Raw genomic sequence first — 120,242 nt, 5'->3', positions numbered from 1 at the left:
TTGCAGCCGAAGTAAAGCAGTACCATTTTACTTGTAGCTGAAAGGACTGAACATTTTAAATGACCGTATTACAGTCTTATTTGTAGCATTTTATCATCATAGTCAAAATGATTCCTCCTGCGTTATTTTGCAAGAATAATAATAATTCCTTACATTTATATAGCGCTTTTCTGGGCACTCAAATTTACACACAATGGGGGGAATCTCCTCATCCACCACCAGTGTGCAGCATCCACCTGGATGACGCGACGGCAGCCATTTTGCACCAGACCGCACACCACACACTAGCTGATTGGTGGAGAGGAGACAGCGATGAAGCCAATTGGAATATGGGGATGTTAGGAGGCCATGATGGACAAAGGCCAGTGGGCAGATTTGGCCTGGATGTCGGGGTTAAACCCCTACTCTTTTCGAAGGACATCCTGGGATTTTTAACGACCACAGAGAGTCGGGACCTCGGTGTAACGTCTCATCCGAAAGATGGCGCTCACTGAGCAGTATAGCGTCCCCGTCACTATACTGGGGCATTAGGACCCACATAGACCGCAGGTTGGGCGCCCCCTGCTGGCCTCACTAACACCACTTCCGGCAGCAACCTAGCTTTCCCATGTGATTTCCCATCCAGGTACTGACCGGGCGCAGCCCTGCTTAGCTTCAGTGGGCGACCATGTGAGAGTTGCAGAGAGCTAGCTGCCTTCCATTACTGTTCGGCTTGGCGCATTTTTTGGGCTTAATTACACTAAAAAAAAAAAATTCTAAGATAATTCATTGTTATGTTAAGTAGTTGTAAATCATGTATTTGGGCTAAATTTAAACAACCAAATTAAGTTGAACATTGCTAAATTCATTTTGTTTGCTTATTTGTTTGCAATATATATATATATATATATATATATATATATATATTTTTTTTTTTTTTTTTTTTTTTTTGTGTAGATTAATTGACCTGTCTCTAAGCCACACCCAAAAACCGCCACCCACCAATCGTGGCTTAGCAACCGTAGCTACATGCAGAGGCTCTATCAAGCTTTCGAGTGAGGGAAACAGGCCAATGCGTTGTGCATATGGATTGTGCAAATCTGACACCCGGTATCCTTAAAGTTTGGACAGGGTGGTGGAATTTTTTCCCTTTTCAAAACCTAAAACCTAAGAGGAGAAATGCCAGTGTGGATCAAGCTCTGAGAGGGGCGCTAAAGGAATGGAGTTAAGTTGGTTTTGTTTTCAATATTTCTGACACATTTAGTGATAGACAGCAATAACTCACACACCTCTTACCCTAGACAGATCTATATTGTGTTTCCTACAAAAATGCATGTTTCCCCGCATGATATTATGAGCACTGCTCCGTTTAAGCCTTCACTATAGTAAGTTTAGTCATACTAATAGCGAATAGGTCATGAGTTATTGATCTGGCAAATACGAATCTGCTAATTTGCTAACTTTACTGAACCTCATATCTCCATCTGTTTCAAGCTACGAATAAACTACAAATCAACAGAACAAAACAGAGATGTGATCACAAACTGAGCACTTGTGTTCAATATACTGGTAACACTTTACAATAACAGTACATGAATAATGATGCATCAATATATAAACTAAACATTAGTTTATTATGAATTAATGATGACTTAAGGTGTGCACTAATCATGAATTAACTTTAACTAACATGATTCACATGAGTTTATGTGTGAATGACGGCTACCTTAATTACTTGTTAGTACATGATTGTTTGTTAATTAATGTATGAATTACCACATTAGTTTATGCTTAATTGAACCATGATGAACTTTTGATATGTTAATGTATAATTATGTTGTGATTTTACTTGGAGGGGCACATAGTCATTAACCTATTCTTAACTACTCATGAACTCCTTATGCACGTCCAACTAGCGAGTTTACACTGAATAACAACAGAAAAGTGTTCTGTCAACATCAACATGAACAGGAGTTCATGAGTAGATAATAGTTATGTGCCCCTCCAAGTAAAGTCATGACATAACAATACATTAACAGCTCATGAGTTTATGTTGGTTACATTTAGCTTAAACTTAAATGTTCATTCATTCATTTTCTTGTCGGCTTAGTCCCTTTATTAATCCGGGGTCGCCACATCGGAATGAACCGCCAACTTATCCATCAAGTTTTTACGCAGCGGATGCCCTTCCAGCCGCAACCTATCTCTGGGAATCATCCACCATTTTGTTGCACAACAATTAATCTATAAGGCTTTTTGGCTAAAAACAGAGAAATCACGGTTTAATTTGTTATTAATAGATTATTTTTAGATTTCACCTCTCCTGCTGTGCATGAGCTAAGCTGTTGAATGATCAGTGTATGAGGCTAGGCTAAGCTAGCTTCAATTTTGATTGAATTATTCTCTAATTGGTGGCCTATTATGTCGTGAATATACTCCTGTAATGCATACTGCAGTCCTTTTTTGTCTGGCTTACTCAGATATCTCACGTTCATTCATTCATTCATTCATATTCTTGTCGGCTTAGTCCCTTTATTAATCCGGGGTCATCACAGCGGAATGAACCGCCAACTTATCCAGCAAGTTTTTACGCCCTTCCAGCCGCAACCCATCTCTGGGAAACATCCACACACTACGAACAATTTAGCCAACCCAATTCACCTGTACCACATGTCTTTGGACTGTGGGGGAAACCGGAGCACCCGAAGGAAACCCACGCGAAGGAAGGGAGAACATGCAAACTCCACACAGAAACGCCAACTGAGCCGAGGTTCGAACCAGCAACCCCCTTGCTGTGAGGCGACAGCACTACCTACTGCGCCACTGCCTTGCCATGGATATCTCAAGTGTTCGCCAAAAAATGACTAATTATATCCTGAATGTCTGACATCGGCGCATACACATTGAAAAAGAAAGCTTGACAGACGTAGCAACAGTTACTAAGGAGGGCGGGGCTTAGTGAAGGATTAATTGGGCTAGTCATTGGACAATAGTGGTTCATTCTGTAGCCAATCGTGAAAATAATTCTTAAGAGGGTTAATAATATTTATCTTCCGTAATAATATTTGATTCCAGTCAAACTAAAAGAAAAAAAAGAATATATCCAGAAGGAAAATAGAATAGGAGAACACAGAAGACGTGTAATTTAAATGTTTTTTGTAGTGTTCTTAAAAAGTGGTTAAAAAAAAACGGCAGTGTTTACACAAATCGTCTACTAGTAGTTAGATCGATCATGCCGCCTTTGCTTTTGTCTAATAGCAATTAAATGTAAAGATTTATAATGTTGTGTATATGTATTTATTTTATTTTCATTTTATGTTAATCCTACAGTGACCGAGAGAGCTTAATGTGTTGCAATTAAAGAAAACACGTGCAATTACAAAAACGCCAGCAAATTAAGATAGGATCTTCATCAGTTTGACAGCACAAATGCTGCAAATCCTCACAACGCAAACACATTTTTACAAAACCTGTTGCATTTTCACACCATGCAAACAATTAATAAAACTCGCTGCATTTTCTCACAACACAAACAATTTATGAAAACACACTGCATTTTCTTACTACGCAAACAATTTACGAAAGCGCTTTTTCTCACAACACAATGGAAATGTTTCTAGGAGACTCTAAAACGTGACGGACTCGGCTATTTCGGTTATGGTTATTTAGGCTAATAAAATGCAAAAGACAAAGGAATCGGGATATTAAAATAAACAAACTAAAACTCACCTTTCAAAGATCGCCAACAACTTCACTGAGGTGTAGTCACGGCACAGCGGCGTCTGTCACGTTTTTGGGTCCACTTGAAACATTCCTCTTTGAGTGTTGTGTTCTGATATTTTTGCAAGTGTTGTAAGAATATAGGCACTGCTTCTCACCGTACTGCCATTGTCTTAGTCTTTCTTTTTTGTTTAAAAATGGATTTCGAATGGTTAGAAGATACCCTGATTCTCGAGTCACTGGAATTGTTTTAGCTTGCTGGGGTCAGGGACCCCTTAGGTGGAGGGCAAGGGGGCCCTCTGGGGCCCAGACTGCAAGTCCAACTGTTATGAAATAGTAGTAGTTTGGTAATACATACTTCAGTGAATCAAATTTATGAATGTATTTAAATTACATCTCATTGAATAATAAAATGTATACAATTTCAGTGTTTTGAGGGATATTTAGTGACTATTTTAAAGGTTACTGTTGGTCAAACTATACAAATTGTGTCTAATTTTTCTTTTTTTTTTTAGGCTACATGCAGATATAAACACTTATTTTAAAGCAAATGTGTTTTGTGAATACTTAAGATGTCTATTGCTGCTCTAGAACTGCCATTTTCAGACTGTTGAATCATATTTTCCCTAGCACTGATCAGCGTTATTATGTATTGACAATGGTATGAACCATTATGGGGGGTCAAATGTGTTTTTATATCATACACTTTTCATTACTAATATTTAAGAAATAAATCAGAGATCAGAGAAAGCTATGTCTTACTATTAAAGGGCTGACCCCTCCATACATCTTGTTTTGATGTCCTTCAGGGGAATCAAGCTTCAAACTCCCCATTCGCACCCTGCCTTAGCTGCTCCGTCATCAGCTAGAAATGAAAGTGAAACCCTCTCACAGGTTTTGCTGATTCACATTAATGACACACTCTCTACATTTCTATAGGAAGAGTCAAGCACTTCCTGTCCATTTAATGTTGTATGTTCTAAAGAAGGCGCTTCAGTGTGGGAGTTCGCCATGACTAAAAGCTTTATCTGGGGAATTCACAATGACCGACGCCTCCGATCACACATTTTCCACAGCGAATCACTTAAACACGACTCATATGAGTTAACGCTCATTAACATATGAACTATCATGAATGAGGCAATTAAAAAAAAATGTGAGTGAGGAACGTTCCTATATCAGTCTGCTCGCATCTGCTGTGCCGGTTTTTGTTGTTGTTGTGTCAGACTGAAGTTCTTGGCACCAGAGGCCTATAATCACAACCCACACCCATAACCCACACAGTACAGAGTAACACCCACCCACACACACACACACACAACAGTCACATGAACATCCTGTCATCCCCCTGAACAGGACTGGACAGACCGCAAGCATTTACACCCTCTCTCGCACACTGAAACACTCACAAACAAAGTGTGCCTGTCCCAAACCAACACGAAGTGGACACGCAAACACATGGACAGTGTTGCCAGCTCTCGCATGACAAATACACAACAGAAGCTTCAAAAATTAGTAGATTTATTCATCATCGTCAATTTTAGGGCTGCACAATAGACTGTTTTAGCATTCATGCACATATTGAGTGCATCTGCAAAAGTCAAATAACACAAAGTTCTATGTCGAGTCGGGATTGTAGTTGACTAAAAGTCATTTGGAAGTTTAACAATAATAGTCAAGTATTTCAAGTGAGTTTAAAGCACATACAATGATAACATTTGTAGCTTTAACCAAGACACCAAGATTTAATGTATTTATTCAGTTATACAATGCAAATTTGACAGTTTTTTTTATATTTAAATGTGTGCATGAATACTGTTAGCGTGTTTGTCCACCGAGCATTTTTAGAAAAGTGCTGGAATTCTCAGCTGCGCTAACCCAGCAGACACACAACATCATACGACGTTAATATTAGTTTAGCTTTAGGTCTAATCGAACATCTAAGGACATTAGCTATGTTTTCATTTAAAGATGCAAACTAAATTTATGCGCAAAACTGGATTATCGCATAAAAGACGTGTGAATAAAGATGCATTTTCATCAAAGGGAGCAAAATCGTCACTTCCTGATTAATTAGCGGCAAATATCAACAGTAAAAATGGAATTTGCTGCAGTAAAAGAAGCTGCGTCAATCTTTTCTTTATTTGATGAATGACTTGCGCCTCAAAAGACAAATGCAGACATGCAATAAACATGTGGTGGCGTTTAAAAGCGTGAGACGCGGAGCACAGATGCTCTTGACAGTTCTGAAGGTCATTAATAATATAATAACACTAATACCAAAACAATTATGTGTTTTAGAATGACCAAAATAACATTTCAGATGTTTTACAATGTGCTCAGCCTGCTGGTTTGTCCATTTGCACACATTTTTATCATCACATGATGTCTTATAACAAAATCACATTACTTTTGTGTTTCCATTGCAGTTTGTGTGCATCTTTTCTTATCCAATAAAAAGTTTATTCTACACTGTAAAAAAAACAACAACTATATTTTACAATTTATTTTTTTTATGAAAAAAAAACTTAAAAGTTACAGGCAGTGGTTGTTAAGTTACAGGCATTTACCTTTAAATAACAGAAAATAACATTGACTTCAAATAACAGAAATTTCCTTAAATTAAAATTTCCGATAAATTTATGTAATTTACCATCGGTTATTTTGCGGTAAATGTCTGTAATTTAACAGTCGTTATTTTATGGGGGGGGGGGGGGGGGGGGGGCCACCCGTCACCCCAGCTGCCAGAAAAAAAGTAAAAAATGGTCATTAAATTACAGACATTTACCATAAAATAACGGACTTTAAATAACAGAAATTTCTTACATTTTAATTTCTGATAAATTTCTGATAAATTACCATCTGTTATTTGACGGTAAACGTCTGTAATTTAACAGCCGTTATTTTATGTTTTTTTCCGGCACCAACGGATTTTTCTACAGTGTCCTCTGTTATTTGCATACATTTTTTTTTTATGCGCATTTTCAAAAAATTATTTGCTTCTTGACATTTCCATCAACCGTTTTTTCATACGCATATGCAAAATATGCATAATAATGAAAGAAACACAGCTACTGTTATTTTGATGCCCAATAATGACGTGAAATTACATTGATATTTGGTTGATTTTAGGTTGTGTTGGAAAGTGACCAAAATCCAATGTCGAGCCAACATCTTAAACCAACGTCATATTGACCTCAAATACTGACATTTATATGTCAGATATGGCAACCAAAATTCAATGTCTGATAGACATCATATTGGTAACTTCCAAACAAGCTATAAGCTATTAAGCTTTAACATTATTAGACGTTGATGTTTTGTTGTTTTTAGGTTGTGTTGGAAAGTAATCAAATACAACATCTGTACGACTTTGGACATTGACGTCTGCCTGATGTTGAGTTATGACATCAACCTGATTTTCATTTCCTATCAAAATGCAACATCCGTTGACTTTGGGGTACAACATCAATCTGATGTCATGTAATCGTCCTGTGCCTGCTGAGAAAATACTTAGGTGGACAGTACGCTTTTAATTTGTTTGTAATATTTTATGCACTGCGTTACATAATCGACTTAGTTTATCTTAAATTATAAACTTTTTCTAAATAGAGCTATTTAAGTTATCTTTAAGTTATAGTGAGATTGTATTCATATCACATGGATAGCAGAATCACAGAATATTTTAATCTCATTTTCTTTTCTCCAAAGTTGCACACAGTTTAATCTGTTTTTAATTGTGGAGTATCAAAGAACAAAAAATTGCAACATTAAGAAATAAGGTTTATGACTAATCTCCAAATACTTGTAAGCATACAGCCAAATGCACACTGTTAAACATATAATTACAAAAACTCAACACAACAAAATGTATTTATGTACTTATTTTAATAAGTTAATCAGGTTTCAAATAAATTTATACAAAAGTTATACAAAGTTCAACTTAATGTTTTTAGTCAGTATGATTGATTTTTGTCCTCTAATGTAAGTTTAGAGGACTAAAAACAATGGGAATTTGATTCAGCTAAAAATGTAAGGCAGCAAGAAGCTTTTGCAGTGCAGTAAGCATATATTTAATAAAATAAAACACATTTTAGGTTGTAATGATTAATACATCACAAACTTATGTTAAAGAGTGGCATGGGTCTATCTGTAGGAAGAGCCAAAAAATAAAATGTATGATTCGTAGGAGTCCATCTATTAGCCCAATGACGAAACTAACAGCATGGTCGAAGGTTTAATGCATGTAAGCCTTTTCTAGTGCTTATGAAAAGAATTTTATTATTTATTCGAATTCATTTTTATTAGTTTTTTAGCTCCGAATTCAATCTGACTCCAATTTCAATGATCCTAAAATTTAGATTGTATTTCTAATTGTAAGAATGGATCACATTCATCATTTATGATTTAATTTAGAGTTTTGATATTTTCTGAGGTCCGATATTCTAATTGTACGTTCATTAGGGACCAACATCGCTCAGAGTTCCCCGGTTCTGAGTCACATATGTCTAAACCTATTTAAATATAGAAAATCATTGCTTGGATCATGTCGCTTGGCTGCAAGATATACATGATATTTTTCCAATGAGCAGGAGAAAGGGGATGTTTGATTCCCCAGAGCTTACATTTCCACACTGAATAGCTTTTTCAAAATAAGCCCAAAAATCTGCAACCCATGACTAAACCTAACAAAAACAGAAGCCCAAAGTCGAGTATTTTAAGTGGACTTGGCAACGCATGTATAAAAAAAAAAACACACCCAACCCACTTTTCTAAATACTCAGCACCACCTACTTAAAGTGACAGTTCACCCAAAACTGAAACATGTCAGCGTATACTCAGAAAATGCTTTTATAATGACAGAATTTTCATTACTAGACGAACGTTTCCTCTAAGGCTTTTGTTTTGGTTTCCTCTTTGACTGCTGCACTGCGTCACGTGATGGCAGAAGAAAGGTGAATGAGTTTAATTCTTTCAGTTCATCCACGTTCACTCCCTGACGGTGACTAATACTATAGCTGAACAACTTTCACAACGCATGACTCACAGTCGGATCTGTTGCAGTCGAAGGCACCCTGACCCTTTCACACACTTTTAGTTCAAACACGTTTTGAGGCCTCGCTCACATTTTCCTGATTTGCTTTTTATGAGCTCGGTTTATGACTCGCCGCTGCCAATCTCACTTCCCGTAGTTTGGAAAATAGCTGCCTGTCTGACTGTGAAGTCAACTAAAGATTTGGGTGTGATGTTGAAATTACAGGCTGATCAGTGGCTCATATACCATTTCTAAACTATTTAGTTTGAATGAATTAATAATAATAATAATAATAATAAAACCAGGGTTACTGTCCTTAGCTAAAACTAAAACCCCACAAAAAATATAATTTACAAACTGTTATGGTTAAAAAATATATATTATTTTATATTCTTAATTTCATCTAGCTGCCAGGACAACATTTATCACATTAAACTTATTAAAAGTTAATAAATAAAATTGAAATATAAAATTAATGAAATTGTTAGATGTATTTTTAAAATTCACCGCAAAATTACTGAAGCTTCAACAAACATTTAAATGAAAGAGGAAACTATTTAAAAATAATCTAAATAAAAAAGATATTAAATTACACAGAATCTATTGAATGGATCTACTGAATCTGAACTCTGAAATATAAAATGCTACAAACAAATTTACGTCTCACAACCTAAAAGTATACAAAAACAAATCGATATTTATTTTAAGGTTCACGAATGGCTAAACCACCAGCTAGATTAACATTTATGTTAGTTCTGGAACAACATTCCAATCAGCCAGTCATAATAAAGAGATATGTTTACCGTTTATGTTAAGTTTAGCCTTACGGTAAGGTTTATGCACTTGCACATAACTATTATCCTCCGATTTGGGAAATAACTTTCAGTTATGGTTGGGTTTATGGGTAGGGAATAGGTATGAATTATATTTTCAAACAAAAATTATGTTGCAGGTTTAGGATAGATGTTAATCCAGGATTGCATCATCCTTAGCAATCATGGCGTGCTTACTTAACCATATATTAAATGTATATTCTTGACGATTAACTAAAAGTCAACATTAGATGACATATTCATCTTCATATTCATCACATTCATATTCATTTTATTTAAAGAACAATGTTTTGGAGACCTAAAAAAACTCTTTAAAATTGCAAGATGTTAAAAAATATACTGTTACCATCCCAATATAATGTACAAAAACGTGATTTTCTGTGAACGACAAAACTCATGTTCATGACTACCGCTAAAAACTGAAAGTGTAAACTCTAAAACGCTAGTAGATTAAAATTATTTATTTAAAATATTCATTCATTAAAAATAATTAATCTCACAAAATTAAATCATTTTGTACCACCACCATCCATAAAAATTTGTGTGTGTGTGCAAGCGTGTGTGCGTGTGTGTACCTTTTATTTTTTACATTGATGGAACCAAATGTCCCTAGTGTAGCATTAGCAGAAAAGTTTGTCTTTGTGGGAATTTTTTTTGTAATTTTATTTTTTGGTCCACGTTAGAAAAATGGCTAATAATTCCCAAAGAGTGAAGTATTTTAAATTCATGTTAATGCAAGATATTTCCTGTGTATTATAAAAATCAAAGAAATCAAAGATATACATACAAATATATTAAAAATATGAATTTAAAAGATAGATTTGTGAGGGGTGTAGATATATATGCTGAGCAGCACTGTACATTTCTCTACATACACAACCAGATTTTACTAGCTCCACATACTCTCTACATTCAGTACATATATGTGGTTAGTTTATAAGGTGGCGACACTTGCTTGGCCTGTTTGTTCACAGTCAACAAATGAACCCACAATAGCACAATACTAAATGTGTAATAATCAAGGCCCAAATTATAGAGTTAAGGCTAGTATACAAATACAAAACAATTTGTTGTGTTCATAACTTTACATTAAAAACTGCTTTCATAAAAAAGTTTGCATAACCCATAAATTAAATATATATTAAATAAATATTAAATAGAGATTAAGAGTATAGTGAAAGACTTTTTTAGAGACTATTCCAAAAGGCATTTTTCAATAGAAGGACCTTTTTTTTTAAGGTAACAGTTCTAAAAAAAAAAGCCTTTTTTTGTGTGTGAAGAACATTTAAATAATAATGTAAAAATTGATGATAAATGTTCTTATTGGAACCATTATATTTGGCTAAACTGAGAAATTAATGTTCACCTAACTAAGCTAAATTAAATCAACCAAATCCAATGGAAACACAATGCAGTACTTTCAGTTTAATTTGTGAAAATGTAAGATTCTATTCTTTTCAACAACAAAATCTGATGAATGGTCAAAGGTTAAATGTGTGTAAGCCTTTTTAGTGCTTCTGAAAAAGAATTGTGTTATTTATTAGAATTTATTTATACTAGATTTCAGCTCTGAGTTCAGTCTGACTCCAATTTTTAACTTTACTGTTTATGTTTTTAGCTGATCACATTATTAGTTGCGATACAATTTAGATTTAGATATATTCTTGGGTCCAATATTCTTACGTTCATTAGGGCCGCTTAAAGTTCCACGCGCCAGGGTTCCGTTTCTTCTCACGGACATTATCTTGGTACTCTTAGGTTAGTCAGAGGATGCAGGGTTAACTAATACTCATATAGTCTGGTTACAGTAAACTACTGTATTTCATTAATCTATGCATAGGTAATATGTCAGTATTTTAAATTACCAACATTTGATGGAAGTCTAATTTATACATAGTGTTGAGCTTGAGAGCTTTTCACTACATGCCGCTCTGGATACAGACTTGCAACTCTTTCGTCCTTCTCTTTAAATACCCAGCATTGAAAGGTTATTTTGTCAAAGTTAACCCCTGACTTAAAGATTTACCCATCTGGTGGGATTTAATTAAAATTTATAAAAGATAGTGAACAAAACCTTGTTACCAGTCACACCTGAGTATTTATCAATACCAGAAGGAAGGAAAGTTCAGAGAAGAGGGCAAGAATGAGTTAAAGTCTATCCTGGGCCTTTTTCTGCAAATTTCAGAGTATTTAAATATATATATATATTTTTAATACATGGCATGTTGTAGACTGACTAAAATCCATCCCTACAAAAACATAAACTTGAGTTGAAAGTGCAATTTAAATTAAAGTGAAGACCTTCAAATACTTCATAATGTTTTACAGTGATACATGTTTACTAAGTATTAACATCAAAACTAAAGAATACTTTAACTTGAAGTATCCTTCATATTCAAAATCTAGCTCAAAATCTTGCCTGTCAAAGGTCATGCCCCTGACTTTCCTGTAGAGATCTCCCTGTTTGCCCGAATGCTCTAAAAAGCACAGTATCTGTACCAAACCAAGAGGCAAACACAAGGTCATGTGCTTCTACAAGATTTTGGCCTGCATTTCCCAGGCTCCTGCATCTCGGACAGCAAAAGGCTTGACCTGGGATCTGCTGAAGGTCTCTTTTAATTGTTTTCAGCAGGGCACGGCAACTGAATAATTAAACCAGAACTAGCTCTCCTGGCTTTTGAAGTTTGGGGCCTCTTCCTCCACCTTCTCTTGGATTCTTTTCTTTCTCTGATTCATTATTTTTTTTCTTTGGAGGCTACCTATTCACTCCTCCGCATTCCTCCCCCTTTTTGCCCACAGGCACAACAGCCCCCTCTTCTGTTTGACAGACTTCCTCCTACTCCTTTGCCCCCTGGCCTCGTCCCCAGGGCCTAGTGCACCCCCTGCATTCCTCTACGCTGACGTGCCATGTTTACACGGACGTCGTACTGGAAGTGCACACTCACCAAGTTCAAGAATGACATTCAAGCATGCAAAAAAATAAAAATCCTTTTTAAATCCTTGCCGTTTTCCCATTTAAGGTTGGAAATTTAAGTCTGGGAGTTAAAGATAGAAAGGACACTTTGACTTTACAAGCTCGCAACACAACAGCAGCCTTTGTGAAATGGCTTGTTTTGTTCTTTTATATTGTTGGTCCTTCAGAGAATGGATCTCGAGTTTCGAGCGATAAAAAACTTTCAAAAGAGCAGGTTTTACTTTTTAAGGTGTAATTAAAATGCTTAAATAGACATGTTTTGGCAGCTAGCGGAATCGCAGAACGTGCATTAGCAGTGCCCCTATCGAGAAGGTCATCTTTTTCCATCACATACACGTGCGTGCAGCCTCCAAGACTGTCAGCACATTCAAATGTCATTGTGTGCAGACCTGTTGCATAATTCACAGTTAGAAAAAAAAAGAGGTCGTAGAGTTCCAACTTCTTCTGGCTTCTGGATGCTTCCCATTGTGCAATTGTCCCCCAACCGCCTGGTTCTTTAAAACCTACATGGATAAATGATTTCTAAGGAACTTCGATTTGGAAACCAAAAACTTTATGCTTGAATGTCATTGGGCCACCTTTTAATTATGTAAGAAACCACACCGTGACATTCTCGAGTGTGTAACCGCACACTCTGCGCACATAAGATTTTCACACTTGGTTCATTTGCTTGGTTCGGACGAGCACTAAATTCCGCCTCATTCCCTCAGCCCACGCAGATCGCTTTTCATATTTGAGCCCAAACCATGATATGTCAACATCACTGCATAAATATCACTGTCAGAGTAGCGTGGTGAAGTGTTTGTAGCATTTGATTTGCCACTAAAACTTGCAACTCTGACTTTTTAGGTTGTAATATTAATATAATTCAGTCCAATTATTCAGAAAGCAGATATAATTTTTCCAGTTTGTTTACTACTGGGTGCAGGAAAATATCTTCACTTTATTTAAACTGTGACACACTTCATCCAAAAAGTCTCCATACAGTAGGCTAAAAACCAGCAGGGAGGGAAGAAGCTGCGCCAGAGAGCCTGGGAAAATACTGAAATTCAAGTTTGATGAATCTGGTTGACAAAAGAGACTTCATTTAGGCCCAACAAAGTCTTAATAAATGTAAATGTTGTCATACTAATTGGTTCCTGTATTATTTTTGGTTTGTTGTTATCAATTCCATATTGTACATTTCTATCTAAGTATCTGACGATTTATGCAAGTAATGGTGAAGGTGTTTTAATTTCTGATTTGACTGTATATACTACAGCCCTTACCCTTACTCCTCATTTTGCAGGTTCGTGTAAAGGGGTAGGGGTGTTCTAATTCTCTACAGCTTAAAGGTGTAGGGCTAAGGGGAAGGGCTAGATGGCCCATGAAACAAAGATTTTCCAAGACCACACTCGAAGCCAAAGGGTACAAAAAATTCCCAGTATAAACCATTTACAACAGCAGCGTGGCTGGACACAGAAGTCAGGAGATGCACAAATTAGTATTTTATGTCATTATTACGAATTTTTAAAACAAACAGGATTATGTTTTAATACTTTCATAATGGCATTCGTGCTTTACCTTGATGCTTTTTTTAAACGATTAAAAAACTATAAATTTGCTATCTATAATCCATAATAATAACTCCTGTATAGCAGTCCTACAACATACTTTGTACGACCTTGGTTCATCTTCAAAACAGAAATTACGATATCTTAGGGAAAATCTTACCTCATCTTTCATAGACAGGACTTTTTTCTGACTTTTTGAAAAAAAAAAAAAAACTCCTCAAAACAAACCATATGCCTTCAGTGGATCAACCAGAATATCATCATGCTACAAGAACACTTTTATGCACACATAAAATAAAAATACAGCTTTATTCAACATTTTATTCTCCTCAGTGGCAGTATAGGGCACATGTTCAGTAAAAAAACAAGCACAATATACTGACACTGAGGAGAAGTATTTGCTTCATTATTTGTGTTTATGTGCACACAAACATTTCTTGTAGTGTTACAATATTCTTATTGAACTATTAATGTTTTAAGGTCTGCTTTGAGGATGTTTGTTGGTACCTTTTTGGAATTTGAACAAGTCAAGACCCCTCTATGGAGAATGAGGGAGCTCTTATGTTGCGTTCACACCAGATATACAGTAGATGAAGCATCAAGCGCAAGTGATTTACATGTTGAGTCAATGTAAAGATGCGAATAGACATCCTGCGCGGCGATGGTGCAGGTGTGTTGAAGCAAATTGGAGAAAACCTCTCCAGGACTCTGGCCCTCCAGGACCGAGTTTAGACACCCCTGATCTAGTGGACTCAGACATGGTGCCGAATGAATCTAAGCTGTTTTTCACCCTTCCTAAAGCACATAAAGCACAGCTACTTTCTCAATTAAATCCATGTTAGCCAATTAGCAATGAAGCTAAAGTCACCAGGCAGACAGAAGCGCTGCTCATGATGCAAATCCTCATCTATTGTGAAGTGAGTTTGATGCACGAATGAAGCGTCTGGTGTGAACAGTATTCGATTTTAACTATAAAATATATTTATTTGTTTTTTAAAGATAAACAAAAGCCTCAGGGGGTTTGGAACAACATGAGCGTGAGTAATTAAGATACTTTTCATTTTTGTGTGAACCAACCCTAGTTAGAAAACTAGCGTGCAAGTGGGCTAAAGCCAAAATGCACAAACAATTACAGCAATTGTGCGCATCTCGAGTTCAGTCAGACGTTTAAAGCGTACAGTTTTCTCTTGCCCAGCCAGACATACATACTGATTCCAGCAGCCTCTCCGGGGGCGGTTAAGTACAGACACACACATTCAGCGGCCGAGTTGGAGTGTGAAAAACAGGGGGGGTTGTGAATGGGGAGTGGGAGGCAGCCACAGTGAGCGTCCGGCTCAAAGGTGACAAGGCTCAGGGCCGCTGAATCGGCTCCGCACAGACGTTGCCCTTTGCACAGAAACGCCCATGCACCACCATCCCGCCTACACCCAGCTCTCTCTGCTCTAAACGGAGCACTGCTCCCTCTCTCTCCCCTCGTTAACCGGCGTCGCCTGTTTTTTGAAAGCCAGCGTCTGGCTGAGGCGTCCGGCCTCCACCAAAGAGACACGCACAGTCCTTAAAGGCACTTTTGGTTTTGAGTAGGCATGAAGTGAGTGGGAAAAATAGGCTCTCTCAAAACATGGATTTATGTGCTTGATGTTAATCAAGGGCTCAGCGTGTGTTTTGCCAGCTTAGCTTTGACTCATCGTTATGTCGTATTAAAGAAGCCGTAAAAATCCAACTTGGCAGAGGGGAGGAAGATACAGGATGCAGAAAACAGTGAACTTAGAGCTACTTTTACTACTAGCGCACTTAACCAAATGAATGAACATTAGCGTAGTTAGTGTGCAGAGTTCATTTAGCATTTTTCTCACTTAACAATTTTTTTATTGCACATTATATTATCGGATTAACAGTAAGGCCTAAATTGGAAGTTTGTAATTTATTTGACACACTGGCTAACTTAATTAGTGACCTATAGTGACCTATTAATGATTAGTTGGGCCAGACGGAATCTGCAGACATTTTTTGCTTTTTCTGTTCAATATTTGTTTTTTAAATCTGCAGATTTATGCGGAAGGATTTTGGGAGTATCATAACTAAAACCTGAATATATGAAAGTAATACCCTTTTAGCTTTATTTAATATTTACAATGCAAATCCAATTAGATCCACTTTATTTGGTAAACAAAGCAAGTCTCTTATATACCTACTAGAAGATAACAGAGCAAGGAAATTTTCACAGTATGTCTGATAATATTTTTGTCTTCTGGAGAACATCATATTTGATTTATTTTGGCTAGAATGAAAGCAGTTTTAAATTTTTTAAAAACAATTTTAGTGACAAAATTATTAGCCCCTTTAAGCATTTTTTTTTCGATAGTCTAGAGCAGTGGTTCTCAAAGTGGGGGTCGGGACTCCCCGAGGGGTTGTGGGACAATGGAGTAGGGTCGCCTGGTGATTTCAAAAATCTATTTATTTTTATTAAATCATAAGAATTACCATATTTCATCCATAACTTACTGAAGAGAAAAAATGTATAGTTTATAGTTAATATTTGTTATATAGTTACTATAGTAGTTTATAGTTACTAGTTTTATTGGATTGGACCCCTGGGGCGATTACATTATATTAAAGACACAGCAATATGATGTAGCAGATTGATTTTATATCACCATGTTAAACTTTTGGCCCATTTACAGCACTGACATACATTTAAAAAATTAAACGAAGAATAGACTTTAATCTATGGTGTGTGTGCGCCATTGCATGCAGGATTTCTGTATTTAGGAGCACCTCAGAAGATATTGGAGGTCGCGAGTCACTGGCATTGTCATTTTGGAGTCGCGGGCTGAAAAGTTTGGGAACCCCTGGTCTACAGAACAAACCATCGCTATACAATAACTTGCCTGATTACCCTAACCTGCCGAGTTAAAATAGTTAACCCACTTAAGCCTTTAAATGTCATTTTAAGCTGTAAAGAAGTCTTAAAAAATCTAGTAAAATATTATTTACTGTCATCATGGCAAAGATTAAATAAATCAGTTATTAGAAATGAGTTATTAAAACTATTATGTTTAGAAATGTGCTGAAAAAAAATCTGCTCTCCGTCAAACAGAAATTGAGGAAAAAATAAAATGGGGGGCTAATAATTTAGGGGGCTCATAATTCTGACTTCAACTGTATATCAACATTTTCATATTAGTTAATATTATTACTGAAATTAATTTAAAAACTGAATAAATATAAATGTACACACATTTACACAAGTACATAAACAGAATTATTGGTGGGCTAAAGATCTGCAGAATTCTGTGCGCACAGATTCCGTGTGGGCCTACCCATAACTGATCATTTTAATTATGTTTTGTAGCTAAATCAGCGATAGAGACCATTAGCAGTGTGCCAAAGTTGACCATGTAATGTTTGAGTGATGTGACACAATGATGGCTACATGTAAATCTTAGGGTTTTTAGCCCTTCAAATTTCTTTGTGTGTGTTTCATAATGAAGAAACGCGGGAACAAGACGAGGGTGAGTAAATAACGATTGCATTTTTTTGGTTACATGCTCATTGCTGACTTATAGGAATAAATTGCATGCTGACTGACTCACAGCAAGGAATGTAGGGATAAAGTTTTGGTGGGCTACCCTGCCCACCACATGAATTACTGGCAGTATGGAACATCCTAGAGCACTCTGTACTTGGCTTGAAATAGTAATGCCTGCATGTATTTTATGGGATACCTCAGTGAGGAGAGGCCTTGCTCCAGGCCACCTGTGCCTAAAGAGAGGTCATTATGTCCTCTGTCAACACCACCTGCCCTGGCTTGTGCGGACTGAGTTCAAATGACTCCTACACAGAGCCGAACCCTGATATCTCATGCCTAACTGTGTGCAAGTTAGTTAAGCATGTGCGTGTTCAAGGTTCTGTGCATCCCGTTTGGAAATCACCAGCCCTGCATACCAAATATGGCCATTCCTTAGTATTTCTTGATGGAAAATCATTCACGCCCAGCGCCGGCAAGACACAAATTATTACAGACATTCCCTGAGTTCCTAGAGCTTTGAGGGTGTACTGCATGTCAATGAGGACTGAGTTTCAATCATTGCAGTAATGAGGCTGCAAAAAAATGCATGTTAGAAAATAACATTTATTGAGGTTTAAAGCCCCTTCACAATACTGATAAGTATAAATATAATGCACACAAATCAGTAACTATCACATCTGTTTGAGCTTTTATTAAGAAATTGATTGCAATTAGCTGTTAATGTTTGTTTCATTCATTGATTAGTGTATTATTTACATTGTTTAATTATAATGTTGTTCTCCTGTGCAGTCACTGTTTTGGTATGGCTGTTCTTTTGGAATTTAGTATGTATATGTTCATTCATTCTTTTCTTTTCGGTTTAGTCCCTTTATTAATCTGGAGTCGCCACAGCGGAATGAACCGCCAATATATCTAGCATATGTTTTACGCAGCGGATGCCCTTCCAGCTACAATCCATCACTGGGAAAGTGTGTATATGTATGTAGCATATTATAATTTGTGAATGTTTGAAATACTCCTTCCGCTGGGAGTTTTCACACAGAAAGACTATACATGCCAAAATTATATATTTTTGAATGATATTATTTGAAAATATTTAAAAAATAATCAAAATACTGAGAAAATCATTTTAAAGTTGACCAAAGTAAGTTCAGAGCTCAGAAGGTTTATAGATTTACAGAAAAAAATGTACAAAAAATCTTCATGGAGTGTAATGTTACTTAATATTCTAATCATTACTGGGATGAAATCTATGTTGTTTTGTAGTTGGTCTTTGCAAGTGGCAACCTCTTGCTCTCCTCCATGAAGCAAATAGGGAAGTAACTAAAACTGCAATTCAGCAACTGGCCGCTGGGGGCTGGTTTCAAAAAGGAGCAAATTTTCATTAACATTCATTCATTCATTTTTTTGTCAGCTTAGTCCCTTTATTAATCTGGGGTCGCCACAGCGGAATGAACCGCTAACTTATCCAGCATGTTTTTACTCAGCGGATGCCCTTCCAGCCGCAACCCATCTCTGGGAAACATCCACAAACACTCATTCACACACACTCATACACTACAGACAATTTAGCCTACCCAGCCCAATTCACCTGTACCGCATGTCTGTGGGGGAAACCGGAGCACCCGGAGGAAACCCACTTGACGCAGGGAGAACATACAAACTCCACACAGAAACGCCAACTGAGCCGAGACTTGAACCAGCGACCTTCTTTCCCCTTTAACACCAATTTTAAAATGACCATTTTTACAGCAGATAAAAATTTATTTTATCCATAGTTGTTTTTAGTTGTTAAGCACCCAAGTAATGTGCATTTTCCTTAAATTAAATTTTCACAAAGTCCACATTTGTGTAGTTTACATTGAGATGGCACATTCAAAACATTTTTGAATAGATTTAGATTTGAAAAAATAGCCCTTTAAAACCCATTTTCAAACATTTGCATTTTCAGGCTGCACCCTTGTGCTATAAGTGAATGATCAAAACCCAGACAAAGCTTTCCATTTGTAGTCAATTATCCATAAAAGTTTTGGTTTTCTGGCATCAATTTTTTCTTACAAACCATAGAAAAGCTAATCTGATTATGATTACAGATTACTTTCCCAAACTAAAGTGACAACCCCTTGAACTAAACCTCAACTTTTGCCATTTTCTGTTCACCAGGGTGAAACATTCAGCTGAGGCGTAACAAATACTCGGTTTTGAAATGATTCATGGCTCACTTGACATCAAAGGAATGTTCTGAAATGCACATATCTCGCGGCCTTCGAGAACATATATTGTTCGCCATGAACTCTCCTTCCATGAAGTGAGTGCACCGATGCTGTTTTCCATCTGCAGACAAAAGCCTGTGTGTGTGTGTGTGTGTGTGTGCTGTGAAGGCATGCAGCATGACCTGAGGGTCCGTTTCGGCGCATGACAAAACAAGCTTGAGTTCTGCATGAGGCACAGAACGGGGATCCAGGATTTGTTCCATGACTTCAAACTCTCTTTCCCCCCAATTTTTCTTTTTCCTTCCTCTCTGCAGCCGTTTTTATTTTCGTGATATAACATCATTCTCTTCCAGCATTTTTACATGATATCCCTGTTCACCCCTCTTTCGCCATTCCTTCATGAGTGGGTGGAAGGTTGAATGTGTTGGTCCAAAGGGGGCATATGAAGGTATGACTGCACTTGGCTTAGGGATTTAAGGAGGAGGGCAGCTGTTCGCTCTCTTGGTCTTTCCTGGAATGAGGTCTACCGTGCGAGGTATCAGAGGTGACGTGAAGGCCCTGCTGTAGGAAAAGAGCATAAACCTGCTTTAGACAGCTGTCGTTCGCCGGATCAGCTACTCAAGAGGCTGTCGTCTATTTGTTGGGCGCTAGATGTGAGCTGATCAATGGGAGACCCCTGCTGGTGTGTTTATGCCACTGCAGTGGCTTTGAAGAACTTAAGTGATCCAATGTACAATGTAGAGTGTGTTGTTGGATGGATGATATATATTTCAGTGCCTTTATTTATCAGGGGTCACCACAGTGGAATGAACCGCTAAATTATCCAGCATATGTTTTTACGCAGCACATGCCCTTCCAGCTACAATCCATCTGTGGGAAACACCCATACACTCTTACATTCACACACATACACTACTGCCAATTTAGCTTACCCAATTCACCTGTACCGCATGTCTTTGGACTGGTGGGGAAATCAGCGCACCCGGAGGAATCCCACACGTACACGAGGAGAACATGCAAACTCCACTCAGACATGCCAACTGACCCAGGTGGGCCTTGAACCAGCAACCTTTTTGCAGTGAGGCAATCGTGCTACCCACTGTTCCACCGTGACGCCAGATGTTATATATGTTTTATTAGATGAAATTCCGTTTTGGTGTCTGCAGCTTTAAATGTTCCAGTTCTATAAAGCATGCTGGATTCTGATTGGCTATGAATGTAGCAATAATATTGTGTCTGTATCATGGAAGTTGTGTGCATTCTATTCTTTTCAGTTTTGAATAGTTTTATTATTATTATTATTATTATTATTATTATTATTAAAATGTACTTTTATTTTTTGTATCTAATATGTGATAAAACATTTTATTGCTTAATATTGATAACATTTTTTGTCTTTTAGCATTTATTTTGGCATTTATAAATGGCTATTTTTTTCGAGATTTAAGATAAGTTGTTTGCAAAAAAAAACTGGAAATATTATTGCATTTATTATGTTATAATGTATTTTATTACATTATTCATTCATTCATTCATTTTCTTTTCGACTTAGTTCCTTTAATAATCAGGGGTCAACACAGTGGAATGAACCGGCAACTTATCCAGCTACGTTTTATGCAACAGATGCCCTTCCAGCTGCAACTCATCACTGGATATTATATTATATTATAATATATTATATTATATTATATTATATTAAACATTTATAATATATAAAAAAATTGCTAAAATTTAGAAAGTACATATTTAATGATGTTTTGGGTCATATTTTACTTTGAATTGTGTTTTAATACAGTTGTTGTTTTGATGTTTGACTTCAGCAACAACATATATTGGATAAAGCATCTCATAATTTTGATTATATTTGATAATATGCCTTTTATTTTTTGGTTTACTATTTAAGTACAAGCATGTGTAATAAAAATACAAACTATGTATCTAATTTCATGGACACCTACAGATGCCTATTTTACAAGAAACATGTTTTGTGAACACACAATGTTTTGTGAACGCATGTTTGGCGCAAACATGCATTCACAATGGTATGGACGTTTACAGGGGTGGTCAAATGTATTTTCAAGTTTTCTATTCCTGATTGGGTAGCTTTACTTTTAAAGCGGTAGATTTAAGATAAAAACACAACATTTCAGTGAATTTAAGACATTTTAAGACTCTTTTAAGACCATTTTGGATAAAATTTTGCACTTATACAAGACTGAACACTAAGGATTTTTTCTAATGACCAGGTTACTTCTGTAAATAGTTTTTGTATTAATAGAAGATCATGTGTTGCTTTAGTTTTGCTGGAGAATTTGCTGTAAAAATGTCTAAATGTTGTTGTGAATTGTATCAAAAAACGTAATTGTAAAAAAAAAAATGTAAATAGTAAAAAAAAAAAATTTTGAGATGGATAATTGGTGATAGGGTGTCCGCCTGATTGGGTAGCTTTATTTTTAAAACAGTTGATTTAAGACAACAATACAATATTCAGTAAATTTTAGACTTGAAAGACCATTTTAAGACCATTATGAATGAAATTTTAGATTTATACGGGGCTAAACACTAAGGTTTTTTTTCTAATGGCCAGGTTACTTCTGTAAATAGTTTTTGTATTAATAAAAGATCATGTGGGATGTGTTGCTTTGGTTTTGCTGGAGAAAAATGTCTTATCGTTGTTGTAATATGTTTTTGCAATAAAATATAAAATATTGAGAAAAAAAGGTTTTGAGATGGATAATTGGTGATTGAGTGTCAGCTTGATCCTAGCTTTACTTTTTTCTTAAAGCAGTAGATTTGAGACAACAACACTATTTCAGTGAATTTAAGACTTTTTAAGACCCTGCAGACACCCTGCTACAAAAAGTTAAATCAAGCACAAATATGATTAGTTGCTTTTTTTGTAATCTGCGGCCCATTTCTGGGTCATGACCCACCAGTTTAGAAACTGCTGACTTACCGATTTCCTCAAAAGAGTTACACAATCTAGCGAGTTCACAGGAAGTCGGTTCATTTTTACCTACGACAATGCACTATCAGGTCAGAAATGCAGCATTGTTATATTACGCAAATAAAACTTCACGCCAGACGTCTGGCACAAGCGCAGGGTGCTGACTCAAGCGCATTATCTTATTGTGCACAGAACAATGGCAACTGAATCAGACGGCGAAATGAATTCTGGATTGTTAGGCAACACAAGAGGGTTTGCAAACAAAGGCGGTGTTGTTGCTCCAAGGTGTCGCCGTACATTTCCCATCAAAGCGTCTCCAATTGATGGCCACTTTGCATCCCTCCATCTATTTGTTTCATCACATGTTTGTTTGCTTTCCTTTCCTCTCCCCCAATCAAACAGGTTTTTTAGAGGCCGAGCTGGTCTGTGGGCTGCTGGTGAGGAGGCGGGACAGGAAGAGGTGGGCGACCAGAGAATTGCATTTCCTTGTGCGTCTCCACTCCCTGCCCTCAGGTTATCGATTCAGCTCCTACTAAAACTGCACACACCCACGTGGGCTGGCGCAATACACACACACGCGCTTGTTTGGCCGCGGACTCACACATGTACAAGAAATACACATGTACGTAATGCACTTGATCCTCCGAGCTCTGCAAATAAAAAGCTTTTTGCGTTTTTGGCTTGTTTTGCCGTTGTTCATTTTACACCATTTTCTCTCCCCCAGCTCACACATTAGAGCCCACACAGATATGATACATGCACACACACACACACACACACTTCTACATGCCTCTTCACTCAGACAGCTCATCCAAAGGGACAGTACATGGAGTGAAATATTGTGAGTCACACAGCCTAATTATCTAAATCAGAGAAAAGGTGTTGGATCAAACCAGGACAGGGGTCTATTTATAATTTCGTAGTCGGTTATTTTTCTCTCCGATTGTCTTGTGTGTTTTTGAACATTTGCACAGTGATGTCTTTGTTCGTGTTGTTTGACAGAGATAGTCAGTAAGTCGAGTGGTATGCGGTAAATGTTGTGTAACTGTTTGAAGTGACAAAGAGGTAATTGCACATGTTTGTGTTTATCTGGATGATGATGGAGGTGTGTGAGTCTCATACACACAAAAAAACAGGTCATGGTGATAAATCACGACAAAATTATATGGTTTGCATTGTGACATTTTACAACATATACGCTCATTCTCCTACAAAATTCTCATTAATACGATGAGTGATTTTTTTTTCTTTTAATATTAATGAATAGTATTATGAGGCTGCACGATGGCTCAGTGATTACCAATGTCACCTCACGGCAGGAAGGTCACTGGTTTGAGTCCCGGCTGGGCCAGTTAGCATTTCTGCAACCCAGGCTCATTCTGAAAACGTACCTCTATATGCATTTCTAGAGAGTGCTAAATATGTCCCAGGAGCTACGTCTTTTTCAGTTTTTGTTTTCACGAATCCACCAGAGGCCACTATGTATGCTTTTTGTGATCTCAAATTTTTCTCACGAGTACCGTTCGCCAAGCTGTTCTCACGTAAACCCACCAGGGGCGGCTGTCAACTGACTGTTTGACTGACTGAATGACTGAGTGACTAACTGACCGACTGGCCCACCCTTCTCCTTCCCTAAACCCAACCAATAGTATTGATTGACCTGGCCACCCACTTCCCTAAACCCAACCAAAAATTTTCAAAAGCAATACAGAAAAAGAAAAGCCCTCATCTGATTTTTTACCTATTACACATTCTCACCCTGTTATTTACTTGTTTATTTTGTTTTTTTGGATTTAGATTTTGTCTTACCCGCTTTCTCTAACTGTTCTTTAATGGACTGGAACCCCGTCATCATGGTCAACTCCTCTCTGCGCCTCAAGTCCGCTGACATACATGGCGAGCTAACTTGACAAACTGGTATAACCGGAAAAGCCGTCCATGCGGAGGTAAGCAGTCAGCTGGTAAGCGTATAAAAGGAACGACATCATACCGCCCCGTAGCGTTCATTTTAAAAATGAAATGTAGCCATATGTAGCTCTGGCTACATAATTTATGATCTCCAGAAACGTATATAGGGCTCCGTATTCAGAATGAGCCTATGTTGCATTTCTATGTGAAGTTCTCCCCGTGTTTGTATGGGTTTTCTTTGGGTGCTCCGGCTTCCCCTACAGTCCAAAGACATGCATTATAAATGAATTAAATAAACTAAATTGGCCGTGGTTTATAAGTAAGAGTGTGTATGGGTGTTTTCCAGTACTGGGTTGTGGCTGGAAGGGTATACGCTGCGTAAAACATATTCCAGAATAGTTGGTGATTCATTGCACTGTGGAGACAGGATGAAAATGAATAAATTAATGAAATACTAACATAATTTATGTAATCATACATTATCGATATTTAAGTTACGCTAATGACAGATTTTTTAAGTCCTTGAAATTTATGTTTTGTTTTGATTTGTTTTATGTCGATTATGGTGATTTTTCCTTTCCTTATGATAATTACATTGATATTAGCAAGTATTAACATGGTTCATTTAGACTTTACAATTCAAGTATGTCATTATATAATTAATGGTTATGAAAATAATAATTCTTCACTTTGCCTTATGGTAATGACATTGAAATTATCAAATATTAAAATTATTTGTTAAAAAAATTACACTATAGGTCATGTTTTACCTTATTAGTTTATATTAATATTTTTATGTCTATTATGATAATGATAATGAGTCTTTCTCTCGTGCATTGTTCGTTAATTACTTTGACATTAACAAATAATAAAATTATTAATAAATAATTGCAAATAATAATTCATCACCTAAATTATCATGTTTATTTTGCTAATAAGAAAATATTTTTTTATTTCCATTATGGTAATGATACATGAAAGTTGAATATAGTACAGATATTTTTATTTGCATTGGGATGGTCATATTTGTGAACAGTTTGGAGTTTAATTTCTGTGTGCAAAGATTCCGTGTGGACCAAGTTATCCTGTATATTCTCATGAGTATATTGTATCTAAATCAGTGTTTCTCAACCACATTACTGAAGGACATTTTCCATGCCTCCTTAACCAAACACACCTGATTCAGATCATTAGCACATTAGCAGGGACTGAAAGACCTGTAACGTGTGCAACAAAGCTGGAGATATCCAAAATATGCAGTGTTGGTGGTCATCCAGGAACGTAGTTGAGAAACACTGATCTAGATTATACTTATAGACTCTCTACTGTCTTTTCTGAACCACAAACCAAAAACATAGATAATTTGCATGAAGGTAATGACAGTTAGATTAAAATATACAATTATGATTAATAAGTAAATTGTTCATAAAAATTAATTCATTTTATTGATGTTATGGAAATTAGTAGTTTGTGAAGTGTTAATGAGAATAGAATGATTCATGAGTAAAATTTTGTATAATTTGTAATTTGCATTATTATTTATGTGTGAGGATATAATGTGATCTAATATATATAATATAAGATATGAGCAGTTCCAGCATTATGGATGTGACATTTGCAGTAAAAACTCGAAACATGAATTCACATAGAAAGTATATGTTAACATTATATTGAAACATCTCTTTATATTTTTCAAAACAACTAGCCACAGAGTTGTGGGAGCAGAAAAAAATCAATCTGTAAACATTTTCATATTTTAAATAAGAAAATAAACATGCGTTATGGATGTGACAAAAAAAAAGTCTGCAGGTTTACAGTATCCAACATACTTTAGATATTCTGTGAATTAAACTGCACAACCCAAAAGAAACAATGCTAATACAAAGGATAAGAGTTGGCTCTTTATGGAACAAACATAATTGCTTTTATTTATTTAACATTTTTGCATTTATTAGGAAAAAGTGTCGTTATGGCTGTGACATCTCTCCGTTATGGATGTGAAGGATTTGAAATTGCCACTTATGTGACTTTGGAAAATCAAATATAATTGTTTGAGAACACTGATAGAAACAATTTTGAGCATTTTTAAAGCACCATAAAATACATAAAACATAGCCTACATAAAAAAGTTTACACAAAAAAATGCAGAAACAGTTTTGCTATTTTGACGAAAACTTTTTGTTTTTTCATGGCAAGGTTTAAATTTGCATGGAATTGCTCATGTATTCACTTTATATCAGATATTTTTTATATTTTGCCATTTCACCTTTCATCATTAATACATTATAGGCTATTATTGTTTTATAATGTGATTTTAAAAATATATATTATTTTTATCAACGATAATAATAATAATGCTGCGTTGTGGTAATGACAACAAATTTATTGTTAATGTGTGAGGATATAACTAATATATCTTAACTTTATGTCAGATATCTTTTACATTTTTTGCCATTTTTACCATTCATCACTTCAATTATACATTATTGTTTTGTAATGTGATTTGTTTTAAAATATTATATTATTTTTTTTAATCAGCAATATTGACATTTTTTGCTGCGTTACAGTAATGACAAGGCAGTAAAAAAGCACAACTCCTCCGTTTATTTCAATTGATTCTGAAGTGATAAATCACCCAGACGTGTTCTTGGCAGATTTTGTCAAATTTGGTGTAGCTATGAATCTCTAAAATACCTTCCTGTCATGATTTGTATTCCCTCCTCTCTCCACCCCCAGGTAAATTATCAACCATCTCCTTACATCAAAGCAGCTTTCATCATATTATCATTCTCAGAGGCGCGCACATCTTGAAAGCCTTTCTGTAAATACTTGATTAATATTGCGTCCATCAACGTGACGATCAGCAACTCTCTGAGCGCTAAGAGAGAGGAGGGCAGACAAGAAAACAGGAATGTTTCGTTGGCATCGGTAATGTATAATTGGCTCGTAAAAGTCTAATTAGTATAACAACCTGCAGGAAGGCAGTGAACACAAACAAAATTATAATACACGCTGCACTCGCTAATGGGCAAAGTTGGTTTTTCATCAGCGTCTGTCAGTCATGTAGCATAAGCTTCAGTTCGCTTCAAGCAAATGTTTGACATGGGATTTCAAACGTATTCCCTCTATTGTTAATCTATTATTTATATAGGCCTAGTATTGTTTTTTGTGTTTACACAGTATATCCGAATAATGATTTAGGAAGTTTGTAATTCCAGTCAGGTCATTACCGACATTCCCTCATGTACGGTTACGACGGCGGTGTGGTTAGGTTGCCAGGGCAGCATTGTGTTGTACCAGTTTACCTTGTATGAATGGAGGCCTGTGGGATCCGCGGAACCTCTTTGGAGGCGGCGGGAGGAGGGTGGAGTGGAAGTGCGTCAATCACAGAGTGCCGGTACACGCCCACGGCAACGAGTGTTGTTTGTGTACCGGTAGAGACTCACTCACTCCAGCTGCTGCGTTCCCAGCTCACCTCAGCGACAGCGCACCACAACAAGACAACACCCCACGCTCATATCCTGTGGCTTTAGACTTTGATTGTTTGTGGAGTGTTAATATTGAGGATGACATGTCGTCCGAATCGTGTTCCGCGCATTATAAAACCGTTTACAAGTACGATATTAACGGCCAAATATGCACACCAACGGACGATAACGTCATGTTTATAAAAGGGCACTTATTTATGACGTTATGCTCAAGCCCATTTGCAATAATTTAGGCTAAATAAATTTTTATTACATTAATATTATGTAGGCCTAATGTGTTATTTTTTTAATGTGTTTTAATATAAAGTTAGCACAATTTTTACAGCAGCTAAATTTCCATTATTAGCCTATATATAATAATTGTATAGCCTAGTTCCTAGCCATATCGGCCCAGAAAAGAGCAACTTTTAATTTTTCATCGGTTTATCGGTTTCTTAGTACACAATATTACTACAGAAGGGTCAAGCTGTTGTTTGGAAAACTATCAAAACTGATCATTTTTCCACAAGATGCTAATTGTCTAATCCAATTTAATGATCTATGCTTATCTAATCTATAATGCTCCCTCCAGGTCTCAAGATTGGCTGAAAGACAGTTGAATGTTCCTTTAGCAAGCACTCTTAAGAAAATTGCTGGGTTGTTGTAACAATGTTGGTCAAATATGCACCTTTTTTTATTCATTCATTCATTTTCTTTACGGCTTAGTCACTATATTAATCCGGGGTCGCCACTGCGGAATGAACGTTTTTTTGCAGCAGATGCCCTACCAGCCGCAACCCATCTCTGGGAAACATCCGCACACACTCATTCACATTCATACACTACGGACAATTTAGCCTTCCCAATAAACCTGTACCGCATGTTTTTGGACTGTGAGGGAAACTGGAGCACCCGGAGGAAACCCACGCAAACACAGGGAGAACATGCAGACTCCACACAAAACGCCAACTGACCCAGCCGAGGCTTGAACCAGCGACCTTCTTGCTGTGAGGCGACAGCACTACCTACTGCACCACTGCATCGCCATTAGGTTACAACAACCGAGCAATTTGCTCAGTCAAGCCTGTTTTGCAATAACATCACAGGTGTTTAAGCAAAATGTAGGGCTAATTGCATTTTTATTACATAAATAGTATGTACTGTGCTACTTTATATGTATTTTAATATAATGTTAACACAGCAACTAAATTTCCATTATTAAACGTATAGCTTCCCAGCCATATCGGCCCAGAAAAGAACAACTGATAATATTTCCATAAGATGCTAATCATCTAATCCAATTTAATGATCTATCTTTGCTAAGCTATAGTGCTCCCTCTAGGCCTGGACATTGGCTAAATGTTGAATGTTCCTTTGGCATGCACTCTAAAAAAAATTGCTGGGTTGTTGTAACCCAATGTTGGGTGAAATATGCATACTTAACATTGGATTCATATTTTTTTTTCCAAATTAATTTAAATCACACATTTAACCAAATGGTTAGGTGTGTCAATATTTGACCAAACATTCGGTTGCAACAACCCATCAATTTGTATAGACGGGTGTCAACTAAATTTAACATATATTTTTTATAATAGCCTACATTTTACATTGTATTAAGGTTATGACATTAAAATGAACAAATACATAAGTAATTTAGGGTGGAATGGTGGTGTCGCCTCACAGCAAGAAGGTCGCTGGTTCAAGCCTCGGCTGGGTCAGTTGGCATTTCTGTGTGGAGTTTGCATGTTTTCCTTTTGTTCGCGTGGGTTTCCTCTGGGTGCTCTGGTTTCCCCCACTAATTCAAAGACATGCGCTATAGGTGAATTGGGTAGGCTAAATTGTCCAATGTGTATGTGTGTGAATGAGAGTGTATGGGTGTTTCCCAGTGATGGGTTGCAACTGGAAGGGTATCCACTGCGTAAAACATATGCTGGATAAGTTGGCGGTTCATTCCGCTGTGGCGACCCCAAATTAATAAAGGGGCTAAGCTAAAAGGAAAATGAATGAATGAATAATAAAAAATCAATCATAATCATAAAAGTAATGACCCTAATGACTCTCGTCAAAAACATGTTTTTCCGATGAGTATTTTAATGAGTGCTCTATAAAGGGTTAATACTGGATAGATAAACGGTGGATAATAATGACACCCAGATTTAAAATTACTAGATTGCTTACATTGTAAAGGAAGTTACTCTCATTATTCACACAGCATCATGCTGGTGTAGTGGATACAGCCTGGTATGAAAGCAGGTCAACATGTGCTTTTCTTTAATGGTGCTACAGAGGGTCTCTGGTCGCCAGTAGATATGATGTTCATCTGGAGAGGGACACAACAGCCTGTGCTCGAGCAGAACAGCTTGTCCTCTCCATGGATAGCAGGATATTTAGAGCTTGGCTATAAGAGACTGACGCACAACTGCTGTGTTACACCTGCACAAGAGGGCAATCATGCACAAATATGCCCTATCATGGCATTGTCCATCAAGGACATTTTGCTGAGGCGAATATGATTGCTAATAGCTTCCAGCCAAAAGGCTGATTACAGACACAGCGGTTACATCACCATTAAGTAATAGTAAAACGAGGTCACATCTTTAAAGTAATAACATTGCCTGTTCATAATGCGAGATATGGGGTTGTATAATAAATCTTGGATTGTTCTGACTAACATATTTGATTAGATTTTTAAATGTAATTAAATATTTAAAAACAATGTATATTAAATACACATATTTCTGTATAAATTTTAAATCATTTTTAGTATATTTACATATTGTATACATGTATTTGTATAATTAGTAAATTGTATTGCACATGTGATGTTTACATTAAAAAATTCTAAGTGAAAAAAAATAGCATTTTTTTAATTTTTTACGATAGATCTATCATTGCATATTTCATTTATTAATTTAATTTATTTATGTTTTGGTATTTAATTTGATTACATAAATAAATTTTTTACATTATATAATTGACCGTATATTGATTTTACAATATAACCTACTTATATGTATAACAGACTATGTTGTAATATTTCTGTGTATTTTTATATTTTTATATTATTATATATTTAATACATTTATACACTGCTGCATATTTATAACATTTTATTTTATTTATTTAAATTTTTTTATTTATTGTTTAATTCACTTACATTCCATCGGCTTATTCTCTGTTTTATTAGGGGTCACCACAGCGGAATGAACTGCTAACTCCACTGGCAATGGGGTATAAGCACACAGACATTGACTTTTAGTCAGCCAGCCCTACAGCTTCCGGTTAATTGTCACCCATTCAAAATCGCTGCATTTAAAATCTGATTTCTTTTTAAAAAAAAAAACAGCAATCTTTACTGCCTGGCTGAGATACGTTATAAAGTGGGTATCAGACTAAAGAAGAACTGCATTACATTACATTTTTCCGTGCTGTTTCATTAAAATATGGAAATTAATTTTACCCATATTTTCAATGAGTTTCTGCACTAGCTAATGACTGCCTGCGTTTAAAAGTTTTTTGTCTTTTTTTATGTTTTAACAATCAATGGATACTTTAGGGCCGATCACACCAAATGTGCCTTTTTTGAATGATTTACAAAAGGCCACGAGCATTTTGCATACGGCTTAAGCCTGATTTATACTTCTGTGTCAAGTGACCGGCGTAACCCACGGCGCATGCAACGCGCGTGGCTGTGCATTTATACTTCTGTGCGCTGTCTCTGTTGGTCTGCATTAACACTTCCGAAACGCTAGTAGGCAGTGAGGTGTAAATGTTCCTCTGTGTCCAGTTTCTTCGCTGCTTTTTTGCTTTTCCTGAACACTTCCGGGATGTACAAGTGGCTCAAACTCGCTCATTTTGAGGCAGGAACCGGCGGACGTGCAGCAACTTTAACTATGAGGTAAACAAAAAACAAAACTTTCCATCCGGAGCTCCTTCACGCGACTCCACACTTGTAAACAATCGCTACATTGGGTTCGTGCCATTCGCGCGGCTCTCGGTCCTGCCCCGACTCGTCATCGCTACCAAGCCAACCAATCACAGAGCTTGCGCTACGCGTTGTTGCGACATGTAGTTACATTTTTTGAGAGGTGCACGTCAGTGACGGCGACGGCGAAGGGCTATGCGTCAGCGCCGTAGCATACGCCGGTGTTTGACGCAGAAGTATAAATCAGCCTTTATGCACCCTGCGTGCCTCACATTTTTGCCGTTGCACGCTCGCAGTTAAAAAAAGTCAACTCTGAGCAGAAAAAGCATGTTACGTCAGCCACATCTTTTTCATTTTTCAATCAAGTGAAAGCAGAGGCGGGGTTTCCGTTAAGGTGCCTGGAGTGTTTGTGTTGTCAAAACGACTATGGAGACTTTTGAAGATTGAGGAGAGACTTGAGATAGCTGTTTTGAGTTATCCAGTGCTGTACGACTCACAAATCTTTAATTTTACAATATTATTAAGTATTAAAATGATAACATTATCAACAGCAACATTCTCGCACAATACCCAGCTGATTCAGTCCTTGTCTAGTAGCATAAAAGTCCACCGCGCTTCTTAATTTACTCTCAACAAAAAAGACAGTGTTGTGCGTCTTTGAGTTTTAGAATGGAAAAACATGTTCAGTGTGATTGGCGTTTAAGTCTATTTAACTGATTACATTTGAATTACATTACAACATCGTTGCTGCAAAAGAAATTGAAAATTGAAATTGAAAATAGTCACATAAACCGGAAGTTCATCATTGGCTAAAAAACTGTGCATATTGTTTTACACAGTAGATGCCTGTAGCAGATACCCAACACTATATGAAGAGTTCAGATGCAAAAACCTCTAAATGCCATCTGAAATTTTCTCCTAAAATTAGCATTTTTCACCCTTCTATGTTTATATTCAGTTATTTTAATTTAAAGGCAACGAAAATAACTTATTTGTCACTATAGATCATTTCAATGTGGTCATGTCATTGGCGCATGAACATTGCCTGCTTATCAAACTATTTCATAACTGTAAGCAGAGGCAATTCAACATAACTTAATGTTAACCAGCTATTATTTATCAATATGTGACTCTTTAGGGATTCTCTGAAGCTATAGAAATTAAGAATGTAAAACAGGAAATACGTTGGGACCATTGTTATTGTTTACATTCCTCAAAATGGTCTATAAAAGTAAAATTACTGAGCTCACACACAAGAGTCCAAAAAAAGCTAGTTGTAGAAGAAAATAACAAGTGGCATTTAGAGGTTTTTGCATCTAAACTTTTCATATATATATATATATATATATATATATATATATATATATATATATATATATGTGTGTGTGTGTGTGTGTGTGTGTGTGTACAATTTGTATTACTTGTTATATTTTTATTTTGTATATTATATTGTGTATTGTATATTGTTGTGATAGTTCAGATTGTTCAGTGGTTAGCACTGTTGGCTCAGCAGAGTTTTCTCCAAAGACATGTGATATAGTAAGATAAAAAAAAAAAAGTTAACTTCATGTAGCCTACATTGTAGCCTATTGTTTTTTTTTTCTGTTTTCACCAAGTTCATCCAAGAATAAAAGTCATCTTTTACTCAACCTACTTGTTTCAAACCTTTATGAGTTTTCTTTTTTCAACACAAAAGAAGATTCCATTTGAGTAAGAGTATACGAGTAAATTTCGATTTGCGTGAACTATCCCTTTAGGGGCAACACCAGCATCCAAAGCATACCTCGTGCTGACAGCAACAACTTAAGGCTTTTAAGAACATACAGTCCTGACTAAACATGAGCGGGGAGTCACAGGTGTGTCTGAATATACATAAATACAGGCCCTCATAGTAGCCTATATACACACGCACAAGTGCACATTGTGATGAGTCATGCACGTCCAATAATAAAATGCGAGAATTATGGCCTCCTTATCTTGCAGGTGCTGTTCAGGGCATAAACTCGACAGTATCAAAATGTCCTGTTTGAAATATAGCCTCACCTAACAGATCTATGACTCATGCTCCACCAACACTGATAAATCTGGGCAAAAGTTGCGATGTCCTTGCTTTTTCCCAGAAATGGCACAAGAGAGGCGGCAATCGCTTGTGATTGAATGATTTTACCGCGTGTAAAATGTGAGTCAGGGATGTGAGTGCGGTGCTCGGATTTGCTCATAAATTTCATTCTCAGCTTGTTATGTAACCCAAGTTTTCTGTGTGAATGAAGATATATGTGTGTGTTCGGCAGTCTTTTACTGAGCAACCAACAAAAGCTAAAGCAAAACCGCCGTCCGTCCGCCCGCCCCCACAGAGAGCCTGTAAACAAACAAGAGCTCACGCCTTACAAGCTGCAGAATGTGTGGTGCTTCAATACAAATGTCAGCCAAAATCCTACACGTACAGCCGTCTATGTATATCTGTTTGCGTGTGTTTGTGTACATTTCTATTTTAAGATAAAGCCTACAGTATCTGTTTGTATAAGTAATAATCCTATATTATTAAAATATAAAGTATTTATTGTAAAAAAAAATATTGATCAATAAGATTAAATAGCCTACATCAACATTCTTTTCAGATTAAAATTAAGAAAATTAAATTGATATAATTTATATAAATATATGTATATAGGCCTACATTTCTGTTATATAAACACACGTATAATCTTTAAATATAAAATACATTAGAAAATTATAAAATTAAAATGTAAATACTGCATTAATTATTTAAAATCCAGTTTTTCTATTTTATTTAGAAATCTGTATTGCAATTATATATATTAATAATCTGTATTATTATTGTTTTTATCAATCATATTTTCTGTCTAATATGAAGTCAGAATTATTAGCCCCCCTCAATTATAAGCCACCTTATTTTTCCCCGATTCATGTTTAATGAAGAGAAGAGATTTTTTCAGCACATTTCTAAACATAATAGTTTAAATAACTCATCTTTAATTACTGATTTATTTTATCTTTGTGATGATGACAGTAAATAATATTTGACTAGATATTTTTCAAGACACTTCTATACAGCTTAAAGTGACATTTAAAGGCGTAACTATAGGTTAATCAGGTTAACTAGGCAGGTTAGCGTAATTAGGCAAGTTATTGTGTAACGAGTTTTTTTTCTGTAGACTATCATAAAAAAGTCTAAGGGGGCTAGAAATTTTGACCATAACATGTTTTTTTTTATTATTAAAAACTGCTTTTAGTAATATTTTAATATTATTAATAATGACAACAATAATACTATTCTCTGTCTAATACTATATATATATATATATATATATATATATATATATATATATATATATATATATATATGTAATGTGTATTTATAGATGATGGCTTCGTCAGCAAGTTTCTTGATCACCGTCTGTATTTATAGTGCATGATTTATATATAGACTGTCAATGCTGAAAAAAGACATCAGTCGTGGTCTAATATACATGCAATTACTGCCCTCCGCTGGTCAAAGAGCAAAACACCATTAAAACAATGGATTCTTGATATACATTGTAATAAAAGCAGCTCCTTTGTCATCAATGTAGTCCATGCAATAATTACGATTCCATTCACTGAAATTAGTATATTTTAATATATTATTTTGTGTATATGAACATGTCACGTGATGCATTGGCCGTGCTGACTGCTGTGGGAGGGTTTAATCGAGAAATGGAAAGTTGTGGTGAGGTGCAGGAAGCGTATGTGTGGGTGTTTGAAGCGGAGGACAGTTCTGAGGTCCCGAGGCTACGATATTTATAACCCAGTTGCTTTCTTCACCCCTCTGCTAGCATGCTTTCTGTTGCTTCGTAGACGAACAATCTTCATCCAGGTCACTGCACCTTTCTGACAGACGCTATTTTTAGCGTTCTGCACGAGCTGGTGCTGTGCATTCGTACCACAAATACTGATTTGCACATTTTCCTTGATTGTGGGATCCTTGATTTAACCAAACATGGGTGTTTAATGTAGCTTGCGTTTTATAGCCCTTTGTTTACAATTTTAATAGTGGACAATAATTCATTCATTTATTTATGCATTTTCTTTTCGCCTTAGTCCCTTTTTTTCATAAGGGCTTCCCACAGGGGAATGAACTGCCAACTTTTCCAGCATATGTTTTACGCAAGCGTATACCCTTCCAGCTGCAACCCAACACCGGGAAACACCCATACACGCTTACATTTACACACATACACTACGGCCAATTTAGTTTATTCAATTCACCTTATATGTCTGTAGACTGTGGCGTGGGGGAAACCGGAGCATCTGGAGGAAACCCACGCCAACACGGGGAGAACATGCAAACTCAACACAGAAATTCTAACCGGTCTAGCCGGGTCTCAAACCAGCGACCTTGTTTTTGTGAGGATTAAGTAATTCATTATGAGAAAAAATGCATACAGTGACTTCTAATATATATATACACACACACACACACCTGTAATTTTTTTTTCTCTTTTGAATATTTCCCGAATTATATGTAACAGGGAAAGGACATTTTCACAGTATTTCCAATAATATTTTTTATTCTGGAGAAATTCTCATTTGCTTTTGCTAGAATAAAAGTTTTTTAAAAACATTTTAAGGTAAAAAATTTTAACTCCCTTGAGCTATGTTAATTTTGTATAGTCTACAGAGCAAACCATAGTTATACAATGACTTGCCTAATGACTAGTTAACCTAATAGTTACTCCTTTAAATTGCCCTTTAAGGTGACTATATTTGTCCAAAAATATATTTATTAAAATATTATTTAATGTTATCATGCTAACGATAAAAGAAATCAGATATTAGAGATGAGTTATTAAAACTGTTATGTTTAGAAATGTATTGAAAAAAATCTCTGCATTTAAGAAAAAATCTGAGAAGAAAAACAGGGGGGCTAATAATTCCCACTTCAACTGTATGTATGTATGTATGTATGTATGTATGTATATATATATATATATATATATATATATATATATATATATATATATATATATATATATATATATATATATATATATAATTTATTTTTTTCCAATGGATATAAAAATATTCAGGCATGTTTGCAATAAAATGCTATGATGCAAGTATATGATGACATAGTTTCCTTTTATTTTTTGAATAAACAAGATGTAGGGGAGAGTGGGTCACAGAGTAACGCTTCTTAGTTGTGCTTCAATAATGAACAAAGTAATGGAGTTAGACAAACCTTATTTTATTGACCTTATTCTCCGCAGACGAGCGGGCGCTGCCATTTGAATCTTTTTGGCATGAGACTTCCGGTCTCATTCACTTCCATTCATTTAGACATTAAAAACTGCTCGTTTCGCTGTTTGATGTTGCAAACTGATATTTCCTTGTTATATTATTCTACTTGGTCTGTATAGTCATGCAAACAATTGTTTGTAGAGCAAGTAGTTTGACCGTTTTTTGCCGTTAATTATTCCTTGTCATTTCTCCCATAGACGACTGAAACGGAAGTTCTAAGACAATCGCGAAAACAGGCGCACTTCCGCATTTTAGAATAAGGTCACCCACTGCACACAACCCTCTCCTATGAGCACTGACATTATTATCACCAGACCTGTGGTTTCTGTGTAGTATTGCCAGAAGTGCCAGGAGTAAAAATGTTACTTTTTACCCCACCTGTTGGGCAAATTGTAACAGACAGAGGATTAATTGTAACACGTGCTTAAAAAGGCAGATTTCACACAGTTAATTTGAATGCAGTTTACTTTAATAGTATCTATATTTCCTCATACTTAGCTTTTTTTGTATTCTACATACTGTAACACGGTATGTTTATTTATTTGTTGGATTAACACATTTGGATTTATTTGCGTTATTATTATACATTATTATACAATGCATTTATTTGTAGTATTAGTAAAATTTATTTATTCAATTAAAAAGGTATTTTCTATTTTTAAAAAAACTTAACATCACACTTAAAATTGAAACATTATTTTGTTTGTTTAGATGGTGTCCAGTATGTGGCTAATTTGTAACACCCTGTTACAATAACCTACATTGTACAAAATAAACTGTTGAGAAAAAAAAAAAAAAAAATCAAGACAACTTTGAGTTGTCTCAACAACTGTTTTTTAGTTCTTCTTAGTAACAATATTTTGTCAGCTAACATAATTTTGTTTATTTATGTAATGTTGATTATTTTATTTTACTAATAAAGATATTCTTTTCACATGAAGCAATAGTTACGGCAATTGAGTCAATTAATTTTTTCTATTTAGTGGATGATTTTTTAAAAATTTCCAAAATAAGTAATTACTAGTTAGCATAACATCATGTTTAAATCAATTTACTACAAGTGACAAACACAAATTAACTACTTCATTTATTCATTCATTTTCCTTTGGCTTAGTCCTTTTATACACCTGGGGTCGCCACAACAGATTGAACCGCCAACTTATCTAGCACATGTTTTACGAAGCAGATGCCCTTCCAGCTGCAACCCAGTACTGGAAAACAGCCATTCACACTCAGACACCTGTACTGCATGTCTTTGGACTGAAACTGGAGCACCCAGGTTTTCGTCGCGCCATGCATGTGTGAACTATCAACATTCCTGTTCAACACAAAAATGTTTGTCCAGAAAGCTTTGAGACATCACATTTTAGCAAGTATTGTTGACTTATATATTTTTATGTAGATCAGTAGTTATTCACAATTCTTGGTATATATGACAGAAAAAGTACAGTGTGCTGAACAAATGGTAATTTTATTTTTTACAGTGCAGCTGTGTCATGTTTTCATCAAAACTGGCTAGCAGTCACTGTGCTGCTTTTATTTCAAAATTGTTTAATCTTTAAACCTAGAAGACATTAATCACAACAATTTTACTAAGATACTTTCTCAGATTTTTTAAATAAAAAAATATTGACTATAATAAAAAATAATTTTATGCTGCAAAAAATGGTTTATCCTGTGTTTCTTGTGCAAATTTTGCTGAACTTCGTAAATAATTATCATGAAAACCTTGAAAGCATGCAATGGTTAATCCTGAGCAAATAACTTAAAAATCTGTGTTACGTTTTACCACTTGTTACTTTATGCCTCGCACTCCCCTAGTTCACTTTAAAAAAAATATCCACTATATTCCACTATAAATTCCCAACATTTATGAGCTTCTTTCTTCTGTTGAATATAAGAATGTATATTTTAAAAAGGTGGTAACCTGTAACCAATAACTTTCATGTAGTAAGGAAAAACAAATATGGAAGTCAATGGTTACAGGTTTACAACATTTTTTTTCAAAGTATCTTCTTTTTTGTTTAACAGAAGAAAGCAACTCATGAGGGTTTGAAACAATTAAATAGACGATGACAGAATTGATAAATTGTGCCTTTCAGAGAGGGAAATGACCAAAAACAGACAAAAGCAATTCTTTATATATTTTGTTGTCATCGGAAGAAAGTATCTCTTAAAAGCTTATTGGAATAAGTAGAGAATTAATTTTTTTTTTATTTTTTTTTTTTACTTGGTTATGGCTCGACTATCTAGCCAGCACGCCCTAGTATATTGTACCTAATTGCCACACATTAGCACATCCAGAAGTATTTGATTCTCCCATGGAGAAACTCTTGAGTTGCGGCTTTCCACAATCACTGTGCCAATCTGCACCCAACTGTTCCTGGGTGGGGTCATTGCTGCCCTGCAGGGTTCCTTGGTCTGCCACATAGTTTAGAATGCTAAAAAGTTGCATAATTGATGAGCACTATCACTGTTATGGTAATTCAGTCAATCACACTGATCCTCTTTGATGAGCCATTGACAAGTATTACCAAAGCCAATGTATTTGCAGAATCATTGCTGATTAGAGAAAATATGCATTTATTGCTAATAGAATTAGCTCTCGGTTATAGCTTATAATAGCCTAATCTATACATTCATGGTAATCTAGTTTTTTTTTTTTATTAATTCAGTTAAACAGTGAAAAGTTAGTAAACAAAATTATAAATTCACCCATGTCAATACTAAGCACAACTTCCCTCACAGACATACACATTCAATATAGTGCTCCTTTTTTATTTATCTTTACTTAAAATACATTTTAGTTAGTTGATTGGTTTGAAATATTCCAAAAATTTAGGTTTGAGTCAATAGAGATTCAGAAGCAGTAACAATTAGTTCATTTTGATTATATAATTATAATTGCATACCAATCCTGTTCTCAAAAGTATATGTTACGTTATCAGTCTGTGTCTTTATCTCATAGCCAACTATGCTATATTAAGAGGGATCAGTTCACTCCAAAAAAAAAAAAAATCAAATTTTTACGAGATACTTTTGAGAAAAAAATAAGTCTGTTATATTTACTCATTCTTCACTTGTTTCAAAACTGCATGAGTTTCTTTCTACCATTTATCATGAAAGAAGATTAAAAAAGTGGGAAACCATTGACTTCCATAATATTTGTTTTTCCTATGGAAATCAATGCTTGTATACGACTTTCTTCAAAATTGTGATGAACACAATTTTTAAATTAGCTTTTGTGTTAAACAGAAGAAAGACACTCATAAAGGATTGAAACTATTTTGTGATGAGTAAATTTTTATTTTTTGGGTGAACTATCCCTTTGAGATTAAAGTAGATCTATATTGAATAGATGTAGTGAATTATTCACCGAGAAATTCTGCCATCGTTTACTTCACACATTACTTCTTTCAAACTTTTATGAATTTCTTTATTTAGAAGAAAAATAAGTTATTTTGAAGAAAGCTGAAAACTTGTAACTATTGACTTCCATATATAGTTTTTTCGTAGGCCTATAGGGAAGTCGGTTGGGCCTACATGATAATCTTTCTTCAAAATATCTTCTTGTGTTTAAACAGAATAAAGAAACTCATAAAGGTTTGGAAACAGGATAGGGAGAATAGTTTGTGATAAATTGTAAATATTAAGTAAACTATCAATCATGTAACCTAAATGACAATCAAACTATTATCTTTAGGCCCAACTATTTGTTACAAAAATTTTTTATTCAAAAGGGAGAGCGGGGACAAAAGTAATGTGGGACGAAAGTAACAAAGCGTTTTTGTTTGTTTGTTTGTTTGTTTTTTTCAGCGCACTGACAACATTTGCTTTCCAGGTTAAACTAGCACATTCATCGTGCAAACCTTGATGGAGCTGCCAAATATCAGCTAATTTTGGGACAATGTTCCGCGGTTAGGCCTGTATTTCTGTTTTTAAGTGCAAAAAATAAATTGTTGTAGCAGTTCTTTTTTTCTTATTAAGTTTTGTTTCTCTTTTCATGTGTCACGCTATATGATATCTGTGGGTTATTTAGTGCAATAACACATCCTTAAGTTTGCATTCTCTGAGTTTTTTAGTGTAAAAGTAAATCAGATTTAAATGAGTTCCTTCAAGGACAAACTATAAATCGTGTCCCACTGTTAAAAGACAAACCTTATTCTTAATAACACATTAGTTTGCAGTGTTTGCATTCAAATGGTTTATAAAATTGATGCATATTGCCAATAATAATAAAAAAATATTTAAAAATTGTAGGAAATGTTCAAGTTTTGCATTGTTGGATCGCTTTTAAAAGATTTGGTTGAACTAAAATTTAAAATGAAAATGACATTTAATTTTTTTGTAATAACAAAGGAGGACAAATATTTTTGCAGTGAATATTAACATAGTTTTAGTCAGATATATTTAAAATAAACAAGATTAAGTCAGGAAATCTAGCACTAGCACTAATACTAGATATAAATAAATAAATAAATAAATAAATAAATAAATAAATAAATAGAAAGAAAGAAATATCTAACAAGTTGTGATATTTTTGACAGACGTGTGTTCTTCCCTACTGATGGGGTCAAAAGTAACACTGTGCAACTTTTGTTATATGAGTTATATGTTATATGAGAGTTGTTCTACATTTATACAAAAAAAAAAACACCTGATTTTGATAGACATTGTGAGTTAGAAACCATAGCAACAAAAAATAAAAATCTACTAAAAAATTTTTTTTAAAGGATTTTATGAAAAATGGTACTTTCGTCCCTGCTCTCCACTATTTCATTGGTAAACTGGAAGATGAGTTTATGTCTTCTGATTATTCTGATAACAACATGGTTTATTTATTTATTTCTGTCAATAATATAAGTGCAGTAACTTGGTCGTTATTTACCCTATCCACTGGTAACTGTAAATTCATGACCGTAAATATTACACACACCATTCATATGCGACAAAAAGCAATATGTTTCCGCGTGAGAGCATTATAACCGTAACAAAGGGATCTTTATTCATGTAAAGCCTGTGACGCGACGCGAAGTGAACCCGCCCTCATTGATCCGCAGTGACGTGAAGCCTTTAAACGGGCGCCATTTTCTGTGCTCTTTCTCATTCTGCCGCAGTCGGCGACGCGCTGTACAACCGTCCTGTGTGTTCAACAGAAACTCTGAGGTAACAAATATGATCTTTCTTGCCATGTTTTTGGTCTATACTGAAGCATTAATTTGATTCGGCTTGTTCTGTTGATGTTTAGTTTGTAATTCTGCTTTATTGTTCGCATTTAGGCGATATTTGATATACTTTCATATTTACAAGTATTTAAAATAGGTATTGTGTAATGTTCCCCGGTGTGACTACCGTTTTACCTAAAAGGTCTCAAATGCAGCATGTAAGTAGTCGCGGAATTGTACGATTTTGTGACTTTCTTTGTTCACGCTGCTGGCGTGTCGTTGACGCTAATTGCTTTCCGTGACCTAGTTCCACTGACCTACTTTTTACAAAACCGGGTTTAGCATTAAGTAATCGTTTCACTGTATTTTTTTAAAACGAGGATCGATCAAGATGTTAAGTATTGGGTGCGCTGATGTATTTAAGATTAAAGCCTTTCTTTGAAGCAAAATGGCTGCAGCACGTTGTGAGGAAGGGGGATGGTTAGAAAATGGCGTTTCCTTGTGACGCACTTTTAGGTGCGGTGTTTTTGCTTTCGATTCTCGTGTGCACGCGGTGATCTATATACTTTACGCTTTTAAGTCAACATTTTTTTTTTTCAGGTTATCATCATGTCTGACGAGGGAAAGCTTTTCATCGGTGGTCTGAGCTATGATACAACAGAACAGTCCTTGGAGGAAGCATTCTCCAAATATGGAACCATTGCCAAAGGTTTGTATTTAGTTCCATTTTACGTGTGTATTTGTATACTTTTATATTAATTTGTATATGTGTGTGTAAAATTAATTTGTAATTTTTCATTTTATTTTTTTATAGTTGATGTTATCAGAGACCGTGAAACTGACCGTTCTAGAGGCTTTGGCTTTGTGACCTTTGAAAATCCAGAAGATGCTAAGGATGCCATGGCTGCCATGAATGGAAAGGTTAGAATTTTAGCCTTTTAATGAATAAAATCTGTAATTTTGAGTGCTAAGACACCATGTATTTGTTGTAAGAGGGTTTTTGTAACGTCTATCCTTTTTTTCTGGGTATTTTTCAGGTTTAGATAAATGTTATTCTAATTTGAATTGTGCATGTTTGAGTCTTTTTTGTCGTTTTTGTTTTCCAGCAAGTTGATGGTCGCATGATTCGCGTTGATGAAGCTGGCAAATCTGGTGGACGGTCTGGTGGTTTCAGAGGGGGTTCCAGAGGTGGTGGCAGAGGCTTCTTCAGAGGCAGCAGAGGAAGAGGTGGGAATTCTCACATTTAAATGTGATTGCACTAGCAGATGGCCACATTTGCATTTGAAGGGAACTTGGTGGCACATTATCATGACAAAGCTGATTGTCCACTTTAATAGCTGCAAGTTAACTTGATTTTCTTGTATAAAAAGGTGGTGGCGGATATGGCGGAGACAGAAGCTATGGCAGTGACAGGAGTTTTGGTGGTGACCGGAGCTATGGAGGAGACCGCAGCTATGGCGGTGGCGATAGAGGCTATGGTGGTGGGGAGAGAAGTTATGGAGGTGGTGACAGATCCTATGGTGGCGGCGGTGGTGGATACTCCAACAGGAGTGGAGGATACTCCAGCGGCGGTGGATACAGGGATAACAGGTGAGGGATCTCTTACATTTGGAATGGTTATGCATATGGAAGAGTATTCTTACCCTTGCAACCGTGAGCCCCTTAAATATGGCAAATATTACTGTTGATTTTAGGAACCAGGGGGGATACGACCGCTCTGGAGGATCCTACAGAGACGGTTACGACAGTTACGGTACGTATTGATTTATAATTATTAAACCTTATTAGTCAACTGCACCAACCTGCACTATAAATCTGTCCATTTTTGCCTTTAGAATAATGTCAAGATGAAAGCCAAACTGCCATATTTGAACTTTTGAGATCAGTCTACTTGGTTGCCCTTACCTTGGAGTTGCTGACCACAATCCAAAAAGTCATTTTTCAGTTTTAACCACTAAAGTCGGTTTTGTGCACTTGATCAATAGTCAATAAGTCCTTGTACGAAAAAGAATCATGTCTTGGTATCAGTTCTGTTTGGAAAGGATGTTCTCAATGCTCCAGTGCCTTTACACTCTTGCCTACTTCTTGTCCTCAGCTTCACACGAGTAAAAAAACCCCGATTGCAAGATCATCCCTACGCTGGCTGTATTTAAAAAGATGCGCTCTTCGAAGACCTTTTTTATTTTTTACTTTTTTGCTTTACGTTGTGTTCCAGTTGAAATGTTCTATTAAAGACAGTCCCCTTTTTTTACCCGTCAAGTATCTGCAGGATGTTCCTCGATGAGGAGCTGCATAAAATCAATGAGCATTCAGTTACTGTAAGAGTTTCAAGCCTGGTGAGGCTACCTGTATCTGATATTTTACCTTGGGAATTGTTATAGATGCTCACAGGGGTTTGAAATTCTTGTTTCTTTTTTTTAGTATGTGTTTAAGAAACTGTGTCTCTGAAACCATGCGTGAAAACTGACCTGTCCAACACAGCCTGATAGCTTCTAAGACCAATTTCCTCAAAGATCTTTGGACCAATTTCTCACTGGCTCACTGAAAGTGCTAGGGGCCTTTTGCATTTAAAATGAATTTTAAAAGCGGCAGCTTCGCCACCTGAAAAATATTCTAATCCGATCCTCTAATAGAAGCTTGATAAGCTGTGATGTGTTCTTTATGGCTCTTCGCCACCTCCATGTTGTGATGCATTCCTTTAGTGAAGCAAGGCAGGCATGTTGCATTGGAGTTGTCTCCGGCAAACCTCCTTGATGTTGCTAAAGATTTGTAAATACTCATTCAAAGAGTAAACCACTTGGGTTGGGTCATTAAACCTCATGTTAGGACTGATGACCCAAGGTACTTTACTCTTTGCACAGTCTAAATTTATTTTTAAACTATGCTCTGCTGTGGACTGAACGTATCCTCTTAAATGTCAATTTTGTGCTGTTCTGTATCAAAACCTCAGAATCCTTTTCTTTTTGTATTAAATTGGCTTCATGAAGCCCATTAAAAAGTGGTTGGAAAACGCTCTGATTTCTTTTGCCTCCGATATTTAAAACTAATCCTTGCTAGTCAGTTTAATGTATTGGATTGATTAGTGGGGAACTTAGCATCTGGGATCTTAAACATTTTATCCAAGCAAATAAAACTCAGTTCTAGCTCAGTAAACCAATTTAAAGATGAAACGTTGCTGTTATGATATAGCACCCAATGGTTCTGTATAATGCTTCATTGGATCCAAGAGTTCTCTGCTAGAAATTTTGGAAATCCTCAATGTCCTTGGAGAATGAAGTGTTGTGCCTTCCGACTCAAGAATCCTGATGAAAGCTGCTCTCATGGCTAGGTCAATTGTGGAGATAGGCCTGTAATGTGAGGTAAAACCTTTTGCTCTCCTGTACGCATCCTACAACAGTTCTCATTGTCCATGTTTTCTTCGACTATTGCCTCAACAAGTGACTTATCTTCAGAATGTTCAATCCTGTTCCACAACTTCCTGTTTTTTTTTTTTTTTTTTTTAAATGAGAAAGCTGCATGATTTTTATTTTTAAAGTGTGCTCCTTTTTTGGCAAAGTACCTCATGCGGCCTTTGAAATGAGAGATAAAGTCCCTGTTCTGATTGCATTTTTTTTGTCTGCACCCATTATAAACCATGTATTTTTTTCACTAGTCACAGATTTGACAATTTTTGAAGAGATCTAGCCTTTGCGTCACCTCATCGTCTTTTGAGTGATTCACTATGGAGTCTCTAAAAAGTAGTCTGGCCCCATGTTCTCAATTTAGTTATGATTTTAAAATGGAAATGTTTGTCTTAATTGCATGATTGAGAGCATTCATGTATATTTTGTAGTAAAATATAAATTTTATTTTTCAGGCTGACTTTCTGGATGTTGCATTTGAAAACTAGATGAGAGCGTTAACCTCTGTGATGAAGTGAAGTCGTCATCAGCTGTTAATAAAAGAGGTATGTATTTAGTGTAGTCTTTATGAAACTTATGGCCAATGTGGTACTAAATAGTGTTTGTTTTTTTTTGTTTTTTTCTCAGGGCTATTGGAAATGCCTTCTATGTGGATGAATCCATCCTTCTCAAAAGGAAGCATTGAAGCGCTTCACTGTTCAGTCAACATGAAGTTTAGATGTTTGCTATTTTTCAGAGAGGTCGTTTTTGTAGTGCGAGTGAAAGTCATTTAATAAAGTCTGGTTACATTGAGTACTTTGTGTTGCATGTTTTTTGCCATTGTTTTTAAAGTTATGATTGATTGGTAAAATCTAATTTGGTTAATTTTTGAAATTAACCAAACCACTTGTAGGGAGCAGAGTTTTTCTTGCGTTGCTTCATGCAGCTGATGTGGGTTGTTTGGGTAAAGAGAAATATTAAATGAGTGGTATTTGACTTGGTATTTAGGTTTAATCCTAATACACCATGACAAGAAATTTTGTCAATTATAACTGCTGATCCAGTAGATTCCCCAGTGTAAAGTTAGTTGTACCATGGTTAGGTCTAGCAGTGCCATTTTTCTATTGTCATGGCAGCTGAGAGAAGATAAAATTAAAATCTGCACCAAATCCACTTCACATGTAATGTCTGTATCTGCTACAACTTTGAATATAGCAGACGTCTTGGTGTTTTAGACCAGTCTTAAATTATCTAGATTTTGAAATCATGCGAGGTGGTTTTATGGAGTGTCTGGGCTCTTAAAGTATTATAAGTTGGTAAATCAATGTAAAGAAATTTTAAAGTCCTTAAAGTAGGCTATTAGTCTTAAATACTGCTTTGCAAGGTATTAAATAAATTTTTTTTGGTTATATAATGTATGGTTTAATGCTGAAGTATGCTTGTATTAAATCTGGATGCTGTGTAGTTTATGGAACCCTGCTAGATTTGACATCATGCTGATTTGTTTACTGCAGAAACCAAGGCGACGCCATTGTTTCTGTTCAGTAGAAAAATGATTCAATTTTGGATTAGTATCTTAGTTTAATATTACGTGAATATACTGCAAGTTAATCTTGCCTGTGCTTCTGGTTAAAACCCAAACTAGTTCTAAGGTCTTAATGTATAAGAGTTTGTAAAAGGTAATGAATTTCAGTCTCCGATTCCTGTATATACTCTTATAAACAAATGTAATTTATGTTTGAATCATATCCGAGTAGGCTGAGGTAGGCTACATGTAAATTGCTGAACTTGTGTATATAAAGAACTTGAGCAGTGTTGGTTAATAACTTTAAAAAATAAATAATTGCTAATAACGCTAATTTCATTTAAAACGCTTTTCTAAATATTTTTAAATGTATCCTTGGGTGAGTTTATTGCTTTTCTCAATTCATAATTGGATAATTGTCATTTTAGTTTAAATTTATGCAAAATATTTGTCTAACAAAATGCAGTTACTCTGCTCAGAATTGATGGAACTTACAGAACTGTTACTCAGAACTGTTGAATTTACGTGCAGTATTTAAGTAGAAGTAATAATTACCTAAAAATGAAAAGTAATATCCCTTCAGTGTAGTTACACCCCGCACTGTCTTTCTAGAAGCATAAGGAATGGGATCGAGATTAGAAGGGGAAAACCCAGATCATCTCAAGCACAACCTGCTTTGTATAACAATGTCGGAGCACTGAATGGCTTTTGACTAGTAGTATGATCAAAATGTAAACATTGGTTGAGGTTCGTACTGCAATTTGCAAAAATGTGCTCTAAAAAAACTTAAAAAAAAAAATCTGCACTGGCTTTTGCACTGGGACAGATGCTTGTTTTTTTTTTTTTTTTTTTTTTTTACGTAGATGGCAAACGGTCACCACAAGGTGGCAGTGGAGGACAACAACTGCATGAATGCATGTAGAATACTTGTTAGACATGGTTGCACTGACTATAAATCTGTGGAATATATTTGGAAACATAAATGTACACTGTGTGACAGTCGATTTGACTTGTTTTTAGGTCAAAGCAATTTCCTGTGCAACTTCTGTACAAACAAGTGGCCCGCCTCACCATATCACTGTGACTATATCATTTGATTTTATATCAGAATGCACAAAAAAAAAAAAATCAACCATTATTAAGAAATTGTACCTCCTTTTTGGAGCTCTGCTCTTTTTTCACGCTCAAGATAAATTTCTTATATAAAGTGCATTAAATATGTTGCAATAGTAAAACTAAACATGGATTATTGAATTGTTGAGCCAAAACGGACATTTTCTAGTTTGCTATTACCAACTATGTAAAGCATTTATTAAGAATTATTATTTTTTAAATTGTGATTAAAACTTAAGAATGCACAGACAACTGGCCATTTTAAAATCTTTTTGAATATAAAAATATAGATAGAACAGAGACTTAATAATTTGCCATTAACATTTTGAATTTTAAAATAAAAATGTAAATTAGTAACACTTTGTTTTGATGGTCCATTTGAGTATTAGTGGACTGTCTGCTTAATATCTGTTGATACTGCTTCATCAACAAACACTTAACTGACTACAAGAAACTTTGCAAGTACATCTTAACAACACTAACCCCAACCTAACAGTCTACTTATAATCCAATGAGAATTAGTTGGCCTGTAGATGCTATGTAACTTAAATTCAACAAACGGACAATCAAAATTAAGTGTGACCTGTACATTTTTAAAAATGTTTTTATTTTTATTTGCACCTACATTTCACTTTGTATGCATTTTCTGATTAAAAAGAATATATATATATATATATATATATATATATATATATATATATATATATTCTATATATACACCTGTCGTTTACACCAGGCAGGTGTCGTCACAAATTTTAATTCTTTTTTGCAAAATAGAAAAGAGAGAAAAAAAAGACTTTTGCACTTGCAATCTGTATATCTGCAAAAAAAATAAAAAAATTAGAAGCAAATAAATAAATCCAGGTAACAAGTCTTACATAAAGTTCATGTGAGGAAGTCTAAACTGTTGTATAATGATATATCATTAGCATGATGTCATGATCTGGTGTGCTCATAGAGAATTTTGGATGTGGAATGATCCACATCTATACCTTCAGGTAAAACCTTGGTGTCATTGACCAAATATACCTTTAAATGAATAAGTAGATAAATTAATTATATATATATATATATATATATATATATATATATATATATATATATATATATATATATATATATATATATATATATATATACATATATATATATATATATATATATATGTGTGTGTGTGTGTGTGTGTGTGTGTATAGATATACATGTCAGATTTATCCGCAGTGTTTGTATGCCTCTTCTAAAAATTCGAAATTTTAAAATTTCACCCACCTTTGTTTACAGTTGGCTGCTGTAAGCACAATATTCTCTCTTATCAAAAAACCACCACATGCCAATTTTTTTTAAATTTGAGTCCTTAATGTAGACCATGTAGGGTTGACTGTGTGGAATAGACACTTGAAAAAAAGATTAGTTGTATAAAACAATTTGAAGCATATTCTGTTAAACAATCGATTTTTAAAAGAAAATTTAATGTAGTCACCTGGAGCACAGGAACGCAGCAGCGGTAGCAGACTAGTGGTTTGCCAAAAGATTCTCATCATTGACAGCTCAGTTTTGGTGTGCAGCTCAGAGATGTTGAGTTCTGCTTTTATAGGAAGTTCAGATCAGGAAGATAATGATAGAAGTTGCAGTGTGAACTGCATCCAGATCAGTCTCATTGATATAACAGCATTTTAATTAGTTATTTTTAGAGAAAAAGCTAATCACAGATCAGTAATTATCAGCATTTGCTGTTTCATAACTCATCCACACATTGCTGATGATATCAGAAAACATGCTAGTGATATAGTTCTGGAAAATTCGATATCAATGTAGAAAGCTATGGAGCTTAAAATGTGCCAAAACAATCTGAATTTGAATTGTGTTCATTTGAATTAACAATTGTGGGTAAAATAGGTAATTCTACAAAAACATGAATTCTACAAATTAAGTGAACTTTATTTATAAACTAATTTCGAGAGGAGCACGGCTTATGATTGATAACACCTGGTCCACATTAGCTAACACTGATTTACCAATCAGACGACTCCTTAACCACTATAAATAGCCAGAGTATCTTACTTCAGCCACGAGTTCAGGGCTCTCTCTCAGGACAGCATGTCAAACGCGCTTCATAATCAATCGTCAGCTAAGGGTGAACTCTTGAAAATGTATTTTAATAGATGCCAACACCGTAAAATATCCTGGTTGTCATAAATTTTTAAGCTGAATCAAATTAACCTTATGAGTTAATTGAACTTGTATTTTGGTAAACTGACTTAATGACTGACATAACTAATAAAATTAAGTTAGAACTTGATTAACTTCGTTTGATTAGTTGCAATGGACAAACAACATCCTTTTTATGATTCAAGAATGCAAACTTCTCAACGTTTGGCATACGTTTCATAAGAAACCTCCTACACTGTAAAACCCAAAAAGTTAACATAACTTAAACCATTTGAGGAAATCGATTGCAACAAACCATTTAAGTTCAACAATGAATCCTACTGAGAACTGTGCATTAAAGTTTAATTAAATGCATTAAAGGTGAAGTAATGAGGTATTTAATTAACTTATTGCCTTCGACACTGAGTTACTTAACTTCCAGTAAATTTTGAGTTAAGTACACTCATTTCATTTAATTAAGTTGACTGTTGGGTTTATATCTTGCTTATCAGTCCATTTTCATGCGTAGTGTTTGCTTTAGATCCCTCTAGGTCCAGTGGTTTAAACTGCATCCTAATATTGTTGAACAACCAAAGTAAATAAACAGAAAACCAAACTAATTTCACTCATCTAATCTTTAAATTTGCAAAAATTATTGATTTGATGCCAGGGTGTCTCTACCATCAGTTCAATAAAATGACAAACCGTAAAATACATAATTCACCAAAATAGCAGACCGGTTGACCAGTGGGCTTTCAAAATAGAAAGTTGCATGTGACACTTTGAAATCTGGCCACACTTATGAAATTGCATTTGAGAGATCAGGATTTAGCCGGCGCATGTCTTTGAGATTGTGCAGTGCACTAAATCATTCAGATATTCTGCATTTGAAGGATCACAGTTGTTAAATTTGATCTGTGTTCAGCTCCTGACTTCACAAATGTTTGCCTTGCATTACAGCTCACATCCTCTACCCACACAGAAGGCCCGTCATGTTTATTTTGCAGTTCTCAGAAGATCACCAGATAGTGCTTACTCTAACCGCAGTGCCACAGCTTAAGTTTGTGAGTACGTTTTTTAGACTAAGTCTTTTGATCAGCTTTAACCTTTTGTATGCCCTATTGAAGCTCATTTTTGTAACGGACAAGACCAGAAAATAGACAGGAATTAAGAAGGCAAGACAGTGACAATACATTCCTGACATTGTTAAATAATAATAAAAAACTGTACATTTGCTGTCTCACCTAAATGGTTTTATGAATTGATTTACATTTTTTTCAAGTTTGTGCGTATATTTCCAATAAAATTACTCATAAACTAAATCACTTAATCCAGAATAAAAAATCTGTTTCATTTAATGGAGATGAGATGGAGGAGACCTAAATGGTAGTTCACTCAAAATTTTAAATATACTATTTTATCTGCCTCAAGGGATTCAAAAACTTTATCCTGTTGAACACACAAGAAGAAATTTTGAAGAAATCTGAAAACCACTGACATCCACACTCTAAAAACGTTGTGTTAAAAATATATGGTGCTTTGGCAGGTTATTTTTAACCTTTATTTGGTGTATGTATTAATAACTTAACCAGTTGGGTTAAAATTTTTGAATTTCAGAAGTCACCTGCTTTAGCTGACACAGAACAGCTGTATTAATATGCATACGTAACGTTGTTTTTGCTTTGTAAAGTTTTTATTTACCTCTACGAGTCGTTTTTGTTTTTTTTCCGGTTCACCAGCATTCTTAATTATTGATAATACAAACGTGCGCTTCATAGCGGATCTATATTAAATGAATAAAAATCCTTAAGTGTCTGGGACGTACAATGTAATGAAAGTAAAGCATTTTCGATATTTTTGAAATTGGTTATTTATTTACACAGACATGATATAAAATGAATGGTAGTACTAGTAATATTAGCAATAGTAATACCAGAATGAATAATAATAAAAAAAAACAAAACATTTAATCAAAATAACCCATAGTTGGGAAGGTCCTAAAATGGTTGAGTTATATGTTGGGGTATTTTTAACCCAACTATTTTAGCGAAGCACAGAAGATATAGCAAATGTGTAAGTCAATGGTTATCAGTTTTCCAGCATTTTTGGGAACATCTTCTTTTGTGTTCAACAGAACTCTCAAACAGGTTTTGAACAGGTAAAAGGGTGAGAAATAATGAAATTTTGGCTGAACTATTCCTTTAAGACGAAACTGGGTCATTGTCATTTGAAATGAGCTGTAAGAGTAAATACACAGTAAAACCTAACTAAAGGAAATAAGGTAGTTTAACTTTAAAAGGTTACTTTGACTCTGTGAAAAAGACTTATGGTAACTCATGAATGGATTATATTAAGCAGAACTCAAAATGAATGAGTTATGAATGAATTAATTATATGTTTTATGTTAACTTATCTCTAAAACTAGTCGCAATACCAAACCTTTCCAGTTGTTTTATAGTTCTTTGGACTTAATTTGTTGAGCTTATAGTGATTTGATAACTCATCTTAAAATGTTTAAGTTTTGAATTCCCTAAAAGTTTGATAACACAAATTATCAACACAAACAATATGTGTACACTGTAAATTTTTTTTGTAATTTTACGTTTTTTTTTTTCCTGGCAGCTGGGGGGTGCTGGAAAAAAATTTAAATAATGGCCGTTAAATTACAGACATGTACCGTAAAATAACAGATGGTAAATTACAAAAAAAATTATGGATTTCTGTAATTTAACGATAAAAAAAAATTACAGTGTTTAAGGCTCTATATATAGCCATATAGTTTTCAGTACTCAAACCATATTGTTTCAAAACTTAAATGGTTTGCCGCAAACAGTTTTCTCAAACAATATAGTGAAACCTTTCCCAAACTGTACTTATCTAATAAAAGCGTATTGTACATAATTTTAATAATCTTTTTGGTCAGTTGTAATTCAAACACACGTCAAAACAACACTTCAAATTTGTATTAGTCTTTTGTACAGATACAGTGCAAAGCCTAACAGTGAAAATCACTAAATGAAATAAGTTAGTTTAACTTTAAATAAAAAAAAAATAACTCAATGAAGAAGAGTTATGGTAACGCATAAATTTTGGACTTTAACTGAATTGACCAGTTTAAGGTAATTGAACTAATAGTGATTTGAAAACTGAACTTAATCTGTTTAAGTTACTAATAAAGTTTGATGATTTCAACACACAATATATGTGTATGTGACACAATATATAAGCTTACAGTACTCAAACCATTTAAAAAAAAAAACTGGAATGGTTTGCTGCAACCGATTTCTTCAACCAGTTTGAGTTAACTTAGGGGGTTTTACAGTGTGTTAAAGCACATCGCTGTAGGTGAAGTATAAATTAGATATTTTCAGACTGAAGATTATTATTATTATTGCTGAATGGCGTAGAAGAGCATTCACTTTACAATCATGTGTAAACGACAAATCAATTCAGTAAGGTTTTTTCTTTATAGTATTTTATTCTGTTATCTGCATTACACATTTTTCCTAAACATCCTTTTTCAGCAATTATAAAATACACTTTCAGCACAAGGTGGCAGTGGTGCCCTGCAGCTGCACAAATGCTCAGTAGTTATTAGAAATAGGAAAAAACATTGCTTTTTGAATCAGTTGAATGGTTTCACATAAACATATATTTTTAACTTGCATATACATCACGTTTAATGCCGCAATACTAAAACCAAACATAAATGATTAACTCTGGACCAAACAACTAAATGAGTTCATACAACTTCCCCCTCCATGTCTTCAGTTGCTGCTGATAAGTTTTATTCATGATGTGATCAATCCATTGATGGTAGTGAGAAATACGAGTGTATCTTGTGAGGTATACTCCAGATGACTCTGTGTAAAAAGACACAATTCCCTGTGCAGCATCTCCACAAACAAGTGGACCTCCAGAGTCTCCCTGTGGATGAAATCATTTGATTATTATTAATTACATAAGCATAAATATGAATTATTGGTATCATCTAAAATACCTTTGCTGGTCCAATCATCTAAAATACCTTTGCTGGTCCAATTGATCCGTTAGTGCAAAGGGTGTAATTAGTGCCACACTTTTTAAAGTCTATCAGAGTCACATTCGCTTCTTTGAGGACACTTGATGGACACCCGTCAACATAATCCTGCCAGCCCCAACCCAAGACCATGCAGTCTTTCGAGATTTCCTTATTCTCACATTCTGGCCAGGTGATAATATTCACAGTTTTGTTCAAGGTTGCCGGCGTCTTAAGCTGAAAGAGAAGATGCAAAATGAGATCTGTTTACTGTCAAGAAAGACTTTATTTTATTACTGTAGCTATGGTGTTAATGAAGCTTATAGATTATAGAACCACCTTTAGAAGCATGATGTCATCGCCTGGTGCATTATTGAATTTGGGATGTGGTGTGGCTTCTACCTCGATGCCGTGAGGTAAAATGTGGGTGTCATTGACCCCCAAATAGACCTTTAGATGACTAAAGGTGGGGAAAAAAATAGATATCAGAAGAAAAAATTACAAAATTATAGAAAATATCTATCTATCTGTCTGTCTGTCTGTCTGTCTGTCTGCCTATCCATCTATCTATCTATCTATCTATCTATCTATCTATCTATCTATCTATCTATCTATCTATCTATCTATCTATCTATCTATCTATCTATCTATCTATCTATCTGTCTGTCTATCTATCTGTCTGTCTGTCTGTCTGTCTGTCTGTCTGTCTATCTACACACTGTAAATAATATCTGTAAATTAGCAGTAAACTTTTGATTTTGTAAAAGTGACTTCATTTGTAATTTGTATTAGTTTGATGTGATAAATGATCTGTAATGTTGTAATGCTGTATTTTATTTCTTATACAATACATTGGTTTAAACTAGTAAAATGTCAATAAAAAGCTGATTTCTTTCACAAAAAATAGCTTTAGATGTTATAATCCATAAACATTTTTAGCTGTTGGATCAAGTCTAGATCGGATACGTGGCTGGCTGGAAGTGCGATATGCACATCAGTATAGCAACATTTTTTTATGACACTGTATAACAATAATTATTATTTTTACAATACTGTGACGGTTAGGTTTGGGGTGGGGGTAGGTGTTAATAAATTAAATTTATAGGGTAATTTAATAGATAACATAAATAATACTCTGTACAATTACTGTTTTTAAAGTGCTGTGACGGTTGGGTTTAGGGTTGGGGTGGGAGTAGACGTTATTAAAACACAATAAATGGGAAATTTCATAAATAATATAAATAATTCTCATTAACTTCTGGCCGCAACCATATCCGATCTAGGATAATGAAAAAATCTAATGAAAAAAGTTACAAGAGAATGAAAGAAAGAAAGAAAGAAAGAAAGAAAGAAAGAAAGAAAGAAAAGAAAAAAATAAAGAACATGATATAAACTTGAGGGTAAGACATTTAGGAATCAATTACAGCATAGGGTGGGCCATTTATATGGGAATGGTTAGTGATATTAATGTGCTGTTTGTGGCACATTAGTACATGTGAGGGGACAAACTTCAAGATGGGTGGCCATTTTGAAGTCGGTCATCTTGGATCCAACTTTTGTTTTTTTTCAATAGGAAGAGGGTCATTTGTAGGCCCACCCGGAATCTGCACATGCAGAATTCAGCAGATTTCTGCAGATATAGCCCATCAATAATTCTGTTCATTTACTTGAGTAAATGTGTGTAAATCTATATTTATCCTTTTTACTTAATTTCAGTAATATTATTGACTAATGTAGAAATGTTCATCTGATTTATGTACAGTGCAGTTTGTACAGTAAAATTTTGTCTTTTACTAGATATATTATATGACAAACTTGCTTTATTTACCAAATAAAGTGAATCTTATTGGATTTGCATTTTAAACATTAAATAAAAAGTAAAAAGATATATTCTTTTATTTCATATATTAAAGTTTTAGTTATGATACTCCCAGAATAATTCCACAAAAATCCACAGACTTTTACCAAAATTCTCCGCAGAAATAGCAAAAAATGTCCGCAGATTCTGTCTGGCCCACACATCAAACTTATTGGGAATTTTAATTAACTTCATTCCTTAATGAGTTATTAACAAGTTTCTGACCACTTATAAAATGTGTTCAATGTGCTGCCCATTGTGTTGGATTGTCAATGCAACCCTCTTCTCCCACACTGATAGCAACACCGCAGGAGAAATGCACAGGCTTCCAGTATCTGTAGATTCAGGTGCTGGCAACAATGGCCACCATGGTCACCACCCATCTTGAAAAAATTGCCCCCTCACATATACTAATGTGCCACAAACTGGATGTTACTATCGCCAACCATTCACATTTTATTAAGGTGTCCATATAAATGGCCCATCCTATATATAAATTAAAGTCATTATAAAATGAAATAGCTCTGTTTGCGTTCTTGTTTTTAGATAATGAAATTCAATGTAAATAATGAGTAAATTCTTGCAAAAAAAACAGGAAAATAAAACATTTCTATTAGTAGAGGCAGATTTATAATAACCAAAAAAAAAAAATTTTTTTTAAGTAACAGAAACATCTTGCTGTATATTATCATTATTAAATGACCTTTCTCTTCTTTTGGGTTCTTCATAAACCTATGGGTGACGTCACGGATACTACGTCCACATATTTTACAGTCAATGTGTCCACCAGTTGATCTTTTTGCAGTTGTTGCTAGATCGGATATGGTTGCCGCCGGAAGTTAATGAGAATTATTTATATTATTTATGACATTTCCCATTTATTAAATTTTATTAACGTCTACTCCCACCCCAACCCTAAACCCAACCATCACATCACTATAAAAACAGTAGTTGTACCGAGTATTATTTATGTTATCTATTAAATTACCTAATAAATTGTATTTTTTTACACCTACCCCCACCCCAAACCTAACCGTCACAGTACTGTACAAATATCAATTATTGTTATACAGTGTCAAAAATAAATGCTGCTATATTGATGTGCATATCACACTTCCGGCCGGCCGCATAACCGATCTAGACCTTACCTAGCTGTAGGGGCGTAAGTTGTGGTCTATGTGCATTAAGTCAGTACGTATATGTAATTGGCACGTAGTTCTATAAATAACCTTTTACATCCATGGAGGCTTCCTATTTTATAAATGGTTTTTAAAGTGGAAAAGTGTCATTTAAATTTAAACTATTCTAAATATGTCAAATATCAAAGTTTTTTGATTAGCAAAAATCTTGTTTACCTATAACATTGATTCAAAACGAGAAAAAAAAAACAGCCTCATGTTTAAGAATGTAAACTTTTGACAAAGTTCTAATATATAGTTTCACCTACCTTCGTTTACAGTGGGCTGCTGTGAGCACAAAATCCTCTCTTATCAAAAAACCGCCACATGCTAATTTTGAATTTGAGTCCTTAATGTAGACCATGTAGGGTCGACTGTGTGGAATGGACACTTTCCCACCAACAATCCCATCTCGCATGCAGAAACCTAAAACAACAAATTTTTAGAGCTCAAACAATTCAGTGGAATATTCTGATAAATAACCTGCTGTAATCATTAAAATGATGGTCACCTGGAGCACAGCAACGCAGCAGTAGCAGCAGACTAGTGGTTTGCCAAATGATGCTCATCGTTGACAGCTCAGTTTCACTCAGTGTGCAGCTCAGATATGTTGAGCTCTGCTTTTATAGGAAGTGCAAAACCGTAATGATAGAATCTACTCTATGAACTGCATCCAGATCAGTCTCACTGACTTAACAGCTTTCCAATTAGAGACTAATAGAGGAAGAGCTGATCATAGATCAGTAGTGATTATCGTCATTTTTTTTTTCCTGTTTTACACCTCATTCACTCATTGCTGATAATATCAAAAAATACACGCGAATAGTGGCAGTCTTGGTTGTTCTGAGAATTTCCCTATCTGAAATGTAAAAACAATTTTGTTTACTGTTTTGTGTTCACTTTTCATGCTGTTTTTATTATGGTGTTCAGCTTCATTAAATCTTTATGTCCCCAGAACAACCTGTATTCTTAGTGACATAAACAATTTTTTTTTTATAAGATTCTGGCCTTTTTTGATAAGGTAGCATCATTCAACGCCATGAGCTTCACATTCTTGGTATGAATATGACCCTTATTTCAATCTCAGAAGTACTCTTTTGAGATCTGGAGACTGTGGAAGCCATTGGAGTACGCTGATCCTCTTGGGGTATGCGTGCATGCTTTTATGCACAGAATGTTCTCTGTGTTTCCTTGTTGCTCAAGAAGATCCTCAATTCATTCAAGTGTCCTCATCTGCTGTGGTGGTAGAGACCCTCAGCATTTAACCTCTGCATAAACAATGACTTTTCAGGACTTTTCGAGGTTCACTCGAAGAGGTGGATATTACAGGTGTTGAAGCCGACAGTCAAAGGCCTGCTCTGTCAAATGTCTAATCCAAAACCTTTATTGAATGTTTTGTTTTCTTTTGTCGATACACTTGTCTAAAGGGCTTTGCTCAGAGGTTGTGACATTCTTTTGCACTGTTGTTTAGTTTTCTCAAGGCCGGGACACATCAAGCTGATGCCAAAGATCAAGTGCCAACAAAAACCAACCTTGTTGTCAACTTGTATCATCTATGTCTGCTCCCATCTGGACCAAAAAATTGCATGTGAACACATCAAATGGGTGACAGATAACTGAAACAATAGTGTTACCACCATAAGGTTGTAAAGTCTCTCTACTCTGACTGAAAAACATCTGATTTGCTATTTCCGATTGAAGAGCGTAAGGTGGTGGTGCGGCAGAGCTGCGTGCGAAGTGAAAAGTGGAGAGTGTGTAAGAAGGTGTTTGCGCGTTGTGTTCAGTGTGCATGGGGACTATACCAAAAAGCTGTTGGGGTGGGGGGATATTCTGGGAGTTTTCCGGGAGATGGGTCTGAAATACGGGAGACTCCCAGAAAAAACGGGAGTGTTGGCAGGTATGCTTGGCGGCCATCTTGTTTTGGTCACTTGCTTTGTATTCTTTGAAGTAGTGGTGGGCAAAGTGAAGCTTCATGAAACACTGAAACAGTTGAAACAAATGTGTCGAAGCTTCTAAATGTTTCAAAACCCGTCAGTGGTCATCTTTTATGTATTGCTCTGGAACAGCTTCAGTAAGGAAACAGTTAAGCAAAGTGAAGGTTTAATCCTCATGTTGTAGAGTCAAGGCTTCAAGTGATTTAGTGGAGTGGAGAGACAAACGCGCATTCGCCAGGTCTTCGGTACAGTGTTTTGAAACACTTGCGCTTCAGGATCTCGACACGTCAACGAAACGTTTGACATCAGCCATCCCTACTTTAAAGTGTTTGTATGTTGGATAGTGTGGACTTTTTGTATGTGTTAAAGTTTGTGACTACTGAGATTTGTGAGTACTGTTTGTTTTGTGTTTGCTTTGTTTGTGGTACTTTGACGCCGTTTTATTTGTAAAACCTTTTGACCTCTGCTTTTGTGTGTGAGGTAACTAGTGTAGTTATTTTATTTTTTATTTTATTTTTGATCAGGTAAGGTAGGGATTTTTGTTTGTTATTTTGGCCTTGTCAGCTCCCGAATTTAAACCCTTATAAAATTTTTATTTCATATTTTTTTTGAGGGATTGCTCCGGTTTCCCCCACAAGTCCAAAAGACATGTGGTACAGGTGAATTGGGTAAGCTAATTTGTTCGTAGTGTATGTGTGTGAATGAGAGTGTATGGATGTTTCCCAGTGATGGGTTGCAGCTGTACGAGCATCCGCTGCGTAAAGGCTGGATAAGTTGGCAGTTCATTCCGCTGTGGCAGCCCCAGATTAATAAAGAGAATAAGCCGAAAATAAAATTAATGAATTTGTGTTGTTTCTTTCATGTTGTGCACCATCTAGATGGTGTGTAATAATAGGTTGCGTTCTGCACCTACTTGAGAGGATGTGTTTTTCTGCACCCCTAGGTAGTAGTAACCTGTTTTCTCATTGTGGTAAGGGAAACTAGAACTTGTGAACTACACCTAGTACTTGTCAAATTCTAGCAAGCTTCTTCGTGTTTCCTCTTGACTTGAATCATTTGCTTTGTTTTGTCACTTTTATTCTCAAGTGGGTTATTAGTTGCTGAATAACCCAACAGGTGAATTGTGCAACATAGGCTCATTCTGAAAATGTAGGCCTATATATGTTTCTGGAGATTGTGAATTGTGTAGCCAGAAGTGTGTATGGCTGCATTTCATTTTTAAAATGAATGCTACAGGGGGGTGTGATGCCGTTCCTTTTCACGCTTACCAGCTGACAACTTACCTCCGTATGGACCGCTTTTCTGCTGTTACCAATCTGTCCTGTTAGCTCGCCATGCACGTCGGTAGACTTGAGACACAGAGAGGGGTTGACCCCGATGACACAGTTCTAGTCCGGTAAAGAACGGTTTCAGAAAGCAGGTGGGATGAAAACAGAATCCAAAAAATAAAATAAACAAGTAAATAACAGGGTGAGAATGTGGTAAAATCTGAAAACGGGGTAACAATCAGACAAGGGTTTTCTTTTTCTGGATTGCTTCTGAAAATTGCTGGTTGGGTTTAGGGAAGTGGTGTTGGCCCATTAATCAATACAGTTGGTTGTTTTTATGGAAGGTGGAGGGTGGGTCAGACAATCGGTCAAACAGTCAGTGAACAGCAGCCTCTGGTGGTTTAACACAAGAAGAGCAGGCGCAAATGGTATTCGCGAGAGACATTTGAGATCTCAAAAAGCGTTCAAAGCAGCCTCTGGTGGATGTGCGAAAACAAAAACTGCAACAACAAAAAAACGTAGTTCCTGGGATGTATTTGGCGCTACCCAGATATGTATATAGAGGTACGTATTCAGAATGAGAATGGGATAGACATGTGAAACACACCAAACAAACTAGTCTGAATGACATCCACTGATGGCCCAATGCTGCCCAACGGCTGACCCATCTGCTTGGTGTAACCTAGCCTTTAATGTACAGCTTTTAAAAATTAATTAGCTTTTTTTTTTTTTTAAAGATCTCTCTTGTTCTGAGTATTTGAATTGCATCCCAAGCTTGTTGATAAACTAATCCGCCAATTTGTGTTCCAGAATTTGACAGAAATGAAATAAATTTTCAATATAGTTATTTGTAAAGCCTACATAACAAAGCATAAATATATATGCAGCAGCCATCTCAGTTGACAGTTCCTGCCATCCCTCCACCTCCCCTTGTACTCCTCTTATTTGCTCAGTTTTCTTCTTCAGAAGTACACTCATAAGGGGTTTGATCTCAGAGCTCAAATCAAGCCTCGAGCCTCCTTCAAGAAGAGCAAGCCAATTTACTCTACCATTATCTGTTGGGAATAAATGAGCAAGCAAACTGTGCAACAGAGACCAAACCCTTTTCACATGTGTTATCTCTACATAGAAACTCCAACTATTGAGCCTTATGATGTATGTTTGTAAAATCCCAGGGAGACTCCACTGTCAGTTGGATGAAAGTGGAAAGTACAATTACTGACCAGAATAATGTAATAGAACATTTTACCATGACCTGTAAAACTGAAAATCTTTACAGTCATATTTTATGAATCAACTTGTCACTATATAATGTTCAAAGTGAGACTTGATGGCACGGTAGAGTTACATCAGCTAAATGGCATTTAACCAAGAGACTCTCTTGGCGGATTTGCAGTGTTGGCATGATCATCCTAAACGCATACTTATTTATAAAATAATTACCCCACAACAGAGTTCAGTTGGCCAGAGTTTTTGCAGCTCCTTGTAGAGTTCTCCAAAACAGGAAATCCATTTTTATGGCTTTCATTACAAATCTTTGATGGCTGTAATAAAAAGCGCATTCAACAAAAGCCTGTTTTGAGTACTCCTGATATTAGCGATGTGGTCACATAGTTCCTAAAGGCTGTAATGCTATATGCTTGCTTTAGCCATGCAAATAGCCAAGCAGTAGCACAGGAATGCCCATTAAGAAACTTCCTACGTCTAGACTGAGGTATGTTCTTCTCATACCTGAACCACAAGACGTTATTATAATTATTGTGAATGAAGCGCAACCGAGGTTTCGGTGAGCAAGAGATGGGTTGCACGCAGAAGACTGGGTCGCGAACAGTAATGGGTATTACAGGAGGAGGTTTGGAGCGGACTAGCAGAAAGGAGGGGGTGTCCGAAAGAGCGTTTACCGGCAGACTGTCAGCTTTATTAGAACCAGGGGGTTGACTATGGGATGGTTAAGCAATTAGACGTCATGATAGAAGTAAAGGGAAAAAAACGGCAGTTGTAAAAAGTCCATCAATCACTGTGCAAATCATGATTATTAACAATAAAGGAAAATGTCAACAGGTCACTTCCAAATGACAAAGTAGCATGTGAAAGACTTTGAAATTGAAATGATAATGCATTTGAGAGGTCAGGAGAATCAGCCAATCACAAGGAAACAACTTAATGCATTTAGTGACATAGACAAGTTCCAGATGATCTTCTGAAGTTCAAACTTGAGGGAGAATGGTGATTTTAGAGACTTTAAAGCAAATTTTCCAATCGAGTTGAATTATTTGAACTGCGCGGGTCTCCTCCTGGTGCTCGATTTCCCCCACAGTCCAAAGCATACACCTGCCAACACTACCATATTTCCTGGGAGTCTCCCCTATTTCAGACCCATCTCCTGCCACCCTCCCGTTTTGTTATTTCTCCTGGAAAACTACAGTAATTTCACCCCAGTCCTCAGCTTTGGTATAGTAGCCGATTGCAGCGGCTGCCCGAAACCCAGTCCATACACAGTAACTAACACCACAGTATAGAATTTCGGTGACAAATGTTGGCAGGTATAATCCAAAGACATGAGCTATAGGTAAATTGGTTAAACAAAATAGGTCGTAGTGTATGTGTGTGTAGTTGCGAGATGGTATGGGTGTTTCCCAGTAATGGGTTGCTGCTGGAAGGGCATCTACTGCATAAAACATATTTAACATAAAACATAGCGTGATTTCTGGGAGATTATCACTCGTTTGCGGGCATCTGGGAGTGTCTCTTTTGCAGGAGACTTACGAAACTTCCGGGAGACTTGGGATGTCTGGAATGACCTTCTGTACTACTCGTAATTCTCTCTTCATATATACCAGGGCCAGAGGGAATCTGCTGTTTTTTTGCTATTTCTGCAGAGAATTTTGGTAAAAATCTGCGGATTTCAGTATCATAACTAAAACCTTAATACATGAAATAAAAAGTAAAACCTTTATAACTTTTATTTAATTTTTAAAATGCAAATGCAATTAGATTTACTTCATTTGGTAAACAAAGCAAGTCTCTCATATAATATCTTTACTAAAAGACAGAAAATATTAATTTACAAACTGTGTTGTACATATATCAGATGAACATTTTCATAATAGTCAATAATATTGCTGTAATTAAATTAAAAACTGAATGAATTTAGATTTAAACATTAACTCAAGTAAATAAACAGAATTAATGATGGGCAAAAAATCTGCAGAAATCTGCGGAAAATCAGCTGAATTCTGTGTATGGGCCTACCTATTACATATCCATAAAACACAGTGGTATAACCAGGCTCGGATCATATTGCTTTCTCACTACAATCGATCCGCTCCAGAGTTCGTTTCAATCGATTCGAGACAACCTCATTCAAGCGATCTCAGAATAATTGTTTTGGTGCGCATCAGAGCAGGATTGCTGGATTTACATATGCCAAACGAACCGCACTAACTGGGCAAACAAGACCGGTTCCGAAGCAAAAAGTCTAGGTGTGAAAGAACCCTTAATTTCACTTTTGGTTTGAACCTATCATTACAGTTATACTTTTACAGTACGTCTAAGGCTGCAGCGAGGACACACTCGAATTTGACATTTTTTGGGTGAACTATCCCTTTAAGTCAGTTCTGAATGGAGTCCAAAATGTTACTAGCAAGATGTTCATCCGGTAGTATCAGATTCAGTCTTAATCAGCATCTTCCACTCACACACAAAATCTGTCTTTAAAATCTGTGTTTTTTTTTTTTGCAGTTCCAAGAAGATCGCCTGATAAAGCTTCTACAGACACTGCTACGTGTTACTGTGTAAATGTGTGAAAATATACATGGTCATGAGTAAGCCTTTTGACATGCAAGGCCTGTCTGTGACCCTTGGTATGCCTCCCCGGAGCTCATTTCTTTACCCTCAACAGCAGAAGAGAGTAGGAAAGGCAAGAAAAAAAGCAGCGACAACACTTTCCAGACATGGCTATGTAAGTTCGTAACACTAAATCCACAAATTTGCTGCTTCCCCCAAAACGACTTTGTAAATTGATTTACCCTTTAAGTTTATATGTATCTCACCAACATTATTACTCATAAAATAGATCCTCTTCATCTGTCCGAGAATGAAACAGAGGTGTTTCATTTGAGTGATGAGCCAGCCTATTAAAAGATAAAACAGCACCATAAAAGTATACGACTCGTTGATATGGTTTTCTAAAGACATGATGTGTTTTGGGGGCAAAAAACAGAGCAATTTACGCCGCTATTCATTGAAAGTTGTTTCAGTTTCAATCTGTTTGCCACACAAAGCTATCAAATTGCTCACAAGCGTACACAGACAACTTTGATGGTGTTTTTCTAACTTCTGGAGCCTGACAGTAAGTATAAGTATCCACTTTTATTGCATGTGAAAGAGCACATAAATTCCTTTTGTTTTCCCCAAAAGGCAGAAAATCATACAAGATTTAAAAGACAAGCTGAAAGGAAAAGTAAAAGAGTAAGAAGTGACAGATGTTTTATTTAGATTTAAACACTAAATCGTAGGTAAAACTTTCTGAAATTATTTTAAAATGATGTTTGAATGGTCAAATTTTGTTTTGAGGTATAAAATAATGTTGGATTATAAGAAATCAGTTAAATTGATCTTGTTTTCCTAAATGCCTCACTTAAAAATGTGCACTTGAGGACATTCATTTTGGCTCCTTTCAAAGAATCCAAATTAAAGTGAATTTCTGCCTAAACCCCTTCTCAAATAAAACCTGCTGTCGCTATTCTGCATAGACCTGAGAGATATGGATACGCAACATGGGAATACGCTCCCTGCCAACGCAATTATATCTGTTATTTTGACAGAATAAAAAATATGAGCATTTATTTTTAAATCAAAAAAGCCAATGCGTGTCTGACACAAAGCAGAGGTATTTTGCGCACAAAATGTGCTGACACTGTTCAACCCTACACTATTCAAATCTAGCACACATGACCTTTGGTGTAACACAAACACCAGAGTTTGATATTACTTTTCACTTGGTTAGACAGGCAAGTTGATGTCTTTTCATGAGCTCAAGTGCCCTTGACACCTAGTTCAGGGTCACTGTACTTTGCATAAGTACTGTGGTAAGCTGCGCTACCAAAAATGAAGTCAAACTCATTGCAAAAACGTCTGTCATACTGGCTCTGTTTCAAAATCTAAAGCCATTATACATATACACAACTATACATTATACAAATGCATATTTATGAGTCTCCCGTATTTCAGACCCATCTCCTGCCACCCTCCCGTTTTGTTATTTTTCCTGGAAAACTACAGTAATTTCAACCCGTTCCTCAGCATTGGTATAGTATCCGATTGCAGCGGCTGCCCGAAACCCAGTCCATACACAGTAACTAACACCACAGTACGGAATTTCGGTGACAAATGTTGGCAGGTATGCGCTATAGGTAAATTGATAAAAAAAATAGGTCTTAGGGCCTACTCATACTATGTCCTCCGTACCGTACCCAGGCCAGTTTCCCGGATCAAGCACGATTCACTTGGCCGGCCCTGGCCCGGTTGGAAGAGGTGTGCCTAAGCGCGGTTCACTTGGGCTTTGGCGCGGTACGCTTGTAGTGTGAGTGCAAAAATGCGCCACAGCCTGAAACTGAAAGCGAGACATGACTTTTAAAGGGACTATTTCATATGGATTTATTAATCAATCTTACTGTTTAATGAACGCAAACTGCTGTAGTTTATTAAATACGCAAACCCGTAATGAGTTCCTTTTGTGTTTTACTTATATATTTTTATTATTATTTTTTTAATCGAGAAGCTCTGCAATTGACAACACACCCTTATTTACCTTTAAAAAAACCAACAAATAATAATATAATAGGAAAATGTTATCTTCTGAGAACTTCCTGAGCCCAGAGCTCTACACCATTTTACTTTTCTTCCATACATTTAGAATATTAAAAATATATATATTTTTAAGTTAATTAATTAAACTCAAAAGTAATTCACGGTACATTTTTTAAAAAGTAACTCCAGTACACTTGTAATGGGTTACCCCTAACACTGATAGTATTGTTTAAAAATAGTATAGTATTTGAATTAATTCACCTGTTTTAGGAGAACATGTTGAATCATATTAGAAACATGCTAAGTATGAAAGCGATGTTAAAATATGTTAGCAATAAACTGGCATCATGCTACAACAAAGAAACTTTGTGGTAAATCATGCTTATATGTTAGCTATGTTACAAATAAGAAACATGTTAGCAACATGCTAAAATATAGTAAGTCATGCTGGAAACAGCAATGTGCTTTACAAATTAAAATTGGAATCAGTGATTTGCAGTAATTAAATATTAAAATAGTTACATTTTTTTTCCTATTTAAAATTGAACTTGCTAATTTCTTTATAGCTAAAACATACTAACTAACAAAATATGTAAGCAGTATGGTAAATCATAACTACATACTAAATACATGCTTACCATGTTAAGAATGTTATGCTACCCACCTGATTAATTGTTACCAATATGCTAGCTACATGCTAGTTGCTAGCGACACGTTACTTGTAATGTCACCAAATCAAAACATGCTACTATAGTGTGCAATACTAGCGGCCCAGCTAACACACAATGTAACAGTTACATAACATATTGGTATTTTTTGGTAATTTTGTGACAACGTAACCACAACGTCATATGCTGGTAATTCTATTACCATTCTATTCCCAAATCACAATGTTGTCAGTATGTCCCACTAACGTAACAAAATAGTTAAAAATGTCCCAGACAGGTACTCTCTTAGTAAACACTTGGTGATTCCATCATGTCACAAACAAGCTAACTACACAGAATACGTTAGTATGACAAATCATAACTACATACTGTACTAAATACATGCTAACCATGTTAAAAATGTTTTGCTACCCACCTGATTGTTACCAAAATGCTAGCAACTTGCGACACAATTCTTGTAATGTCACCAAATCATGTAAACAGTGCACTAAAATATGCTACTAATGTGTCAAATGCAACACTAGCATCCCAGCTAACACACACGATATAGCAGTTACCTAACATATTGGTAATTTTTGGTAATTTCGTGACTTACCAACAGACAATATAACCACAATGTCAAATGCTGGTAATTTTATTATCATCCCATTACCAAATCACAATGTTGTCAGTATATCTTACTAATAGAAAAAAATAATAATTAAGAATGTCCCAGACAGGTAGCTACTCTCTTAGTAAATTCTTGGTAATTCCATCATGTCACAAACATGCTAACTACACAGAATATGTTAGCAGTTTGATAAATCATAACTACATACTAAGTACATGCTAACCAAGTTAAGAATGTTATGCTACCCGCATGATTGTTACCAAAATGCTAGCATGCTACTCGCTAGCGACAAGTTACTTGTAATGTCACCAAATCATGTAAACAGTGAACTAAAATATGCTATTAATGTGCCAAATGCAATACTAGCATCCCAGCTAACACACGATGTCACAGTTATGCAACATTGGTAATTTTGTGACTCACCAACAGACAACATAACCACAATGTCAAATGCAGGTCATTCTATTATCATCCTATTACCAAATCACAACGTTGTCAGTATGTCTCACTAACGTGATAAAATAATTAATTGCTACCTAATCGAGTGTTACCAATATGCTAACAACATGCTACTTTCTAGCAAATCATTACTTGTAATGTCACTAAATCATGTAAACCGTGCGCTAAAATATGCTACTAATGTGTCAAATGCAATACGAGTAGCCCAGCTAACACAATTATGTAAGATTTTGATCAATTTTGGTAATTGACTTATCAAATCACAATGTTGTCAGTACGCCCCGTTAACATAACAAAATATTTAAGTACATCCCAGACAGATACTCTCTTGGTAATAACTTCCAATTCCATCATGCTACAAACATGCTAGTAACATGCTAGCAGTGATGCCTAAATCTTTTTGTAGCATTTAATACAACTGTTTTTAGGTTTTACACAACTGTATTTTAGGTCATCTAAAGTTTTATTATCTCTGTTCAGTTCAAAAGCAGTTCCAAATGCATCTTCATTGCGCAACTTCCTATAAAGAAAGTTCGTTAAGCATCACTGCACGTATTCTTCATAAAGAAGGCAATCCAAGAATGCAATGAGCTTATTTGAATAGCACTCCAAGAGAAACGCTGATTGTAATTACACCTATAATTTACAGAATATTAAAAAATAGTTAGGTACAACTAAAAACTGGCTACTTTATCCAAGTCAAGTCTCTCATGAGTGTGATGTTTGGAGAATGTTTAGCATGATCTACAGACGTGCTGACTATGTAGGGCATTTCAAATCAATCACTGATGAGCTTCCATCATTTCTGAGGCAGTAGGCAGCTCACTAGGTAGTGGAACAGAGCTATTAAGTTCATCCGGCACTCCGTCTGCCAGTTTAGTCATACATACCGAAGCAGAAAATAAGATTTTAAAGAGGTTTACCTGGGATACATTCAGAAGCTATGACAGAGATGAAGCAATATGTGAGCCGCGCATATCAGCCAAAGCACACGGGCCGATTTTTAATGTTTTGTACAGTTTTATTACTTTCCTCTGGACCATGACACACTCTCTCTTATACACCAATTTGTCTCTCTCTCTTCCTCTCAGAGCGATAAGACATCCATCACAAACTGCGGTTGAAGGTCTGATGTTACAAAATGAGTACATCAAGTGCATTTTTATTAGCTCTGGCAAGGATCAAATGTGCAACTGTGCATGATCTCATGTCTTTAATAATGGCGCTGTAAACAGAGAACCTGCTTCATCTGGTTTTCGAACCAGAATGCCAGGGTCCAAAATTAACAGTCGCAAGTGCCAAATGTGAGTAAAAATTGGCTTTTGTGCATTGCTCGCCAATTGGCCAGTAACTGATAGTCTGACCCTCGCTGTTGTAAGTCATGTGAGCGAAAGAAAGTTACACCTTTGTCTTCTCTGGGAAAGATTTAGCCTTATAATTTCATCTAGGATATTTTAAAGATACCTTGTGTGGTGACACATACAAAGATTATTTCTTACAGGTAAAGAAAAAAAAATACACAACATAGGCTCATTCTGAAAACGTAGCCTTATATATGTTTCTGGAGATCGCAAATTATGTAGTCAGAAGTACGTATGGCTGCATTTCGTCTTTAAAACGGACCAACCCAAGCTCATTCTGGAAACGTAGCCCCGCGGATGTTTTTGGAGACCGCGATTTACGTGGCCGGAGGTACGTACGGACGCGTTTATTTTTTTTCGAGCGAACGCTGCGGGGCGGTGTGGCGCCGCTCCGCTCCTCCTCTTCACGCTCGCCGGCCTACGGCTCGGAGGGCTTTCCCGATGAAACCAGTTTGTTTGCTTAGGAGGGCGGCCGACGACTTTTCGGGCGAGAATGGCATGGGCGAGAACGGCGCGCGCTCCCGAGAGGTGCCCGAGACGCGAAAAAGCGCGCACAGCGGCCTCTCGCGGATCCGCGAAAACAAAAAACGCAAGAATACATACCTCCCGGGACGTATCTCGCGGTCCACAGAAACGTCCGCGGGGCTACGTTTCCACAATGAGCCCGGGTTGAAACGAACGCTACGGGGCAATATGACATTTCTTTTTCGAACTTACCAGCTGACTGCTTACCTCCATATGGTCGACTTTCCTGCTGTTACCAGTTTGTCCAGTTAGCTTGCCATGTACATCAATGGACTTGAGACGCAGAGAGGAGTTGACCATGATGACAGGGTTTGTGTCTGGTGAAGAACGTTCCAGAAAGCATGTAAGACAATAACAGAAGTCAAAAAAATAAACAAACAAGTAAATAATCAGTGCTTTTGAAAACACTATTGGTTGGATTTAGGGAAGGAGGAAGGTGGGTCCGTGGATCAGTCAGTCTGTCTAGTCAGTAACCTCTGGTGGATTTTTATTAGAACAGCACGTGCAAATAGCACTCGTGGGAAAAATTTGAGATCTCAAAGTGTACACAGCAACCTCTGCTGGATTTGTAAAAAAAATGGTCATACCTCCTCAAAAACATACCTCCTCGGACGTATTTGGCACTTTTTGGCACTTTCCAGAAATGTTTATAGCGGTACATTTATTTACATTATACATTATACATATACATTATATTTATTTCACTTTAAAAAAAAAAAAAAAAAAAAAAATATATATATATATATATATATATATATATATATATATATATATACAGTTCACCCAAAACTAAAAATTATGCCATAATTTTCTTAACCTTCAGTTATTTAAAAAAAAAATTTTCCCACTCTGATCTCATGAGGAAAAAGTATTTTACGTTTTGTCAGTTTAGTGGCAAATTCTTAGTGGAGTTCAGTCGTACAAAATTGTACAATTTTAAAAAGCAGGTGTGGCACCTAAACCCAACTGTCATTGGGGAATAATCAAATCATACTAAATTGTACATATTAAATCATATGAATTACTCTGTGATTGTATTGGTTTTTCCAACTGTGCATGTCAATGATTTCAGGTTTCTGACATTTTTCAAAACATCTTCAACAGTATTCAACCAGCCTGATCTCACGAGAAAACGTAAGTATTTTTCGTTTTGCCAGTTTAGTGGCTAATTCGTATGAATTCGTATGAGTTCAGTCGTACAAAATTGTATGATTTTTAAAAGGACGCATGTCACCTAACCCAACCCCTAAACCCAACCGTCATTGGGGGGTGAGCATACTAAATTAGATCGTACGAATTAGCCACTATATCAAAAAGCTTTGAATTGCCGTGAGATTTTGTTGGTTTAACAGAACAAGGATTCAAAAAGGCTTGGGACCATTTGAGGGCTAGTAAATGGTGTGCAAATTAAAACGTTTGGGTGAACTTTTCATTTAATAAGGGTTCATTTTAATTGTGGACATTTATGCTGGAAAAAAGTAAGTATTTTAAAGAGCCATGAAACCCCCTTGTTTCAGCAGGGTGTTTTCACACCTCTACTTTGGAAAAAGTCAGTAAAGTTGTCGTGTCCAGCTCTGTTTAGGGGGAGTGTCGGAGGAGCAAAAGGGGTGGGTCTGTAAAAAATTTGCATAACGGTAAGTTTGATTGTGGTGCTAACATGTTCACACTTGGTGTAATAGATAATTCGATACAAACTAACTTTGCCATTTGAATAAACAAAGGCCTCTGGTCACTTACTTACCAAATCTGTAGAGACAGGACAATCAACAGCAACTAGAGCCGCGTCTTTATTAAAAGGAGACAAGCAGAAAATCCGGATCTCACCAGTTCCAGATGAGAAAAGCACTCGGGTAAACAATGTTCCTTAGACACGTATTGTTGTCGCGCATCGCCTGCACTGTAATTCACATGTGGGTCCAGCTAAGCTCTCATAGAGAGAAAATTAAAACACATGCAAGCTTGTCTTGGCAACACAACGTGGCATCTCTCTGCCGTCTGAACACTGACATTAAAGAATATTAATGAAGTTGCACAATAGAGCCCGCTGATTGGTTTGAACCAAATCTTACTCATGTATTAATGCAGCACACTCAGAGATGTAAGTAGGCACTCTCAGGTACAGATGTCCAGTCTACACCCTGGAATACACGCTCATAGCTGTGATGCAGCTTCAAAAATTTGTTTCAAACTGGAAGTATGAATTTTGAATGCAAAAACAACCAATTTTCACTTTTTAGTGTTATATATGTGTCCTAATAGTGTTTTTAGCAGTGAGGGACAAATAAATGACTATCAACAGCTCCAAAAAATGTGTTTTGGTGTTACGTGACCCTTTGACAATAAATAGAATACACAAACCAAAATGGGTGTAGGATTTCATTTGAAACCAATTTCACTCAGAAACCATTACACAAATAATTACAAATTAATGGCAGGTAATACACTGAATTGACCAAAACAGGCACTTTATAATACAACAAAATAGATGAAATTATATTGTATAAACATTTCTGACTTTGAAAAAACTTTTTAATTGAAGTTTTGTTGCTTGGAAATTGCTAGGTGTGAAGAAACATTCGTGGTGGTTTCTAATCCTGTAATCTACAAGAATCATGTCATCAAGAATCTACAAGTCATGAAGCTAATTCATTTTAAACATGAATTTCATTGCGTATGTGAAACCTGACATCAGTGTTAAGGTAAAGATGAGTGTTACATTCACTGGAAATAATGATGACGCTCAATAAAAACCTCCTGCCAAACATTTGCCAAATTGAAGCTTCTCTAGAAAGCCTTTGAGACCACGAACAGAGAGATCAACGACATGTTATAGGGCAGAGGTATAAATTACGTTAAACTTTTGGATGTTCTACTCATCCGAATTTGATCTTTAAAACATATGGTGTCTGCCCGCATCAAAGACAGTCATCATAATCCCAAAGCCTACTGAATTAGCAAGACTCAAAGGCTCTGCTGTAAGCCCCAACTAAAAGCATGCACTAAAAAAGGAACTTGAAATCTCAAAAAACATCTCGCCACAGATGTTGTTCTTCTAGAAGGTGTGGGTTGATTAGAAGCACTGAGCTCTGAGAGAGATGAGATAAGAGATGAACTGCCAAACTTTCAAGCTTTGCACTTATGTTTCAGCTTAATGCGATAGACAAAGATGAAACGCACTCATCTCGCAACCACAAGATAATGGCTGAGAGTTCAAAAGGGACGCCCAGTTCACATTCATTCCTCTAACAGATACACAAATGAGCTCTTTTGCTTTTGTGTGTCTTTTTGAACAGACTGTGGAAGAAAGCCGTCTAGATAGGGCCTGGATTTATTGTTGGGGTTTATTCGAGTCACTTATCTATTGACCATATTGACTGTGGGCACGAGCGTGTAACTGGAGGCGTGAGAATCGAACATTGTATTTTTAGCAAGTCTGCACAGTCGCTTGCAATTATTTGGTAATGTAAGACGATATATTTAGACAGTTCTTTCATCATTGTTCGGACAGGGAGGGTAATTGTTTGTCCAGATGTGGTCTAGAATAAAAGAACGTGATCAGTAAAGGATTTATATGTATGGAGGATAAAGCTGTCGCTCGGGAAGCCGTCACCTATGACTTAAACACATCAAACGTAGTATATAATCTCGTAACAGTGTTGTTTCTTGGTTGTCCTTGAGAGCCTTCAGACTGATTTTTATGTTCTGCGACTTGAGATGTTGCAAATGTTTTATGACACATGAAATAAATTCTGAATACACAGTATACAATATAACAGTCAATCAGATGGTATGTAGGTTCAACCAGAAAGAGCAGGGAGATAAATATGTTATTGAATTACATTTATGTAATGAGTATTATATGACAAAATTGTTATTTTAACAAAAGATATGATTTCTTTGGTGGAGGCCCTGTCTGTAGCTTGAATCGGAAGCTTTTAGATCCAGCTATGACTGCTGAGGACGAAGGCAGGGGCCAACCTGGTGGTGGTGGGGAGAATGATGGATGAATGTCTGCATCAGTGTTTTCAGCTACCGAATGAATGAAATGAATGAATTGCTTATATATTCCTTGTGACAAGTGGCTATTGGTTGGAACTGATTATACTGAGTGATGTGAAATAAGGTATTCCTTCTGTAGAGAAGCTACTGGGAACCTACCAATAGAATATCTAAACTCACTCAAATTTCACTCTAATTAATTGACTGGAAGTGGTGTGATGTTAAAAGCTTACAACTCAAACTGGTCCATTTTATTTATTGTCAATAATATAATAAAATGGATTTGATTGTACAGAACATTGCTGTTATAATGATACAATATGATATCAATATGAATGAAACCATAAAAAAAAAATTCTTAATATTTGCTCATCTGTCTGATAAAACATAGACAGAATCAGCATCTCTCTATTCCAAACTTATTGAAATCATTCTCCATCTTAAAATGTGCAATATTAATGCTAGTCTTGTTTACCCTAGCTGTCTCAAAATGTTTCTGAATTATTCGTTTTCACTGTCTGAGCTTATTTATGTCACAGAACTCAAATCTAACAATAATTTTTTGCAGGTAAAAATGCTGCAACTACTACATCTGCCATTTTCGTTTTTGAATTTTTATTATTTCTATGGAAGTAGAACCAGTATACTAGAGGTAACCAGATAAGTCAATGCTATCTCACGGCAATTCATAATCTTTTGATTTAGTGGCTGAGTTGTATGAATTTATACGATCTTATTTATTTAATTTAGTACGATTTGCTTATGGGTTTAGGGGATGGGGTTTGGTGCCATACCTTCTTTTAAAAATCAAACATCTGTATAACTGAACTCGTACGAATTAGCCACTAAACTAAAATACTTTTGTTTCCTCGTGAGATCAAGCTAAATATGTCTAGTGATTGAAATTGCAGATTTCTTGAAATTTAAACATTATTGGAAACATTTGGTACACAAGGCAACAAAAAATATAACTATGATATTTATATATATATATATATATATATATATATATATATATATATATATATATATATATATATATATATATATATGTAACTATTTTCCATATAGTCAGAAAATTTGCTAATTCAAATGATTTTATTTGTATGAAGACATATGATTTTTAAAAACTTTACAGACCTGAAACTTGCCTATAAGCACTTATTCATTGTTGCTCTTAGTTGTGTAAATTGCTTCCTTGTCCTCATTTGTAAGTCGCTTTGGATAAAAGCGTCTGCTAAATGACTAAATGTAAATGTAAAAGGAGGCGTGCTTCCAAACACCACCCTTAACCCTACCCCTCATTGGGGGATGAGTAAATCAAGTAAATCATACTAAATTGTATAATTGAGATTGCACAAATTAATACAATTTAGCCACTAATTCATTACCAATTGACTTAAGATAGCATTGATTTTTAAAGTATGATGTACTAATATGAAAACTTTAGCCAATACTAATAACTCTTTATATCTGGAAGCCAGTATTTGATACACATTCTCGTAATAAAGTCTGTCCCCCAATATCCTTTACATATTGCAACATTTAAGTCCTCTTTTTTTATCAATCATTTATCAGCCACTTTATCAGGTATTAATCAGAACTGCCTTAATTCTTCATGGCATAGATGTAATGATTTGCGTTTTATGACATAGTGTGTTATCCCACTGGAAGTAGCCAACATAAGATGGGTACACTGTGGTCATAAAGAGATGGACATGGCAATAGGTAGGCTGTAGCATTGACACAATGCTCAATTGGTACTAATGGGCCCAAAGTGTGCCAAGAAAATATCCCCAACACCATTACACCAAAGCCTGAACCATTGATACAAGGCAGGATGGATCCATGCTTTCATGTTGTTGATGCCAAATTCTGACCCTACCATCTGAATGTTGTAGCAAAAATCGAAACTCATCAGACCAGGCAACGTTTTTCCAATCTTCTACTGTCCAATTTTGGTGAGCCTGTGCGAAAAGCCTGAGTTTCCTGTTCTTAGCTGACAGGAGTGGCACCTGGTGTGGTCTTCTGCTGCTGTAGCCCATCCATCACTTGGTTGGAAATGCTGTGTGTTCAGAGATGCTCTTCTGCATTCCTCGGTTGTAACAAGTGTTTTTTTTTTTTTTTGCATTACTGTATTCTTTCTATCAGCTCGATCTGGCCATTCTCCTCTGACCTCTGGCATCAAGGCATTTTCTGACAATTCTCTATAAACCTAGAGATGGTTGTGCATGAAAATCTCAGTAGATCAGCAGTTTCTGAAATACTTAGTCAGCCCTTCTGACACCATGACAACCATGCCACGTTCAAAGTCACTTAAATCACCTTTCTTCCCCATTCTGATGCCTGGTTTGAACTGGAGCAGATTTTCTTGACTACGTCTACATGCCTAAATGCATTGGGTTGCTGCCATGTAATTGGCTGATTAGAAATTTGCATTAACAAGCAGTTGGACATTGGAGGTAAACATATATTGTTCATCTTGTATGCACAAATCATACATATTGTGCCTTTAATATGTACTTTCCCACAAGCTGAAGCAAACAAAATCACTTTTCTTTTCCATAATGGAGAAGACATCTTTGTGGGAAACCCATGCAACAGGTATTCTGGGTATTTGGAGCAGATATTTGCGAATGAGTGAAACAAAGAAGAATGGATGGAGGTATTGTTGGGGGCGGAGAGGGAGGGTCAGGCAAAGCAGACAGTCTGCGTTGGTCATTAGATATGGAGAAAACAGACCGAGGCCTTCGGTGGACAGTCCTCAAAGAGAAGACTCTGGCGATGAGACGAACGCTATGTGCAGAAATCTCCCAATCACTTCCTCGCCCATTACGATGGACAAAAACATGCTCTTATGTTTCACTTCATAACACATCAATCAAATCACACATCCCAGACTTTCATATGCAACGGGTGGGGGGCTGTTCTTAAGTATTGACAGACATTTTGGGATGATCCTTGACAAATTCTTGGGATGATCCAGTTTCAAGATTAAATTAGCATTTTGACAGAGTTTTACTTTATTTTGCTGACGAATTACCAATTGTGAACATTTAACTTAGAGTTTAATGAAGCTTTAGACCCATTTTTAAATACGCTTTAGTGAGGAACTGTCTGCAAATGTAATTTCTTTAATATTACTCTCTACTTAAACCAAAAAAGCTGTGTTTAAATGTGAGAAATGACATGGCCACGTATTGTTTGTGGAAGCTGAATTCAGTGTAACAATGTTGAGGCTAGACATGGGTCCGACAAGCCGTCACCAGCTGTAAGTGCTCCTGTATTCGATTTCAGCAGGATACTTCTTGTTCATAACTTTCTGCCCAAACCTTTGACCAAAATAACAGCTCTTGTCCAAATGAAAGGACAGTGGAGAATCCATTATTTTATATTGCGCTTAAGAGACCTGTAGCCTCAGGGCAATAAAGCATTTTGCACAACCCAAAAAAGTAAGGCCTTTTTCTGAGGAGTGTTTTTCACTGGTGTTATTGTTTTGTTTTTGCACATTTTTATTATGAAATTGGAGCCGCTTTGTCAGTTAATGATTCATACCACAGATGTTTGAGATTGTTCAGTCTCGCTGGCTTTTCATTCTCATGTCAATACACTGGTATTGAATTGTCTGCACATGATCTAAAAAAAAAACACTAAAGCCGTGCATACTGGGAGTTAAATCCGATTTTTGAGATTTTTTTTTTTAGTTGGCAGAATTGTAGGGGTTACAAGTGGTGAAAAACCTGACTATCAAACAGGTGGTCAGATAATGTTCATAAAAATCTAAATCAACTGGTCTAAATATAGTGTTTTTCCCCTGGTTGTGCCTGTACCAAAAAACTTTTTAAACGAATGGATCTTTAAAGAATTAGTTCACCCAAATGGTGTAAAGCAGGGGTCTCAAACTCTATTTACCTGGGGGCCGCAGGGGGCAAAGTCTGGGTGAGGCTGGGCCGCATAAGGGATTTCACAAAAAAAAGTCCTCAAATGTCATTATTAACAGTTTTAATTATTTCTTCTGAACATGAAGTGTCCTGAACATTAATAGAACATTGAGTGAAGATTATGAACAGTTCTTCTGAACATGGCATCTTTTGCCTACTTCTTGCTGCCAGAGACTTGACAGCGCTTCTTCTCACAAATCTGAACCACATTTGGCTTTAGAGCGGAAGCAGTTGAGACCCTCAGTATGGCTTGAAGATGATCATCATTAAGTCTAGACCTGTACTTTGACTTATTGAAGTCCTAGGGAAAAAAGTGGGGGAACTCACTCAAAACTTCCATTCCCTCACCTAAAAAAAGGCATATATATATGTATAAATAAAACACCCCCACCCCACTCCAGTCACATCAGTCTGTACCAGTCTGTATCTACCTATAATATCAATATATATAAGATGCAGGGCAGGCACGTGCACACATAGGGCTCAACCTGTGCAGAGCACATGCCCTTTTTAGTCTTGCATAGAAAGTGCCCTTCCAAAATGATCAAAAGTGCCCCCGCGACGCGACACACCCTCGTTCCCGCCCTTCAGTAGGCGCGCGATAACACCGCTCTTGAGTACGCACGCGACAACACAGATGATCAGAACGCGCGCGACAACGCGCATTGAGTGACAAGCGCGCTGTGTACGGATAGAATCAGCGGAGCGGGAAGCGCTCTCTCTCCCCGCCCCGCTGATTCTGTCAGAGTACAGCGGTCGGCGCGGGCCACAAAATATTGCACTGAGGGCCGCAAATGGCCCGCGGGCCGCGAGTTTGAGACCCCTGGTGTAAAGCGACAAATTAAAAAGTACATATCATTGCTGTATCAGTACTTTTACTCCACCATTTTCCTTAAACCTGTAGTCCCTACCTTATTGTTTCTTGTCTACAGGGATTGGGTGAGTAGAAAAATCAATTCTGTGGCTCTTGTTCATTCAAAAAGCACATAGAAAGTAAATCGCATCATACTGATCACACTGAAGTGTCTAAGATCTTTACACTCAATGAGCCATAGACTGTTTAGACAGAATGTCACTGATGAGAAGTTGATGGATGTCTACTGTATGATGACTGAAATCCCCAAATGGCCTTAAACAATAACTAAATGCACCACCAAATGTTGTGTTTTTGCACCAATTCTGCATGTAAACGCTTCAACCTTTCACAATGTATTACTCACTACTCTTGAGTACTTTTAAAAGGGTTACTTTTAACTCATACTTTAAGTAATATTTACAACAAATACTTTTACTCTGCTTGCACTATATTTTGGGCAAGTAACAATATAGTTTTACTTTAGTATGATTTTTCTGTACTCTTTCCAATGCTGGTTCACTCTAAAATAAAATTCTGCTATTAATTTCTTACCTTCATCATGTCCTTCCAATCTCCCGAGAACTTCCTCTAGGAAAATCCTAGAGCTCTCTTATATATCTAGAGACAGCAACGGTTCCAAGACATTTAAAGTCTAGAAAAGGAACCAAAATTATTGTCAGAACAGTCCATGTGACTTTAGTAGTTCAACTGTAATCATCCGAATCTCCAAGAGTGCCTAAAACTGAACATATGACTGTAAACATGATGTCAGGTTGCACACTATGGCAGCGCCATTAGAATTAGCAGCGCAACATGCAAGCATTGTATCTCCCACAGTAAACACATATCCTGATTGGATATAGAAGACATTGTTGAGCAAAGTTGTCTTTACAGTTTTTTGGAATACAAAAGTGTTCTTGGAGCTTTGTATGTTTACAATTGAATCACTGATGTCACATGGAATGTTTGAACTGTTTTTGGTTCCTTTTATGAATTTTGAATGTCACAGTAACTCAGACTATAGAGGAAGAGAGAGCTCTAGGATTACATCTAAAATACCTTAATTTGTGATGGTATTTCTAAAGATGAACAAAGGTCTCAGGAGATTGAGATGACATGATGTGGGTGAGCAATTGATAACAATTATATATATATGAGTAATATATATATTATATATATATATATATATATATATATATGAGTGAACTAATACACAAATAAACAAATTAGAAAGTGAGTTCTTTAAGTTCCATATTGCCTATGTCTTTCAATTAGTCCAGCAGGCACAGGACGTTAACGTGATGTCAGATTGATGTTTTACCCTAACGTAATTGGATGTTGCAGTTTGTTTAGAAGTGAAAATCAGGTTGATGTACAACATCAATCCAACATCAGGCTGACATCAATGTCCAAAGTCAGACAGACTTGCGTTTTGGTTGCTTTCCAGTGCAACCTAAAAACAACCAAACTTTAAAGTCTAATGATGCTACAGCTTTACATTGTTTGGATGTTACCATTATGACGTCTATTAGGCGTTAGATTTTAGTTGTCATACCTGATGAATAAATGTCAGTATTTGATTAGTTGGTTTAAGATGTTGACTCGTTGTGGATTTTAGTCACTTTGCAACACAACATAAAATCAACCAAATATAAACGTCATTTCACGTGTAAATTGGACATCTAAATTCCCCTTAGATGCTGGCAACTAAAATCTAACCTAATATTAATGTCCTATGGCATTGCATGTCTGCTGGAAGGATTTGTTTGGCTTTAACCCAACATCTGTTTTTTTATTTTATTTTCATTTACAGAACCTCATTTTTGGAAGAAAAAAAGGCAAACTACAAAGCAAACAAGCTGAGCCAGTGATAAGATGCATGTAATCTACTAACATGTATTTTTGGGGGGTGTTAAATGCAGGCACAATTACAATTTAGCTGACTCCTACAAACTAAAAATGCATTGTTTGATTAATTTAAACACTCTTTCATAATATTTTATTTTGGAAAGAGGATCTTGAAAAATGCATGTGTTTGGCCAGAGAAAAAAATGGTCATGCCCAAACTGAGGCTGGCTTCTCTCAAGGTTTTGTCCTTCACTTTCGTCAATTGGTGAAGTTTTGTTTCTTGGCACTGTTGCCACTGGCTTGATTGGTTTGGGACTTGTGAAGCTGTTCATCGATGGATTTGCTTTTAAAACTTTGGATTAAACCACTCTAAACTGAACTAAACTGAACTTCAACTCTGAAAACTGGACGGACAGTTTCAATTTACTCGGACATCTATGTTAAGCTGCTTTGACACAATCTACATTGTAATGAATTGAATTGAAAGTGCAATAAGTTCAGCTGCAAAAATAACTGTTTCCATGCCTTTCCAGTGTTTGTCTTCAGTAAATTCTTACTGTATTTTTTTTAACAACGACAACAACAAAAGTATTTGCATTACCACAAACTTTATCATTATGACCCATGTTCCCCCCTCAGAACAGCAACTTTCATTTACAATTTGTTTAGTCAGCATATTTTTGTATCTGGCCTCCAATCAGAAAAGATCCGTTTCGAAACTCTCTTTTTAGGGGGAAAAACCATTTGCTAGTTCTTTAGTCATGCGCAGCCTCAGATGCACTCTTATCAGCACATCCGGTAATGATATTAGAGATAAAGCTCTGACCACACAGGAAATGTGCAGTAGAAATCATACATTGGATGCTACAAAGAAGTTAAATAGCATAAAATGGTATGAGTTATAAATACCACATAAACACCCAATAAAATGTCATTCAGTTTAACAACAGATTAATAAATAGATGTCATGGAATATCAATATATTAGAGCAAGAATCATTTCATGACAAAAAAAAAGATTCTATTTATAGATCACAAATGGTAAAATCTTTATCCTTTGCCACTACGCTTCAAATTATTAAACCCACAATCATCCAAACATTTATTTTTTGTTCAATTATAATCTAATTTAGTGTGATCACATATTATTTTATATATTTTACTTAGTACACATCAGAATGAGTGTGCAGTTTCCTTTTTACACCTCTGCTATGCTGACAATGATTTTACAAATCTTTTGGCATTTAAATGTCACAAAAGTTCTTTGGAACATGGAACATTTGTCATCTGGGTTGTCATAAACCCAACCCAGGCTTATTCTGAAAACGTACCCCTATATACATTTCTGGAGAGCGCCAAAAATGTTCCAGGAGCTACGTTTTTTGCAGTTTTTATTTTCACGAATCAACCAGAGGCCGATGCGTATGCTTTTTACCATTCAGGCCTGCTCTTCTCGCATAAATCCACCAGAGGCCCCTGTTAATTGACTGAGGGATCGGCTGACCCACCCTGCCCCTTCCCTAAACCCAACCAATAGTCTTTTCAAAAGCACTGATTGACCCACTCATTCACTTCCCTAAACCGACAGTGTTTTCAAAAGCAATCCAGAAAAAGACAAGCCCCTTGATTTTTACGTTTTCAGATTTGACCACATTCTCAACCTGTTATTCACTTGATTTTTTTATTTTTTGCCTTGTTTTTTTTTTTTTTTTTTTTTTTTTGTCTTACCCACTTTCTGGAACTGTTCTTCACAGGGCTTGAACCCCATCATCGTGGTCAACTCCTCTCTTGTCTCTGGTCTGCCGACATATGTGGGGAGCTAACGGAACAAACTGGTAAAAGAAGGAAAAATGGTCATATAGAGGGAAGCTGGGAAAACCATCCATATGGAGGTAAAACCATCATACCACCCTGTAGCGTTAGTTTTAAAGATGAAATTCATTTTATATGCATATATAATATAATTTATGATTTACAAAAATGTATATGGTGTATGTTTTCAGAATGAGCCTATGTTGCAATAACCAATGTTGAGTCAAATTTGGAGTGTCATTTAATTTAATTGAAAACATTAACCCAATGTTAGGTTTGTCCATATTTAATCCATCGTTGAGTTACAACAAAATACAGTGCATCGGCAAAGTATTCATATCACTTCACTTTTTCCACATTTGTTTATGTTACAGCTTTATTCCAAAATGGTTTAAATTCATTTATTTTCTCACAATTCTACACACAATACCTCATAATGACAATGTGAAAACTGATTTTTGGAAATTGTTGCAAATTTATTAAAAATAAAAAAACTGAAAAATCACATGTCCACAAGTATTCACAGCTTGTGCTGTGAAGCTCTGAATTGAGCTCAGGTACATTCTGTTTCCACTTATCATTCTTGAGATGTTTCAGCAGCTTAATTTGAGTTCACCTGTAGTAAGTTCAGTTGATTGGACATGATTTGAAAAGGCATACACCTGTCTATATAAGGTCCCAGGGTTGATGTGCATGTCAAAGCACAAACCAAACATAAAGACAAAGGAATTGTCTGTAGACCTCCGAGACAGAATTGTCTCGAGGCACAAGGCTGGGGAAGTGATCGGGGGAAAAGAGCCTTAGTCAGGGAGGTGATTAATAACCCAATAGTCAATCTGTCATAGCTAAAGCGTTCTTCTGTGGAGAGAGAAGAACCTTACAGAAGGACAACCATCTGTGCAGCAATCCACCAATCAGACCAGTGTGCCCAGACGGAAGCCACTCCTCACCTGGAATTTGCCAAAAGGAATCTGAAGGACTCTCAGACTGTAAGTAACAAAATCCTCTGGTCTGATGGGACTAAAATTAAACTCTTTGGAGTGAATGCCAGACGTTACGTTTGGAGAAAACCAGGCACCACTCATCACCAGCCTAATACCATCCCTACAGTAAAGCATGGTGGTGGCAGCATCATGCTCTGGGGATGTTTTTAAGAAGCAAAAAGTGGAAGACTAGTCAAGATAGAGGGAAAGATGAATGCAGCAATGTACAGAGACATCCTAAATGAAAACCTGCTTCACAGTGCTCTTGACCTCAGACTGGGGTGACGGTTCATCTTCCAGCAGGACAATGACCCAAAGCACACTGGCAAAATATCAATAGAGTGGCTTCACAACAACTCTGTGAATGTCCTTGAGTGGCCCAGCCAAAGCCAAGACCTAAATCTTATTGAACATCTGTGGAAAGATCTGAAAATGGCTGTACATCGTCACTTCCCATCCAACCTGATAGAGCTTGAGAGGTACTGCAAAGAGGAAAGGCCAAAAATTCCCAAAGACAGGTGTGCCAAGCTTGTGGCATTATATTTAAAAAGAATTTAGGCTGTAATTGCTGCCAAAGGTGCATCAACAAAGTATTGAGCAAAGACGGTGAATTTATGAACTTATATAAATGTGATTTTTCAGGTTTTCGATTTTGAATAAATTTGCAACAATTTCAAAAAATCTTTTTTCAACATTGTCATTATGGGGTATTCTGTGTAGAATGTTTAGGAAATTCATTCATTCATTTTCTTGTCAGCTTAGCCCCTTTATTAATCCGGGGTCGCCACAGCGGAATGAACCACCAACTTATCCAGCAAGTTTTTACGCAGTTTTTATGCCCTTCTAGCCGCAACTCATCTCTGGGAAACATCCACACACACATTTACAGACACACTCACACACTACAGACAATTTAGCCTACCCAATTCACCTGTACTGCATGTGTTTGGACTGTGGGGGAAACCGGAGCACCCGAAGGAAACCCACGCGAAGGCAGGGAGAACATGCAAACTCCACACAGAAACGCCAACTGAGCTGAGGTTCGAACCAGCGACCTTCTTGCTGTGAGCTGACAGCACTACCTACTGTGCCACTGCCTCGCCCTTGTTGACTAAATAAACAAATTTAATTCATTTTGGAATAAGGCTGTAACAAAAAAAAAAAAAAAAAAGTGTAAATTAGTGAAGCGCTATGAATACTTTCCGGATGCACTGTATATAAAAATAAACATGCAATCTTACTTGATGCAATCACCAAAACAGAAAGTTTGCCTCATGTATTTACATACTTTTCAATTGCCTAGAAGAAAGATGCTTTTTGCAGTCAGATGGCGTTTACGGTTTTAACCAGCAGGGACTAAAACTTCATCCCTTGGGCAAGTCAAGTAAGAAAACGGTACCTCATTCGAAAATGATGAATTGCATTAAAACATACACATGTTAATGCTATTTGAAAGTTTAACAGGGTGTAACTGTCTGGAAAGCCGTTTCAATATTTTTCAAGGCATGCTATAAAAATGGCCATGGAGGCTTGCTTTGTACCCCCAACAGGGACAGACTACCATATCTGTCATTTATCCACATCTGAGAGTCGGTCAAGGCATTTGTCATTCCCTTCATCTTGTGCTTGTTTTACAGTGATCCGCTTTTAGACGTGTGCGACCCATGGAGGCAGAGCACATTGTTCTCCGCATGTCTCTAGGGTTTACTGCGATGAACTGTGGTGGCATGCAGGTTTAAAATTATCTGAGGCGGAAAAAAAACTACACAAGTTCTGGCCGAATAGTTGCCCGACTTTAGCCGAGAAAAAGACGTGTTTTGACATCTGTCTAAGGGCTGAGAAAAATGAGCTTGGCAAGACTACTGGAATCAAATGAAGAAGTAAAAATAAACTTTTGAGGCTAATGTCCTGTCATTCTCAATTAAGTGCAAAGCTTGTGGTGTCACAGTGGAAGATTATTCTGATTGACACAAGGCTGTTCGTTGGGTTTACTTTGTGCACCGGCCATGATGGAGGGCTACAACACATGGACAGTTTCACTTGCAGTTTAAAATGGGAAATGGTAAATGTACAGTACTTACTAAATCCTCTACAAACACTTCATTAGGTACACCTTGATGGAAATGGGATGGAGGGTCGTATTCCTTCATTAATAATGTCATAAATTTAACTAATTTATTGTGTGAATCTTCCACTGCACAACGTCATAAAGGTATATATTGGATTGAGAACTATGGAGGCCATTTCAATTTAGTGAACTCATTGTTGTTTGCCAACATGATGTGTTATCCTGCTTGAAATACTATTACCATCAATACAGCATCAAAAGAGGTGCATATTGTGGTCATAAATGGATGTCGGCAACACTACTTGGGTAAGCTGTGCTATTTAAATAATGACCAGTTGGTATTAAAGGGCCCATAATGTAGGCCCGATGTACTTCAAACTGAAATGAAAACATTTTAAACAAAATCTGGCCAAAATGAAGTTCCTTTTGAGCACGTTTTTATTTCGAAACAGCTTACAAAAGCAAACTTTTTCAGGGAGTTCATTTAGGCTCCTAAATACCTTGGAGCTGCTATTGGTCTTAGATAAAACACTCAGTCAGTGGGTGTTTTCTGAAACTCAGCTTTCTTTGACATGCGATTTATTTGTAATTCATACTCACAGAGGTCAGACAGGAGAAAACATCCAAACCAACATCAAATTATCAACATATATACATTGGAGTGTCCAGAAGCAAAGCTGGCACAGATCTGCGCCTGTATGATCGTTGACAGAGAGAGTTTAAAGACTCAAACTGCGTACAAAATCACCTACTACTCAATTAGGTACTACATTTAAATTGACTACACGATCATTAAAAGTATGTTATGTAAAGTATGATTGTGAGTAGTATGAATGGAACTCAGACCTACTACCCCCGCCATTTGTCATTATCACATGATCTGCGTCAGTTGTATCGTTTCACTCCCATTCATGAATTCTCTCGTGTAGCATGTAGAGTCCATTGTAGAGCACACTACAGAATTTCACCAGATATAGTAGGTCATCCGGGTACTTCTTGCAAACTGTTTTTCAAACTCTATGAATTCAGACATACTACTCAGCTCACATTGGCTGCGTTCAAAATGGCCAACTACTCAGGTAGATACCACATTTACATTTTTATTTACTACTCAACTGCTACAAAAGTATGTTATATACAGTATAAATGTGAGTATGAATGAAACTCAGACATACTACTTCTGCTATTTTGGCATGATAACGTGAACTACCCACATCCCTATTCTATTGCTCAGTTTGAACTTAACTAAATTATCTTGATCATGTCTATATGCCTAAAGCATATGTCTCAAACTCAATTCCTGGATTGATCCAACTAGCTGATCCAACTAATCAAGGTGTTCAAGACTACTAGATTATTAAGCAGGTGTGAGTTAAAAGTGGTTGAAGCTAAACTGTGCAGAGTTTGAAACCATTGGCCTCCAGATGCGGATGCTGCCATGGGATTGGCTGATTATATTTGTGTTGCCGAGCAGTTGCAGGTGTAGCTAACATAGCAGCTGGTGAGCTGCAGCTGTGATATCAAAACCCCTAAAGACAAAAGTTGCCACTTGTTCCCAAAAGATTTTCCAATTAATTAATGATTTGTTTTCAGTTTGTGAATTAAATATTTTCTGTGGTAAACATAACTTTCATGATACAGAATGGATTACACGTAACAATGGTGAAAATTTATTTTTCTATTATTTAAAAAAGCATCACAAATAGCATTTTCAAACTATGTTAAACACAGTCCTTATTTTACTTTATTTTACAGTCCTAGAAACAAAAGTAATCCACAGGAAAATCTTGAACCATTCCGTGTTCTGAATTTTGACTGCATGGCTGCAGCACTCTATTATAAAGCAGTAGGAAAGAATAGTACTTTAATACCTTGTGGAAGATTGAGGTTTTACAGCAGAGGACACATTTCCCAGAATAGGAAATAACAACAAATACTGTACAGCCTAGTGCAATACAAGAATTCTTAATATAGCGAGGGGGTGAAGAGGTACATAAAGACAAGTAATTCTTAGGTTTAAACTCTTGTTACATTTGTTAAAATTATTATCATTTTATTTAGTTAATTGTTTTGTATTTAGTTTAATTTTTATTTATTTAGTTACATTTTAACAATTTAGTGTACTTTTTTATAAAACTTTAATATGACAAAATACAAAAGTTTGTAAAATTAAACTAAATTAATGATTTGAAAGTTTTTTTAATTGCGTTAATTTGTTAAAATTTACTTTATCTAATTTTATTAAAGCATTAAAGCACATACATCCAAAATGTTTTAAATATTGTCACTAATCAAGACAATAATCCTTACATTGCTTTAAAAAACATTACTTTAAGTGGTGTGTATAATAAAATAAAAATAAATTAAAAATATTTTGGTGAAATACCTAACTTTATTCAAACATTAACACAGGATCATAAAATATTGTAAATGTTTTACAATCCAAAACCCAATAAACCTTAGGTTAAACATGGAACAATGCTGGAGTCTGTGAGCTTTGAGAGTTTACAGATCTCTAGTGGCTAATAAACTGTGAAATTTAAAAGAAGGTTGACAGATTGACAGTGCTGTCAAAACTGTCACTCACTATGATCACACATGAATGCCTAAATTGTACTTGAACATAAAACATTCACATCTTCAGACCTCTCAGAATGAGAATTTGAAAAAGTCTTGGAGCTTTAAAAAGATTATTTGTGTGTCCTGGTGTATTTATGGCAAACAAGCCCAGCCAAACCTTGGACCGCAGTAACTGCTTAACCAAAAGTTTCTCCACTTCTTGCTAGCTATACATTTTTGTGTTGTGATTCCATTGGCGTAACCTTTTCAAATTATACCACAAACAGAGATGATTGCGCTTGGGCTGATCGCCGAGATTTTGGTGCATAGGCCAGAATAACAATCATGAATCATGTATGCGGAGATGAAAGATTTTGGTCAGAGTGAGACTGGCCACCATTGGGAACGCGTACAAGGCTCGAGGGCCCGTGTGTTTATTCCTCTTTCATCTTGTAAACGTGTCCTCTCCTGATAACAGCCTCCTCCAGACAAACAAGCAGTGTATCTGGATATAATTATGAGCGAAGACATGACGGGTCAGGGACGCACTGATCATTTCAGCAGACGCGGAGGTCAGGAGAGGCCTGAGAATGGATTTCCTCCACACTTGCGTTCGTCATCTCCCTTAAGGACATTCATCAACATCCACACTTCCTTCTTTCTCCAGGGTTCGCTCGATATATCCTGACTTCAGCCCAGCAGGCACTAGCAGCTGTGCCCCATCATTCATGCTTGATGGGGTACGAAATGTTGGCACTGTTTAACACCCAAAACGTACAAAGGTCTGGTTTCTGTGGAAGCTTGTTTCCGTCATGGGTGATTGCGGCTTTTTTGTCTTAAGAGTATTGAATTAATTTTTTTGCAATTCCGCTAGCAAGTTTATATTTAAAAATAGTGAGTTAACATCTGGGGTCCGTTCTACATACGTGGATTGCTCAGTTAGCTGGATTTGATAATCAAATGAATTCGTTCTTCAATATTTATACATGGACTTGTTGTCATAGCAACAGATCTGTAAGCTCAAACCTGCTCGGAGCAGCTTATTTCACAGGATTAGATTGTGTCATTTCAAGTTATAATGATGCTGAAAGTGTGTAACAGCAACTGCTGATATTTTCTTACAAGAGTATTTGCAATGCATTTAAAAAAAAAATTAAACAGTTAAGCTTTTACCACTTTATAATGTCCTTTTCACAACCCTTATAAGACATTTAGGGACTGAAGACACCAAGTGATGAAGTGTTTCAGGTATAATTTTGTCTCATCCTTCCTGAAAACCAGTCTTAAGCTGAGCAAGAGTACGCGGTCTTCATTGTCACATTTTGCACTTCAAAATACACCATACATTCTGTATTGGAGACAGGTTAGGGCTTCAGGTAGTCCAGTCAAGTACTTCCTCTAAGTCAGGACTTTGTATTGTGCGCAAAACTTGGTTTTGCATTGTCTTGTTTAACAATGCATGGGCGTACGCAAGTCAAATGCATTGCTCAGGTGTGAGTTTTTCACAGACTTCAGCAGAGTATTAAAGTTTTGATGGTTCTATGGGTCTTGTTTATTAAATCTTATCTTTGTTGTGATGTAACTTTGATGTAATGTCTTTAAAACAAGTCAAAATGAGGCTCAGTAGTGTGTGTGGTCTCCACATGCCAGGATGACCTCCCTACAATGCCTGCTCATGATCAGGTAGAGGATAGTCTCCTGAGGGATCTCCTCCCAGACCTGACTTATCCGCTTACTACTGGACAGTCTGTGGTTCATCATGGTGTTGGTGGATGGAGCAAGACATGATGTCCCAGGTGTGCTCAATTTGTTTCAGGTCTGAGGAATGGGCTGGTCAGTCTATAGCGTCAATGCCTTTGTCTTGCAGGAACTGCTGACACACTCCAGCCTCATAAGGTCTAGCATTATCACCATTATCTTGCATTAGGAGGAAACCAGGGCCAACCGGAGCAGTATATGGTCTTACAAGGGGTGTGATGTTCTCATGTAAGTACCTAATGGCTCCTCTAGCGAGCCTATGGAGGACTGTGCAGCCCTGCAAACAAATGTCATCCCACACCATTACTGACCAACTGCCAAACCGGTTATGAGGAAGATGTTGCAGGCAGCAGAACGTTCTCCATGGCATCTCAAGACTCTGTCACATGTGCTCAGTGTAAACCTGCTTTCATCTGTGAAGAGCAAAGGGCATCAGTAGTGAATTTGCCAATCTTGGTGTTCTCTGTGGACATCGGGCACTAATACCATCCTCATGGAATCTGTTTTTGACCATTTGCGCAGACACATGCACATTTGTGGCCTGCTGGAGGTCATTTTGCAGGGCTCTGATGATGCTCCTCCTGTTCCTCCTTGCACAAAGGCAGAGATAGCTTTCCTTCTGCTAGGTTGTTGCCTTTCTACGCCCTCCTCCACGTGTACCTGATGTACTGGCCTGTCTCCAGGTAGTGCCTCCATGCTCTGGAAACTACGCTGACAGACACAGCAAACCTTCTTGCCACAGCTTGCATTGATGTGCTATCTTTAATGAGTTGCACTACCTGAGACACTTGTGTTGTAGACTCTGTCTCATGCTACTATTAAAGCGAAAGCACCACCAGCATTCATAAGTGACCAAAATATCAACCAGAAAGCATTTAAGAACTGAGAAGTGGTCTTGCAAAACCTATCCTTTATTGGAGGTGTCTTGGTAATTGCCTATAATTTCCACTTGTTGTCTTTTTCATTTGCACAACAGCTTGTCAAACTGATTGTTAATCAGTCTTGCTTCCTAAAGGTAAAGGGGCAGTTTGATTTCACAGAAGCGTGATTGACTTTAAGTTACATTGTGTTGTTTAAGTGTTCCCTTTATTTTTCAAGCAGTGTTTATATATTGCAGTATAGGTTCCAACTTTCAGTAGTCTTAAGATACTTGACCACTTGAACCACAAGAGTTCTTTAAAAGAAAGATATAAAGATATATCGGCCTGTGGATCAGACTAGCAAAGCCTCAGCAAAGAACTTTGAATCCAAAACCCCACTTAGCAATAAGGCAATTGAAAGGTGACACTTAAAATTCTTCCATTTCAACTTCTGGACAGCATACACGCGTACTAAAGTTGAACTCTAATCAGCAGCATGGCTCTCCAATGAATGGCTTTTGTTTCTCACTAAAAAGTAAACCAAGTTCAAAGTTGGGTTGTGTTTCCTGTTGAAATCCCCCTGCATCCCGGTCATGTCTGGATAAGAAAAGTAATGGCAGAAAAGGAGAATGGATATCACTATAAATCTCCAGTGCTGCAAGGATACTGAGAACCTTAACCTTTTTAAATGCCGGACAGGTGTTTTAGGGAATAATTTGAGCAGATTTCAATCAATCTTTCCCGCTGGACTGCCACACTAATTGCAAGTGAGAAATTTTAAAGGGGGACAACTCATGATGTTGACTGATTTTTGTTGGTGTAACAGAAGCTTTCATCGGGTCTTACATAAATGAAAACCACATTTTTTTGGAGATCACAGTGTCTGCATAAAGCTACAGGATTGTATGACTCTTGAGGGAATAGATACCCAAAATAAAAATTCTGTCATTCGTTTTCCACCATTTATAATCCATAAATACTGTATTATTATTCTGAAAACAATTAAATACATTTTTAATCAAATATGAGAGGTTTCTGTCCTTTAATTGAAAGTCTGAAACTCTGATGCTTCAAAATGTTAAAGAGATCAAAGTATTAATACGAGGCAGTTTAATACAATTATTCAGATAAGGAGAAAGTCTTTATAAGATGAACAGATTTAGTTTAGCCTTTTATTTAAACATAAATAGTAATTAAGTAAAATGTTTACAACAATTAACTGTGGTCACAGAAATTTATGCCTGCTCATTTGCTAGTGACACTTGTCACGTGGCACATTTTGAAGAATCAGTTAACTTTTCTTTTGCTAGGACTAGTTCCAAGAACACCCTCAGTTTATTATTTAGGAAATATTTTGTGAATATATCAAATTATATTTAGATGATTTTATTATCAGTAATTCATAACTTTTTCTGTAAGACCTTTAGAGCTTTGGAAGAACAGACTTTGAATGGAGGAATAGAAATCTCTCAAACTTTATTAAAATACTCTGCTCTGCACACTATTTGACAGAATTTTCTTTTTGGGGGCAAATTATTATTTTAAGCTGCCATACAGTCTCTCTGGGGATGTATTTTTCCAATATGGCCATCTTGTCTGCAGCTAGTTACTCATAAGTTTTTTGTGCAAATGTCATTTTGTCTGTCTGGCATTTTTTGCTTTGCTATATCATTAGCTGTAAACCATCTTCAAAAACTCAGTGCTCATGTGCAAATGCCAGACTTGTGCCTTGGGTTGATGTCAATTCAATGACATCATAATCACAGTCCTCATAACACATCATAATTTTAACAATGCATGCGAGGGTGAACTTTTAAAAAAAGAGAAACAGAGCTGACATGGTGTTTCCAGTGTCAGCAGTTAAAGAAACTGCATGGGGAGTTTGTATTTAATTTAAATGCTATCTATCTGTCTGTCTGTCTGTCCGTCCGTCTAGAGTTGAAGTCAGAATTATTGGCCCCCCTTTAAATTGTTTTTTTTAATATATATATTTTTTTAATATATTTTTCCAAATGATGTTTAACAGAGCGAGGGATTTTTCACAGTTTGTCTGATAATAGTTTGTTATCTAGAGAAAGTCTTATTTGTTTTATTTTGGATAGAATAAAAGCAGTTTTTAATTTTTTGAAAACCATTTTAAAGGGGGGGGGGGGGGTAATAAAAAAGAAAGCTATTCTGATATATATATATATATATATATATATATATATATATATATATATATATATATATATATATATATATATAAATATATATATATATATATATATATATATATATATATATATATATATATATATATATATATATATATATATAAATATATATATATATATGGAAGTTAAAATAATTGTCTACAAATTTCAAATTTAAGTGGGGGAAGTATTAATAAACACAGACCTTAGAATGTTGACTTTTAAAAAGTGAGTGTGGGAAGTATTACAAGTTATGTGCATATTCAGATCCGACCTTTACTAAGGATGATGTCATTTTGAATGAGTTTGAACTTGTTTTTGTTTAAATGGAGGCCAACAGGTTGATGTCTGATGTATTAGGAGTGACAGTAAGCTGTGCTCGGAACACTCGTTTGACAAATGACGTCATGTTGCAGTCACATTTTGAGCCTGTGCAAAGCTGTATTTTAAGACACAGCTCCCTGTGTAACTAAACATTATATGGGGAATATTTAGCACACCATGCCAAAAAAATTCTCTCACACCGAATTATGGTGATTTGAGTTCGCTTCTTGAAGTGGTGCGGGCAAGAGAATGAGTCACAGCGTGAAACTCTACCAAGCATGGAAACTCGTACTGAGTCTGCTTGCGTGCCAGAAGGCTGGTGCAAGTCTCTTGTCTGGTTTGTTTCAAACAATGGAAATTCTAGGCAACAAATAAATGTACAAAACCCAATTAGAACAGTCCTCTTTTAAACTGCATAGTTTTGAGTGTTCGCAATAGCTGGTGAATGGAAATTGATGTGCTGTTTTGTTTTCAGCATTGGCATTTAAACTCTGTTCTGTTGCACTACTAAAACTAAAACCTTAATTCTTTAAAATCCATATTTAAATAAAGTTTGTTCTGGATTATCAAGCATTTTTTAAACTTAATTTATTGGTCTATAATACAAGAATACCTGTATTGACTTTAGAAAAATATATTAGAAAGGGACTTTTCTACTATGCATAATAATTGATGACAAGATCAAGTCAATTGTAAGCTTGTAGAATTTTAATGTTGAATAAACTTAATGTAAGTAAAAATGGTGGGAGGCGTACCCCATAAGTGACAATTGTAGAATTTTAATGTTGAATAAACTTAATGTAAGTAAAAATGGTGGGAGGCGTGCCCCATAAGTGACAATATACAGCCATATCGCACTGTTACGAGTGTGATATTGCATTTATACAACAGTTCGACGGAATAATCGTGTATATAAAAAAGAAAATCAAAACACGGAGAGACTCCTTTTGTATGAGTAACTACTTTTTTCTGCCATTCATTCACATTTGCAGCTGACATCAGAACAGCAGAAACCGATGCTACTTCACCAACATTACTTTAGAGCTAATGTTTGAATGATTATCTAGCGTAATATCTAAAGTACGGACAAAACAGATGATTTTGTTCACATTTTAAGATTTTAAGGCTAAACAGCATAAAATGCCATCAGTCTACAGAGATTTCCTAGTATTTCTGTTTCAATCGGGAGATCACAATATTACTATGAAATAAATACAGCACTAGAACATGCAAAAGAGAGAGATCGACTTAGAAATTCACTTACCAGGTTATTAATGAATTGTATCAATCGAATTACGCTGTTTTTCTCCTCTAAGGGCTTATTATGAGGTCTCTGTCACCATCTTGTGAATGGACGATGTCAACCGTCTTTGCTCAATGATGGGCTAATGGCCGCCGATGTCTTATTTCGAAATTATAAATATTTAAAATAGGCACTATCCTTTAATTAAACTGCACAGTTGCAATCTAAACAACTACATTCTCGACTAAAAAAGCCTCTAATTTACATTATGTTGCCCAACAGTAGCAATATTTGTCTAACTGTAGAGTGTCCTCTGCTTGTCGCTGTATGTGGGTGGATTAATACAAAAAGGTGAAAGATGAAGAGTCAGTACGAGTGCTGTTATTTGCTAAATATATTAATGAAATGTTAGCAGTAAAAAAAATTTATTGTCTAACATTTAGTCCAGTAAACTTACCTTATTACTTACCTTTCAAAAATATTTATATTTATTAATTCTGTTAATTATTAGTAGGTTTCTTTAGTTTATGTTGAGGGACAGTCATACTGCAGTATTTAGTTTCAAAACTACTTACAAACATTTACATGTAATATATAATTTAGAGGGCTGCATGGTGGTGCATTTGGTAGCACAATTGCCTCACAGCAAGAAGGTCGCTGGTTTCTGTGTGAAGTTTGCATGTTCTCCCCGTCTTGGCATGGGTTTCCTTCGGGTGCTCCGGTTTCCCCCAAAAGACATGCGGTAGAGGTGAATTGTGTAAGCTAAATTGTCTGTAGTGCATGTGTGTAAATGACTGTGTATGGATGTTTCCCAATGATGGATTGCGGCTGGAGGGACATTTGCTGCATAAAACATATGCTGGATAAGTTGGGGTTTATTCCGCTGTGGCGAGCCCAGATTAATAAAGGGACTAAGCCGAAAAGAAAATTAATAAATAAATACAATTTATATTTTATATATAACCCTGCTGGTCCTACACCACCCATCCAGCTCCGAGCTGGTATCTAACCAGTGACCTTCCGCATGGGAGTCAGTTGCTCTACCAAGGAGGCTAAAGACCATGGCCTCTAGCGTCTGTTGCTAGAGCACTTTTAGAGGTCAGAGGAGTGAGGTTTACTTGCACAGCAATTACTAGCTGGCCTCCATTACACTTTATATATATATATATATATATATATATATATATATATATATATATATATATATATATATATATAAGTAGATATAAATATAGTATACCAATTACAATGTGGGTCAAGTGAGCTAGGAAAATTCTTCATTAGAGGAGAATAGGAATGTAAAAAGTTCATGATAAATAGACTTTGAGTGTTTGTCTTGGATGTTTTTGACCAGAGAGTCTGTTAGACCTCATTTAATACTCATGCTGTGCTGTGTGATGCTGTCTTAGCATGGTTTCAGAATGGTTATCTCATTTAGGCTTGTTCATTCAAAAGCTCATTATTAAACACTAGTTCAGGGAGTCAGTGTGAGATTTTTTGGACACTGACCTTCCCTTTTTCCATAACTCGTGACCAGATGTTCAGTCATATCGCATCCAAAAAGCAACTTGCATTAACGTAAATGCAAGCATAATTGCTAACAATCTGCACATTATCAGCATTAATGAAAAAAGAACAAAGTTGCACTGTGATCTAAAATGATGCATAATGTGGGCTGCTAGTCTGGTGCTTGGCTGAAGTGCTTATGGAACTAATCTAACTTAATAGGATATGCTGATTATGAATAATACAAACATAAAAGAATGACACATAGTTGACTGAAAATAGCCTAGCTGATTGCATAATACAGAGGTGGATATCACAGACAAATAGTTTAGTGAAATGGCTTGAACATTATGAACCTTCTCCATCTGTTATTTTTCTTTTGTGTTTGTCGCTGTAATCACAGAGAGCTTAAGTCTTTGATTTTGAGTTATGGTTATTGCAATAAACTAGTCAGGGTTTGCTTGTTTTAATTAGCCTACCTTCCCAATATTTTGAGTACATCCAGAACTCTGTAAGCACCTTGTTTTAATTACGTTTGCATTCAAAATTGTTTAGCTAAAACGTTTAAAATAAAAACGGATTATCAATATTTGAAAAAAAGTCCACATTATGAAATGGCCATTATTATCACAATCTTGCTAACCAAGTATAGAGACACCCTTCGGCGACAAAGTGCAGTACAGCCTCCAGGAAGCGACGACCCTGTGAAATCGTCAGCGACCGTCAGTGAGCAGAAACTGATCGCGTTTATATAAAACAAGGAAAACAGCAGGTTAATGACCCGGTTTAACCCACCTCTATGACTGCTCCAGAAGATGAGAGTGTTTCCTGGTGGCTAATAGGCCCCGTGTCGGAGCTGTCCAAGAAACAATGCCGATTGTTGTATTCATCTGACGGACGCGACGCGGATGTTTGTCTGTTTTATGTCAGCGGCGACTTCTTCGCGATGGACGCTCGATGCGCTCATTCGGGTATGACAATGAAACCTGTTATATTCGCTTATGTCTGTTCGTAATGCTTTCCTAAAGGATAAAAAGGCTACTTTAGCTAGCCTAACGAGCTAACACAATGACAGAAATGGTAAATATGCTTGTTTGGTCTGTTATGAGGTGTTTTATCCAGTTCCATACGCGCCCTTTCATTGAATCTCCATGGTAACCGTAGTTTAAATGTAGTTTCAGTTGAATGTCGGTTGATTTGCAGTGCAAATTATACAGTGTGTTATTTTCAACAAGTGTTATAATAGGTTTTAAATGTAAAACATGCTTTTTATGTTTTGATACTCTTAAAGTAAATTTGTAAGCATTCTGCTTACATGTTAATGTTAAAGAATTTTGAAATTAAGGATAATAATTTGATTTTCAGGAGGTCCACTTTGTGATGGAGATATTGAGGAGGCCGATGGAGTTCTTCAGGTTTTTTGTCCTTGGCATGACTATGACTTCAATCTCAAAACAGGGAAATCAAGCACAGGCTTACAGGTGAAACACTTTTGTTTAGCATTTAAAGAAATATACCATATTCAGAGCAACATAAGCACAGCAACAATATTTGATCAATAATGTAAAAGGCTATAGCAGAAAACATTTCCTTGTGTACTTAAGCAAAATTAACTGTTTCACTAAACAGCTCACGATTTCAGTGAGTCAGACCTGGTAGTAAACATTAAAGTATACACTTTGTGTTTTATTTAAGGTTTAATATCCGCTTGTTAAGTCGTGACATATGAAATACTATTTTCGGGTTTATATTAGTTTATGGCCACTTCTTAGTCATCATAACACACATTAAAATGACTTTTAAATAAAATTATGGTGTACACATCAGTCTCTTCACATACTGCATCCCAAATATTAAAATTTTTTTAATTTATAATAGATTCTTACTGGCCATCAGCTATTAGACATGGATATATATATATATATATATATATATATATATATATATATATATATATATATATATATATATATATATATATAATGTCTTATTTTTTAATTCAACTATAGGGGTGCGGCTAGGACACACTTAACAAGTGGATGGTTAAAATAATAATGTGTTAACATATTGTCATTTCTTCATAGTTTCTGTTAACATTGTCCAAACTTTCAACTGTGTTGTCATAACACCGCCCATACAAAAACACTATGAAAGAAAGTGACATAACATTCTTGTTCACACATTTGAATGTGTAAATTTTGAGCATACACTTAATATGTCTATTGACCTACATTTATTTCCGATGACAGAAATATAAAACCAGTGTTCAACACCCACCAACATTACATCGCTGCTAATTAACTTAAAGCTCATCCCTTTGGATCAATAGTTCCACTGTTTTACCGTATAATATTCAGTTTAACATTTTTTCCAATGACTCTCTAAATGCCTTTTTTTAAAGCAAATGTTGAATGAAAATGTATTTCTGTGCTTTCTGACATTATATAAAAGTGCTACTAAATAGTTAGTACTGAATCCTGAACATTGCTAAATCCTATAAGTTAAATCATAAGACATCAGTAGATCAGCACGTCTAAATATGTGTTATACTTATAAAACTGTTATACTTTCTCTTGAATAAGAAATATGCCCATACGTGCCTCCTGAATGATCAATTTAGAAACCAAATTTCATTACTCAGCACTAAAGCGCCTGTAGTCAGCCAGTAGAAGCAGTTAAATTAGCCAGCGATTCAGCCATTGATTCAGCGTCCCCAAAAAGCACTTGTATTTTCATATTAAAACCACATTTGTTGTGCCATCACTTTAACTCAGTATGGCACCAAACATTATCTCACACGGTAATGGATTGCACATCAACAGAATCGTACAGAAGTAGGCGCTGCCAAACAGACAGACATTTGGAAAGTCTCGTTCCTAAGAATTAAACTGCCCTCATTTCTGCACGTTTCAATTTAGCCAAACATCTGCTTTTTTAATAAACAGATGAAATGTGTTCTCTCATGCTGCGAATATAAATAATTGGCCTGTTGGACGTGACGGCGAACTCGTTCCAATCAATATACGAAAAAGACTGTAAAACAATCTGTAATTACAACAGTCATCCTGGGGGGGCTCAACACCCTGAAATGTTCAGTAATTAGACACTATTCCCAGCACCGGTTAACATCCACCATGCTCGTATATCAAAGTTCTTCCTAGCTTAAGGCTTTTACAGCTGTCCAAGCAGAAATAGAGAGTCGGATACATTGCAGACATGCTTGGTTTTATTTCGATATCAAAAAATTAATATTTTTCTCCTTCTTTTTTTTAAAGCAACGAGTTTATGAAGTGAAATTGGATGACGGCAACGTATATGTCAAGCACCAAAGCGAGCTCTCTTTACAACCTTTCAGCCAGGTCAAGGAGACCTGAAGTTCTTGGTTACTGCAATGTTTAGTTCTTTTGAACTAAACCATCTGTTTGGATCTCATTTTTGCAGTGTACATTTGAAAATGAAGCAGTATTTTGTTAAATAATTATTCCCGATTGGGGCAGTTGTTAAGGTTTGTGACAATTTGTGTACATATACGCTACAAATGAAAGAATAAATATACTTTAATGTTGTGTTACACGTTACACTACAGTGAACACAGGTTTTGACATTTACTATTTATTTGAATTATGAAAGTTTTTAGACTGAAGTCAGCATTCATATGCAAGATTTAGTAAACTCAGGGAAGCAAGGTCATAGACAGTTCATTTAATGTTGTTTTTCAGCAACTTAATTAGTTGATTCATAATCATTAATTCTCCAGAGATGTTAATGTTTCTCTCAAGGGTCATAATAAATGTTTACGGTTGAAAGTTACTGTTTAATTGTACTCTTCTGGCCACTCTTGAGTATAAGGTAGAAATGACATTCACTGTAGGGAAAGAATCAAGTGAGTTCTGAGAATCCTGTTAATTAATTGGACTCAAGGTAAAATCCTAGTTTTTGAGGTTACTTCTCTTAAGAAGAAAAATGTCCCGTGCATTCTTACTACAAAATAATAACTTTTCTTATTTTGAGATTGTCCTACTGTTGAAATTTTTTGTTCTTTTTAAAATATTTCTCAAATGGTGTTTAACAGAGCAAGGAAATTTTCACAGTATGTCTGATAATATTTTTTCTTCTGGAGAAAGTCTTATTTGTTTTATTTCGGCCAGAATGAAAGCAGTTTTTAATTTTTTAAAAATCATTTTAGGGTCAAATTTATTAGCCCCTTTAAGCCTTTTTTTTTTTCAATAGTCAAACCATCATTATACAATAACTTGCCTAATTACCCTAACCTGCCTAGTTAACCTAATTAACCTAGTTAAGCTTTAAATGTCACTTTAAGCTGTATAAAAGTGTCTTGAAAAATATCTAGTCAAATATTATGTACTGTCATCGTTGCAAAGTTAAAGTAAGAAATGAGTTATCAAAACAATTATGTTTAGAAATGTTGAAAAAATCTGCTCTCCGTTAAACAGAAAATTAGGAAAAAAATAAACGGGGGCTAATAATTTAGGGGGGGCTAATATATTATTATAATATATTTTAATATTAATATAGTGTACTACAAGAATAGATGGTTATCTGTGGTTAAAGCTATGCAGTCAATGTAGACAACAAAATGAAATAAAAAGCTAAATATGTTCTAATGGTTGTATCATTGTGTACGTCTTTTGTATTGCAGTTTTTTTTTAAATAAAAATTTCAACAAAATGTGTTTATAAGAGATCTTTATTTACATTCTAAACAATGACAAACATGGTATTCCACAATTTACACATAAAACTGGCTTTTGAGGTTGCAAGGCAGGACATTTCATGCACTATAAGTTACAATACGATTTGCATGGATTTGTTTTATGTAAAGCAAGCATGAAGAGACATTTCCGAGAATGCACAGGCAACTTTTCGACTTGCGCTTTGTAGTGTAGACAACGGTAAAGTTATCAATGCACATTTTGCCAGAGGATATTCCTGGAAAAGTTGTAGTCTCCCTGAGACCAGCCAGACAGTTGAAGCGAGGACAAACACTCTTTTAAAAGCTAACTGGAGGCCAACTAATTTTTTAGCACCATATTCATTCCAAAATCCACCCCCAGCCTGCCTCTAAAATTAAAATGTACAGTATAGCAATGCTGAAAGTTACATTAACAGGTATATATTACAAAATTACAAAAGCTGTTCAAGTTAAAAAGGTATGACTCAACAACACTTAAATGTAAGATTGTCTGGGATGGAAAAAAATGTAAGTGTGCACTTTGTGTATAAAAATGTGTTTTACAGCTTAAACAGGAAATTTGTGAATTTAAGTTACATGATTTCTTATTTCCACATAATTTTAGGGACAGTTTAGCATACTTTTTACATATTGCAATCTTCTCATTAAAAAAAAAAAATCTCATTACAGTCAGCCTGTTTGCAGACTCTGCACGGCATTATAAAACAATTCCACCACTAAACTACAGTGTGCAAAATTCTCAATTTGATTATTTTTTCTTCCACTCATCTCACTTTAATCCAGATTAACCAATATAGCTTTGTTTTTGAGGTACTGTATTGTTGTTTCTTTGAAGATTGAATTAGATTTTATTACATATGTACTGGCTCTTTGGGTACAGAGACTAACTTTTGCGCATTATCTATTAAAACATGCACTGTAATCCCTCAACCCAATTAACATTTTGCTTTGAACCAACACAGGATAGTGAGGCGTTTTAAAGAGTAAGGGATTAGACAAATCAAAGCAGAATTACCATAATAAAATCCCAATTGCAATGCCACTTGCAAAATGTACCTCTAAAAATACAGTTGTCCATTTCATGTCCATCATGCAGGTGTGTATTAGTACAATCCAATAAATGTTGTTGGATTTTGTAATTGTCCCTTGAGTGGAATTAAAATACTGCAACTGCAAATTCATGTTGCATTGTCAGCTGGTCAAAGGAAAGGAAACTGCATTTGGATTAGCAAACTCAGATTCATTAGGACTAGGATAAAAACAGATTCTAATTTGAGTTCCAGATATACAATTACTGAGGGTATAGCCCAACATTTTAAACAGACCTATGGTTGATTGGCTCATAACATAGGATGTTTTTTTTTTTTGTCAGGACACTCAAGTCATTATTAGAACTCATTATTGCACTTAAGGAGACAGAAACAAGAAACAGTAAAAAAAAGAATACAATCAGTTTACCAAGATGTAGACATACACACATACTGCATTAGTTGGATTTTAATTCAAAAGAACACTTTATATTTAAAGGGACGAATGCATTTTGGAGAAAATTGCTTATGCTGCATTAATTTATGCTTGAACTTGGCGATTAAATTATTCTTTATGTCCCACCACAGGTTTGTTTAGTCTAGCTTGGTGATCCATTGTGCTGTGGCATGTTATTCATGGTTTGGGTCAGTCAGAGTTTGGTCAGACCAATCATAACTGGACTGGTGATGTGGAAAAGGAGGTGAGACAGAATAAGCATTATTTCAGCCTTGGGTCTTGTTCATCCCAGATAGTTGATAAAAGGATTAGCAGCTGTCACACTCAACCCGTACAAACTAATCTCGGCTATTTAGCATATCATCAATGGATGACACTAATCAATTAAAGAAAAGGATTCTAAACGTAGGATGCTCAACATAAGCAAGTTTGACATTGGAAATAAATGGCATCATCTTGTATGTTTTGGAGAATTTGGCCAAGTTACAAAAACAAAACAAAAAAAAGTCTTAAACAATGAGGTAAACTTTGAGGACGTATGAGAGGACAGTTTTCCATACACAACTAGAATGAATGTGTTAAATGTGTTCGGAAAAATCAGGTACGGATATTGTTCTGTTAGTACAGAGCATCCAGTATCACCCGACTGGCCAAGTTTGGGATTTCCATTGCAGTTTTTTATTTTTACTCTTTTTTTTTTTTTCTCCTTGATTCTCTTCTACCCGAAAGACCTACAAGAGGAAAGAAAGCATACACTTTATTTTCATAAAAATCTTGTTTTTGTTCATCTTTTTATTTTAAAGTGCACTCAATGAACTCACCTAAAGATCTACTGTCTTGGTTGTGTCCTTGAAGCAGGTCTCCTTCTGTTAGTGTTCGTGGCTCTGCGGTTCTGGCTCCTGCCCTGTTGGCCAAAGGGGTAGGCCACCATTTGAGTTGACCCTCTTCTGACTTGTAATCCCTGGGACTCCCTCATCTCCCGTGCCATCTGTGTTAGTGTTAGGCCTGGATTTGTTTGCAAGCGTTGGAATAAGCTCTCGCGATTCACAGTTCTTTTAGGGCAGCTGAACGTCAGTGCCACTCCAGAATCTGACTTCATCTCCCTGGAAAAACCATCTGAAGTTCCATCAAAGCAGCGGCCAATGGCGATCTCTTTGGCAACGCGTGGGTTCTGGTCCGTGACGGTGTATATTCCATAATTGTGTCCAAGGGGATCAACGGGTGCTAACATATTGAATGCATGTGACTCATTATTCTGAAGAACAGGGGGATGCTTTATCAGATACTCTTGCAGGAGACTGTTAATGCCTATACGACGGCAGTTGGCCTGTGGGATCACAGAAATGAGTGACCTGTCTACACTACCTTGATCAAAGAGCATCCCGCTGCACTTAAATTCAAGACAAGCAGCAGAGGTGTTGGGATGGTGTAAGTCTCGAGTACTGCGAATGTCTCTAATACCATACAACTGACCTCTTGTTTGAGGATGAGTCCCACCAAGATTTCTTGACCTTACCATAATTTCTGTAGCTCCATGAATCTTAACTTTAATGAAGCAAGCTCTGAACTCTTGTGGATTTGGCCACCAGGAAAGGTAGTCTCCAGTCCAAGATGTAAGGTCACTTTCCTGAAAGGGTACCACATTGTATTCATATTTATCTTTTTCAACACGGAAAAAACGAAAGTGGTTGGCATCAACAGGTGCATTTTCACATGCAATTAAACTCTGGAAAGGATAGATGGGTCCATTTGTTTCATCAAAATTGTTAGGGTTTGGTTTGGCCAGGTTTATTCGGAAGGCTGTTTTTTTGAGTGCTGAGTCCTCATGATCTGAACGCTGGTAATCTAACTTCCCTAAATATGGCTGAGACACACCAATAATGTTTGGGTTCATTTTTGGCATTGAGGGAGCTGCTTCTAGTTCCTCTCCTCCCATTATAGCCGTTACATAAGCTGTGTAAGCATCAGCCCTCTGAGCATCACAGAAAGCTGGAAGACAAGCACCGTTTGGTCCTGTTATCACGCTATCAAAGCGACCCCAGGCTCGCGGATTTGACGAGTAACCAGGTTTAGGTTCCAGGTTAATCAAGTTTATTACAACTCCTTCGAGTTGCTCGTTGGGCAAGAACTTGTCACTCATGTATGCCCTAACCTTGACATAGCAGCGGCGATTTTCAGGTACATCAAGATTGAACAACCTACGCTCCCTGATTTCCATATTTCCTATTAAGAATGTGCGTTCCTCTCGTTTGTTTCTCCCAGTGCCAGCAATGGTACTTTGTGTTGGCTGAAAGTTACTCTCCTCCTCCCAAATACCTGTGTCAGGATTGAGGGACCAGAGTTTCATAGCAGGGATGTGCTCCTGCATTTTGACATGCTCTGTATCAAGGAGAACTTGCACTGCACCAGCTCCTAGAACCTCCTGGTTTTCTCCATCTCGGAAATCTACTGAAAACATTCCATATGTCCTGAGAGGGAGCATGTCTCCTTCATCATCGACAAAGTTAAGATCACCAGGGGCGGCAGCAGCCATTGTAATATTGCGTGGATCAAGGAATGTCACACTGGCCTTAACAGTCCCTTCATACACTTCCCCTGTGTTTTTATGGAAAGAGTTTGGAGGTATGACCAGTTGACCGATGGGATCCTCATCCTTCATTTCACCTAGGTAAATGGTGTTGCTTTCTGCAGCATTGATATCAATAGGTTCCTGCTTCCTCATCACTTTGACGTCATGGTAGACTGCACCTCCTCTCTTGTCAAAGATAAAAACCTTGATTGTGTCAATGAACTTCTGAGAAGGGTCCACAAAGTTTACCACTAAACGCTGTGTTTCTGGAGACACCTGGATTGTGAAGCCACCCTGATATCCTGTAGTACCTATTCGTTCCTTCCCAATGTAAATGTGTCCAAAGCGCAGAGGTTCATCATTGTCTGTTGCCACCACCCTGCCCCGTACAAGAACTTTAGGCTCTACACAAGTTTGGCAGCCACATTCACTCACAACCTTGATAGGGAGGGTGTAGCGGCCACAGTTGATTTCTTTTGCGTCCATTTCTTTGACCCCACAGCAGAAACCTGTTCCATCCCTGCATCGCATGTCAAAGTCCAGTGCCCCAGGACATTTGTTGTGTGGACAGCGACCTGCATTGTAAAATTTGGAGTCTGTTCCAGGCTGTTTGCAGTCTAATGGTAGTTTGATCAGGTGGGTTTCAGGTGTTGACTTGCATGCTGGGGTCCCTTTAGCTGTAAAATACAAAATGTCAAATCAGTATGAGATCTTATCCCACTGGCTTGTTTTCTTTTAATGCATAAAACTTCTTAATAGTTCCCAGTAAAATTATTTAAAGCAATATATATATATATATATATATATATATATATATATATATATATATATATATATATATATATATATATATATGTTTTTTTTTTTTTTTTTTTGGCTGTTAAAGGTCATTAGTTGACCTTTATTAGCCAAAGTTGTTACATAGAACTTGATGAACTATGAACAAACTATGAACAATGCTTTATTATGAACAAATATTAGGTCACTGATCTTGGAAGCCTGACAAAAGTCATGGTTGCTTTCTCAAAAACTCTTTTATTGTGTCACCATATTGATGACTGCAGTTATTATTGTCACATTACCCCTCAAATCTAAATGCTGCTCATTTATTCACAAGAGTGCTGTTTTTCTTTCAAATGACAGTTATTCTAGAGAGCAACCATGTAATCTTATTTGGGTTTTCAAAAATTAAATTTATGGAAAACAATTTTCCCTGTAGCTGTTGTTTAAATGTAAGCGTGCATAAAGCACATTAATCATCCCCCATTAAGAATCCTGTTGTGACAGGTGTTAGTGTTTCATTCAGCAAAGTACATTATATATGCCAAAATGATTCAAAAGCAGAGAGTTCCCTCAGACAAAGTATAGGGCTGATTGCTTTAGCACACATTTCGGCAGACTATTTCTGACAATCTATATCTTGGATAATAAGCATCATGGGAATTTTTACAATGTGTAGTTATGTCGGCGAATGTGGAAATGCATACTTGTCCGAGAATGAAAAAATAGGATTTATCGACAAGCTTGGATTTCACTTTAATATAAAAAGCGGTTGGGATTTAGGAACTTTATTCTGCCCACCACAACTTTTTGCCAGTCATTCCTTGTTTAGAAAGTGGTAATTTCTACCAACTTAAACATAATAAAATATTGTTCACCACATGTCACTTGACATTATAGGCTTTAATATTTAATCGAAGCCTTCAATATTTAATAGAGTACTTTAGGGACATTTGCAAAAATAGTATAATGGCAAATCCCTCTTGACTGTTAAAATGGTTTTGCACTTACTGAAAACAGTGAGGACCGCTGAAGTAGACTTGATGCTGCCTGTCAGACTAGTTGCTTTGCAGTGATATTGCCCAGACTGCTCTGGTTTGAGGTCTCGCAATATCAAATCTTCGTCATATTTGAAAATTGTACGATTCAGTAAGGTTCCATTGTGGTACCTTTGCAATAAACAAATGATAATTACTAGGACATTACCACTATTTGTCAAAAAACTGTCAAATTCATTGTTTTTACCAGTAATATTTGTCAGGTTTTGGTGATCCTGTTGCTCTACAGCAAAGAGTTGCACGTTGTCCCTCGTAACGTACTTTGTCTTCAGGATGCTTCTCAATATATGGCTTTTCTGTCAGACATAAAACAGCACAATCCATCACATAGTGAGCTTTGTTCAAATGTACATGAAATTATTCAACTTTTTAAAATTGTCCTTTTTACCTGATGATTGCAAGATAGCCCGTACCCAAAGTTCATCAGTACTGTTGTTGGACACTGGGAGAGTGGCAGGTGCAAATTTATCCTTTCTAATGACAATTTGGGTCTGAGGACTGATGCACAGCCCATCCATCTTGAACTGACCCTTGGCATCAGTGTGGGCACGGATAATCTTGGCTTGGCTGGCCAAAGCCACCGTGGCATTCATCACTGGGACCCCTGTAATGCTGAAGACTTCCCCATGTAGTGCCTGTCCATCGCAGATACAGTAGCTGCAGCTCTTATCGGGACGTCCCCCAGGACAGACACGTTTGCATTTCACTGTAAAATAATTTTTGATTTCTATGTAGTCAAGAGAACTATTGTAGGTTGACAAAACATATTTGTTTTAATACACCTCACCTGGGCATGGATTTCCACACTTTTGCACCTCTATGGGTCGTCCTGTACACTGAATCTTAGTAGAAGATCTGTGGCATGTCCTACGTCTTGTCCTCCGTCCCTTTCCACAGGTTACTGAGCAAGCTCCCCATGAACCCCACTGGCTCCACATGGCTATTAAGTCAAGATTTCAGTGAAAATAGGAGCAGTTAACTATTGTTGTGTTAGTAAAATTTGCACCTCTTTAATATATCAGGTTTATGGTGTAAATTACAGTAGATGCTAGAAAAAAAGCCTGATCAAATTTATGCAAATGTCATACTAAAATACACTCATACATAACATACTTTTATATACACTCACTGGCCACTTTATAAGGTACTGTCCATCTGTTTGTCAATGCAAATTTTTAATTAGCAGCAACTAAATGCATTTAGGCATGTACACGTGGTCAAGACGATCTGCAGCAGTTCAAACCGAGTATCAGTATGTGGCATGGTTGTTGGTGCCAGATGGGCTGCTCTGAGTATTTCAGAAACTTCTAATCTACTGGGATTTTCATGCACAACCATCTCTAGGGTTTACAGAGAATGGTACAAAAAGAGAAAATATCCAGTGAGCAGCAAATCTGTATGCACAAATACCTTATTCATGCCACAGGTCAGAAGAGAATGGCCAGACTGGTTCCTGTTTTCTCTGCACATTTTAGGCCCATTAGTACCAATTGAGTATCGTGTCAATGCCAGAGCCTTCCTAAGTGTTTTTGCTGATCATGTCCATCCCTTTATGACCTCAGTGTACTCATCTTCTGATGGCTATTTCCAGCAGGATAACACACCATGTCATAGAGCGCAAATCATCTCAGACTGGTTTCTTTACATTTCAATGAGTTCACTGTACTCAAATGGCCTCCACAGTCACCAGATCTCAATCCAATGGAGCACCTTTGGGATGTGGTGGAACGGGAGATTCACATCATGGACGTTTAGCCAATAAATCTGCAGCAACTTTGAGATGCTATCATGTCAATATGGACCAAAATCTCAGGAATTTTTCCAGTATCTTAATTAAAGCTACGCCACAAAGGATTAAGGCAGTTCTAAAGGCAAAAGGGGGTCCAACCAAGTACTAGTAAGGTGTACCTAATAAAGTGTCTGGTGAGTGTACATCTATAGATTTGTGTGTACAGAAATGTCAGACTACATTCTGACATCCCCGCCAGTGTGGTTGCATTGATTTTCAGATAAAAGACAACCAAGCTCTAGACACAGAAACATGTTTGGGTTTAGCCAGCTAATTGGGCACCACATGTGTCATGTAAATGTCAGCAGGATGTGATCACACTTGAGGATCCTAAGTGGAAACCAGTGGGGTAAAGAGTCAATACAATTGAAGTGATTCTGAAATGTGACAAAAACAAATATTTGGACATATCTGGTTTGAAAAGCATCCAGTGTGCTTGTAACAACTCAAGGCTGTCTGTTCTGGCTTCATCCTGCTAAAAAAAATTAAAACCAGCGCAAGATGGTTTTGGAAGTGGTGTGTACTTGTAACTAGGGCTGGGCGATATTGCAAACATGCACACTTGATTATTATTTTCCATATTGAGCTATAACAATATACATTTCAATATACGTTGTTAATGCTTCCAGATTAAAAAGAGTTCCCAAGAATGACTGAAGCCACAAAAATTAGAGGGTCCATTAAATGGCATAATATTTTTGGCCGAAAATTTGGTACATCTCTAATATCAACACACTTTTATATTCCCATTGTTGCACATTTCTGCTATGTGATTGGCTCTTGCATCAGTATAGAATAAAAAAGTCCAGAGCTTATCATTGTTATTGACACAAAGTTTATCGTGATTCGATATAATATCGTTTATCAGCCTAGCCCGTATTGGAACTAGGCTTGGGTGGTAAAACGGTAATATGGTATACCGTGGGATCTAAAAATAGCAGTTAGTAATATTTCGATATCAGTTTCAGTACCGCTATACCATCATAAAAAGCAATGCACTTATATAGGAGACAAGAATTAAATAATAAATATAATTTATTTAATGCCTAAAAATGCGTATAGTTGTCAATGCGGCGTGGAGGAGACCGAAAAAGATGGGGAAAGATGGCACATCAAGTGACCTGGTCTCAAAAAAGAACACAACTTCTGCAGTTTGACAGTATTTCGGATTTCAACCAAACAAGAAAGGAGTGGCGGTAAATACAGACGAGGCTAATTGTGCAAAAAAAAAGAGGTGACCACGAGAGATAAAAAAAAACCTTAAACCTAAGGTCAGTGTTCGGTATTCAGTTTCTGAATGGTTTAGGCAAAAGCCAACAGTTTGTTGATAATATCTGAGCCTTACATCAGAATTTTTTTGTATTGTGTAGGCCTACGGTAATACTGTATACCGAGGTAAAATAGGGAGGATGTTTGACGGTATCAAAATCTGGATATGCCCTAGCCTACTTGGAACCCACTAATTGGTAAGTTAAACCATCTTATTGCCAGCCTGGTCAAATTGGGAGAAAAGATTGAACCAGCTTAAAAAGTTTATATTCTTTCCTTGTTTACCTTGACATGGTGGTGTTGAACACTCTCTCCTTTCAATGTGAGGTCCCACACAGACGGGCGAAAGCAGCAATGGAAGAGGTTGCGTGCTCATGCATTTCCTCTGACGGACTTGGATGCCAACATCATTACAGGCAGTGGCACTGCAAGGCGTCCATTCACTCCAGTCAGTCCAGTATGAGTGCACTTAAAAAAAAAAACAGAAGACTTTTGTACACTCATATGTTAAACTGCATATAACTCCATATGGAATACTCTTCTCTACCATGATAGATTGTCTGTTGACTAATTGTACCTGGTGGACACTGGAATCGCACATGGTAGTTGGAGCAGCTGCGGCCAAACGGCTGCTCCTTATTGATGCACCAGAAGCCCTTCTCCAGACTGGAATGGACCACCTCCCCTGTATCTGCAGCTGCAACCCAGTCTGTGGTACGGGCCTCCATCGCTACAGGTCGTGAGCAGACTCTTTCTCGATAGTAAAAGCGAATGGCTTCTAACCTCTCATAGTCACCGTTTCCTCCTGGATGATCAATATTGAACCAGGATGTCCACTCTGTCACGCCTGGGTTACACAAAACAAAGATCAGAGTAAGACATTTTACAAGGACAGTATCCTCTTGCTGTGACCCAAAGAGGCGAAGAACGAGACTTTCCAGATTGCGTCAGATTTCTGCTTGGTTTACTCCAAAAAAAAAAAAAAAAAATCAATCCAGCTTTTTTCATCATATGAAAAGAATACAACCCGTGTCTCGCAAAAGTGCATGTTGCGTTATGTTGAGCTGTCCCATGGGAGGTATGAATCGGATGACGTAATTCAAAGCAATGAGAGCTGTCTGAATTGTCTGAGAGACAACTTGCTCCAATTAAGAACATGTGTAAACTCATTTACACCTCAATGAGTCAATGTCTTATTGTTTCAGCATTGCAGTGGCTATAAGCCTTCATCATTAGGGCTCACATTTAATGAAGACGGATGACTCTAGAAATCATTACATCACTTTTTTAGCATCACAGAGATCCATAGTGTGGTTTGGATCGACTAGGACACCACAAATTAGTTGATTGCTTAAAGAGAGCATGTTAATATATCCATAACTACCTGTGGTCTGTGGTTCCACGAGGGTGTTGTAAGCCAGCTTTCTGTTTCTGTCTGTTTGGTTTAACCTCCGAAGACGTGAGCTGTCCCAGATGGGTCCTGAGGGAATTCAAACGTTATTATAGCGTGCTCAGCAAAGGTGCTACCAAAGGAACATTGGCTGCAACTAGATCTGCAAGAAACACTGCCCTCCTTAGGGACTAGCTAAACTCGGTCTTAAAAATCTGGACTCAAATTTTGTTTGATCTATTACAGTGCAATATAATTTGCAATGTAATAGATCAGAAGAACTTATTCCTTGCACGTTTCTTCGGTTGCAGACATGTCTGTGAATGCGATCGGAAAATCCTACTTGGCTTTGCGGTGAATGGAATGTGTGCAAAAGACATTTCATATTAAATTACTTTTTTTGTGCATTGGTGCCACCAGAGTCCAAGTGGCCTACTTTTATCTGCTCAGCATCCATTGCCGACTGATTTGGACTTTAGTCTGCTCTGATGATTGCCCTGTGGAGGACATATTTGATTCATTTCTGCACTGTATCTCTTTCTGCTTTGTCTGGTCACAATATGAGATGCTATTCACATATGGAAGATGGCCGTATCCTCTACATCCCTTTTCAAATTAATCTGGAGACACTTACTAGCCATGCCCCAAAGGAGAAGATAGAATAAAGGGAACAAGCACATGGTTTCTCGTGCTTTCTAGATGAGACATTACCATAAGATGCACTCCCACATCCCAGATGGATGGTGCTTTTTGCGGACAGTGCTTCGTTCTGAAGGTTAATCCCTGAACCACTTTTCAGAACATGTTAATAATGGCCTGTTTCCACTGAGTGGTACGGTACGGGTCACCTTTATGAGGCTTGCGTTTCCACTGCTAAAAGTGTACCAATGGTACCCTTTTGGTGGGCGTGGTGTACGACAGAAAGTTTCAATCAACGGATTTCTTACTCGAGAAAATGTCTACAGTAAAGCTGTACAGGTAGTTCACATATCATATGAGAAGCACTTCTCACAAAACAGATGCTTTATACACAAATAATTGTGCATAAATGTTCATTACTAACCTTTCTATGAACATGACTTGATTATAACTGCAGATCAATGATGCGAAATAGTCTACTGTAACATCTGCGATTACAATAAATGCAACATGAACACATACAGACCTTTACAGTCTCCAATATGTTACGAATTACAGAAAAACTACACATAGTATACATTTAGTCCTTATTTAGGTTAAAAAAACAACATGCAACATATAGCCCCCATTCAGTGCAAACCTCTCATATGTGTCTTTAATCTTCAGCAGCACATGAAACCTCTATTAGAGAGCAACTTCATCATTCCGAGTTCATAGTAGTTCAAAAGGTGATGATAGTAGTTAAACATGGTAGTTTGTTCATGTTTTAGGTTGCTGAAAGAATCATTTACTCCTTTGTTTTTTCTGGCATTTCTTTGTTTTTTCGCATCAGTCTCACGTTTGTTGTATTTAAATTTCAAATATAGACGCGCATTATGCGCTTTATGTCTCATTCAGACTAGCAGCGACTTTGTAACTGCCTGTAGCTCTGAATGGCGAACTGCTTCTGTGTAGAATGCAGGTCTGTGTATGTATATACAGCCAGAATACAACCGGCCACTGAGAATCACATGAGCTGTACTGATGCTTCTATTGGCTGTCGCTGAAGAAATTCGCTCTTCTTGTGGCTGTTCATCAAGACGACGACAAGGTTTGTTTGAGTTAGGGTCGACCATGGCTCTTTATTTTATGTATATATTATTACCGTGTAAGGTCTTGGCGGTGTATTTAAAACATGCTGGTTGCTATGTTTTCATTCGGGCTTGTTACACAAGTAAGTGACGTATCTCTTTAAACCAATATGGTTCAGTTGCGCGTCTTGCTCTGCCTTTTGGTACCCTTTTGCCAGGCTAGGTACCCATTGCAAAGGATACCCAAAAAGTGGTACGGTACGGTTCGCTTTTAGGTACCTTTGGATAGTGAAAAAGCCATAAAAGCATACCAAACCGAACCTTACCATACCATACCACTCATGTGGAAACAGGCCATAATGTACTGTGATAAGGAAATTTTAACCCAAGAGATACATCCACCAATGCCATTCATATATATTTTCCCTCAAAGGTGACGTGTCTTAGCCAAGCCTAACATCCTCAAGTAGAAACAGCACAGTGTCTTGACATTGGACTGTTACTGGAATTACTCGATGCTCACACACTGAAGCGCTTATCTGCGGCAGACATGTCAGTCAGCAGCTGTGCAGGACTTCCTCCAAGTCACAATTACTGGGATCATATTCCTCTCAAATGCTATGCTGATTTACCTTGCAGGTTCACCTGAAAGAGCGCTTGCCATTCCCAAAGTACAGATCACAGAATATGAGAATATCATTATTTCTGCTATACACTTATCCTGAGTGGCCCGCTGAGATTGAGGCGAGTGTCACTTTTCTTTAGTGTTCTGATTATTATATGTCAGACTTTGCTTCCTGCTTCTGACTTACCACAATTGTTATAGGTGAAACACATAATGTTTAGTCATCTATGAATACCTTAATAAATCCATAATATATTTTGAAAACATTGGATGAAGATTTACACATGGAGTCAATGCTTTTTCATAATTTGTCTTTATCGCAGGGGTATGGTGGCTCAGTGGTTAGCACTGTCGCCTCACAGCAAGAAGGTCGCTGGTTTGAGTCCCGGCTGGGCCAGTTGGTATGGAGTTTGTATGTTTTTCCCTGTTCACGTGGGTTTCTTCTGGGTGCTCCGGTTTTCCACACCATCTAAAGACATGCGCTATAGGTGAATTGGGTAAACTAAATTGGCCATAGTGTGTGAATGAGAGAGTGTATGGGTGTTTTCCAGTACGGGGTTGCGGCTGGAAGTGCATTTGCTGGAATAGTTGACGCTTCATTCCACTGGCGTGACCCCTGATAAATAAGGGACTAAGCCGAAGAAAAACTAATGAATGTCTGTATCGCTAGAAAGTAAACATACTGTATACAGATGTTGCAAATTTTTATTGTTACTAATTGTATTATTTTTAAATTGTATCATTTCCTTAAAGTTTAAACTGGAGAGTTCGACAAAAATGATCATTAAAATGATAGGTTACCCACAAATTAAAATTACGTCATAACTTTTTTCTCTTTTTTTTAGACCTTTATCAGTTTTTTTATGCGGTTCAACACAAAAGTACATATTTTGAAGAATGCTGGATGCTGGCACGAATCGATTTTCATAGTAGGAAAAGAAATTACTAGTTCAATGGATTCCCAGCAACCAATATTTTTCAAGATGTCTCCTTTTGTGTTTAACAGAAGAAAGAAAATTAAATGGGTTGATGACATGATGACAGAATTTTTTTATAATTAAATTTTTTTTTATATAATTTAACAGTACCATCAATTTACACATTTTTACGTCCTTTTAACACCCTCTTTCCTCTCCCCTTCCCAAAAGCAGCAGTTAGTAATTAGATGTTGCTATCATAAATACAGATAAATATTATAAACTCAATAAATCAAAAGCACACATACAGAAAATATTAATAGTTAAATAAAAATACAATAATAATAATACTTAAATAAATCAAATAAGATAATTACATTTTAACCTTACGTTTCACCACAGTGACCTTATTCATCCTCCAGAAATGCCAAATTATTTCCCCATTTTCTCTGATAAATCTAATTTATCAAGTAATCTATATGTCATTTTTTCTATATGCTGCCACCTTCCCCATTTCCGTAACCCATTCTTGAAATGATGGTGAACCTGCTGAATGCCACCCCTCATAATGATTTGTCTTCCAATCATATTACTTTGGAATCCACTCAGACATCTTCAAAACAGACCCCAACACAAACGGGTCTCTCAGAACATATATTTTAGGACAAAACGAAAAGCAGAACCCAGAAACATTCTGAATGTAATTGTGCACTTTAACCCAGAATTCCTGTATTTTAGAACAGGACCACAGGGCTTGCATCCTTCTTCGCTCTAATTTCTCCAGCATTCAGCAAAGTCCTTCAACCCAAGCCTGAAAACACTGAGTAAAATTATTCAAAATTTTAAATTGTATTAAGCGTACTCCTAAATTTCTTGACATTGCTTTACAGTTTTGGCAAATTTTCTTCCGTTGTTCATCAATGCAAATGTACAATTTAGATTTTTACTCCTAAAAGTTTTGGAAAACTACAGCCCATCTTTTCCATTAACGACAGAATTTTTTAAGAAAGGCATGCATATCTGCATGTGTAAACTCATGACTAACAAACCCTAGTATTCATGGCTATAAGATTTACCTAATTTGTCTGTGCTGATTTATATTATTCAAAAGGTATTTACAATTCACACCAAAGTACACCAAAGAAGATATCCATAAAATATAATTGGGCATGTGCATTTATCATCTGCTTAAAAAGATGGTGGCTTAAACTAGGTTCTTGAATGGTCAAAAATCCAGGAACAGTGTGCATATCCAAAGGCTTGATAGGGCTCATAGGGAAGGTTTGGGGCCATAACTAGGCCCACACGGAATCTGCGCGCGCAGAATTCCGCAGATTTTCCACAGATTTTCCGCAGAATTCTGCAGATTTTTAGCTCATTATTAATTCTGTTTATTTACTTGAGTAAATGTGTAAATCTGAATTTATTCAGTTTTTATTCAGTAATTTATTGTTTTTTATTTAATATATTAAGGTTTTAGTTATGATACTCCGCTGGATACTCCCAAAATAATTCCGCAGAAATCTGCAGATTTTTACCAAAATTCTCCGCAGAAGTAGCAAAAAACGTCCGCAGATTCCGTCTGGCCCTGGCCATAACCCACTTTCCCCCCAAGACGAACCTCCACACATCTCAATCCTGAACCCAACCAACCTTCCCTGTTCCTCAGAGCAAAAAATTGTATAAGGCCTAAACATCTTAGCAGTGCTGCTGGTATAAATCCATTATTTTTTATTATTATTTTTTTTACTTGAGCAATAAACCTTTATAACACATACGAGGCCACTAATTTATAATAAGCAATAACCTAGTTGATTTATTCCAAGAAAGAAGGACTGCATGCCCGTGACCTCACTGGAACATTGTAATATCCACACCCAGTAACAGGGCATTATTAGGATCAGGTGTGTAATAATGTACTTTGAAGTGGAAACTATAAGTTAACAACATCTAAAAATACACAACTATATATCAGTGTCTTCCTAACATAGACTGACACCCTGCCCTCCCATAACAAAGCACTCGTGCCAATTTTATTTTGGGAGATGGCTTTCACACAAGAGGGTAATTTAAACTTGGTTCAGCAATTCCGTGATTATTTTGTACCTGTCTTACTGCCAGGGGTTTTACCCCACAATTTAAAGTGTAATATCATTACTCTTTTTAGGACTTCTCAAGTCACCTCATAAAGTCTGCACTGTGTCCAACAGGCATGCTCAGACAATTAATCTATTCATGTAAATAACAGTCTGTGGCCTTTTAATAAGACATTCCCCCTTTTTAATGTGTGTTTGGTGTATTCCTAACCAAGCCAAAAGCTAATCAAAATACATGCAAGTTTTGGGCTTTAATAAAAGAGCTACGTCAAAGCTGCGGCAGAGTGGTTAGCGTACATGCTCTCTTGACATGCTACTTAAATGAGAATCATCAAAAAAAATCTTCCAAACAGTTTAGACACAAAAACATGCCAAAATTTAGCTGGCATTAGCATCATACTTTCTGAAAGTTCTTCCCAGGTTCTCCCAAAAGGGGAGGTAAATCATTTCGGCATGTTATGTAATCCCTTTGACAAAGCGCTACAGTGCTAGCCCACATTCTCATACACATTAGGGTGGGTGCAAAAACACTGTGATGTCTTTAATGTAGTATACGAGGTTGGTAACAAGTAGGGATTTGTTTGAAATCAGAGACATTTCATTTAGGAAGGCTGTGTGCCCAGGCAGTGGTCGTGAAATTGCATTCCACATCCCATCGTGTTTTAATGAATGCAAATGAGCGCTCCAAAGTGGTTTTGTCTGTGTGTTTATCCTGCGTCGGCAAACATGTGGAAGTAGTTTCGTGCTTCTGGCACTTGTCCTGGCTGAGGTGTGCTCGAATGGAAGATGATGGTGAGCTCTGTCTGATTGGGTTGAGAGGAATATTAGGAGACACCGACTCTGATGTGGGATGCATCTGTGCTCCATTATTCTAAGCTGAACAACTCTATTGTCACCGAATAATAATGTAACCCAAGCTAGATTGGTGGGTGTGTGTTTAAAATGATCTGGATTAGTTGCCTTGTCTTTGAACTGTTGCACCCAGAAATCTGAGCTGAAGTGTCGGCTTGAATATAGAACACACTGGAGTGTATTGCTGTGTCTGTTACTTTGGAGAAATTTTAGTGGACTTGATTTTTAATGATAAATGTAAAGATTTCTAACACAATATAAAACTAGACCATAATTTTCATTAATAAGATTGTTCTTTAGACTGCATATTGATTCACTTATTAAAAATGCATTATTGTTGCTATATAAGTCTTGATTTTACTTAACACAAATGGTGTAAAAGGAAGTGAAATCACTGTAACACACCTTGATTGTTTTATAAATAAGTGAAGACCGCATTACCATAAAGTATAGCCTCTATTTTTCCATGTAGCGTATATTTTTAACTGAACAAATAGACAATAATACACATTTTTATAGTTCTAGCTTTATTTGACCTGTCATAAGTGGTGTAAAGGGAAACTAAATCACTTTAATCACATTAAACCACACCAAAAAAATAAAAAATAATAAATAAATAGGCTAAATAAATGAATGACCCCGACGGTACATTTGGTCATTTCTTATAGGCTATAACTATTGTTGCTAATAATAGGCCTAATAAAACATTTAAATATTAATTTTGCGAAATTTATTCAAAAACAGTTCGTTCAATGACAAATTCATAGTAGGCTATGCATACATTAGCTAATTATTTTACATACAGTACATGATCTAATTGGCGCGAAGGTGCCGGTGGCCACTTCATGTGGGGGGAAAAAAAGCAAAATTGAGACGTGTAGCCTCTCGCAACTTTACCTTTGATCCCTCTTTCCACCCTATTTTTCACTTCAAAGCAGCAGACATCGATGTACCGGGCAGCTGAACTTCAGAGCAAAGTGAAACATCTGGAGAATAAATCGTTTGAATGGAGCAGATTAGAGAGTGGCAATATTTACTTTGGCCCGTTGAAAATGGCTTCGCCGTGCCCCTGGATGAAACTGGCACGAGCGCGCGGGCTTGCAGCTCATTACCGGATGACTGAGCGACATCTGGATATTTAAATACCGAATTTTAGCCCTAAAGGTTCTTAAAAGCCTTGACTTAGACCTCAGCATCGTCAGGCGCTATTTTCCGTAAACGGCGGCTGTCTACTCGTGTTGGGAAACAGGTAATAAATTCCGCAGAGAGTTTGAGGTGGACCGGAGACGAGAGGATGGAGTGACAGTGAAGGTAATAGATGTGGATAAAATGGTGCCGTCCAAATTTCAGTCGAATTCGTTTGGCAGTTTTCCAGTATTTCACGACTGTAAGTCAGCCATTCAAATAATAAATTCCTCCACAGACGTTTCCAAAAGCAAAGACTTCTCTTTGACTTGCCTACATACATGACAATATGATAAGGTAGTCTAAAACTTCTGCTCTGTTCTTATGTTAGAATATTTAAAGGGGTAATTCACCCAAAAATGTAAATTTTCTCACTGTTTTCTAACCTTTAAGTTGTTCCAAACCTTTTGTTTTTAAATTTCTTTCTTTATTTAAACACAAAAGAAGATATTTTGAGAAAAACTGAAACTCTGTAACTCTTGACTTCCATAGTAGGAAAAAAATAGCATGGAAGTCAGTGGTTACAGGTTTCCAGCTTTCTTCAAGATATCTTTTGATGAATTAGGAAGTTAAAGCAAAAGGCAAAGGGTGAGTAAATAATGACAGAATTTTCATTTGTTGGGTGAACCATCCTTTTAAATATATAATTGCTTATATAAATACACAGATGGGACAGATGGTATTTGCCTAAATTATAATCACCTTATTCTTATTTAAAGTCACATAATATGCCAAAATCCTTTCAAAGTGTCAATTAATATGCAGCGACGCAAAACAGAAGCAGATTAGTAGGAAAACAGTTTGATTTACTAAAGATAATTCCAGCCATGCAAGCAAACAAACAGACTCTGCTGTTTCTTAGGACTTAAGTGCTGACAGCTGTATCCAAACTGTTGCGTAATTAATTAAGAATAAAGAGAGTTATTTAAATGACATTACCTTGTGCCAGAGACACAACAAAGACAGTAGACAGCACCAACGTCACCACCGTGAAGTCCCACATAGTGCCACTGTCACTGATGGGCAGCTGCTTGTAACAAAACAAATGTAAAAACAGATATGGCTTTGTCGAGTTTTTGAGTGACTCGACCAATGAATTTGTTCCCCCCTTCCTTCAAAATCAAGTCTGATAAGTTTCGTGAAGTTCCCAGAGTTTTAAAAGACAGGGATGGAGTGGAAAGTGGTCCAGACCAGCCCCCTCCTGCTCGCCATTGGCCAGTGCACTAACATCTGTGTCCTTATATCATTCCAGCAGGCAAAAAGAACAGACAGATGTAGGAGAAAGGTGACTATTGCATCAGAAAAATGTAATGTTTGTGGTTTTAATTATGATATGCTGCATTACCACAAATCAATAAAGCACTTTGTGTGTTTTATGATGTTCTAGACTTGGAATGTTAGGTTTATTTCTATCACAAATGAAGATGTTAATGTGATGACAACATT

General features: G+C 36.4%; 4 protein-coding genes and 1 long non-coding RNA gene across 41 annotated transcripts; 2 read left to right on the top strand and 3 right to left on the bottom strand.

The window, feature by feature from the left end:
• Window positions 1-18,469: 18,469 nt before the first annotated feature.
• LOC141380307 (uncharacterized) lies at window positions 18,470-28,381 on the bottom strand. Its single transcript, XR_015521899.1, has 2 exons — window positions 27,997-28,381; window positions 18,470-20,397 (listed from the first exon to the last, which is right to left on the bottom strand). It is a non-coding gene; the product is annotated as an uncharacterized LOC141380307 (long non-coding RNA).
• A 14,047-nt stretch (window positions 28,382-42,428) lies between these two features.
• cirbpb (cold inducible RNA binding protein b) lies at window positions 42,429-46,748 on the top strand. 14 transcript variants are annotated; one of them, NR_132109.1, is made up of 8 exons: window positions 42,429-42,553; window positions 43,153-43,261; window positions 43,367-43,473; window positions 43,659-43,779; window positions 43,923-44,142; window positions 44,247-44,305; window positions 46,409-46,498; window positions 46,581-46,748. NR_132109.1 is itself a non-coding variant. In XM_087303230.1 (8 exons), exons 2-7 carry the CDS (start codon window positions 43,162-43,164, stop codon window positions 44,659-44,661), a joined length of 621 nt encoding a protein of 206 aa, XP_087159356.1. In that variant the 5' UTR covers window positions 42,490-42,553; window positions 43,153-43,161; the 3' UTR covers window positions 44,662-46,498; window positions 46,581-46,745. The 14 variants fall into 14 exon arrangements, 10 of the variants coding, with proteins under 10 accessions (NP_001035411.2, NP_001296387.1, XP_087159356.1 ...); NR_132111.1 differs by having other exon boundaries at window positions 44,240-44,305; XM_087303230.1 differs by having other exon boundaries at window positions 42,490-42,553; window positions 44,648-46,498; window positions 46,581-46,745.
• A 7,423-nt stretch (window positions 46,749-54,171) lies between these two features.
• si:ch211-212d10.1 lies at window positions 54,172-97,532 on the bottom strand. 24 transcript variants are annotated; one of them, XM_087304210.1, is made up of 9 exons: window positions 97,155-97,502; window positions 82,780-82,883; window positions 70,616-70,725; window positions 60,990-61,094; window positions 58,284-58,392; window positions 58,042-58,198; window positions 55,076-55,196; window positions 54,719-54,973; window positions 54,172-54,645 (listed from the first exon to the last, which is right to left on the bottom strand). In XM_087304210.1, the coding sequence occupies exons 2-8, from the start codon at window positions 82,820-82,822 to the stop codon at window positions 54,737-54,739; spliced, it is 882 nt and encodes a 293-aa protein (XP_087160336.1). In that variant the 5' UTR covers window positions 82,823-82,883; window positions 97,155-97,502; the 3' UTR covers window positions 54,172-54,645; window positions 54,719-54,736. The 24 variants fall into 24 exon arrangements, with proteins under 24 accessions (XP_087160336.1, XP_087160337.1, XP_087160330.1 ...); XM_087304211.1 differs by having other exon boundaries at window positions 58,284-58,389; XM_087304204.1 differs by having other exon boundaries at window positions 54,746-54,973; window positions 97,155-97,305.
• si:ch211-212d10.2 lies at window positions 97,075-100,821 on the top strand. Its single transcript, NM_001044717.2, has 3 exons — window positions 97,075-97,330; window positions 97,725-97,840; window positions 99,635-100,821. The coding sequence occupies exons 1-3, from the start codon at window positions 97,159-97,161 to the stop codon at window positions 99,731-99,733; spliced, it is 387 nt and encodes a 128-aa protein (NP_001038182.1). The 5' UTR covers window positions 97,075-97,158; the 3' UTR covers window positions 99,734-100,821.
• Window positions 100,822-101,050: 229 nt separating this feature from the next.
• cilp2 (cartilage intermediate layer protein 2) lies at window positions 101,051-119,924 on the bottom strand. The gene is made up of 10 exons (XM_087304203.1): window positions 119,736-119,924; window positions 111,407-111,502; window positions 110,600-110,869; window positions 110,308-110,490; window positions 107,752-107,904; window positions 107,353-107,670; window positions 107,152-107,260; window positions 106,918-107,075; window positions 103,379-105,803; window positions 101,051-103,288 (listed from the first exon to the last, which is right to left on the bottom strand). The coding sequence occupies exons 1-9, from the start codon at window positions 119,797-119,799 to the stop codon at window positions 103,387-103,389; spliced, it is 3,768 nt and encodes a 1,255-aa protein (XP_087160329.1). The 5' UTR covers window positions 119,800-119,924; the 3' UTR covers window positions 101,051-103,288; window positions 103,379-103,386.
• Between the last annotated feature and the right edge of the window lie 318 nt (window positions 119,925-120,242).

This window comes from Danio rerio, chromosome 22 (genome assembly GCF_052040795.2).
Source record: "Danio rerio strain M-AB ecotype USA chromosome 22, GRCz13ab, whole genome shotgun sequence".
NCBI lineage: Eukaryota > Metazoa > Chordata > Actinopteri > Cypriniformes > Danionidae > Danio > Danio rerio.
Note: the sequence above shows the minus strand (reverse complement) of the source record. Positions and strands in the feature narration are given on the sequence as shown.

Bases quoted from the DNA above. Each gene is read 5' to 3' on its own strand.
- cirbpb (XM_087303230.1), top strand. From the start codon at position 43,162: ATGTCTGACGAGGGAAAGCTTTTCATCGGTGGTCTGAGCTATGATACA. The intron at 43,474-43,658 runs GTTAGAATTTTA...TTTGTTTTCCAG, and splicing joins TGGCTGCCATGAATGGAAAG to CAAGTTGATGGTCGCATGAT. The intron at 43,780-43,922 runs GTGGGAATTCTC...TTGTATAAAAAG, and splicing joins CAGAGGCAGCAGAGGAAGAG to GTGGTGGCGGATATGGCGGA.
- si:ch211-212d10.1 (XM_087304204.1), bottom strand. From the start codon at position 82,822: ATGATGGGGTTCAAGCCCTGTGAAGAACAGTTCCAGAAAGTGG. The intron at 61,095-70,615 runs GTAAGCAGTCAG...TTACCGGACTAG, and splicing joins GGAAAGTCGACCATATGGAG to AACTGTGTCATCGGGGTCAA. The intron at 58,199-58,283 runs GTGACCATCATT...TTGTTGTTTTAG, and splicing joins GCTGCGTTGCTGTGCTCCAG to GTTTCTGCATGCGAGATGGG.
- si:ch211-212d10.2 (NM_001044717.2), top strand. From the start codon at position 97,159: ATGACTGCTCCAGAAGATGAGAGTGTTTCCTGGTGGCTAATAGGCCCC. The intron at 97,331-97,724 runs GTATGACAATGA...TTTGATTTTCAG, and splicing joins CGCTCGATGCGCTCATTCGG to GAGGTCCACTTTGTGATGGA. The intron at 97,841-99,634 runs GTGAAACACTTT...TTTTTTTTAAAG, and splicing joins AATCAAGCACAGGCTTACAG to CAACGAGTTTATGAAGTGAA.
- cilp2 (XM_087304203.1), bottom strand. From the start codon at position 119,799: ATGTGGGACTTCACGGTGGTGACGTTGGTGCTGTCTACTGTCTTTGTT. The intron at 111,503-119,735 runs GTAATGTCATTT...GAATTCCCTCAG, and splicing joins TGTTGTGTCTCTGGCACAAG to GACCCATCTGGGACAGCTCA. The intron at 107,076-107,151 runs GTAAAAACAATG...TTTATTGCAAAG, and splicing joins AAACCTGACAAATATTACTG to GTACCACAATGGAACCTTAC.